We start from the raw sequence: 136,792 nt of genomic DNA on the forward strand, positions 1-136,792 counted from the left end.
GGTCATGGGAGCTGCTTGTGGGCCGCAGAGTGGAGCTGAGCGAAGCAGTTCGTGGGGCGGCTGGTGGAGCGGAGCCCTATGGAGCTGTGGGGCAGTCAGCTTCAGATCATGTAAGGTGCCTCTTATCCCCGCCCCCATCTCCACCCAGGTTGGGAGGTAAAGCTCTGCAGATAAAATTTCAAACTCTGGGGCTGCCCTGACCAGGGACAGAGACTTTTGGGTCATTGGACTTTTGGGACTTTGGGTGATTTGGGGTTGCTGGACTCAAGAACCAAAGGGAAAGGGCATGCCCCAATTCGCTTGGGGTGGGTTTTTTTGCTCATGGGTTGTGTTATGAGTCCTGTTGGTGGTGTTTCCCCAACATAATGCCACATTGTTTCTCTCTGTTATTAAAAGGCTTTTTGCTACACTCAGACTCTGTGCTTGCAAGAGGGGAAGTATTGCCTCTTGGAGGCGCCCAGCAGGGGTGGTATATATTTGTCCCAGGTCACTGGGTGGGGGCTCGAGCTGGTTTGCATTGTGTTAGTGGAATGGATCCCCTAGATATTGAACCTGGCCCTTGTTGCTGCCAACTCTGACGGGCAGAAGGGTTACACCTGTAAAACATCAAACTTAAATGTAGGAGCTGAACAAAGCACATTTAGACTTCCCAAAATATTATAATCAAATCACATCAAAATGTGGTAATCTTATCTCATCCCTTTGTTCTGCATGGCTCTGTTCTAGGAAGGACATTTCATTCTCTGCTTTAATAATGTTGCATGTCCACACTCCATGGCTACTGCAGCCTGAGATTTCCTCTTAGATTCTTGGGAATAAGCAAAGATGTTATTCGCTTGACTCATCCACAGCCATGACTCCTTTAGGGTTTGTGTCCTGGGTGCATTCTCTTACGTCTAATATCATCGTATTTTGGATTGGGAAGGAATTTTTCCCCAGGTCAGATTGGCAGAGACCCTAGGAGTGTTTCACCTTCTTCTGCAGCATGGGTTCCCTTGCTGGTTTGAAATAGTGTAAATGGTGGATTCTCTGTAATTTGAAGTCTTTAAACCATGATTTGAGGATGTCAGTAACTCAGTCAGAGGTTAGGGGTGTATTATTGTCAGGGTTCCCTCCCCACTCTGAACTCTGGGGTACAGATGTGGGGACCTGCATGAAAGACCCCCCCTAAGCTTAATTCTACGAGTTTAGGTTAAGAACTGCCCCAAGGCACAAATTCTTCCTTGTCCTTGGACGGTATTGCTGCCACCACTAAGTGAGTTAGACAAAGATTCGGGAAAAGGACCACTTGGAGTTCCTGTTTCCCCAAAATATCCCCCCAAACCCCTTCACCCCCTTTCCTGGGGAGGCTTGAGAATAATATACCAACCAAATAGATAAACAAGGTGAGCACAGACCAGACCCTTGGGTTTTTAGGACACTAAAAACCAATCAGGTTCTTAAAAGCAGAACTTTATTATAAAGAAAAAAGTAAAAGAAGCACCTCTGTAAAATCAGGATAGAAGGTAATTTTACAGGGTAATAAGATTTAAAACACAGAGGATTCCCCTCTAGGTAAAACATCAAAGTTACAAAAAACAAGAATAAACCTCCCTGTTAGCATAGGGAAAATTCACTAGCTAAAACAAAAGATAATCTAACCCATTTCCTTGCTATACTTACTATTTCTGTAATTTTACATGTATCATTCAGTAGGAGCTGGATTACTTGCTTGGTCTCTCTCTTTGTCTCGGAGAGAACAAAGAGCCCAAAACAAAACCTCAGCCCCGCCCCCCCCCCACTTGAAAGTATCTTCTTTCCCCATTGTTCCTTCTGGTCAGGTGCCAACTAGGTTAATGGAACTGATTAACCCCTTACAGATAAGTGATTCTGTACCTCTGGCCAGGAGGGATTTGATGTTACTGCATACATAAAGGTTGTTACACTTCCCTTTATTTTTATGACAATTACAGGAGTGGGTGGGTGAGGTTCTTCCACGTGCAGGATATCAGAGTAGATCACCACAATGATCCCTTCTGGCCTTAAAGTCTATGAGTCTGTGAGGGTTGTGCTGTGTTGAAAGTCATTCCCGCAGTCTGGGCACACTCCTCTGTGGGTTCTCTGATGTTTATTAAGGGCTGAGCTCACAGTGAAGATTTTCCAAATTCTGGACATTTAAAGCATTTCTTTCTCCATCTGAATTTTCTGTTGGATGATAAGGATTGACCTCTGACTGAAGCTATTCCCACACTCGGGACATGCAGAAGGTCTCTCTTCCCTGTGGCTTCTCTGATGTGATAGAAGGTCTGACTGCAGCTTTTTCTACACTCCCTACATGTATATGGTTTTTCTCCCATGTGGGTTTTTTGGTGATTAGTGATGTCTTTATTATGACTGGCAGTCAGGGCAGCTATAGGTCTTCTCTCCTGTGTGGATTTTATGATGTGTGACAAGGTTTGATCTCCAACTGAAGCTTTTCCTGTAGTCAGGACAGTTATAGGGCTTCTCTCCTGTGTGGATTCTCTTATGCTTAGAAAGGTTTGAACCATGACTGAAGGTTTTCCCGCAGTCAGGGCAGTTATAGGTCCTCTCTCCTGTGTGGACTGTGCAATGCGTGATAAGGTTTGAGCTCTGACTCAAGCTGTTCCCACAGTCGGGACACCTGCAGGGATTCTCGGATGTTCAATAAGGTATAAATTCCTAGTGAGGCTTTTCCCACAGTGAGGGCAGCTATGGGGTTTCTCTCCTGTGTAAATCTTGTGATGCAGAATAAGCTGCAAGCTCTGACTAAAGCTTTTCTCGCAGTCACCACAGTTATAGGGTTTCTCTCCTGTATGAACTCTCTGATGTGAGATCAGGATTGACCTCCAACTGAAGCTTTTCCCCGCAGTGAGGGCATTCATAGAGTCTCTCCCCCCTGTGAGTCTTCTGATGTGACAAAAGGTTTGAACTATGACTGAAGCTTTTCCCACAATCTGGGCAGTTATAGGGTTTTTCTCCCATGTGGATTCTCTGGTGAGTAATAAGAACTGATCTCCAAGGGAAGCTTCTCCCACAGTCATCGCACATAGAGGGTCCCTCTCCTAAGGGGATTATTTGTTAAATAGTTTCTTTGATTTTCTTGACCTGTCTGCTCCTGTGAGTGGATTTATCCTGACACTCCCCTGCATGGTTTGTCAGCTGACTCACTGGTCTGTGCCAACTGTCATGGGCTTCTCCCGGCTCAGAACTCTGGGAAACATTCTCTTCAGCTGTTTCCAGTATAATCCCATTTGATTCCACTTGCTCAGGATCTTCCTGCTGAAGATTCTCCTCCTTGTTCACACTCACATCCCATCACCTGATGGGTTCGAGAGAGAACCTCAGAAAGGGGAACAGGAATGGGGGAAACAAACCTAAATAACTGCTGGAGAGAAATACTAGGAGCTGATTCCATGCTCTTCCCCACTAAACCCTTCCCCAGGGGAGAGAGGGATCTGGTTTTGGTATTGAAAATCCTGCATGGGGACAAGGGAACAAATTTTGATCTTTTTCATTAGGGTCAATGCTTTTACTCCTCACAGACCCAGCATATAAGTAGCCCACCTAGAGCGGGTTATTCCCCTCCACACACACCCATCTCAGTACAAGATCCGATGATGCACTCATCTGGAACTAGGGCTGGTGGCACATCTCCATTCCTCAGGGTTCACCTCCCGCCTCCCTCTGCCAGGCAGAGCCAGGGCCTGGCTCCAGCCCTCTGGGTATTAGTGAAAGCCGCGGTCTCACAGCACTGGGGTCACAGGATGAAGTCCCTGGGGCTCTCCCCTGGGCACTCAGAATCTCCCCCTGGGGCGCTCATCTCTCTTCCTCAGGGTTCACTTCCCACCTCAAATAGATTCAGAGTCCAATACTGCTACCCTGGCAGCCCTGGGACTTTACCCCTTGACCCTGCCACTGTGAGACCACGGCTTGCATTAACCCAGAGGGCTGGAGGGGGGCCCTAGCGCTGCCTGGCAGAGGGAGGGGGAAGGTGAACCCTGAGGAAGGGAGATAAGCCCCCAGGGAGAAGATTCTGAGTGCAAGACTGTAACCCTGGCAGCCCCGGGACTTAACCCCATGACCCCAGTGCTGTGAGACCGTGTCTTGTGCTAACCCCTGAGGGGCTGGAGGCAGGCCCTGTGCTGCCTGGCAGACCTCTTCTTAGGGAATGGTCCTAACATTCCCCAGGGGAGCTGAGCAGAGTAGCTACTTTCTCCTGGTATCTGAGGTACAATTGCATATCACACACACACACACACACACCCACCCACCCAACATAGGGCAGAACAGGTATCAACCCAGGCTCACAGGTCAGACTCAGACCAGAGCTGTCATGTGGGAGGGGACTCCACCCACAAAACTCCTGATTCAGGGTGGATGACATTGCAGGGTGCAATCTGGACAGTGAGGGGCTGTGTCACCACTTGCCATGCAATCTGGGGTGCCTCACAGTCATTTGCTGCTGTAGTGCTCATCCTGGGCTCCTCCTAAACAGCCCAACAACCTGCAGGTCACACCCTGAGTGTGTGTGTATGTGTGTATAGCCACAGCCTTGGTCTAACAACTCTGACCCCAGCAACCTGGCAGAAAATACCACCACACTCTGGTTCCCAGCAGCCTTGGCTACTACTTGTATGGTGACCTCTCACACACTCCCAGTCCCATATTTTCACTCCGAAAAACTGTGTGTTCTGCACTGTCCATCCCTCTCCTGGCTGCAGTGAGAAGAGCACAGTGTGATGAGGTGATTGTGTCCATCTTGGCGAGATGGCTGAAGAGATGGCAACACCACTTTTGAATATCATGAGCAACTGAACACCAGCTCCGCTCACTGCAGTGCTAAGAATCATGGGATGGGACCAGAGAGACTCATGGGAGAGTGCTGCATTACTGAGGTCACAGTAACTCGGGCAGGATTTTGCAGGGTGGCTGCTCACATCCTGACTAGGCTAACCCAAGTGCTCAGACCTGGGTATTGATCATCTGGGTTAAATCTGCAGGGAGAGCACATCCTGAGTTTCTCATACACAATATACATTCCCGCACACACAGCCAGTCACACCCTGGACTGGACACAAATGTCAGAAACACTAGATCTGCCCTGTCCTCAGCCCAGAAATGCCACTTCCTACTTCAGGCACAAACCAGAACTCTCCCTTTCATAAGAATTGCTCAGTTCATCCACTCACGCTACCTCGTGCGCCCCAGACAAGGAAACATGGAGGAGCTGCTTTATTCCCCCATAGGCTTAAAACCAGACACAGTCCTGCTAATCCATGAAGAAGCACTAGCAACAACTACAAAGGAATGGAGAACGCTAGGGATGGGTTACAGATGAGCAGAGAGAGAGACTTGAGAATAAGGGGTTGTCTACACTTCCAGTGCTGCAGCAGAGCAGCAGCCCCTGCTCAGCTGCGCCATTATAGCGCTTAGGAAAAATGCCCCTACACCAGTGGGAGAGCTTCTCCTGTTGGCAGAGGTACTCCTTCTCCCGGAGAGGTAAGTCGATGGGAGAAGCCTTCCGGTCAACATAGCACTGTCTACCCCAGGGGTTAGGTATAACAATGTCATCTCCTATTGCAATGAAGAAGCATCATTTCACAGAGATCTACCAGAACTAGGAAAAGACACTAGGAACACCATCATCTTTCCAAGAATTCAGCACATGAGCATAAGAGGTAGCCCCAGAGGCACTAATGGCATCTGGACCCAGCCCCATGACACTGGTCTGTGCCCTTCCTGACTGGCAGTACAGTAGAGAACATTCATGGCCTCCTGCTAACACAGGTGCCCAACATGGAACAACAGCAAGATGGAGGCGAAGGGCATTTGAAAACCTTGGTTCTGGGAAGAGCAGCACCATTGTTATGTCCCTGAATTGCCTGTCCCATGGGAGGAGGTGTGGAGGGCACAGTCTCACCTCACAGGATCTGGGGACTTTTGGGGCTGATCCCCCTGAAATCTGGGAGACCAATGAAAATATCTGCACAGAAGCTGATGCATATGATTCAGAGCCCACACAGCTCCTGATACCCAAGGGGACAGGAATCCTTACCCAGCAATGACACAGTCTCATAATTCTCCTGCATGACCTGGGTCCAGAAGAGTCCATTCACCCTCCATGAAATACACAGCCACATCCTCAAAGGTCACCAGATCCACTGCAGCCAGTTCCTTTCCCTGCATCTTGAGGGGATGGGATAACCTGGAGCAAAACATGGATGTTATTCTGCACCTGTCAAGGTGAGAAGGGAAACTGGCATGGGTTCAGAAGGGTTTTAGTCCTTTTCATACCCCAATTCCCCCTAGACTCTTTCCCTTCTGACAGATATTCTAGACTGTCATTTTGGAGAATTATTTGAGTCAAGATATTTAAAAACAACAACCTAATGTTAGAGCCCAAATCCATATTCATTTCTCTCAATTAATGGCCTGAGTTTCAAAAATACTGAGCATGAACCATTGTGATCGGGTTCTGCATGTTCTGCTCAAGATTTCCCTATTCCCAGGATTGCATTAGCTTTTTTGACCACCGCGTCCGGCTAGGAGCTCATGTTCAGCTGATTGTCCACCGCCACCCCCAAATCTTTTTCAGAGTCACTGCTTCCCTGGATAGTGTCCCCATCTTGTAAGTAACATTCTTTGTTCCTAGATGGATACATTTACATGTAGCTGTATCAAAATGCATATTGTTTGCTTCCCTCCAGTTTACCAAGAGATCCAAATTGCTCTGAATCAGTGCCCTGTCCTCTTCATTATTCACCACTCTCCCAATTTGTGTCATCTGCAAACTTTATCAGGGATGATTTTATGTTTTCTTCCAGGCTATTGACAATAATGTTAAATAGAGTAGGGACAAGAACTGCTCTCTGTGGGACCCAATGGAAACATTCCATGACCATTCCCCTTTTACAGTTACATTTTGAGACCTATCAGTAAGTCAGTTTTGAATCCATTTAATGTGTGTCATGTTAATTTTAGATCGTTCTAATTTTTTAATCAAAATGCCAGGTAGTACCAAGTCAAATGCCTTACAGAAGTCTAAGTATATTACATCAAAACTATTACCTTTATCTACCAAATGGTAATCCCATCAAAAAGGATATCAAGTTAGTTTGACAGGATCTATTTTCCACAAATCCATGTTTATTTAAATTACATTACCATTCTTTAGTTCTTTATTAATTGAATCCTATATCAGACGTTCCATTATCTTGCCCAGGATTGACGTCAGGCTGACAGGCCTATAATTAACAGGGTCATCCTTTTTACCCTTTTTAAAGATGGGCACAACATTTGTTTTCTTCCAGTCTTCTGGAACTTCCCCAGAGGTCCAAAACTTATTGAAAATCAACATTAATGGTCCCGCGAGCTCCTCTGCCAGTTCTTTTAGAAAGCTTCAATGCAAGTTTTCTCAACCTGCTAATTTAAAATGTCTAACTTCAGCAGCTTCTGTCTGACATCCTCCAGAGCCACTAGTGGAATGGAAAGAGTGTTGTCATCACCATCGGATGAGACCATATCATGTGCTTTCCCCCCCTCACCCCGCAAATACTGAACAAAAATATTTATCAAACACTTCTGCCTTTTCAGCATTATTATTAACAATTCCACCAATGAATCAATCCCATTCTCAGAATTATTTTTGTTCCCAATATATTTTTTAAAAGCTTGTTATTGTCATTAACTCTGTTGGCCAGAGATTTCTCTTTGTGTCCCTTGGCTTCACATATCAATTTTCTTCAATTGCTAACTTCTGATTTGTATTCCTCTTTTCTTATATTTGTTATACACACAGTGCTTAATTTGGAATGAAAGAGGTGCTGGGACCTCAAGCAACTTTAGGTGCCAGAGCCCAAGCAACTTTTTTACATTCATAACTCATGTGGCAAGCCCAGAGGTGCCGGGGCTATGAACTGCCAAGCCTGAAGGTGCTGGGGCTCAGCCCTGGAACAAATTAAGCACTATATATATACACAGCTGCCTTCATTCCTCCTCCAAACCAGACTGTTTTTTAACAAGCACAGTCTTCTTCCCTGATTGTAGCATTTTGGGCATCTAATAAAGGGTTTTTAAATGATTCCCAATTATCATTCATATTTTTCCAATTCAATTCTTTCTTGGCTCATAATTGTTTTCAGCTCTGTAAAATTGGCCCAATTAAAGGAGCAAGTATATAATTGATCAGGACTTTGTTCTTCTAGTACATTAGAAATGTGATCAAGACAAGATCACTTGTACTTAAACGTCCATTAATTTTTAGTTCTATTATCTGTTCATGTTTATCCATTAGGGCAAGATCTAGAATAGAATTCCCCAGTGCTGGCTGCAACACTTTTTGAGTTAGGAAACTGTCATCGGTTATGATTTTTTTCCTACACATTGTAGATAGCTACATAAGGAGGCAGTCATCCTGTTCCGCAGAATAATTTGATGGTCTGTATCAGACACCAACTAGTACTCCATTTTGGGCTTTCTGTATTAGGACACTGATCCATAAGCATTCAAGATCATTTTCTTCTGAGTTATCAGTGACTCAGAAAAAGGTATTGCCATTTTGACAGAAAATGCTACTCCCCTTTGCCCACTGGATCCTTCCCAAATATATTAAAAACAATTATTATAACCTTTCAATTCAGGGAATCATCTCACCTGGGTTCAGTAATATCAACGACATCGAATTTATATTCACAAATGAGCAATTCCAATTCTGTTGTATTACCCAGGCTCCTTGCATTGGTGCATAGGCAATTCAAAAATTTCTTCTCTTCATGTCCTTTCATCCCTTGATTAATTTTCTTCTCCACATTTCAAATTTGTGCTGAGTGCTCATATTCTCCCTCCTTCTCACCTCTCCTTTTGCTAGTCTAATCCTTCTCTCCTTCCTGAAAAAAAGAACCTCAAGAGCAAATAAACCAGAGACAGAGTCCCAGAGAAACGTGCCCCTCCAGCATATGTTGCTAAAAGTGGAGCAGAGCTGGAAAATGAGAAGAGAGAGATGGACAGAATATGTGGAGGGGGTAAAAATGTGTCCAGAGGAAAGTAAAACTGGTGGAGGCAAGAGAAGAGGAGGGATAGATGGGAAAAATCAAGGTCAAGCAGCAAAAGCTCTCTTATCTGCTGTTCTGATTGCTTGAGTTTGACACCCTTTCCTGCAATCCTCTGTCAATAATTAAATTAGTAATTTTCAAAGTTATTGTTTTAAGGCTCATTGTTCTTAGCACTCCATCACTTGCCTTGGTTAATACTGTGCAGCTGGATGTCATTGTGCTACCGCACTCATGATTTACTTACTTCCAAAATGCTCACTAAGGGGCACTCTGCCATTGTTATAAGTCGGGTGAAAGCCCCTTAGCCAGAGGAAAATAGCAGCTGCCCTACAGTCAGGTGAAACGTAAAACAGCATAGCAAAGGCACACGCAAGTCCACTCAGGAATTTCAACAATGTAGATAGAGAGGCATGCTGAGCATTGTTTGTGTGTGTGTGATCCCAGACACAGCCAGCCTAAACAAACTGGCTGATAGTGTTTGACACTGTGAGCAAAGACACGAGCTTGGGGGAGTTGGTCCCTCCTGTGTTCATGGAACCAGGACTTGGTAAATTAACAGAACTGCATCAAAGGTGTCAGACTCCATCACCAAATTCTCCTCCTGTCTGGAAAACCACAGGCCCTGAACTTTAGCTATTCACTCAGGTCAAAAGGGGTAACACTATCTTACATGAAATGCCTCTCAAAGACATAATTTCTACTGTCATTTTTGCTAACCATAGATATACAGTATTGATAACCCCAGGAATTCAAATAGGAAGTAATGCACCAAAGAATTATTTATATACACATACATACATATATATAGTTTTTATTTCCCTGTTTTGTTTCTGACTACCTAGGGTGCACTATCTGAATATTTTCAAGATTTTTTCCCCCCACAAACTTGAAGGTTAGAGCCTTTTTAAAATTAATTATTATTAATGAAAGCTACAATTCTCAAGCAATCTCTTGATTTCAGGAGATTTTCATATCTCTTTGCCAGCTGGAGCTGGAGAGTCTCCCCTGGGCCTGTAGGGGCTGCCAAAAGTGATGGGTTATATTTAAGTTGGGGTGTAGCCAGAAGTGGACCCAGCTTCCACATGCCAGTCTGGCCCAGCTTGGCCCCTCTATCTCTCTCTCTCTGCTGACTGTGCAGAGGTCTCAGCATAGACCATACAGCTGAAGGGCCTGGTGGGGGCACCCAGGGGAAGCCCACAGCAAGGGGTAGTGTCAGAAACAGCTACCACCAGAATTTACTACCAACAGCAGTTTCTGATAGGGCATGTGCCAGGTTTCCCTTCTCTATCAGAATTATCTACCTGCAACTTTCTCCGTGGGTTATCTTATTCTGATGGATGGGATGCTCCTCTAAAGTAAAGTGGGGGTAATTCATTCTGACAGAGGACTGTCCCCTGCATCAGAATGAGCTACCTGTAAGAGGAAGTTGGGTGGGGGTGGAGGGTGGTTAGCAATAAAACAAGTATGTGGGGATAGCTCTTTCCTCTCCCTCCATCATCTTTACCCTGCTCTGGAAACAGTTTGGACTCTGCACAAATTCTACACCTCCCTCCTGTCTAATTTGCCCCTTCTGCCTTCCTTTTCCCTCTGATTTTCAAGAGGTAGCAGAGTCTGATGGGAAGTAAGGGCAGGGTGAGGGGGAGTGGCTTCAGATGACATTACTGAGCATCCTCAGATCGTTGCAGCCCACTCAGTAAAACAAGGCAGCTAAGCCTGCTGGGGAGCTGACTTTGCACCGGCTCCTGGCTCACAAGGGAGGCGGCGGCAGGGTCTGACCGGGGAAGTTCAGCCCTGGATCTGAGGAGCAGTAACAGCCACAGAAGCCTCTGCCCTCACTACCACCAGACTCTGCTTCCAACTGGGGAAAAACAGAAAGGGGAGTAGAGGGGGAAATCAGAGGGGTGGGATGGGCACAGCATGTGCAGGGGCAGACCGATAAAATCAGGGGGCAGGAGCTGGGGCTAAGTAAGGGGGAGGTGATGCGTTCAGAATCCCCTACCCAGAGCTGGGTGTTAAAGGCACCGGGTACCTCAACGCTTAGACCAGGCAGTTGTACTGAGCTGCTAAAGGAGACTGGATTCAGTGAAATATTTCACAAACACATCCCTGAACAATTCATAATTTCCATATGTGTTTTTGGTGTTTAAAAGAATTCCTTCTCAGCTGACGAAGAATTAACATGCAGATGCATATAGCCTCCGGGTAGTTAATGGATTTGAGCTAGGTGCTGTTCTGATGGCCTGAATTGGACTACTGTAATCCACTGTAAATGTCATTTCATTCCTTTTAATTATTTGTTTTATAAAGTGAGGTTTGTTACTCTTATTGTTCTTAGCGCTCTATCATTTACCTTGGTCAGCATTGTGCAGATGGATGTCAGTTTGCTCTGTTCTTTTAACAATAAATCATCATTAACATTAATAATATGAATGGATACTAGTAGCTTCAGCAATCACATCTCAAAGGCATCTGTGCCCCTTGTGATTTTGAGTGACCCAGCCTATCCTCTCATGCCTGGACTCATGAAACCCTGCCCTGATGTGAGAGCACCTGGCAGAAGCAGGCTTAATTAAAACCTGATTAGGTGCTGGATGGTGCATTTGGCCAAGTGAAGGCAGGATGGCATTGTCACTGCACTTGCTTTGATTTTCCCATTGATACAAAGGTAAAGTACAGTGAGTCCATTTGCCCAGGTACCCTTCCATCCATGAATTGCTTGGAGTGTTTCATTTCCCACCTAGAATCGCCCTTTGACTTTAAGACATGGTAGTGAGGAGGAGAGGCCACTGGAGGAGGCTGGACTTGGAGCAGGGAGGAGGGAGACATCAGGGCTGGAATGTGCAGCTGTCTGCTGGATATCATGACAAGCAGCTGTTCCATCAGCTGTTGCTCTTTCTGTTGTAGTGGTCAGTCCTGTTGTCTCGTAGAGAGGCCATGGGCAATGCAGGGTCACAGTATTACACAGGAAGAATTGGATAACCTTCAGGACTGGAGTAAAAGAAATTAGATGAAATTTAGTAGTGCAAAGTGGAAGGTCATGCACTTAGGGATGAAGAGCAAGAATTTGTGCTTTAAACTAAGGGCTCATCCACTTCAAACAGCTGAGGGTGAGAGAGACCTGGTGTATTCATCAATCACAGGCTGACTATGAGCCATCTATGTGATGCAGCCAGGAAAAAAGCCAATGCAATTCTAGGATGCATCAGGCAAGGTATTGCCAGTGGAAATGGAGAAGTATTAATGCTATATTATAAAGCACTAGTGAGACCTTCTCTGCAATAGTGTGCACAGTTCTGGACACCCATGTTCAAGAAAGATGAATGCAAAGAGGAACAGGTAGAGAGAAGGGCTGGTAGGATGCTCAGGGGAATGGAAGGGCTACCTTATAATAAGAGACTAAAAGAGGTGCAAAGCAGACAGGTTGCCAGCCCAGACTGAAGTACCTACATAGGAAGACGATTTCTGACAGCACAAGGCACTTTCATCTAGTAGACAAAGTCAGAATGAGATCCCATTGCTGGAAGCTGAAGCTGGATAAATTCAGGCCGGTTATAAGGTGCAAATCTTTAACAATGAGGTGAGTTAACCACTGAAGAAACTTACCCAGGGATGTGGTGGATTCTCCATCACTAGGAGTATTTAAATCAAAACGGGATGTCTCTTTCTAATAAATATAGTCAGTGTATGGCTCTTTGAGTCAGAGACCTGGATCCTCTTGCAGGTACATTTGCAGCTGGCAGGGACATTCCGTATGCACTGTCAGCCCCAAATCCTGAGCATAAAGTGGTTTGACTTTGTATGAAATGTCAGTCTTGCAAAGATTGCTCATTCTATTCAAAAGCGGCATTGCATGCTCTTTGGCTATGTCTCCTGGCTGACAAACATTCACCAGCACACCACGCTCTCAAACTCCCCAATGATGTACAAAGGTGAAAACACTGACTCTATTTGCCACTGCACATGGGGCCACCCCAAAGATTCCTGTATTTGCAGACTGAGCCAGATCTGGGAACTTCACTACATGCTTGGTGTGATGCCACCAACCGGGGTCACGCTGCTGTTGCGAAGATCCTTACTAGCATGTGCACGTTTGATTACCTAGTCAGAGTGGGTGAATCCTCACCCCAGAGCAGTGCACCATGGGATCTTTTATGATTTATAGCCCAGTCCCTATATGACAAGGGTGGGGAGAGGTGTATTTCACCCCCACGTTCATGATGGATCCATCTATTAAACCAAAAATGCCTCCTCCTCTGCAGAGGAGAAGGGCCAAAAAAGAACCAAGGGGATCAACTAATTCTGGGGGCAACACATTTAAAAAAAACAGCAAGGGAGTTTGGGTTATAGGTTTGAAAGCCAAGAACACCACACAGTCTCCAATGCTCCCTTAAGCAGTCCAGGGAGCTCGTGGATGCTGCCCAGAGGAACTCTGCCCAGAGATGTGAACAGAGAAGTCACCAAACTGGGCCCCAAGTCACAGTTTCAAAATATACCTTTTCCAGCTTCCTCTTCCTGGCTTGATATGGTCTTCTCCACCACAGTGAGGAGGGGGCTGACAAGGAGGTCCCAAGACTTTGTTGGGCCATGGATGGGCAGTGAGCAAATAAAAATGTGCAAGGAAAAGTGTAGCAAGAATCTCAACAAGGGGTTCTGGAGGAGGCAGAAAAGGGGCTGCAACCTGGCACACTCCAGATATGCATGGCCTAGGGTCTCCCTCTCACCAAGAAGGAACAAGCGTCAGGGAAATCTCAAAGTTGCATGAGCAACATGCCCGTGCTCACAGTTCCGTTAAGGAGCCCAATCAATTTATATTCCTGGTGGGCCATAAAGCAAGGTGAAGTTCAGGCTGACCCACCAGGGCTCCTGACCTCTCTAGGTAGCAAAATGTCCAGCTATTCTGTATCGTTGCAGGATGGGAGGGGGAGGAAATGAGTAGTGGTCAGTGTGAGCTTGTACAGCTGCTCTTGTGATGTGGCTTAGAAGCTCACTAGCTAGATCTCTCTGAGTTGGCTCAAATGGGAGATTCAGAGTTCTGGGGGGGAGGAGGAGGCTGAGGGCTTATGGGGCAGGAGCTGGACATCAAGCTCCTGAGATCCAGGGGATATGGACAGGTGGGGAACACCTTACTACAGGACTCACCCTAGAAAAGCCACAGAGGCAAGGAACAGAGCAGCCTTTACCTCCTGGAGCACGCAGTGGGGGACATATAGGATGGGCAATCCCACATGCTGGGCAAGCATACTGGGGTCCACCAAGTTCTGCCAACCATAGTCCAGGAACTCACTGACTTTGGTGACACTAGCCATGACCAGGTGCACCAAGGGATCTTCCACCACAGGGCTTAAATTCTCAGTGTATTTCCTGGAGTCCCAGGCTTCTGCCCCATAGGAGGGGCCAGGGTTCGGGGCTTCAGCTTCACTTGTTTGAAAATATTTACCAGAGCTCTGCTCTGGAAAGCTCTGGCAGAATTTAAGCCCTGCTCCACGAGATGTGGATTATCCAACAGGGGTTCAGAATGGAGGAGATCCCAATAAAAGACCAGCGGTTCACAGAGATCTCACATAGAAATACACAAACTGCTGGTCATATCAGAATCCTTGGAGGAATCAGGGGAAGGTATGCACTAACTGGCACCATGATGGACTACGAGCACTATAAGCCTCTGCAAGGCCTAAAGACAGCCTGTGTGGACATGACTGTTAATGCAAAGGCCCATAAGGACCATTATATGACCTAATCTGATCATCTGTATGTCACAAGCCATTAAATTTAACCCAATTACCCCTCTACAGATCTGTATCTCCCTAAAGCACATTTTCCAGAAAATAATTTGGTGTTGATATTAAGACATCAAGAGACGGACAAACCGTCACTTCCCTTGGCAATTTGTTCCAGTGGTTAATCACCTTCACTATTAAAATTTGTGCCTAATTTCCAGTCTGAATTTGTCTAGTTTCAGTTTCTAGCTCTTGGTTCATGTTAGGCCTTTATCTACTAGCTTAAACAACCATTTGCCACCCATTATTTTGTCTCAGGGGAGGTAGGTATACAGGTTAATTAAGTCCCCTCCCAGGTTTTCAACATATTTACTTTTTTAAACTAACCCTATTTTTAAATTGAACAGATTGAACGATTAAAGTCTTTCACTGTAAGGATTTTTCTCCAGCCATCGAATCATATTTGTGGCTATTTTTTACACTCTCTCCAAATCTATGTCAAAACACGCTGTTAAACTACAGGGAGATGTGTGTCTGACACAGGAATTCCTTCTCTGTCAAATGTAAAATTGCTAGTCCAAATTCTTAAGACACTAGAATTGATTAAAAAAAACTACACTTTTTGAAATGGTAAAAATGTATTTTTTTTCTTTTTTCCATCCCCATCTCAGAAACAGGAGACATGTTTTTTCATCAAACTTCCAAAAATAAATTCAATCAGGACAGGGACTGCTTTCAAGATGAACATAGTAACTACCAGGCTGCATCTGAACTGAGGTCCATCTAGTAACTAAGCATTTTATAAGCAACTGAAAAGATCCCTTCAGATTGAAACTGTGCAGCCAACACTAACTGTTGGTGTCACTGTGTGCTCCAGCTGTAATGAAAGAGGAGAACCAAGGGAGCCTCTTTGGGGATTCCCCTTACATTGTCCCCTAGATGACCTCCTGAGGTCCCTTCCAACCCTGATATTCTATGATTCTATACTTGTCTCCACCCTCATTCATTTTTGCTTCTGCCTTTCCTTTCCCAGACTGGGTCCCTTGTGTTTTCCTCCCACCCCTGCACCCCCAGTCATAGAATATCAGGGTTGGAAGAGACCTCAGGAGGTCATCTAGTCCAACCCCCTGCTTAAAGCAGGACCAATCCCAATCTAAATCATCCCAACCAGGGCTTTGTCAAGCCTGACCTTAAAAACTTCTAAGGAAGGAGATTCCACCACCTCCCTAGGTAACGCATTCCAGTGTTTCACCACCCTCCTAGTGAAAAAGTTTTTCCTAATATCCAACCAAAACCTCCCCCACTGCAACTTGAGACCATTACTCTTTGTTCTGTCATCTGGTGCCACTGAGAACAGTCTCGATCCATCCTCTTTGGAACCCCCTTTCAGGTAGTTGAAAGCAGCTATCAAATCCCCCCTCATTCTTCTCTTCCGCAGACTAAACAATCCCAGTTCCCTCAGCCTCTCCTCATAAGTCATGTGTTCCAGTCCCCTAATCATTTTTGTTGCCCTCCGCTGGACGTTTTTCCAATTTTTCCACATCCTTCTTGTAGTGTGGGGCCCCAAACTGGACACAGTACTCCAGATGAGGCCTCACCAATGTCGAATAGAGGGGAACGATCACGTCCCTCAATCTGCTGGCAATGCCCCTACTTATACATCCCAAAATGCCATTGGCCTTCTTGGCAACAAGGACACACTGTTGACTCATATCCAGCTTCTCGTGCACTGTAATCCCTAGGTCCTTTTCTGCAGAACTGCTGCCTAGCCATTCGGTCCTTAGTCTGTAGCGGTGCATGGGATTCTTCCTTCCTAAGTGCAGGACTCTGCACTTGTCCTTGTTGAACCTCATCAGATTTCTTTTGGCCCAATCCTCCAATTTGTCTAGGTCCCTCAGTATCCGATCCCTACCCTCCAGCGTATCTACCTCTCCTCCCAGTTTAGTGTCATCTGCAAACTTGCTGAGGGTGCAAACCACACCATCCTCCAGATCATTAAAGAAGATATTGAACAAAACCGGCCCCAGGACCGACCCTTGGGGCACTCCACTTGATACCGGCTGCCAACTAGACATGGAGCCATTGATCACTACCCGTTGAGCCCGACAATCTAGCCAACTTTCTCTCCACCTTATAGTCCATCCATCCAGCCCATACTTCTTTAACTTGCTGGCAAGAATACTGTGGGAGACCGTGTCAAAAGCTTTGCTAAAGTCAAGGAATAACACGTCCACTGCTTTCCCCTCCTCCACAGAGCCAGTTATCTCGTCATAGAAGGTAATTAGATTAGTCAGGCATGACTTGCCCTTGGTGAATCCATGCTGACTGTTCCTGATCACTTTCCTCTCCTCTAAGTGCTTCAGAATCGATTCCTTGAGGACCTACTCCATGATTTTTCCAGGGACTGAGGTGAGGCTGACTGGCCTGTAGTTCCCAGGATCCTCCTCCTTCCCTTTTTCAAAGATGGGCACTACATTACCCTTTTTCCAGTCGTCCGGGACTTCCCCCGATCGCAATGAGTTTTCAAAGATAATGGCCAATGGCTCTGCAATCACATCCCGCCAACTGCTTTAGCACTCTCGGATGCAGCGCATCCGGCCCCATGGACTTGTGCTCGTCCACCTTTTCTAAATAGTCCCGAACCACTTCTTTCTCCACAGCGGGCTGGTCACCTCCTCCCCATACTGTGCTGCCCAGTACAGTAGTCTGGAAGCTGACCTTGTTCATGAAGACGGAGGCAAAAAAAGAATTGAGTACATTAGTTTTTTCCACATCCTCTAGTCACTAGATTGCCTCCCCCATTCAGTAAGGGGCCCACACTTTCCTTGACTTTCTTCTTGTTGCTAACATACCTGAACAAGCCCTTCTTGTTACTCTTAACATCCCTTGTTAACTGCAACTCCAAGTGTGATTTGGCTTTCCTGATTTCACTCCTGCATACCTGAGCAATACTTTTTTACTCCTCCCTGGTCATTTGTCCAAGCTTCCACTTCTTGTAAGCTTCTTTTTTGTGTTTAAGATCAGCAAGGATTTCACTGTTAAACGAAGCTGGTTGTCTGCCATATTTACTATTCTTTCTACATATTGGGATGGTTTGTCCCTGTAACCTCAATAAGGATTCTTTAAAATACAGCCAGCTCTCCTGGACTCCTTTCCCCCTCACGTTACTCCCCCAGGGGATCCTGCCCATCAGTTCCCTGAGCTTGTCAAAGTCTGTTTTTCTGAAGTCCAGGGTCTGTATTCTGCTGCTCTCCTTTCTTCATTGTATCAGGATCCTGAACTTGACCATTTCATGGTCACTGCCTCCCAGGTTCCCATCCACTTTTGCTTCCCCTACTAATTCTTACTGGTTTGTGAGCAGTAGGTCAAGAAGAGCTCTGCCCCTAGTTGGTTCCTCCAGCACTTGCACCAGGAAATTGTCCCCTACACTTTCCAAAAACTTCCTGGATTGTCTGAGCACTGCTGTATTGCTCTCCCAGAAGATATCGGGGTGATTGAAGTCTCCCATGAGAACCAGGGCCTGTGATCTAGTAACTTCTGTTAGTTGTCAGAAGAAAGCCTCATCCACCTCAACCCCCTGGTCCGGTGGTCTATAGCAGACTCCGACCACGACATCACCCTTGTTGCTCACACTTCTAAACTTAATCCAGAGACTCTCAGGTTTTTCTGCAGTTTCATACTGGAGCTCTGAGCAGTCATACTGCCCTCTTACATACAATGCAACTCCCCCACCTTTTCTGCCCTGCCTGTCCTTCCTGAACAGTTTATATCCATCCATGACACTACTCCAGTCATGTGAGTTATCCCACCAAGTCTCTGTTATTCGATTCACATCATCATTCCTTGACTGTGCCTGGATTTCCAGTTCTTCCTGCTTGTTTCCCAGGCTTCTTGCATTTGTGTATAGGCACTTAAGATAACTCGCTGATCATCCTGCTTTCTCAGTATGAGGCAGGAGTTCTACCCTCTTGCACTCTCCTGCTCGTGCTTCCTCCTGGTATACCATTTCCCCACTTACCTCAGGGCTTTGGTCTCCTTCCCCCGGTGAACCTAGTTCATAGAATCATAGACTTTAAGGTCAGAAGGGACTATTATGATAGTCTAGTCTGACATCCTTTACAATGCAGGCCACAGAATCTCACCCACCCATCCTGAAACAAACCCCTAACCTATGTCTGAGCTACTGAAGTCCTCAAATCATGGTTTAAAGACTTAAAGATGCAGAAAATCCTCCAGCAAGTGACCCGTGCCCCATGCTGCAGAGGAAGGCAAAAAAAACCCCAGGGCCTCTGCCAATCTGTCCTAGAAGAAAATTTCTTCCCGACCCCAAATATGGCAATCAGCTAAACCCTGAGCATGTGGGCAAGACTCACCAGCCAGACACCCAGGAAAGAATTCTCTGTCGTAACTCAGATCCCACCCCATCTAACATCCCATCACAGGCCATTGGGCATATTTACCGCTAATAGTCAAAGATCAATTGATTGCCAAAATTAGGGTATCCCATCATACCATCTCCTCCATAAACTTATCGAGCTTAGTCTTGAAGCCAGATATGTCTTTTGCTCCCTTTGGAAGGCTGTTCCAGAACTTCACTCCTCTGATGGTTTGAAACCTTCGTCTAATTTCAAGTCTAAACTTCCTGGTGGCCAGTTTAAAGCCCTCCTCACTAGGTTAGCCAGCCTGCTTGCGGAGATGCTCTTCCCTCTCTTTGTTAGGTGGAGCTCATCTATGCCTAGCCATCCTTCTTCTTGGAACACCATCCCATGGTCAAAGAATCCAAAGCCTTCTCTCTGACACCACCTGCGTAGCCATTCTGCATGGCTATCAGCCACACTGCTTGAGTGAAGGTTGTGTCTTGGAGGGTGTCAGATTCTACCTTCAAACTAACTATTTCCTTTTGTTTCTTAACCTTGTCCTTTTCTAAATCTTCCACCTTAACTTTTAAGTGTTCTATCTCCTGGTCCTATATTGTTGCCACCATCCACACCCCCTGTAACACAGCTTTTTTCTTTGCCTTAACTTTAGGATCCCTCCATTTTCCTGTACCAACCCAGGCTTCCCATTGTTTACAGATCTGCAAGAGCGCTCCAAGGCCGATAAAGGCTCCGGCCATCCAAGGGTCATTCCCATGTTCCTGTATAAAATCTGCCAAGCTGTTACCCAGAACCATTTCCAGCTTTGCTTTCTTTCCAGAGGTACCTTTAGTTAACCAAGCTGTGAGCTTGAGCCATGAGTCAGTAACGTAATGTGACCGTAGATCAACTCATGGGCTATAACATGGAAAATTACAGGTTACAACCCTGTTCCACTGCCCCCCTTCCCTATTACAAACAAATTACTTGTATTAATCATCCCCTCCTCTCCATCACTCCTGGCTGGCTCACCAAATCTGTTACGCAGGGTTTTCAGAACCCAAAGCAGTGGTAACTTAACTGTTTCACTACAGGTGGTGTCAGGAATAAATCAATGGGAACACAGCACTTCCTGTTGATGAGAGATTAATGCAAGTAAGCGTGTTCTTATCTAAAACTACTGTTTATTAGATTTAAGCACACACAGACATAAGCAATAGGTTTAGAACATCCCAAATAATTACCTAGAATCTGAGATGGTATTTAGTAGTTAGCAGCAGGTCACTGAAGGCCGGTCACCTCTCTCTGGGAGTATGGTGTCAGGAAAATGTCTCTCAGGATAGCTTCAAAGAACTGTTCCAGAGTACACTCTATTATCTCGTCTTTTTTTAACTGACTTTTACAAAACACACACTCATTGTGACCCCTACTGGGTCATCATCTCACCTAACTTCAATAAAATATTTATCAACAAAACATTCCTAACAATCTTAATCATAATATGCTTCTATATCAAAGGTTGCAATTAGCTTGATCAAATTCCAGGGTAACATTCCCCTCAATTCCAGGGCAACATATTATGAGGATAAATGGCACAAACGAGGTTACATAGCTATTTCATAAGACATACAAAATAAGACATTTGTGGCAATAGTGTAAAGATCTTGGGTTCAGACCAATAACTGCAAAATTCTATTTATTTTGTTTTATTCTGTAGGTGTAATAAGAGATGTTGTGAAAGAGAATTTAAGGCAGAGGGACTGCTGTATTTTGGCATGCACCTTGTAAGGCAATGCAGCCTTCCCAGGGCTGAAATACAGGTGGTTTCCTTTTCACTACTATAGTAGCTGGGGAAGGGGGAAGATCACCATCCCGGTGAAGAGCAATGCTGCATATCTTCCCATTGTGTCAACTGACTTTTCGAATGAGATACTTCTCCCTCTTGGGAATTAGCTTCAGGATAACATCCTTCTATAGAAAGACAGCCTGAAGAGGTGTACTTTCAATTACTCTCCTGGCCCCTCCTCTCAAGGGAGCTTGTGGACAAAGGAAAGGACATGCAGGAAAGGATGCTGGATGTGGTGAAGGGGCAAATAGCTGTGCTGAACAACATTGTGGTGCTATGTTCATGGCCAGCACCCCAACCTAGCCATGTCCTGCAGCCTGTGGAGAACACAGGATAGTGGGAGCCACCTTTCACTCCCCCAAATGGCAAGCCATGCCCGCACCATTTCACCCACCCAGACAGAGAGAACAGTTGCCATCTACACATTTTTGTGAGACCATCAGCACTGCCATGTGCACATTCATCACTTTGGGCATGTTCTGCCACATGTCCATTGACTTCAGGTTTGCACTGTATCATGTTAAATCAAAAGTTTGATCATGCATGACTCAGCTGAAAAATTTCACTGAGGTACAGTTTTTCTCTAATAATATCAATTCTTAATAAAATCATTACCCAAACACACTGCATTCTTTCCCTTTGCTACAGGACATTCATATTCTACCACTACACTCAGGCATCAATTTTGGAGCGCTTCACATCCCTGACCCTATATCCTGATCAACTGGAGCACCTCGTAGAGGCCCCTTCTTTGACTGTTCATAATATACATAAAGTCTCTCCATCTCCCAGTCATCACTGAGCATCTCCCCTTTGCTCTGACAGATGCTGTGCAAAATGTAGCAAACACCTATGACACAAGGCAGATGTAGTTCAGCAGCCTCCAGCCTTGTCAGATGGTTCATCTTCCTTCCCTTCAGTCTTCCTAACACTCACTCCACTGTCATTCTTCAGCTACTCAGGCGATAGTTAAACAGCAAGTGTCCAGCAAAATGGTTCACAAGCTCAGGATACAGAGGTGAAGCTGTCTCCCAGAATGACAGGAGTGTGGGGTAGAAAGGGGGTGGATGGCAGGTAAGTTTCAAAGTAAAATTATCAAAAGTACCAAACAATGATCAAAGGTGATAACTGCATGAAACAACAATTAATTATATGGACTTATTTATAAATTGCTTCTTATATCACTAGTTCAGGAAAACCAAATGAAAAAAGAGAATGATTGATTATGTTATTAATGCTCTTGCAGGTGGGATATGTCAAACGGGTAGGCTTGTTCAAAAATTATTAGTCAAAGATTAATACAGCACAATACAGAAAAGAAGAGTACCTACATTATTGACCCTCGAAAAGAGAACAGTTGTAACTGTCAAACCATCTCAAAGATTCTGTGCTGCCCCCTCCTGTATTTATATCTAACTGGGAGGAGTTTCACAATTTTCTTTATAACACTTTACCTAATACATCTTTTATATGAATTTTCATTGACATGTTTCTCACTGACAGTAAGACATCAATAATTGCTATACCTGATATGTGGGAGATAAGTTGTAAGTTTCAGCATGGCATACTTTTTACATTTGGACAGTTATACAGACCATGCACAACACAGAAACACAGAGATGCATGTACAAAAGAACAAAAAAATTGTTTTGAACATTCCAGTCATAGCATTTCAGAAATCAGAAAAGTTTAAAGGAATCCCTTTTCCTGGTATATTTGTGTTTAGTTCTGGAATTAAAACACTCCAGCTTTCTCTCTGATTAACATAAGTGAAAACATTTTGGGAAGATCTTCACATGAAAACAATTTAATGAATACGTGCGATATTAGATATAATGTTAATATTGTAAATATTATTAATATTGGTTAACAATATAGACCTTACAGACTTTTTCACATCTAGCACCACATATATTGCAGCAGCGAGGTGCTGTACAATATCTAGAGGTTGTTGTGTTTCACAAGGTTCCTGTATTTTACCTTTTGCTAAGTTTTCATTCTTCAGCACAGAAACAAAGCAGAAGTTCATACAAAGCCAACACTTACCTATCATACAGTTTAGAGAATTTAACACAAAATATAAGGGACTGCAAATATAATATACTTTACCTATTCACAATTGAGTGCTTACTTATTTTGGATACATAACACTCCTTTCCCATATATATTTATAGTTGCTTCAATAACCTGTTCCCATACTTTAATTAATACCTTTTAGCATTTTACTTATAAGAACTGATACCCCAATACATTCTATTCACACAAACTGGTAGTTAATAAAAAAAGCGATTTACACTCCTGGCTTACAGTTCTGTTTGTGAGAGCACAGATTTTACTAAAATTTAGGGCTGTCAAGCGATTAAAAAAATAATTGTGATTAATCACAGTTTTAATTGCACTGTTAAATAATAATAGAATACCATTTATTTAAATATTTTTGAGGTTTTTTTATATTTTCAAATATAGGCTTGGGGGCTCTGGGTTTCAGCCCTGCTTGGGGCTCGGGACTTCAGCCTCCTTTGGCGCATGGGGTTCTGGCTCTAGTCCCCCCTCTCGGGACACAGGGCTCAGGGCTTCAGCCCTGCTTGGGGTGCCATGCTTCAGCCCCCCCTTGGGGTGCCAGGCTTCAGGTGCTGTGGGGCTCCAATCCTGCTCTGGGCTCAGGGCTCCAGGCTTCAGCCCCCTTGGAGTGCCGGGCTTCAGATGCTCTGGGGCTTCAACCCCTCTTGAGGCAAGTGTCTCCAGACCTGCTTGGAGCATGGGGCTCCAGGCTGGGGCTTCAGCCCGCCCTCCCAGCCAGCTCTGGAGCTGCAGGCTGGGGCTTCAGGCCCCCCACCAGTGCCTCCCTCCCCACCCAGAGGTATGTGATTAACATGTTAAAAAAATAACACTTTAATTTTCTTTTCAGTTAATCATAGGCATTAACTGCAATCGACAGTCCTACTAAAATTCCATTTCTTATAATGGTAGGTGTCATTGCAAAACAGGCGCTATGGTGTCACAAGCTGTATTTTTCCACTTTTCCTTTTGTCTGGCCATTAAACATCACGGATATTTTGATTTAGTTAGGCCACATCAAATGAAGTGTTACGGATTTGTAGTTTAATTTGGTCAACAATGTGATTGCATCAGGGGTAAACACACACAAATTTACCATGGATTCTCTCTCCTATAGATTGAGGAACATTGAAGTTGACTTTGAAATAAAGAAACATTTACCTAAGTAAGCCAAAAATGACGAAGAAATTGATAAACAATTAAATCAACAAAGATTATGCAAATAAGATATACCAGGTAAAAAAGGCAAATAAAATAAGTGAGACAACAGACCAACGCTTTAAAAAAAAAATCTCTTAACTAAAAAAAATTCTAAAAGAGAAAGTGAAAAAACCCCCAAGGTTGTTTAACTATATCATATGGATAAGTGTTATAAAACTGAGTATACAATTAAAAAACCTATGAGCGTTAATCATAACGTTATTCACTTAAACTACTTAGGATACTAATAACATCCACAAGTTGTTTCCCCTAATTAAAATTAATGAGTAACTAAGCATTATTGACAGAATTCAACACCTAAACTTAAAGAAATAGTATCAGATAAATAAGCTCAATGAAGTAAATAGATCACAGCAACTATAATTCAACTTGATATTACAATTTTAAACTAAAAATGAATTTGGATTAAATGAGAGAGGTTGAAGAGGACAACAGAAGTGAAAGCAGGGCCATCTTAACAAAAGCTTGCAATAACAATACTATAACTTACACTTATGTTTTAAGAAGTTGGTATTCTGAGCCTAACCATGATCCTTAAAGTAAATTGACAGTATACAATGATGCTAGCTCAAAATTAGGCAGTATTTAGACACACGTGTTGAACTGGAAATGGTTACAATAACATGTGCAAAAGCTGGGGTAAAAGAATCACCCAATGTGATTTTTATACAACAGTGCAGAGCAAGAGAATTAACTCTGATATGGTAGAGTTAATAGTCAATTTCACAACTGTGAAACTTTAGAAATCAGTTTGATTAACCAAGGTACTCAAATTAAATGTAATGAAGCAGGTTGAGGGAGTTTTCTGAGAGAGTTGATAGGAAGGCTGTGTACTGTTGGGAGATCTTGGTGTTTGAATTAATTGGCAGAAGAAAGAGAGAGATTATTAAAAATAATTCCATACACCAGTGGGTAAACAGTGTAACATTCAACTATTGAAAGAGAAATAACCCTGCTTTTGTATTTAAAATAAACAAAGGTAAAATAGTAACTAGTGAAGTTCCTAAACCAAGACTGGAATGAAGCTAGTGTGGAGTGTAAATCTTTAGTACATGAAATAACAATGTAGTTAAAAACACACCATGCAATTAAAGTGAGCTTTAAAATTTAGAACACACACGATAAAAATTGAAGTGAGATTTTGAAGTTAGACAGGAGCTCTTCTCATTCACACACACACAGTGTTATGTCACAAGGGAGAGAGATCTAAGAATGAGCCTCTTGCTGGCAGATAATTCTCACTCACACATACAAAGACAGCAGAACTGCAGGAGATACGTGTAAGCTTTGTCTACACTGGCACTTTTGTCATTAAAACTTTTGTTGCTCAGAGCTGTAAAAAAAACACCCCCCTGAATGACAAAAGTCTTAATGATGAAAAGCACTGGTGTGGACAGTGCTGCGTTGGCGGGAGCCACACTTCTGGTGATGACCTTACCGCCCGTCCTTGGAGGTGATTTTAGTTTGCACCTTACAATGGCGTGGCTGCAGCGGCACAGCAGCGCCATTGCAAGGTAAGCAGTGTAGACACAGTCGAAGGCACAGGGCAGAACAGAATAGTGATTTACAAAGTTGGTAGTTCTGAGTAGTACTTAACATAAGGAGTAGAGTTGGAGCAAGACAAGACAAGAAAATTAACCACTAAACAATGAATTTCCACAAAGATATGATCATACCATAAGTACAGTTGAGACTTAGTTATGTTCTCATCACACCAGTAATTTAAAGCTAAGAAGCTCTTCTAAGCAATAAGCCAGGTAATTTAGTAAGCCAAGTAAAGTGAGATCAGCACTACCCATGTGCCATGTGAATAATACCTCTGGTAGTTACATGTGAAAGCATGCAGTTTAAATCAGCACCAAAACAGTTTTGTTACAATGGTGTTACATTCAAATCCTCTCACCCATTCCAGTTTTGTTTTTAGAAGAATTTCCCCCAATCTGAAGCAGTTTTAAGGCTGTACTACTTTTACTATTTCTAGCATAACTCTTTTCTTTTGTACCATTTGAAATTAGGATCTTTTTCATAGTTGGATGGAAGTTGTTGGGTTTATATGACTTGGGTACTTTTCAGTTAACAACACCTACCAGCCCTCAAGTGTCTGGTTTTAGGGAACAGAACTGAACTCCAATGGGTTAGTGTTCTAGGAAAGCAATAATTATGTTTGCCAAGGCCAACTTCCAACTTCCATGAAGCACAGAAATTCCCTGTGGAATTTTAGCAATAACAATTGATTTCCTAAACTTTTGTGAACTTTTTAGTAGCTGGAATTTCTGTAATCTTCTTCTTCATGGCAGGATTTAGGATTTTATCTTGAGGAGAACTTAGAATCATTGGAGCAAGGGGTGGGTGGGTGCTCTAAGCACAGGACTATAGGGTCATTTTCACTCACTGTCTGGCTTCACGACTCTTGGTATTTATACACAGTGGAACTACTTCACTAGGACAGATTGAGAAACCCACATCAGAATATCTAGGCTAGGCTAGGGCACTCATCTGAGAGGTGGCAGATCCATGTTCTAAAATTTTGGCTTTATTAGGTGGAGAGAGGACTGGACCTGGTCTCCCACATCCTGAGTGAATACCCTAACCACTGGCCAAAAGGTTCTGAGGGAGATTTGCCCCCTGCAACTATTTTGTGTGGAGTTAGGCGGCCTCTGAAAACATCTACTGGACTGGGCCCTATTATCAGAGGATTGCTTCCACGGCTCAAGAATTGGAAGTAGAGATATGTATCTATTTCCATAAAAGGGGCGGGGCTTAGGACATACCATTCATCAGCATGCCACACTAGCTAGTTTACATGGCTCCCCACGTAATCTGCAGGGATTTGGGGATCTCATTCTAAGGCACCCTTATCTTCTCATTCCTTTTATAAGGGGCTTGGTCACATAACTCAGCTGTTTTTCTGATATTCTAGCCACACAAAAGTTAGATATTTGCAACACTCAGTGTCACACGGCTTAAGTCCTTTGGTAGATTCCAGCCTAAAAACACTATCAGGGATGAATGAGAAGTCACAGCAGACAAGAAAAAGAGGGGGTTAGGTGTATAACATCAAACTTAAATGAAGTGGCTGAACACAAAACATTCAGATTTCCCAACTAGTCATAATCAAGTCCCATCATAATGTGGGAATCTTATCTCAGCCTCTTGCTCTGCATGGCTCTGTTCTAGGAAGGACATTTCATTCTCTGCTTTGATAATGTTCCATGTCCTCACTACATGGCACTGCTGCCATGCCAGACCCTCTGAGATTTGTGGGAATAAACAAAGATGTTATTCAGTTGGCCCATCCCTAGCCAGCACACTTTTAAGGTTTATGTCCTGGGTGGATTCCCTTACATCTATCGAGTGATGAGTTGTGCTAGAAAGCTTTCCCAGAGTCGGGGCACTCTTTGCTGTAGCTTCTTTGAGGTTTATTAAGGGCTGAGTTCTCACTGAATATTTCCCAAATTAGGGCATTTAAAGAGTTCTTCCCTGTGTGGATTCTCTGGTGGACACCAAGGATTGACCTCCAACTGAGGCTTTTCCTGCACTTAGGAATTCACAGGGTCTTTCTCACCTTTGGGTTCTCTGATGTGAGAGAACGAGTGAGCACTGACTGAAGCTTTTTTTCTCACACTGCGTCTGTAGGGTTTCTCTCCTGTGTGGATTCGCAGCTGTTCAGTAAGGCTTGAGCTCTGAATGAAGCTTTTCCCACAGTCAGAGCAGTTATAGGGTTTCTGTGCTGCGTGAATTCTCTAAGGTGCAATAAGGTGTGAGCATTCACTGAAGTTTTTCCCTCATTCAGAGCAGTTGAAGGGTTTCTCCCCTGAGTGGATTATAAAATGCCTGTTAAGATTTGAGCGCCGACTGAAGCTTTTCCCACAGTCAGAGCAGTTGAAGGGCTTCTCTCCTGTGGGGGTTCTCTGATGTTCCATGAGGCTTGAGCTCCGACTGAACCTTTTCCCAGAGCCCTGGCAGTCATAGGGGTTCTTGCCTGTGTGGATTCTCTGGTGTTCAATAAGGTTTGAATTCCGATGGAAGCTTTTCCCACAGTCAGGGCAGTTATAGGGTTTCTCTCCTGTGTGGATTCTCCTATGTCTAACAAGGTCTGAGCTCTGACTGAAGCTTTTCCTGCAGTCAGGGCAGTTATAGGGTGTCTTTCTTGTATGTAATCTCTGATGTTTAATAAGGTATGAGTTCCGATTGAAGTTTTTCCCGCAGTCAGAGCAGTTATAGGGTTTCTGTCCTGTGTGAATACTCTGATGTGCAATAAGGTATGAGCGTTCCCTGAAGCTTTTCCTGCAGTCAGAGCAGTTAAAGAGTTTCTCTCCTGTGTGGATTGTATGATGCCTCTCAAGATTTGAGCGCTGACTGAAGCTTTTCCCACAGTCAAGACAGTTAAAGGGCTTCTCTCCTGTGTGGGTTCTCTGATGTTCAGTAAGGTTTGAGCTCCGACTGAAGCTTTTCCCACAGACAGAGCAGTTAAAGGGCTTCTCGCCTGTGTGGGTTCTTCTGTGTCTAACAAGGTCTGAGTTCTGACTGAAGCTTGTCCCACAGTCAGGGCAGTTATATGGTGTCTCTCTTGTATGTAGTATCTGATGTTTAATGAGGTATGAGCACCGACTAAAGCTTCTCCCGCAGTAAGAGCAGTTGAAGGGCTTCTCTCCTGTGTGGGTTCTCTGATGTTCAATAAGACTTGAGTGCCAACGGAAGATTTTCCCGCAGTCAGAGCACTTAAAGGGTTTCTCGCCTGTGTGCATTCTCTGGTGTAAACAAAGGACCTGTCTCCACTGGAAGCTTTTCCCACAGTCACTGCAAATGTAGAGTCCCTCTTGATGTGGGATTTTCTGTTGATCAGTTTCTTTGTTTCTTTTCACCACTCTACTCCTGTGAGTGGATTTACCCCGTCCCTCACCTGAATGGTTTGCCTGCTGCCTTTCTGGCCTGTGCTGACTCTCACAGGTTTCTCCCTGCCCAGGACTCTGGGAAACACGCCCTTCAGATCTTCCCAATAACATCCCATGTGGTTCCACTTGCTCAGGACCTTCCTGCTGGAGACTTTCCTTGAGACTTTCCTTGATATTCACACTCACCGTCACCTCCCCTGTGGGATAGAGAGATAATCCAGACAGGAGTCATTCTCTGTGGTGAGTTGAAAGGAAAACTCTGAAAGGGGAACAGGAAAAGGGGGGAAACACATCCAAATAACTGCTGGGGCAGTTGAAATAACATGAGCTGAGTTCATCCTTCCTCAAAACCCTTCCCCAGAGGAAAGAAACCATCCTCCTTCCACATCCTCTGGTTGGAGTTGAAGATGGGCTAAAGGGACAGTTAGACTTGATGAAAATGCAGAAGTGACATCTGCTATGAGGATACAGTAATTTTCTGAGTCAACTGAACTGATTCCTCACCTGTGTGGGTGTCGCTGATGATCTCCCCTTCCTCAGAACCCTGGAGATCCGGGACCCGCAGCTCTTCCTTTTGCTCCACCCAGGAGATAACATTAGGTTTGGAAATTGGAAATCCTGCTTGGGGAGCAATTAATCAAGTGTTGATCTTGTTCACTAAAGTCAGTGCTCTCACTACTTCCAGACCCAGGATCTCAGTCATCCACCCAGAGAGGCTCCTCCCCCATCTTACAGAGACTGGACTATAGATCATACAAGATCCCATGACACACTCATCTGGAGTAAAGGTGCATCACCTCTGCCTTGGGAATGGCCCAGCTTATTCCCCGGGGTAGCTGAGCTCTTTGCTACACTAAGTCTCCATGACAGCCCGTTACATTTCCCCATCCCAGACCACAACAGAAACACAATACTTAAAATATGAGCTCTTGTGAGGGCTTGGAGGTCTGAAACCGAGGCCCATAGGCAGTACTGAGACTGCACCTGCCACATGGCAGATCACTTAGGGCTTTCAGGGAAAGGACTTAGCAGAGCGCTAGCTCCCCAATGGCTCTGTCCAAAAGGCGCCTGATGGGGGGCACGGCTAGCCCAAATTCTTTGGCTTGGATGCACTACTGAAACCAGAAGGAGGCAGAGGAAGTTGTCTGAGCAACTAGGTGAATCCTTGGTTGGCTGCTTCAGTGCCTGCCTATGCTTCTGACCATGACCCCTTAGTGCCTGTGCCTGGTTGGGCCTTCCAGCTGCCCACAATAGCTGCTGCTCCTGTGGCTGGCGATGGTGGCATTTGGCTCTGCTGCTCCTCTGAGGGTGTGTGGCTGTGGCTGCAGCTGAGCTCCCTCTCTGCTGCCTTGGTTCTATTCTGCCAGCAACAGAAGCTTCTTTGTCTTGTTTCCCAAACTTCCTCTTGTGGTAAGTCCTGCCTTCCACTTTGCTGCCCCTTTCCCTTGTTTGTTTGCTTTGTCTGATGTTTGTCCCTTGCACTCTTGGGTTGGGTTGGTCTGTTTGTTTCTTGGTCCCCTGCCCCATTCCCATTTTTGCTCCTGCCCTCACTTTCACATTCACTTGGGCAGACAGGCTCCCTTGGTTCCCTGTCTCCCCATCCATTCAGCCTTACCAATCCCTGGTCTTCCCTTTAGGGGCAACTGCTCCCCCTTTCTTCCCTCCATCACTATTTTTGGTTCCCTTCTTCTCTCCTCCTCCCATTATTGTATCCCCCTGACCTTTCCTTCCTGTACCCTTTGCTTAGTTTTTGTTTACTTAGTCCCTGCCTTTCCCTTAAGAGCCCCCGGGACGGGAAGACTCCTGATGAACTCTCTTGTTCTTCTGTTTGTTTTTCTCCAGCTGGGCTTGATTTTCCCTCCCAGAAGGGAGAGGGACAACCATGTTGCCCTACCACCTTCTTTTCGGTCACCACAAATGCAGGTGCCCAGTCCCTGCTTGGAGAGGCTTTTCTCCCAGAGGCTGCAACTGGTGGAGGGAGATTGGGGGGTAAGGGAAGGGACAGAGGGTGTCCTGGCCACCATTCTTGTCCCGCCTCTGAATGGTCCCCTCAATAGGTCCGACCACTAGTTATCCCTGGATGGTCCATTCTTAAGCCCAGCAGCAGCAGTAGCTCACTATCTGTTCAACTCACATGGCCATGGACTGTCTGCCTCATTGTGCTCATCTCTCCAAGCACTGCTCCTGCTTGGCTCTTCCACAGCTCCAGTCCAGATCCTGGACCCAGTCTTGTTCCTCTCCTGTCCAGAACCAGCCCTGGTCCTGCCTTCCCTGACTCCTGATAATCCAATTCCAACCCTCGGCTCTGTTTCCTCACTCCGACTGTCTCGACCTTTTTGCTCTGGCATTCAAACTCCAACCACTAGGCCTGACTCTCACTCTGACCACAAGGACTGACTGCCTATGATCCTGGTTCACTGCCAAGCAGCCGGAGGAGGGATGGAGCAGTGATGGAAGCAGGGATGGAGTAGTTCGAACAGAAAGTCATGGAGGTGGAGAGATGCATGGCTACCAACCCTGAGAATCTGTCCCTCCGCAGAGAGTGTTGAGAAAAATGGGATGAGCTTTGGGTCCTTGATGAACACTGAGCCCAACTTGCTTCTGTCTTGTCCTGTATCTGACCCCTTTAGGAGATGTACTTTGGCTCCTGCTTTTTCTGTGCTCTAGAGAAGAAGAGATGAGGTAAAAAACCACATCACCTGTCTCCTAGCAGAGGATGGCACCCCTCCTGTGGATCTGGAGCAGATGTGATAAAGGGCGGGAGCTTTCTACATGACCCTTTTTTGCCCGGATCGACCGATGCTGACATTTGAGCGGCCCTGTGGAATGAACTCCTGAAGGTCAGCATGGGTGACCGAGACGGGCTAGTTTCCTCTCACTCTAGCCAAGCTCTCAGAAGGCCTCTCTTTCATGTAGTGATACAGCATGGCCAGAAGGCAGCAGAAGAGTGATATAGGAGAGATATGTAAGTCCCAGGATGAGGAGAAGCCTTATTCCCTGTAGAGGGAATAAAGGTTTCTATAGATCAATTAAAAGCACCTGAAGCCAATTAGAGCACCTGAAGCTAGTCACCTGATAAAATACCCCTGCTTCAATCAGCCAGGGGAAGGAGTTGAAGCAGAGTGGTTTGGAGTTGGAGCAGAGGAGAGTTTGGAGAAGTGCCGTGGCTGGCTAGAAGACCAAGACCCTAGGTAAAGAGACACCTGGCTTTCGCAGAGAGAGAGGGCAGGAAGCCCAACAAGCTGAAGAGCAGGAGAGGGAAGTAGCCCAGGGGAAGAAAGCACTAGTTCAAGTGGTTTACCACTATCCCTAGGGCCCCTGGGCTGGGACCCAGAGTAGAGGGCGGGCCCAGGTCCCTCCGTCTCCAATACCCTTTTCTGGGTTACTAGTGGGCCAGTAAATACCCTAGTTCAGGGGCAGGAAACTGCGCCCTGAACCCCCCCACCCGAAGAAGAGGAAGCACGGGACCCATCATAATCATAGCAGCAATTTGCCACTCGTGGTGTCAGAAGTGGGATCTCCGCGCTGGGGACTTAAACCAGCGTTATCCAAAACCATCCCATCCCCAAGATGGATGACGTGGTCAAGGCTCTAATACAAGTCACTGCGGCCCAGCAGGAGGCTACCCGAATCCAAGCAACCGCCCAATAGGAGGCGACTCGGGTGCAGCAGAAGACTAATCGTCTGTTGATGAATCAGACTGCCCAGGACCGAGCTCTGCTACAGGAGCTGGCAAACCAGATGAAGGCCCTTATGGAGCAGAACCACAATTGCGACGGAACCCGGACTATACAGGCCAGCCACTGCCTACAGAAAATGACACAGAAGGATGATGTAGAGGCTTACCTGCTGGCATTTGAGAGAACAGCCCTGCAGGAGGCCTGGCCCCGAGCTCAGTGGTCTGGTATCCTCGCCCCGTTCCTGTGTGGAGAGGCCCAGAAGGGCTACTACGATATGGCTGCAGAGACTGCGGAGGATTACCCCCAGCTGAAGGCAGAGATCCTGGCCAGATCCGGAGTAACCACGGTGTTGCAAGCCCAGAGGTTTCATGAATGGCAGTATACAGAGGACAAGACACCCCGATCACAATTGTTTGACCTGATCCACCTGACCCGGAAATGGCTGCACCCTGAGACCCTCAGCTCTGGAAAAAATGATGGAGCTCCTGGTACTGGACCAGTATATGAGGTGCTACCACCAGGCCTTCGGGCTTGGGTTAGCCAGAATGACCCCTCTACCTACGATGAGTTGGTCTCCCTTGTGGGAAGACAGCTGGCAGCCAGTGAACTGTTCCGGACCCCAGGGGTGAGACACAGCAAACCAGGAAGACAGCCCCAAACCCAAGGCCCCGGATTGTCGAGAACTACAGAAGAACCATAACTGGGAGGAAAGACACTGAGGAATGGCCCGAGGCCAAGAAGGGACCTGGAGGTTTGGGAACAGAGGGCTGGGGAGGCCGACCAAATAGCCCCAGGCAGAGGGAAGCAACCGGGATAAGGGGTCGGTGTTACGAGTGTGGGGAATTGGGGCATATAGCATCCCAATGCCCCAGCAGGGAAGAGCCTATGCAGTACAATCTGGGGGATCCTGGGGAACAATGTGGCCTAATTGGCCTGGTAGGGGTCGCAATGACCTCATATGGGTATACAAGGTCAGTAAAGATGAAGGGTATTGCGACCATAGCATTAGTAGATTCTGGGAGTGCTGTCACACTGGTCTCGGGGAAGTTGGTGGGGCAAGACCAACTAACCCGGGCCAAAACCACAGGGATAACGTGCGTTCATGGCACCGTAAATTTCTACCCCATGTTAGGATATAGATATTCAGGCCTGTCTGTAAAGGCCTACACTCTAAGAATTTAGGTGTATTCTTATCACTTGGCTAGTTATAGAGGTATAAAGAAAGAATCAAAATCACTGTCTGCCGGTGTAAGGGCCTTCTCTTATGATAGTCTGAGGCCCTGTTCTTAGGCTAAGCAACAGAGGCAGCCATAAGCTGGGAAGCAACTGGTCACATCCTCACATTCCAACCTAGTCACATTGAAATAAGGTGCTATTGCGCTGTTAGGAATACAATCCTGTCCTGACAGTGCCTATCACCTCCAGAGAAAGGGAAGTGCCGAGAAGATGTAAAAGGAAACTTAGTTTGATAGCATCCTGGCTGGCAAGAACTCACTTATCAATAGCTGGGATGTGAAATCCTCACTTCTGTATTGTTTTGTCATTATAGTTCCCACTTTGCTATTGTTTATTTGCATGGTCTCTGTCTGGTTCTGTGATTCTAGGATTGTTTCTGCCTGCTGTATAATTAATTTTGCTGGGTGTAAACTAATTAAGCTGGTGGGATATAACTGGTTACATAATCATGTTACAATATGTTAGGATTGGTTAGTTAAATTTCAGGAAAATGATTGGTTAAGGTATAGCTAAGCAGAATTCAAGTTTTACTATATAGTCTGCAGTCAATCAGGAAGTGGGTGGGTGTGTGGGTGGGGGAAATGGGAATGGGGGTGGGGAAACTGGAATCATGTTTGGCTAAGGGCAGGAATGGGAACAGGGACACAGGTGTAAGGCTCTGTGGTGTCAGAGCTGGGAAGGGGGACACTAAGGAAGGAAACTGGAATCATGCTTGCTGGAAGTTCACCCCAATAAACATCAAATTGTTTGCACCTTTGGACTTTGGGTATTGTTGCTCTCTGTTCATGCGAGAAGGACCAGGGAAGTAAGTGGGTGAAGGAATAAGCCCCCTAACACCCCACAATTCCAGTACGGATTCAGATCCAGGGAAACACTACCAGGGTAACTGCAGGAGTGGTCCCTAGGGTCCCCTACCCAGTCTTAATTGGTAGGGACTTCCCTGGGTTTGAGAACTTACTCCCCCCAGTAGAGCCAGGGGAGGGTAGCAACCCCCGGGCTGAGACGGAGGCACCTGATAGCCTCACCCCAATTTTTGCCGAATTTGCCCCAGAGCTATTTTCATCCCCCGGGAAACCCTGAAAGTCTAGGCAGGAAAAGAGGGCAGATAAAAGGCTAGCGGCCAGGATTCTAGTAGAGAAGCAGAAAGCCTCCCTTGTTGGTAAGCGAACCCATTCAGGAGGCCAGGAGACAATTCAGGCCAGTGAGGACTCAGAGGCGGTTCCTAGCCCAAGTAGGACCAGCCAAGGAGCGGAGAAGAAATAGGTCCCATGGAGTTAGGTCAAATCGGTACCGCACGTGAGAATTTTGGGCAAGACCAAGCCAATGACCCGCTATATGCAAATATGAGGGAGGAGGTCGTGGAAGTAAATGACGTACCCGTGGAAGGAAAGACCAAAGGCCCAAGGCCGTATTATGTGATCAAACATGATCTGTTGTACCGAATAGTGCAAATTCAAGGGGAAGAAGTAGAGCAGCTCTTAGTCCCACGGAAACACACAAGGGTAGTACTAGAGTTAGCTCACAGTCATTTATATGGGGGGACATCTAGGAGTAGACAAGACACTTGATAGAGTCCTAAGAAGATTTTATTGGCCAGGAATATGCGCGGAGGTCCAACGCTATTGTACCTCCTGCCCGGAATGCCAGTTGCATAGCCCCCGACCTCACTTGCGGGCCCCATTAGTACCTTTGCCTATTATTGAAGTCCCTTTCGAAAGGATAGCCATGGACCTAGTGAGCCGGCTGGAAAGATCAGCACGGGGCCTCCGAAACGTATTAGTCATCCTTGACTACGCCACACGGTATCCAGAAGCCATTCCTTTAAGAAACCCCACATCCAAGGCAATAGCAAAAGAACTACTTCAGGTTTTTGCCAGAGTGGGCATCCCTAAGAAGATCCTGACTGACCAAGGAACCCCTTTCATGTCGAAATTAATGAAGGACTTATGTACCCTGCTCTGCATCCATGCCATATGGATCTCAGTCTACCATCCACAAACAGATGGACTGGTAGAGCGGTTTAACCACACCCTTAAAGGTATGATTCGGAAGGTGGTAGCACAGGACGGAAAAGACTGGGATATCCTTCTACCATACCTAACGTTTGCAATACGGGAAGTCCCTCAGTCATCCACTGGTTTCTCTCCCTTTGAGCTAGTATACAGACGCCACAGACGCGGAATACTAGATATTGCCAAGGAAGACTGGGAAGAACAACCCAACCCAGGAAAGAATGTCACTGAACACGTGACACAGATGAGAGAGCGAATAGCTCGAGTAACCCCTATAGTACGAGAACATTTGGAAAAAGCACAAGAGATTCAGTGGACATATTATAACCGCCAGGCGAAAGTATGGAAATTTCAGTCAGAACAGGTGATGGTACTAGTGCCGGCAGCGGAAAACAAACTCCTGGCCAGCTGGCATGGGCCATATGAGATAGTGGAAGCCACTGGGGAAGTGGACTATAAGGTCAGACAACCAGACCGCCGAAGACCAGAGCAGATCTACCATGTAAACTTACTGAAGCCAGGGCGTGACCGAGAGACATGCCTGGTCATCGGAGAGCTCCACCTCAGATGAACGACCCACAGGAGCAGGTGAGGATATCCCCCGGGTTAGCCCCAGAACAACGAACAGAGGTCATTGATATGATCCAACGGACCTAAGATGTGTTCTGTACACAGCCGGGCCCTACGACACTGGTCCAACATCAAATCATCACCAGGCCCGGAATAAGGGTGACGATAAGACCGTACTGGATACCGGAAGCTAAAAGAGAGGAAATTAGGACAGAAGTAAAGAAGATGTTGGAACTTGGGGTTATTGAAGAATCCCACAGCCAGTGGACCAGCCCTATTGTCCTAGTACCCAAGCCTGACGGCACCCTGAGATTTTGCAATGACTTCTGGAAGTTGAATGAAGTATCCCAATTCGATGCCTATCCAATACCACGTGTCGACGAGCTAGTTGATCAGTTAGGCAAGGCCCGATACCTAACCACTCTGGACCTGACCAAAGGATATTGGCAAATTCCCCTGGCCAAGAACGCCAAGGAGAAGACTGCTTTCTCTACACCTGATGGCCTGTTCCAATACCCTGTCCTCCCTTTTGGACTCCATGGGGCCCCTGCAACATTCCAACAACTTACGGATAAATAGCTGCGACCCCATGCCAGGTATGCCGCCGCCTATTTAGACAATATAGTCATCCATAGCCCTGACTGGGAAACGCACCTAGGGAAAGTAGAAGCGGTACTAGACGCCCTGCGGAAGGCCGGCCTCACTGCCAACCTCTCAAGTGCGTGATAGGACTAGCTGAGGCGAGATACCTCAGGTATGTAGTAGGGAGAGGCTTGGTAAAACCCCAATGGAACAAAGTAGAGGCAATACAAGATTGGCCTCAGCCAGTCCGTAAAAAGCAGGTCAGAGCATTTCTCGGGTTAGTAGGGTACTATCGGAAATTCATCCCTTATTTCGCCACAAGAGCAGGGCCATTGATGGACCTGATAAAGGCTCGGGGCCCCGAGATAGTAAAATGGTCTGATGCAGCAGAAGGAGCATTCGCAGATTTAAGGACAGCCCTTTGCTGCCATCCAGTACTCATAGCCCCAGACTTCAAGAAAGAATTTGTCCTACAAACAGATGCCTCGGAAGTAGGGCTAGGAGCCATCCTTTCACAGATCGTAGGGGAGGAGGAACACCCGATCCTGTACCTCAGCCGGAAGCTCCTCCCCAGGGAACAAAAGTACACCGTTGTTGAAAAGGAATGTCTGGCGATAAAATGGGCCATGGAAACTCTCCGCTACTACCTACTGGGGCAGCGATTTACCCTGGTGACAGACCACGCCCCACTCCAGTGCATGCACAGAAACAAAGAGAAGAATGCAAGAGTGACTAGATGGTTCCTATCTCTGCAACCCTTTCATTTCCGAGTACAGCATAGGGCCGGAAGCCAACACAGCAACGCAGATGGCTTGTCACGAAAGCATTGCCTCTCGTCCCAGGTAGCCCAACCCCATGGTGTTGAGCGGGGGCGGGGAGGATATGTGATACAGCATGACCAGAAGGCAGCAGGAGAGTGATATAGGAGAGATATGCAAGTCCCAGGTTGAGGAGAAGCCTTATTCCCTGTAGAGGGAATAAAGGTTTCTATAGATTAATTAAAAGCACCTGAAGCCAATTACAGCACCTGAAGCTAGTCACCTGATAAAAACCCCCTGCTTCAATCAGCCAGGGGAAGGAGTTGGAGCAGAGTGCAGTTTGGAGTTGGAGCAGAGTGCAGTTTGGAGAAGTGCCGTGGCTGGTTAGAAGACCAAGACCCTAGGTAAAGAGACACCCGGCTTGTGCAGAGAGTGAGGGCAGGAAGCCCCACAAGCTGAAGAGCAAGAGAGGGAAGTAGCCCAGGGGAAGGAAGCACTAGTTCAAGTGGTTTACCACTATCCCTAGGGCCCCTTGGCTGGGACCCAGAGTAGAGGGCGGGCCCAGGTCCCTCCCTCTCCACTACCCTTTCCTGGTTACTAGTGGGACAGTAAATACCCTAGTTCAGGGGCAGGAAAGTGCGTACAGCGAATTGAGGCGGCTGCTGAGGGGTCTCCCCAAAGCGTAGGGCCCAGGGCGGCCGCCTCGATTTGTCATACCCTAGGGACGGCCCTGGACTGGTTGCAGGCAATAACAGGGCTTCTCTGGTGCCTTTCCCTTCAGTGGAGGGTACTGGTCATCAACCAGTTGGTCTTCTCCATACTCTAATACCAGTTCAACACCCTCAGCCTGCCACTGGGGACTCTAACCAACCTCCACAGGAAGGTCTTGGCGGTTTTTTGCTCTGGGAAGCACTGGGTCTCTGAACGTGTCCATAGGTGTGTATTCTGTCACAGAAGCTGTGTTCACAGTCTACAGACTAAAGTAATAATTTTTGTACAAGGTGTAGTAGAAAGAGAGCCTGAGACATGAGGCCTAGTATAAAGAGTCTGGTATGAGGCATAAGGCCTGAAGTAAAGTCAGGCCCTGCTGCTGTAAAAGGAAAGTTAGGAAGAGTCTAAGCTATGAGCAAAAATCAGACCCTGTGCAAAACATGCCTATTTGCAGGTTCACCGTCCAATACATGAACTTGGCAAGAACATGGCTTGTGTTAAAAAAAAAAAAACACACACACTCCTAGGCATTAAGGAGTTGGAGATTTTTAAGCACAGGTTAGACAGACACCTAATGGTCTGGATAATACTTAGTCCTGTCATGAGTGCAGGGGATTGGACTAGATGACCTCTCAAGGTCCCATCCTTCAATTCTACAATTCAAAATATTCACGTAAACATATTCCAGAAGGGTAGTATAAGAACACCCCGCTACAAGGTTATTGTGTAAACACACTCCCAGCCCTGGTCTACACTACGAGTTTAGGTCGAATTTAGCAGTGTTCTATCGATTTAACCCTGCACCCGTCCAAACAATGAAGCCACTTTTGTCGACTTAATGGGCTCTTAAAATTGATTTCTGTACTCCTCCCCGACGAGGGGATTAGCGCTAAAATAGACATCGCCGGGTCGAATTTGAGTTAGTGTGGTTGCCATTCAATGGTATTGGCCTCCAAGAGCAATCCCACAGTGCTACATTGTGACCGCTCTGGACAGCACTCTCAACTCAGATGTACTGGCCAGGTACACAGGAAAAGCCCCACAAACTTTTGAATTTTATTTCCTGTTTGGCCACCGTGGCATGACCATGCAGACCTCATCAGCAGAGATGACCATGGAGTCCCAGAATCGTAAAAGAGCTCCAGCATGGCCCGAACGGGAGGTACTGGATCTGATCGCTGTATGGGGAGATGAATCCATGCTATCAGAACTCCATTCCAAAAGACGAAATGCCAAAATATTTAAAAAAATCTCCAAGGGCATGAAGGAGAGGGACTATCACAGGGACCCACAGCAGTGCCGCGTGAAACTTAAGAAGCTCAGGCAAGCCTACCAAAAAACCCAAGAGGCTAACGCCCGCTCAGGGTCAGAGCGCCAGACATGCCGCTTCTATGATGAGCTGCATGCAATTCTAGGGGGTGCCCCTACAACTACCCCACACCTGTACATGGACTCCTGCAAGGGAGACTCACGCAACAGGGATAAAGATTTTGGGGATGAGGAAGATGATGAGGAGTGGGAGGTTGAAGATAGCGCACACCAGGCAAGCGGAGAAACCATTCTCCCCGACAGCCAGGAACTGTTTATCACCCTGGAGCCAATACCCTCCCAAGCCGAGCTCTCAGACCTTGAAGGTAGAGAAGGCACCTCTGATGAGTGTACCTTTGTAAACATAATACACCGTTTAAAAGCAAGCATGTTTAATGATTAATTTGCCCTGAAGACTTGGGATGCATTTGCGGCCAGTACAGCTACTGGAAAAGTCTATTAACGTGTCTGGGGATGGATCGGAAATCCTCCAGGGACACCTCAATGAAGCTGTCCTGGAGGTACTCCCAAAGCCTTTGCAAAGGGTTTCTGGGGAGGGCAGCCTTATTGCGTCCTCCATGGTAGGACACTTTACCACGTCAGGCCAATAGCATGTAGACTGGAATCATTGCATAAGAAAGCATGGCAGTGTGTGGTCCTGGAGTTTGCTGGCATTCCAGCAACATCCGTTCTTTATCTCTCTCTGTTATCCTCAGGAGAGTGATATCATTCATGGTCACCTGGTTGAAATAGGGGAATTTTATTAAGGGGACATTCAGAGGTAGCTGTTCCTGCTGGGCTGTTTGCCTGTGGCTGAAAAGAAATCATCCCCACTGTTAGCCATGCGGAGGGGGGAGGGGTGAAGCGATCATCCCAGAGATTTGGGTGTGGGGAGGGTTTAGTTGGGTTTGTGCTGCACGTTAACCCGAAAACATCAGCCCCTCCTTTTAAATGGCCAATGTGTCTTTTTCAATTTTAATCTCCCTTTTTTCCCTTTCCATTTCTTATAAGGAATCTTGACATTTCAATCTCCTCATTGTGATAGATATGCTTGCTTTGATCTGCTTAGCCCTTGGAAATCCACAGGCTCCGGGCTGCTGGCCCCATGCTGCACGGGGTCCCCAGGGAGAGCTCTGGCCGCCATTAGGGAATTTTTTCCTGAGAACCCCCTGTAACATTTTGCGAACCCCCAGGGGTTCACAAACCCCAGTTTGGGAACCACTGCTCTATAGTGATTGCAGCTCTCAGTCTGATGTCCTTGCGACACAGGTCTGGGGAAAGCTCAGCACACACTTCCATGAAGGTGGCTCTCCACATCCAAAAGTTTTGAAGCCACTGGTTGTCATCCTAGACATGCATAATGATACGATCCCACCACTCTGAGCTAGTTTCCCTAGCACAAAAACACCGTTCCACAGTGCACAGCTCCTCACTTAATGCCAAAAGCAATCGAATGTTACTTATTTCCATTTCAGGCAGCTCATCAGGCATCTCTGACTGCAGCTCTCTTTGCAAGTTTAAGAACAGCTGCACTGCCAAGCGCGATGTGCAAGTGACAGCTATCAGAGTAGTGGACAGCAGTGCAGGATCCATTCCTGTTTGTAGATGTGGCAGGGAAAGCAGCCAGACAGAAGGGGTTTTAAAAAATGCCGCGAAAGAAACAAGGAAGTCATGGGGCTGCGGGAACATGAAGCAGGGCAGCACAGGGCATTAAGCAGGGACCCAGAATGCCCTCCGTTCACCCCCTCACTTCCCACAAGACCTATTGAGAGAGCTGCACTGTGGGATAGCTGCCCTACAGCGCTGCTCTCATCAGCGATGGAAGTGCTGGTAGTGTAAACACTCTGACGCCTGAGGAACTGGGTGAGTACACAAACCAGCGCTTTACTTTCACCGGTTCCCTATCACTGGTGAAACTTACAGTGCAAAAACTCTGCAAGTGTAGACATATCCTAAGTCTGGGAAGTGCCAAACTAGTTCCTCAGAGACAAAGAGCAAGCTGATGTCTCAGTCAGGTGAAAACAAGGCTGATGGACCATTACCTGCTAAGTGGCCATTCTTTTGCAAAAAACAGGGGCGGGGGGGGATTTACATTCTAGCAAAGAAAAAGCATGGAGTTTCCATCCACACTGACTGACTGTCAGCTTGCTCCCATCTGGAAATGAGTCTCAAAAGGGGGGATAGGACTATAAAAAGGGGCAAACACCCCAAGACACCTCATCCTTTTCCCTGTCTGTCTCTGACATCACACCTAAGAAGACAAATCAGCCTTTGGACTCTGAGGGAGAAGTCCTGACCTAAAAGGTTTGGTCAGTAAGACTGCTGAAAGCATGTGATGATACAATTTGCTTGAATATAACACAGTTTGTGCAGCACACATGGACATAGCTGCAGTCAGCCACTAACGACTAACATGTTTCTGTAAAAGGAAATCATGCCTCATCAATCTATTAGAATTCTTTGAGGGGGTCAATAAGCAAGTGAACAAGAGTGATCCAGTGGATATAGTGTACTTGGACTTTCAGAAAGTGTTTGACGAGGTTTCTCACCAAAGGCTCTGACGCAAAGTAAGCAGTCGTGGGATAAGAGGGAAGGTCCTCTCCTGGATCAGTAACTAATTAAAAGAAGGGAAATAAATGGTAGGAATAAATGGTCAGTTTCAGAATGGAGAGAGGCAAATAGTGGTGACCCCCAGGGCCACTTTTATAGTCCTGTGGTCTTATGCTTTCCTCCGCTGACTCAGAGTCTTCTGATATGACCAGCAGCCTGCTTTCCTCCATCTGAGATGTCTCCTCCAAAATTTCTGTGAATTGACAGAGATCTCCTCAGGCCCTGCAAGTTGGTCTCTGCAATCAGACCTGTCACATCTGCCAAGGGTGGAGACCTCCTTCCTGAATTCCTGTTGCACAGTCCACATCTTGTGGCACGGGGGGTTGGGGGGTGGGAAGCTCCCTTGGTGCACAAGAGGCTGGTCTTCGCTGGTGTCACCCAAGTCAGTGACCTTCTCGACTATGGTTCGCAGAATTGAGTGGTCCCCAGTATGCTTGCCCAGTATATAGCACTGCCCACCCCACATGTCCCCCACTGCGTGTTCCAGGAGGTAAAAGCTGCCCTGTCCCCTGCCTCTATGGCTCTTCTCGGGCAAGGAATTCCCCACCTGCCTGTATCCCCTGGCTCTCTGGAGCATGGATGTCAGGCCCCTGCCGCATCAGCTCCCACCCATCATTTTGAATCTCCCATTTCAGCTGACTCATATTGATCTAGTCAGTGAGCCTCTCAGTCACATCACAAGAGAAACTATAGACACTCACACTCACCCCTACTCATTTCCTTGCATTCGTGTCCTGCCCAGATACAAAATGGCTGGACATTTTGCCACCTATTGAGGATGAGGAGCCCTGGTGGGCCAGCCTGCATTCCACCTTGATTCCACAGCCCACCAGGAATAATGGTTTGTTGGGCTCTTTCATGGAGCACGGGCATGTTCCTGACACAGTTTTCAGACTTCCCTGGCACTTGTTCATTCTGTGGGAGAGGGAGAGCCTGGCCCATGCGTATCTGGAGTGTGCCAGATAACACCCCCTTTTCTGTCTCCTCCAGAACCCCTTGATGAGATTCTTGCTGCACTTTTCCCTTCACATTTTTATTTACTCACTGCCCAGGTCACTGCCCCCTGACCTCCTCGTTGGTCTCCTTCTCATCCTGGTCAAGAGGGCCATATATCAATGCAGGATGAGGACACTGGATGGGGCGTATTTTGTGACGTGCGGTCAGTGACACAGCATCTTAACTGAGGCACATGATATTCAAACCCATCGTTTTCAGTGTCTGGTAACCAACACAGAATCCTGACAAAGCAGTATTTGATAACTAAAAACAATTGGAGGGGGGAAAAAACTGTCCACAGGTTGTATGAGGCAATATGGAGACCACTGGATACATGGGGCATGAATGTATGGATGGATAAAGCAAAATGGCCAAGAAATAGTGTTTAGCCCACTGGGTATTTTCAGTTCATACATTATGCTTTTCCGGGATGATGGAAAAGACAACAAGGAGAGGAACGTAGGCCTTGCTGGAGCCCTAGGCATAACTAACAGTGTGAACCAATGGCTGGGAACCAGAGTAGGCCTGGCCTTGGCAGAACAGTAACACACTAGGTATCAGCTAACCAAGGAAGTACATTCCTGACCATTAAGGAGGGTACAAAAACACACAGATCTCTCAAGTAACTGCATAAAGACATTCCTAAGAGAGGGTACAGGAACACACTGAGCCCTTCTACAAGTAAGGAGTGGATGACAGGATAATGGATAAGGATGTTTTGTTCAAACTAACAGGTACAAGGATAAGGGTGACAGCAACACATGGAGCGCTACATGACCTTGTTTGTGTCAATGTATAAAAGGAGAAGTCACAAGAGGGGCATCTTTGTGCTAGCTCAGGGGATAGCATCCTGATGTGCTGATTGAGCCGGTACCATTGTCGGGGGGGAATGGAGGGGGGAAAACATGTGTTTGTGTACCTGTGCCCATACACTAGTACCTGCACCAAACCGAGCCTGTGGTCTTTCTTTATAAACGACACTGAGGTCTGCTGAATGGGCAAGCTGCACTCTCTCCTAGTGCAGCTGTGATAAATGAGAGGGGTGGGGGGTAGCTTCCTTTTCATAGAATCATAGGATATCAGGGTTGGAAGGGACCTCAGGAGGTCATTTAGTCCAACCCCCTGCTCAAAGCAGGACCAATCCCCAATTTTTGCCCCAGATCCCTAAATGGCCCCCTGAAGTTGTGGACACCCACCCAGCCAGTTAGCTATAGAATTTTTTTTGGTAGCTGTTCTCTACTTGCTTTACCTGTAAAGGGTTAAAAAGTCTGACTGCATACATAGGTAAAGGGAAGTGAGTGGGCACCTAACCAAAAGAGCCAATGGGAGGAATAGAACTTTTTAAAATTGGGAAAAAAACTTCCCTATGTCTGTCTGTTGTGGCTCTCTGGAGAAGAGGGGAATAAGGCAGCAGTTATGCTGTGAGAAGCTGAAGGCCAGGTATGAAAATCATCAGAATCACACCTAGAATTGCCTATTTGGAACCCAGATATGTAAGTAGATCAGAAAATGTGTAGAAAGTTGTGATTAGGTTTATTTTGTTTATTTTCTTATGGCTTGTGGATTCCTCTGTGCTAACCCCAGATGCTTTTGTTGCTTGTAACCTTTAAGTTGAACCCCCAGAAAACTATTCTGGGTGCTTAAATTTTGGAAGTGCTCTTTTTAAAATCAAGCAATAGCCTGACTTTTCAGATGTATTTTCTTTCTTTTTGTTTTTAATAAAATTTACCTTTTTAAGAACAGGATTTGGATTTTTGTGTCTTAAGAGCTTTGTGCACATGTTTTTTCGTTAGCTGGCGGCAACAGCTGATATCTTTGTTTTTCTTTTTCAGCTCTTCCCCTGACGGGGAGTGAAAGGGCTTGAGGGTACTCCACAGGAAGGAATTCCCAAGTGCGCCTTCCTGGATTCCAAGGGGTTTTGCATTTGGATGGTGGCAGCATCTACCCATCGAAGGTCAGAGGGAAACTGTAACCTTGGGAGTTTAATAAAAGCCTGGAGTGGCCAGTATTAATTTTTAGAATCCTTGCGGGCCCCCACCTTCTGCACTCGAAATGCCAGAGTGGGGAATCGGCCTTGAACATGATACAGTTCTGTGGTGACTTAGAATCCTATTTTTGATGCCTCTGACTCAAGGACTATTTCCAACACACCTCTGAACAACATACTAACCCACAGAGACTTTCCTACCAACACTACAAAAAGAAGGATTCTGGGTGGACTCCTCCTGAAGGTCAAAACAACAGACTGGACTTCTACATAGAGTGCTTCCGCCGACATGCACGGGCTGAAATTGTGGAAAAGCAACATCTCTTGCCCCATAACCTCAGCCATGCAGAACACAACACCATCCACAGCCTCAGAAACAACTCTGACATCATAATCAAAAAGGCTGACAAAGGAGGTGCTGTCGTCATCATGAATAGGTCGGAATATGAACAAGAGGCTGATAGGCAGCTCTCCAACAAAACTTTCTACAAGCCACTACCCTCTGATCCCACTGAGGGTTACCAAAAGAAACTACAGCATTTGCTCAAGAAACTCCCTGAAAAAGCACAAGAACAAATCCGCACAGACATGCCCCTGGAACCCCGACCAGGGATCTTCTATCTGCTACCCAAGATCCATAAACCTGGAAATCCTGGACTTCCCATCATCTCAGGCATTGGCACCCTGACAGCAGGATTGTCTGGCTATGTAGACTCCCTCTCAGGCCCTACGCTACCAGCACTCCCAGCTGTCTTCGAGACACCACTGACTTCCTGAGGAAACTACAATCCATCGGTGATCTTCCTGAAAACACCATCCTAGCCACTATGAACGTAGAAGCCCTCTACACCAACATTCCACACAAAGATGGACTACAAGCCCTCAGGAACAGTATCCCCGATAATGTCATGGCAAACCTGGTGGCTGAACTTTGTGACTTTGTCCTCACCCATAACTATTTCACATTTCGGGACAATGTGTACCTTCAAATCAGCGGCACTGCTATGGGTACCCGCATGGCCCCACAGTATGCCAACACTTTTATGGCTGACTTAGAACAACGCTTCCTCAGCTCTCGTCCCCTAACGCCCCTACTCTACTTGTGCTACATTGATGACATCTTCATCATCTGGACCCAAGGAAAAGAAGCCCTTGAGGAATTCCACCATGATTTCAACAATTTCCATCCCACCATCCACGTCAGCCTGGACCAGTCCACCCAAGAGATCCTCTTCCTGGACACTACGGTGCTAATAAGCAATGGTCATATAAACACCACCCTATACTGGAAACCTACTGACCGCTATGCTTACCTACATGCCTCCAGCTTTCATCCAGACCACACCACACGACCCATTGTCTATAGCCAAGCTCTACAATACAACCGCATTTGCTCCAACCCCTCAGACAGAGACAAACACCTACAAGATCTCTATCAAGCGTTCTTACAACTACAGTAGCCACCTGCTGAAGTGAAGAAACAGATTGACAGAGCCAGAAGAGTTCCCAGAAGTTACCTACTACAGGACAGGCCCAACAAAGAAAATAACAGAACGCCACTAGTCATCACCTTCAGCCCCCAACTAAAACCTCTCCAGCGCATCATCAAGGATCTACAACCTATCCTGAAGGACGACCCATCACTCTCACAGATCTTGCGAGACAGGCCAGTCCTTGCTTCCAGACAGCCCCCCAACCTGAAGCAAATACTCACCAGCAACCACACACCACACAACAGAACCACTAATCCAGGAACCTATCCTTGCAACAAAGCCCGTTGCCAACTGTGTCCCCATATCTATTCAGGGGACACCATCATAGGGCCTAATCACATCAGCCACTGTCAGAGGCTCGTTCACCTGCACATCTACCAATGTGTGATATATGCCATCATGTGCCAGCAATGCCCCTCTGCCATGTACATTGGGCAAACTGGACAGTCTCTAAGTAAAAGAATAAATGGACACAAATCAGAGGTCAAGAATTATAACATTCAAAAACCAGTCAGTCAGAGAACACTTCAATCTTTTTGGTCACTCGATTACAGACCTAAAAGTGGTAATTCTTCAACAAAAAAACTTCAGAAACAGACTCCATTGAGAGACTGCTGAATTGGAATTAATTTGCAAACTGGACACAGTTAACTTAGGCTTGAATAAAGACTGGGAGTGGATGGGTCATTACACAAAGTAAAACTATTTCCCCATGTTTATTCCCCCCTCCTCCCCCCCGCTGTTCTTCAGACGTTCTTGTCAACTGCTGGAAATGGCCCACCTTGATTATCACTACAAAAGGTTCCCCCCCCACCCCCTGCTCTCCTGCTGGTAATAGCTCACCTTACCTGATCACTCTTGCTACAGTGTGTATGGTAACACCCATTGTTTCATGTTCTCTGTGTATATAAATCTCCCCACTGTATTTTCCACTGAATGCATCCGATGAAGTGAGCTGTAGCTCACGAAAGCTTATGCTCAAATAAATTTGTTAGTCTCTAAGATGCCACAAGTCCTCCTTTTATTTTTATCAGAACTCCAGAAACAGCAGCACAGAGCAGTCGTAACAACACTCTGTGGCACTAACAACAAATCATACGTCACTGCTACCATTACGGGAAGCAAAGATTATTAATTACACAGCACCTGCAATCTCCAGTGTAAATCAGGACCCCATCACTATCAGGGTACTTACAGGGGCCCCCATGATCAAAGTACCTAAGCACCTCACAGTTTTAATATATTTATTCTTACATAGCCCTATGAAATAGGGACATACTATAAGACCCACTGCAGAGACAGGGGCCTGACGCACAGATAGTCTAAGTGACCTGCCCAAGTTCACACAGGAAGTCTGTGACAGAGCAGGGAATTGAATGCAGGTCTCCCGAGTTTCAAGCCAGACATTCACATAGGAAGAGAAAGTTCCTGACCCAAAGATATTTCAGTCTAAAAAGACGAGACAAAGTGATTATCTCCATTTCACAGAGGGGCAAGTGAGCCACAGAGAGAATACAGCCAGAATTTTTAAAGACACCCAGGCCCTCAAGTCAATGGGATTGAATGTGTAACTCTCTTGGGTGTCTTTGAAAGCCACAGCCTCAGTAACTTACAAGAGCTCACACAGGAAGCCTGTGACAGAACCTGGAATTGAAACCAGGTCTCCCGAGTCCCAGGGCAGTACCTGAAGAACAAAAAGAGCCCTCCTCATTTTTTTCTACTACAGTGATACACCCCACAGGAGGCTCGCAGAGCATTAACTGCTTCATAAGCCCTCACTCAGCCCCAGAACCTAGCCCTTCTCACTGGGAGGAACCGGCATTTCACAGAGATCAGCCATAGCCAGCAAAGGACCCCAGGAACCACACCCTCCTTCCTAGGGTTCAGCACACGGGCACAAAAGGTAGGCCTGGAGGCACGAACAGCAGCCAGTCCCAGCCCCAGAACTCTGGTACATGCCTTTCCTGACTGGGCCCTTCCTCTCACACCTCTGGCCAAGGCAGAACATGCACAAGATGGTGGTGAAGCACATTGAAACCTTGGTTGTGGGAAGAGTAGCACCATTGTTATCTCCCTGAATCTGCTGTCACATGGGACGGGACATGGAGGGGATAGCCTCTCATGCAGGAGCCAGGGATTATTGGGGCTGTTCCCCCTGACATATTGGGGGCCAATGAAGACTCCTGAGCCAAACTCAATCCAGCTGCTCCAAAGCCCACACAGCTTTTGATAGCTGAGGAGACAGGAATCCTTACCCAGCGAGGTCACAGTCTCATAATTCTCCTGCATGACATCTCTGTAGAGGGCTCTCTGACCCAGGTCCAGCAGAGTCCATTCCTCCTCGGAGAAATACACAGCCACCTCCTCGAAGGTCACTGGCTCTGCTGCTGCCATTTCCTTTCCCTGTCTCTGGAGGGCATGAGTTGATCTGGAGCAAGACATGGGTGTTCTGCAGCCTGTCAGGGTGAAAAGGGCAATTGGAGACGTTTCAGGAGGGACTTTAATCCTTTCCACACCCCCGTTCCCTCCACACTCTTTCCCCGTTGACAGACATTCTAGACTCCGACGTTTTGGGCAAATGCTCAAGTCTAGATATTACATAAACAACACACAAACGTTAGATCCCAAATCCATATTCATTTTTCTCAATACATGGCTCGAGTTTCCATATGACTGCGCCTGCAACAATGGGATTCAGTTCTGAGTGTCCGGTGTTTTTGATAAACAAGCTGCTTATTCAGCTGCCTGAATATGGATTTAGGTGTCTAAATTTAGGCTCCTGTATTTAAAGCCCCTAGTCTTCATCAATCTATTTGTAGCACAGACCTAGGCCCTCTCACCAGGACTAAAGAAACAGAGACTTTTTAAACCCTCTTCATAACAGAGATTTGGTGAAGTCAATGGAACCACTTAGAGGCTTATAATTAAACATGTGTGGTAGTGTTTGCAGGATGAGATCCTAAGATCCATTGATTCACAGTATCATAAGGTATCATTAGATCATGCAGTCTGACCTACCGTGTGTCACAAGCCATTACACTTAAAACAAATACCCCAGCACAAACCTTTATTTCCCAAAAGCATATTTTCTAGAAAGTCATCCAGCTTGATTTGAAGACATTAAGGGTATGTCTACACTACGAAATTAGAAATCGATTTTATACAGTCAATTGCGTATGTCCACTCTGAGCGCATTAAGTCAGTGGAGTGCGTCCACAGTACCGTGGCTAGCGTTGACTTTCGGAGCGTTGCACTGTGGGTAGCTATCCCACAGTTCCCGCAGTCTCCGCTGCCCATTGGAATTCTGGGTTTAGCTCCCAATGCCTGATGGGGCAAAAACATTGTCGCGGGTGGTTTTGGGTACACGTTGTCAGTCGCCCCTCCCTCCGTGAAAGCAACAGCAAACAATCGTTTCGCGCCTTTTTTCTGTGCTAACGCCATACTGCTGTCAGCAGACGGTGCAGTAGGACTGCTAACCGTCGTCGTCATCCACCGCTTCCACTGCAACTCTGCTCTGCTGCTCTTGTCTCAATAGCGAATTTCTCCATGTTGTCTGTCGTGGGCTCCCGGGTGCTTGTGTTCTTCCTCGGGAAACGTGCGCAGTGCTAACTGTTGTCCTCCACCTCTTCTGCTGCAACTCTGCTCTCCTGCAGATGCTATACCACGGCAAGCATGGAGCCCACTCAGCTCACCGCTGCTGTTGTGAGCATTGCAAACACCTAGCACATTTTCCTGCAGTATGTGCAGAACCTGCAAAAGCAGGAGACGACTGCACGATCATGATAGTGATGAGGACATGGACACAGACTTCTCTCAAAGCACGGGCCCCAGAAATTTGGACATCATTGTGGTAATGGGGCAGGTTCATGCTGTGGAACACCAATTCTGGGTCCGGGAAACAAGCACAGACTGGTGGGACCACATAGTGTTGCAGGTCTGGGATGATTCCCAGTGGCTGCGAAACTTTTGCATGCATAAGGGCACTTTCAAGGAACTTTGTGACTTGATTTCCCCTGCCCTGAAGTGAAAGAATACCAAGATGAGAGCAGCCCTCACAGTTCACAAGCAAGTGGTGATAGCTCTCTAGAAGCTTGCAATGCCAGACTGCTACCCTTCAGTTGGGAATCAATTTGGAGTGGGTAAATCTACTGTGGGGGTTGCTGTGATCCAAGTAGCCAACACAATCACTAAGTTGCTGCTATCAAGGGTAGTGACCCTGGGAAATGTGCAGGTCATAGTGGATGGCTTTGCTGCAGTGGGGTTCCCTAACTGTGGTGGGGCGATAGATGGAATGCATATCCCTATCTTGGGACCGGAGCACCTTGGCAGCCAGTACATAAACCACAAGGTGTACTTTTCAATGGTGCTACAAGCACTGGTGGATCACAAGGGATGTTTCACCGACATCAACGTGGGATGGCCAGGAAAGGTGCAGGACTCTCGCATCTTCAGGAACTCTGGTCTGTTTGAACAGCTGCAGGAAGGAACTTACTTCCCAGACCAGAAAATTACCGTTGGGGATGTTGAAATGCCCATATAGTTATCCTTGGGGACCCAGCCTACCCCTTAATGCCATGGCTCAGGAAGCCATACACAGGCACCCTGGACAGTAGTAAGGAGCAGTTCAACTATAGGCTGAGCAAGTGCAGAATGGTGGTAGAATGTGCATTTGGACATTTAAAAGCTCACTGGCGCAGTTTACTGACTAGGTTAGACCTCAGCGAAACCAATATTTCCATTGTTATTGCTGCGCTGCGTGCTCCACAATATCTGTGAGAGTAAGGGGGAGACATTTATGGCAGGGTGGGAGGTTGAGGCAAATCGCCTGGCAGTCGATTACGTGCAGCCAGACACTAGGGCGGTTAGAAGAGCACAGGAGGGCGCCCTGCGCGTCAGAGAAGCTTTGAAAGCCAGTTTCATGACTGGCCAGGCTATGGTATGACAGTTCTGTTTGTTTCTCCTTGATGAAAACCCACACCCTTGGTTGACTCTACTTCCCTGTAAGCCAACCGACCTCCTCCCTTCGATCACCGCTTTCAGAGGCAATAAAGTCATTATTGTTTGAAAATCATGCATTCTTTATTAATTCATCATACAAATAGGTGGAAAACTCGCAAGGTAGCCCAGGAGGGGTGGGTGAGGCGGGAAGCACCGGGTGGGGTGGTGGATGAGGGGAGGAGGGGAGGAGGGAAGGACCACACTACAGTTCAAAACTTATTGAATGCCAGCCTTCTGTTGCTTGGGCAAACCTCTGGGGTGGAGTGGCTGGGTGCCCATAGCCTCCCTACCCCGCGTTCTTGGGCATCTGGGTGAGGAGGATATGAAACTTGGGGAGGAGGGCAGGCGGTTATACAGGGGCTGCAGCGGCAGTCTGTGCTCCTGCTGCCTTTCCTGCAGCTCCACCAGATGCCTGAGCATGTCAGTTTGCTCCCCCATTAGACTCAGCATTGCATCCTGCCTCCTTTCATCGCACTCCTCCCTCCTCTCATCGCATTCATTTAACGCTTTGCTGGTCTCTGCCATTGTTTGCCTTCACGCATTCTGCTGAGCTCTTTCAGTGTGGAACGACTGCATGAACTCTGAGAACATTTCATCGCAAGTGTGGTTTTTTTGCCTTCCAAATTGCGCTAGCCTCTGGGACAGAGATGATATGGGGAACATAGAAACATTTGCAGCTGTGGGAGGAAAAAAAAGGGAGAGTAGTATTTAAAAAGATACATTTTAGAGAACACAGGGAAGACTCTCTCACTCTGAATCAAGCGATTCACATTACATTGCACATGTGCTTTTGGTACAAGGTCGCATTTTGCCTCTTATATTGAGTGCCTGCTGGTTTGGTGTGAGACATCACACATGCTTGGCTGAGCAACAGAATTCAGCTTGCAGGCAGCCATGGTAAGGCAAAGGGTTTCGGCTTCTTCAACTTTCATAATATGTGGGAACGGTTTCAAACAGCAGCGCCCTCCTTTCCCATACCAAGCAAAGCCCATTGGGTTGGCCATTTAAAAGGAGGGGCTGCGGTTTTAGGGTGAATGTGCTGCACAACCCAACCCCCCCCCCCAATTCTCTGGGATGATCGATTCAGCACCCCCCCCCCCACCGCATGGCTAGTATCAGGGAAGATCCCTGTCAGTCAAATGCAAACAGCTGAGCATGAACGGGACGCCCGCCGCCCCATGGCTAACAGGGGGGATGATTTCTTTTCAGCCAAAGGCAAACAGCCCAGCAGGAACGGGCACCTCTGAATGTCCTCTTAAACAAATTTCCCGTATTTGAACCAGGTGACCATGAATGATATCACTCTCCTGAGGAGAGCACAAAGAGATAAAGAACGGATGTTGCTTGAATGCCACCAAAGCCCGGGCCAATTCACTGCAATGCTTTGTTCTGCAATGATTCCAGACTACTGGCTAGGCATGGTAAAAGTGTCTACCATAGAGGATGGAATAAGGCTGACCTCCCCAGTAAACTTCTGCAAAGGCTTTTACAGTACCTCCAGTAGAGCTTCATGGAGATGTCCCTGGAGGATTTCTGCTCCATCCCCAGACACGTTAACAGACTTTTCCAGTAGCTATACTGGCCGCGAATGCATCCCAAGTCTTCAGGGCAAATTAATCATTAAACACGCTTGCTTTTAAACCCTGTATTATATTTACAAAGGTACATTCACCAAAGGTGCCTTCTCCGGCTTCATGTCTGGGAGCCCGCCCTGGAAGGGTTGGGAGGGTATTCGCTCCAGGGTGATGAACAGTTCCTGGCTGCCATGGTGAAGGGATTCTCTGCTTGCCTGGTGTGCGCTATCCTCAACCTCCTCCTCATCTTCCTCACCCACAAAATCCTCATCCCTGTTGCGTGAGACTTCCCCCTTGCAGGTGTCCACGGACAGTGGTGGCGTAGTGGTAGGGGCACTCCCTAGAATTGCATGCAGCTCATCATAGCAGCATGTATGGGGCTCTGACCCAGAGCGACCGCTTGCATCCTTTGTTTATTGGTAAACTTGCCTCAGCTCCTCAACTTTCAAGTAGCACTGCTGCGTGTCCCTGTTGTAGCCTCTGTCCATCATGCCCTTGGAGATTTTGACAAATATATTGGCATTTCGCCTTTTGGAACGGAGTTCTGCCTACACAGATTCTTCTCCCCGTACAGCGATCAGATCCAGTGTCTCCCGTTCAGTCCATGCTGGAGCTCTTTTGCGATTCTGGGACTCCATGGTCACCCTTGCTGATGAGCTCTGCATGGTCACCTGTGCTGACCAGCTCGCCACGCTGGCCAAACAGGAAATGAAATTCAAAAGTTCCCGGGGCTTTTCCTGTCTACCTGGCCAGTGCTTCTGAGTTAAGAGTGCTGTCCAGAGTGGTCACAATGGAGCACTCTGGGATAGCTCCCGGAGGCCAATACCTTCGAATTGTGTCCACACTACCCCAAATTTGACCCAGCGAGGTCGATTTTAGCTCTACTCCCCTTGCCAGGGAGGGGTACAGAAATAGATTTTAAGAGCCCTTTAAGTCGACAAAACAGGCTTGGTCGTGTGGACGGGTGCAGGGTTAAATCGACCTAACACTGCTAAATTCGACCGAAACTCGTAGTGTAGACCAGGGCTAAGAGATGGAGAATCCACCACTTCTTTTGTCATTTGTTTCCGTGGCTAATCATCTTCGCTATCAAATATTTGTGCCTACCCTCTAATCGGAATTTGTCTAGCTTCAGCTGCCAGTTATTTGTTCACACTAAGCCTTTATCCACTAGAATGAAGAGCCCTTGGGGATCCATGAGTTTCTCCCTATGAACTTACATATACAGTATAAGCAAGTCAGCTTTCACTCTTTCAATCTATTTACTTTTTAAACCACTGCTATATTTAAACTGAACAGACTGAACATTGAAATCTCTCAGATTTAAGGTACTGTAACTTGTGTGCTTTAACTTCACACCTTTAGCGTCACACCATGTAGACAAGCCCTTAATAAGGGAAGGGAATAAGGGGAAATGAGGATAAAAAACTATGTTAATTAGTCTAGTTTAAAATGTTTTAACTGCTTTTCCATAATATCCACACAAATGGGGGGCTGCAGACATTCAGACGCAAATACTTGTCATGGCAAAGAAGCAGCACTGGCCCCACATTCAGTATCAGAGTTGTCAAGATAATAATAATAATGTTTAATTTCGCATCTGAGTCAGCATTATAGTCTGTATCCTCAGTGCTAAGAAAATGTGTGTTTTACAGTCTTGGACTAATTAACATGCATTAGCTATTCCCCTGTAAAAACATGGGGGGAAAGCCAAATCTGGGGCGGTCAGCACTATGCCCCAGACCCAACCAATGCAAAAAAAGGATAATTCAATTTAAAAATCCTGAATTTTGGCAGCACAGAACAGTAAGATTGTCAGAATGAAGAACATCACTGAATTGTATCATAACAATTGATGTAGCTTACATACAAAGCTAGGAAATTAAAATATGCAATTAGAAGTATAAACAAATGAGTAGAAAAGCCAACATTTATAGATGTAATAAATAAACTAATAGAAGAGTAAAGTGTTCATTACAGAGTTTGCAGGATGGGGAAATACTTACAGAAAAAAAGGATTTTTAATAAGTTTTCTATTACAAAAGCATTTTCAAAAGCATCTAGGTCTGTAGTGAATATTTGGGAACCAAGGTCTACATGGGGACATGTGAAAAGGCACTAGGGTAGAGAGCATTAGGATAGAGAGGCAAAACAACAGTTGACAAAGGCAATCCCCATTGGAGGATTAAAGGAAACTGAAGGAGTTTTGATACAAACCTATGAAATCTGTCAGCCTTGATATCATGTGGTCTGAAAGAATAAACTTGCACAGAAAACAAAACAACAACAACAAAAATTTAGAATTAAAAACCAATGTTGCCATACAAACAGGAAGTGCTATACTAGAAACACTGGGAGACGGAATTGCTGAAACTACCAGCAACAGAATACTTTCAGTGATCTCTTGCTATTAAAAATACACACAATGACGCATAAGAACAGTCCTCTGCACAATGTAAATGAAGGTATATGATGAACTGCTCAGAGTAATAAAAGTAACAGTTTAAAAAGGATGACTTAAAGGAACGAAACAACATTACAAGAAAAAGACAGAGGAATTAAGGCAACAGAACAGCAGCTAGGACACATTTGTGAACTCCTATGAGGTTTTACGCGGACACAGAAACTGATAAGGGATTCTTGTAAACCCTAAAAATATGCCTGACAGTTATAATGTTTGGAAGGGACTGTATTTAAAATATTTCACTGAATCTAGTCTCCTAAAATCCATCATTTGAGATAGAGACAAGGTGCCCTGTCCAGGCATTGGGTGACACTGTGCCATTCAGATTACAGCCCTGGGAAGCTGACACTGGGTTGCCCTATCCTGGAAGTGGGAAGAAAGCCCCTGTGCCCCAACATTCTATTTTTGCCAAGACTGCAGATGGCTCCCCCACGTCTGGGGTCACTTCTATCCCCTCTGCCACTGGCTGGCAGTGCCTGTATCCTGTTCTTAACCCCGCTGCCTACCCCCTGCCCTGATGTTGCCCCTTGGCCCCTCTCCTGGCCCTGCCTCCAGCTGTGTGACACCCCCCGCCCACCGTGCAGTCAGTCTGGCCCCTGCACGGACTTGGCCCCTCCGATTTGGCCCCTCAAGCCCCAGGAGCACGTTGTGCAGCTGGGAGCCGGGCAGGGATTTCCCTACACCCCCCCGAATTTCCCCAAACGTCCCCCCCCGCCCAGTTTTGTGAACTAGTTACATGCAGTATTGCCTGTTTAGTGATTGTTTGGAAATTTGAATTGAAATTGAAACGTTAATACACACTTTAAAAGCATATACAGTGTATGATAAAATATGTGTATCTGAAAAAGTATAATAGATTTGAACATAGGGCTTGGCTACACTTGCGAGTTAGAGCACATTAAAGCAGCCCCGGGCACCCTAGCTCACTACCCGTCCACACTGGCAAGGCACGTAGAGAGCTCTGACTCCACGGCTAGAGCGCTCCTGGTGCTCCACCTCAGCGAGAAGATTAACGCTTGCTGCGTCTTCGCTGAAACACCTGGGTGTCAGTGTGGACGAGGCGTTGCGTTACTGCGCTCTGATCCGGAAACGTCCCATAATCCCCTTAAGTCAAGTGGCCACTCTTCTCATTGTTTTTGAATCGCTGCAGGAATGCAGCTATGCTCTTTGAAAGCTCCATTTCTGACATCCGGCTGCTTATCTGCTCTGAGACAAAGCAACCATTAGTGTAGAATGCTGTGTGTGAGAGAGGGAGGTGGGAGGGGGGGTGTCTGCTGCTGTCTGAACTTACAAGACAGCATGCTGACATGCTCTCAGTCCCCCCCAAAACCCACTCTCTCTCCCCACATATGCACAACACACTCCCTGTCGCACTCCACCACCACCTCCATTTGAAAAGCACGTTGCAGTCACTTGCATGCTAGGATAGCTGCCCATAGTGCACCGCTCCCAATGCCGCTGCAAGTGCCGTAAATGTGGCCACGCCAGTGCGCTTGAAGCTGTCAGTGTGGACAGACTGCAGCGCTTTCCCTACTGCAGTCTCCAAAGTCTGGTTTAACTCAAAGCGCTCTACATCTGTAAGCGTAGCCCCATAGACTAGCTTCCTTATACAGCTGTTGTTTTTTATGACAATGTCAGTGCATTCATTTCGATGATGTTGACCAACCTAATAATTTCAAGCAAAGTCTGAATGAGCTCTCCCTGACAGCTCATGATGAGCTGGGGCTGGGGGGAAAAGGCTTCAGGACCAGACTATATTTACATTCACACCTAATCTACTTAGGTATCCAGCAAACAGAGCCGTGTTGCCCAAGTGATAGATTTTGGCTGGGTTTGGATTACAAATTCCTTGAATGTGGGGAAGGGGGGGGTAATGAAATGTTGTTATTCTTATTGTACGAGTAAAGGGCAGTACAACTGTACTTAGCCTGTGCCGATTGAGGGCATCAAGAGAGAGGGTGGGGACAGGTGTTTTGCTTGATGGTCTGCCTGAGTCACAAGTACTATTTGACCTGCCCCTCTCCACTGTTTAAAGATGGAGCTGATTAGGCTCCATAGATAGTCTTTTGTTTTGTTAAGTGACCACTACAGCTGAAATCACTGAGAATCAGGTCTAAGTACTTAGACCTGCTGTGGAACAGTGTTTCTGTGGAAGAGATGGCCCAGTCTGCACTAGCAGCGAGGTTCCCCCTCTGAGAGCTCAGCTGAAATCACTGAGAGCTGGGTGGAACCTCAAGAGACCAACTCGCAGAGGTCACAGTGGCAGGTGGCAGCAGAAGGTGACTGCGCAGGGCCATTGGCAATAGAGCGATGGAGTGAACGGTGGTACAATGAACAACAGTGGTCAGAGCAAACAGTGAGCAGCTGGAGGAATAAGCAAGGTGCCTTCTTGCCCCTCCACCTGGGAGGTGAACTCATGCGGAAATCTCCACTTACCAAGGACAACATCGGTGAGTGTTAATGAGGCTGTTAAGAATGCTGGAGACACAACACAGTTCATACAAACACACATGGCTGTGGCATCATACTTTCTATTTAAGCAAGAGATACCACACACTACAAACTGGAGACCAATGTTAAGTGCATTTTCACTTGTTCATCCTGAAGTTGAACACTGGTTCCGAACAAGACCAGCAAATGCTCACTATCTTTCTGCAAGAAACTCACCTGACTGGCTAAAAGCATGTGGTGCAACAGTGAAAGATTCAACAGTTAAAAAAGTGAAGAACTCTCTCACCACAAAAAAAATTTCCATACATGGCTGATGAATGCATTGATGCAAATGGGCATCAAGTATTAAGTCATTGTGTATGTTATCTTGATGTCAGTGGTAGGCCATGAGATGTATTTCTAGATGTTCAAGTTATAGAAGACAGATTGGCTTCATCTGTGACAACCCACATCTTAGAAGAGTTAAATGATTGTCAATTGGACCCCAAACAGATGGCTGCTTGTGCTTCTGATGGAGCTGCAAACTTCTCTAGAAGACATGGTGGAGTACAAGATTTGCTCAGAGAAAAGTGTAACCCTAATCTCTCCTATACACACTGCAGAGGCCATCTATTCCAACTAACGCTAGTACGAACTGAAGACTCTTCAAAAGACATTTAAAAAGCTATAAATTATGTCTTCATTATATTCTTTTTTCAGCAAGAGTCCATGTCATGACCATACAGCTAAGGGTAGCCTAGAATTCCTCCTTACCTGAAGAGGTTAAGAAGCTCAAATAACCTGGTTGGCACCCAACCAAAAGGACCAATGGGGAAAGAAGATACTTTCAAATCTTGTGGTGTGGGGGAAGGCTTTGTTGTGTGTGTTCTCTTGGGAAGCAGAGAAGTATCCGGTCATAAAACTCCTTCTCCTATAAACCATCCTAAAAGTCTCTCATTTCAAAAATTGTAAGTTAAAGCCAGGCAAGGCGTGTTAGATTATCTTTTGTTCTGCTTGTGAATTTTTCCTTTGCTGGAGGGAGATTTATTCCTTTTTTTTTGTAACTTTAAAACTAAGCGTAGAGGAAGTTGTGCTGTGTTTTTGAATCTTTTGTTACCCTGTAAAGTTATTTTCCATCCTGATTTTACAGAGGGGATTTTTACCTTTTTTTAAAATAAAATCCTTCTTTTAATAACCTGATTTCTCTATTGTCCTAAAACCCAGGGATTTGGATCTGTAATCACTTTGTAACCAATTGGTTAGGATAGTATTCTCAAGCCTCCACAGGAAAGGGGGTGTAAGGGCTTGGAAGGATATTTTGGGGGAATAGGCACTCCAAGTGGTCCTTTCCCTGTTTCTTTGTTAAATCACTTGGTGGTGGCAGCATAACGTCCAAGGGCAACGAATTTGTGCCTTGGGGAAGTTTTAACCTAAGCTGGTAGAAATGGGTGGGAGGGATAGCTCAGTGGTTTGAAAGCACTGGCCTGCTAAACCCAGGGTTGTGAGTTCAATCCTTGAGGGGGCCATTTAGGCATCTGGGGCAAAAATTGGGGATTGGTCCTGCTTTGAGCAGGGGGTTGGACTAGATGACCTCCTGAGGTCCCTTCCAACCCTGATATTCTAGGATTCTATGATTTAAATAAGCTTAGGGGGTCTTTCATGTGGGTTCCCACATCCGTACCCTAGAGTTCAGAGTGGGGAGGGAACCCTGACAGTCCAAAAAGACTGAATATCTTGGAAAATATAGAAGATACACTGAGACTGAAGTTCAAATTAGTCCAGCCTCGGAAACCCTCTGGCTTTCTCATGAACGACCCTTGGCTGTTGTCTTAAAATTACTCCAGCTTTGGAAAGTATCTAGCAAGATGGAATGGATCTAAGTAGCGAAGCTGGTGAATTACTTTTGCTACTACATTCAGAGAAGACTATTGCCATTCTCTCTCTTCTAAGTCTACTGTTGGCAACCACTTGAGTCATTAAATGATGCCATCCAGGCATCTGCTACAACAGGAGTAGATCTTTGTCCAGCAATAGAAGCTACAATTAGATCAATCAGAGAGCTATCCATTGAAAAAGTACTGGAAGAAGCAAAGACTTCAGTCCAGAAGTTGAGTAATGAAGGCATTTATATTGAATCCTTAAGTGAAGAGGACAAGAAGCGTTTGTTAAGACAACTGAAAAAGTACAGAGACTTGATTCTTAAAAATCTACAACAGCGACTTCTAGATTCTACTCAACCTCTACGTAGCTTTTACAGATCCCTGTCCTATAAAACACTGTCAGTTGAGTGGAGTGAGGCACTACTGTTGTACCAATAAAATAAAAACCAGCAGGATCTTATTAAAGGGAAAAAGGCAAAATACCACATTTATTGTGAATACAGAAAGAATCATAGTAAGCAGTTAGTTACAGCTATAACATTCCATTCAATCTCATCTTTATTCACACATTCATTCATACACACACACACACACACACAGGTTCTGCAAGGTTGTTATCATAGTAAGCAGTTAGTTATAGCTATAACATTCCATTCAATCTCATATTTATTCACACATTCACACACACACACACACACACACACAGGTTCTGCAAGGTTGTTATCATAGTTACCAGCCTTAGAGTTGCTCATGCCAAGCCACTGGCCAGGTGGCCTGGACATGAGGAGGGAGCAGGGCCTTGTCAGATGCTCATCTGATGCTCCTGGAAGTTGGTTTGCAGAATCAGACCCCAAAGTTCTCACTTTTTAGAGTCTATTTTTATAGGAATTTCTTCCTATGCCAGTCTATGGGAATTGCTTCATCATGCTGTTGCTGAATCAATCAGCAGATAGCACATTCCTGACGGCTCCAAGATGTTATCTTGTTCTTTGGTTCTGCCATTCTTGAGGCTGTTGGGTGGATTCCAGTCTGCCCTCCGGGGGTCCTCTGGTTATTTCCACTTGACGCCTTCTTCAGCCGATGGACACTGGATTCTTAGGCTGGCACCTCCCTGATCATTCAGTTATTATCCACACCAAGCATCCATCCACATCCATCCTCTATCTCTATTTTAATCACAATTGTTAATACAACAAAAGGGCGGGGAGTCTCTGGGTGCTGTTTCTGTTGTTAGAGTATTGCTTTGAGTCTCTCTCTCTTTGTGAATTGCTTTGAGAACAGACTCTGTCTTAGAATGTACTAACACAATTAGCAGCTTGCAAGTTTCACACATAGAGGGAGAGAAACAGTACCAAAAACCAAGAGACCTCTTAATTAATAATACCCTAGAATTTAAACTATGGGGAATCAAACTCATTTGTGATTTTAATACAGAACTTCTTTAATATGATCCAACACTACCAGCTATGAGGCTGCCATGTGCTCAGGACAGAATAGAGAATTTGAACACACAGTGGAATATCATACGATGAATGAATGAAGATTTGACTTCTTCTTCTTTTTTATCATCACTAGTGGCTCGATCCGGTCTTTGTGCTGTGTTTCCTGGGATGAAAGAAGTAGGAATTCATCTCTTGTTACCCCCAGTCACAACAGCTACAGCTGAGCATTCTGTTGCCTCATTGAATAAAATTTTGTGTTCTAAAAGAAGTCGCCTTCTGCCTGATCATGTGCATGATCTAATGAGTGTATCAATGGAAGTACCGGACACACGAGAAGCCACCAAAGATGAACGCATTGCATTCAAGAAGTTCATTAACAGAGTTGTGAAAAATTATAACAAGAAACCAAGAAGGATGTAGACATAGTGCTTCATAGAAGGCTTGAGTAGCCCACTTTAATTTTTGTGATGATTTTAAAACATGAGTTAAATCTAATTAAATGGTCATGAAACATTTTTCAGTTTTTACTATGGTGCCATAGAGCCACGTTCACCCTCACGGTCTCACCCCTCATCGGCCCTGACACCCCCCCCCCCCCCCCCCACACACACACACACATTTAAATTCCTGGGGAAAACTCAGCCGGGGCACCAGCAGCTGGGATGAGCAGCCTCCTGCAAACCGAGGCTGCTCAGGAGCAGCAAAGCAGCAGATGGTACCATTGCCCCGGCCCCGGCCCTTCCCCCGGGTCTCTCCCCTCACCTGCAGGCTCCGGCTCAGGGGCTGGTGTCGGCAGAGCCCGGGGCTGGTCCCAGCCCCCGGAGAAAGTCCCCCCGGCTGGGCCCCGAGGGGCGCTAGGGACGGGCTCTCCCCGCACACACCCCGCTGGGGAGCAGCAGCGGCTTAGCCCGGGCTCCCGGCTCACGGTGGAGGCGGCGGCAGCGTCTGACCCGGGAAGCTCAGCCCCGGCTCTGCGGAGCAGCAAGAGCCAGAGCAACTTCCCCGCCCTTAGCAGCGAGCCACAGGGTTAACCCCTCCGCTGCCAGAGACCGGCCACAAGCCTCGCCCTGCTCCCCGCCCGGAGCCCAGTGACACCCCCGGCGTGACCGAACCCGAGAGAGTCCCCGAGAAACGGGCCCTGGCGCTGCTGGGGCGGCTTGTTCCGGGTATAATGTAGGAAACTGCTCCCTGTAGCAATGTGCTACCTGTAGCAGCAGTTACTGGTGCGCAATGGATGGTAAGAAACTGCTGCCTGATGTTCCTACAGGGAGCAGGTTCCCCTACTACCCTGGCAACGGGCCGCCCCGCTCTGCAGAGGTCGGGCAAGTGGCTGCTCTTACTCCAGAAGCCCCCGTCTCTTTCCCGATGCTCCCCGCACAAGCCGCCCCAGCAGCGCCAGGGCCCGTTTCTCGGGGACTCTCTCGGGTTCGGTCACGCCGGGGGTGTCACTGGGCTCCGGGCGGGGAGCAGGGCGAGGCTTGTGGCCGGTCTCTGGCAGCGGAGGGGTTAACCCTGTGGCTCGCTGCTAAGGGCGGGGAAGTTGCTCTGGCTCTTGCTGCTCCGCAGAGCCGGGGCTGAGCTTCCCGGGTCAGACGCTGCCGCCGCCTCCATCGTGAGTCGGGAGCCCGGGCTGAGCCGCTGCCGCTGCCCAGCGGGGTGTGTGCGGGGAGAGCCCGTCCCCAGCGCCCCTCGGGGCCCAGCCGGGGGGACTTTCTCCGGGGGCTGCAACCAGCCCCGGGCTCTGCCGACACCAGCCCTGAGCCGGAGCCTGCAGGTGAGGGGAGAGACCCGGGGAAAGGGCCAAGGCCGGGGCAATGGCACCATCTGCTGCTTTGCTGCTCCTGAGCAGCCTCCTGCAAACCGAGGCTGCTCAGTCCCACCAGGGCAGGGGGTAGGCACCAGGCTTAAGAACAGGATACAGGCACTGCCAGCCAGGGCCAATCGAGGGGTAAGAGGGCCATTTGGCCTGGGGCTCAATCTCAAAGGGGGCCTCAAATTTAGACACTTGTAAATTTTTTTGGTCTTTGATAAGTTTCACAACTTTTTGTAATGCTCATCTGTATTGGACTAAAATATGACACACACTATCAGCTTAGAGCAGCAAATTTAAGCAAATAAGAGATGTGATTTGGTAAAAGACATATTTTTTTGTTAACTGATATATATTTTGTCAGATTAAAGAGTTAAAATGTTCATAAATATTAATAAAAATATACCGGTTCTGATGGCACAAGATTAGACTGTGATGAACCTGTCCTCTCAGATCAGCTGATTATATAAACAAACCACTACTAGTGGCTGGTGCTGGATCAAGTGTGAGTTGAAAGGTAGAGAATTGTTACATTTTAGTATCTTTAGCATTTTACATCTAGTTGATTAAGGAATTATTTATGTGTGAGAATTCCTCATTATTATCTTCATATGGTAGCTAAAAGAAGTGACTGGTTGGTTGAGCCTTAGCTTGGTAGCTTGGCCATCATCATAGGCTTTCGTAGTCTATAGGCCCAGATTCAAGGTGAAAATTTGTGAGGACAATCTTGTACAGTGAGTTTCATGAGGACACACGTTTGAAATATTTGGACATTATCCCTTTGTCTGTATCCGTGTCTGTGTTTACTGTATATATGTCATTCCTTTTGTCTTCAGCTCAGCCTGTTATATTATACCTTGCATGCTTGAGTTTTGATTCAGTGATAAGGATAATAACCTCTCTGACTGCTTCATTTTGTGTTCTTAATTAGTATTCCTTCATTTTAAGTCTTTTCAGCATTTGTGTACATGTTTACAATAGAAGATTTCAAGTGCAGATAAGCTACTTATTTACAGCAGAATATTTTAAGTGTGGATAGGCTACATAGTAACTGGATAGATCACTATGAAGAGGAGATTTGAAAGTGGTGCAAGCAAGAGATGGCGAAAACAACTGAGTGAAGCAGCAGCTAAGAGCTCAAAGCCAATAACTTCATTTCTCAAACCACTGGAAAACACACCTTACCCAACAAACAATGCTACAGATAATGAAAACTCCGCAACTGCAACAGGTGATATTTCAATGCCAATACCTGAACATGAGGACACTAAAGAAAGAGATGTACCAACAGTAACAGATGCAGCAGAAGATCCTGTGTAGGATCAAGAAAATCAACAGCAACAGGAAGATGTAGATCTTATGCAGCAAGAGCTATTCATGAGTACTACAGGTTTGACTGTGACTGACATTACATTTGAGCAGCATTGCTCTTGTCAATAATTCCAATCTTTTCTTCAGAGTAGTTGTTTTGAAATTCCAAGTAACATTCCATGCTTTCCCTACTGGTCTGCTGACATTCAAAAACTCTTCCAAATGGTGAGACCTGCAACAACAGACTGGTTATGCTGGAGTATGGAAGAACAATCTCTGGACTGTGCACCCTGCTTATTTTGAACAAAAATGCTGCAAATGCATCAGTTGTCTCTGATCAATCAGGATGGAGCATCAGCAGAGGTTGGAGGAAGTTGAAAGGCTAAATACCATCATATGAGAGTTCAACATCACAAAAAGAAAACTATGTTGCATGGAAATCAGCCAGTAGGGCAGCATCAGCTGAAAGTTCAGTTGAGAATTTACTCTTGACTGAACTCTCTACAGAAGCTAATAACTGGAAAAAACTTCTTGAGTGCATCCTGAACATAAGAACAGCTATACTGGGTCAGACCAAAAGTCCATCCAGCCCAGTATCCTGTCTACCGACAGTGACCAATGCCAGGTGCCCCAGAGGGAGTGAACCTAACAGCTAATGATCTAGTGATCTCTCTCCTACCATCCAGCTCCACCCTCTGACAAACAGAGGCTAGGGACACCATTCCTTACCCATCCTGGCTAATAGCCATTAATGGACTTAACCTCCATGAATTTATCCAGTTCTCTTTTAAACCCTGTTATAGTCCTAGCCTTCACAACCTCCTCAGGCAAGGAGTTCCAGAGGTTGACTGTGCGCTGTGTGAAGAAGAACTTCCTTTTATTTGTTTTAAACCTGCTACCCATTAATTTCTTTTGGTGGCCCCTAGTTCTTATATTATGGGAACAAGTAAATAACTTTTCCTTATTCACTTTCTCCACACCACTCATGATTTTCATACATTCATAGATATTTAGGTCAGAAGGGACCATTATGATCATCTAGTCTGACCTTCTGCACAATGCAGGCCACCAAATCTCACCCACGCGTTCCTGCAATAAACCTCTCATCTATGTCTGAGCTATTCAAGTCCTCAAATCATGGTTTAAAGACTTCAAGGTGCAGAGAATCATCCAGCAAGTGACCCATGCCCCATGCTGTAGAGGAAGGCGAAAAAACCCCAGGGCCTCTTCCAATCTGCCCTGGAGGAAAATTCCTTCCCGACCTCAAATATGGCAATCAGCTGAACTCTGGAGCATATGGGCAAGACTCACCAGCCAGATACCCAAGAAAGAATTCTCTGTAGTAACTCAGATCCAACCCCATCTAACATTCCAGCACAGGCCATTGGGCCTATTTACCATGAAAAGTTAACAATCAATTAATTGCCAAAATCATGTTATCCCATCGTACCATCTCCTCCATAAACTTATCAAATTTAATCTTGAAGCCAAAAAATTGTCTTTTGCCCCCACTGCTTCCCTTGGAAGGCTATTCCAGAACTTCATTCCTCTGATGGTTGGAAACTTTTGTCTAATTTCAAGTCTAAACTTCCTGATGGCCAGTTTATATCCATTTGTTCTTGTGTCCACATTGGTACTGAGCTTAAATAATTCCTCTCCCTCCCTAGTATTTATCCCTCTGATATATTTATAGAGAGCAATCATATCTCCCCTCAGCCTTCTTTTGGTTAGGCTAAACAAGCCAAGCTCCTTGAGTCTCCTTTCATAAGACAGGTTTTCCATTCCTCAGATCATCCTAGTAGCCCTTCTCTGTACCTGTTCCAGTTTGAATTCATCATAGAATCATAGAATATCAGGGTTGGAAGGGACCCCAGAAGGTCATCTAGTCCATCCTTCTTAAACATGGGAGACCAGAATTGCACACAATATTCAAGATGAGATCTCAGCAGTGCCTTGTATAATGGTACTAACACCTCCTTATCTCCACTGGAAATACCTCTCCTGATGCATCCCAAGACCGCATTAGCTTTTTTCACAGCCATATCACATTGGCGGCTCATAGTCATCCTGTGGTCAACCAATACTCCTAGGTCCTTCTCCTCTGTTACTTCCAAGTGATGCGTCCCCAGTTTAAAACAAAAGTTCTTGTTCTTAATCCCTAAATGCATGGCCTTACACTTTTCACTATTAAATTTCATCCTATTACTATTACTCCAGTTTACAAGGTCATCCAGGTCTCCCTGTATGATAACCCCTTCTCTGTATTGGCAATACCTCCCAGCTTCATGTCATCTGCAAACTTTATTAGCACATTCCCACTTTTTGTGCTGAGGTCAGTAATAAAAAGATTAAATAAGATTGGGCCCAAAACCAATCCCTGAGGAACTCCACTGGTAACCTTCCTCCAGTCTGACAGTTCACCTTTCAGTAAGACCCGCTGTAGTCTCCCCTTTAACCAATTCCTTATCCACTTTCAGTTTTCATGTTGATCCCCATCTTTTCCAATTTAACTAATAATTCCCCAAGTGGCACCTTATCAAATGCCTTACTGAAATCTAGGTAAATTAGATCCACTGCATTTTCTTTGTCTAAAAAATCTGTTACTTTCTCAAAGAAGGAGATCAGGTTGGTTTGACATGATCTACCTTTTGTAAAACCATGTTGTATTTTTTCCCATTTACCATTGACCTCAATGTCCTTAACTACTTTCTCCTTCAAATTTTTTTCCAAGACCTTGCATACTACAGATGTCAAACTAACAGGCCTGTAGTTACCAGGATCACTTTTTTTTTTTTCCTTTCTTAAAAATAGGAACTATGTTAGTAATTCTCCAGTCACACGGTACAACTCTATCATATCCCCCCTTAGTCTCCTCTTTTCCAAGCTGAAAAGTCCTAGCCTCTTTAATCTCGCCTCGTATGGGATCTGTTCCAAACCCCTAATCATTTTAGTTTCCCTTTTCTGAACCTTTTCTAATGCCAGTATCTCTTTTTTGAGATGAGGAGACCACATCTGTACGCAGTATTCAAGATGTGGGCATACCATGGATTTATATAAGGGCAATAAGATATTCTCTGTTTGATTCTCTGTCCCTTTTTTAATGATTCCTAACATCCCGTTTGCTTTTTTGACTGCCGCTGCACACTGCGTGGACGTCTTTAAAGAACCCTCCACGATGACTCCAAGATCTTTCTCCCGATTAGTTGTAGCTAAATTAGCCCCCATCGTATTGTATGTATAGTTGGGGTTATTTTTTCCAATGTGCATTACTTTACATTTATCCACATTAAATTCCATTTCCCATTTTGTTGCCCAGTCACTTAGTTTTGTGAGATCTTTTTGAAGTTCTTCACAGTCTGCTTTGGTCTTAATATCTTGAGCAGTTTAGTATCATCTGCAAACTTTACCACCTCACTGTTTACCCCTTTCTCCAGATCATTTATGACTAAATTGAATAGGATTGGTCCTAGGACTGACCCTTGGGGAACACCATTCCATTCTGAAAATTTACTATTTATTTCTACTCTTTGTTCCCTGTCTTTTAACCAGTTCTCAATCCATGAAAGGATCTTCCCTCTTATCCCATAACAATTTATCATCCTTTTTCTTTCTGAGTGGGTATTGGGTTTCTTTGGTTCCAGTCAACATATTGGTGATTGTGTAAATGGAAACTTTCTAGGCATAGTTGAGCTCCTCAGCAAATATGACCCACTTCTATCAGAGCATGTTAAACATGTTCAAGAATTGCAAGAGAGTCAAAAGCACATGCAAATCCATTATCTCTCCACACACATACAAAACGAGTTTATTGAGCTATGTGGGTCATTCGTACAAACAACAATTCTTGATGATATTCAAAATGCCAAGTATTTTTCAATAATTGTTGATGCAACTCCAGATTGTTCTCACAAGGAACAGACTACTATGGTTATTCAATATGTTGAAAATTTTGAGCTGTCTACAATCTTAATTGAAGAAAGGTTTATTTTGTTTGATAATTTCACGATAAAAACTGAAAAAGAAATTGCTGCTTGAGTACTAGCAATTCTAGAAGGTTTTAAGTTAGACTTTCAAGTCTGCATTGGTCAAGCCTATGACAATGGATCTAATATGGCTGGGAAGTACAAAGGTGTACAGGCAGTTCTGCTTGAGCATACTTCAAACTGTATTTTCTCCAGCTGTGGAAACCACACACTGAACCTTGTAGGTGTTGACTGTGCTGAATCATGCAAGGAGGCAATTATTTACTCTGGAACTGTTCAGCAAATGTACAATCTCATCAGTAGCAGTCCACAAAGGTGGGAAATTCTGAAGCAATATCTTCCTGTTTCACTGCATGAGATGTCCAAAACTAGATGGTCTGCAAGGATTGATGGTGTTCAACCAGTTGCGCAGCATTTGAATTCAGTGAGAAAGGCTTTAAATACCTTGAATCTCTCAATCTCACTGCACAGGCTTGAACTGAGCTTCAGTTTATTCAGAAGCACATGTCCAAATTTGAATGCATTCAGATGTCATCTTTGTGGAGGAAGCTACTTACAATGATCCACCAAACTAATCTGGTAATTGAAGCACACAATGCTACACTTGATGTTGAGAGGGATAACATTGAAAGTCTTATCAATGACATTCAACAGATTCATGAACAATGGGATGCGATCCTGATTGAGTCCAAATTAGTAGCACAGAATATTGGTGTGACGGTGCCCCCCCATAAGGCTTTATGGAAGTATGCTTATGAATATATATATATATATATATATATATATATATATATATACACACATACACACATATATATGACATAACTGGAATATGTTTTATGCTACATGTGCCATGTAACATATCTATGTAAAGTTTATGATCTACTGAATCTATTAATCCTATTTTATGCATATATCATTTTTGTATTTGAAGTTATGAAGATTGGCTTTGTACTGGCTTGTTTTTTAAGTAACCTTTGTAAAGAGTTTGGTCAGTTCCTTGAGAAAGGAATGTGCAGATTAGGTACCCAATCAAGAAACACTTAAAGGACAATGAATCTTGGAATGCTCCAACCCATACAAGAAGTCTACCTGAGGATGTTCAAGGAAGCCTGTGAACCATGGCTGCCACCTCTAAGTTCTGAGTCATGCATGGACATGTGACTTGCCCATGTGCCTCCAAAACTCCATCTTGGAGCTGGACTTTGCATAGGAGAGAGGAGGGGGTCTCCACCCACAGAGTGAAGTCTATTTAAACCCCTGGGAGGCCCCTCCATTTTGTCTTCAGCTGGCTAAAGATAGATCCTCTCCAACCCCAAGGATACCTGAAAGAAACTGGAACAAAGGACAGTAAGTACAGGGGGTGTGAGTGATTGCTGGACCCAGACTAGAAGGAGACTAGTCTGTAAAAGGAAGCTTACTGGAACTGGTGAGGTTTTTATCTGTATTCAGTTTTATTATTGTCCTAGACTTAGACTTGCGTGTTTTATTTTATTTTGCTAGGTAATTCACTTTGTTCTGTGTTACTACTTGGAACCACTTAAATCCTACTTTCTGTATTTAATAAAATCACTTTTTACTTATTAATTAACCCAGAGTATATATTGAAACCAGGGTGGGGGCAGCAAACAGCTGTGCATACCTCTCTATCAGTGTTATGTCCTTATGTCAGCATAATTATGATATGTATTTCAGTATATTATTTATAAATATGTTGTTCCATTTTATAGCATACTGAAAATGTATTAAGAAATGAAACCGCTTCAGAAATATACATTATGTTTTTATTGCATTTACTTCACTTGCAAATTACTTCCATTAATTATCAACAATCCCAGATCAATTCATTGTAATTGATATGTACAGCTACACACATTTGGAATGTAGATGTAAAATGGGATAAAAAGTTAGACAAGACAAATTTGTTGTTGATGTTTTTATTAAAAGCAAACAAACAAAACCCTCCATTTCCACAAAAGACATAGACCATGTTAGTAAGGAGAGAGCTCTATCTGATTGCTGTGATTTTGTAGCACAAAGATTTTACTATGATTTATTTTTTTCTAAACTGAATGAAATGTAACATGAAGTCCTGAGGTAACACTGAAAAGAAATACTAAGCCATTGAGGAAAGTCTGTGCTATTCTCCTTATGTTCCTGAAACTCCCATTCCACATCTAGCTAGCAAGAGATGTTAAGGGTAACAAGAAGGGTTTTTTCAGGTATGTTAGCAACAAGAAGAAAGTCAAGGAAAGTGTGGGCCCCTTACTGAATGAGGGAGGCAACCGAGTGACAGGATGTGGAAAAAGCTAATGTACTCAATGCTTTTTTTGCCTCTGTCTTCACGAACAAGGTCAGCTCCCAGACTACTGCACTGGGCAGCACAGCATGAGGAGGAGGTGACCAGTCCTCTGTGGAGAAAGAAGTGCTTCGGGACTATTTAGAAAAGCTGGATGAGCACAAGTCCATGGGGCCGGATGTGCTGCATCCGAGAGTGCTAAAGGAGTTGGCGGATGTGATTGCAGAGCCATTGGCCATTATCTTTGAAAACTCATGGCGATCGGGGGAGGTCCTGGATGACTGGAAAAAGGAGAATATAGTGCCTATCTTTAAAAAAGGGAAGAAGGAGGATCCTGGGAACTACAGGCCAGTCAGCCTCACTTCAGTCCCTGGAAAAATCATGGAGCAGGTCCTCAAGGAATCAGTTCTGAAGCAGTTAAAGGAGAGGAAAGTGATCAGGAACAGTCAGCATGGATTCACCAAGGGCAAGTCATGCCTGACTAATCTAATTGCCTTCTATGATGAGATAACTGTCTCTGTGGAGGAGGGGAAAGCAGTGGACGTGTTGTTCCTTGACTTTAGCAAAGCTTTTGACATGGTCTCCCACAGTATTCTTGCCAGCAAGTTAAAGAAGTATGGGCTGGATGAATGGACTAGAAGGTGGATAGAAAGCTGGCTAGATTGTCGGGCTCAATGGGTAGTGATCAATGGCTCCATGTCTAGTTGGCAGCCGGCATCAAGTGGAGTGCCCCAAGGGTCGGTCCTGGGGTCGGTTTTGTTCAATATCTTCTTTAATGATCTGGAGGATGGCGTGGATTGCACCCTCAGCAGGTTTGCAAGTGACACTAAACTGGGAGGAGAGGTAGATATGCTGGAGGGTAGGGATGGGATACAGAGGGACCTAGATAAATTAGAGGATTGGGCCAAAAGAAATCTGATGAGGTTCAACAAGGATAAGTGCAGAGTCCTGCACTTAGGACGGAAGAATCCCATATGCTGCTACAGACTAGGGACCAAATGGCTAGGCCGCAGTTCTGCAGAAAAGGACCTAGGGGTTACAGTGGAAGAGAAGCTGGATATGAGTCAACAGTGTGCCGTTGTTGCCAAGAAGGCCAATGGCATTTTGGGATGTATAAGTAGGGGCATTGCCAGCAGATCAAGGGACGTGATCATTCCCCTCTATTCAACATTGGTGAGGCCTCATCTGGAGTACTGTGTCCAGTTTTGGGCCCCACACTACAAGAGGGATGTGGAAAAATTGGAGAGAGTCCAGCGTAAGGCAACAAAAATGATTAGGGGACTGGAACACATGACTTATGAGGAGAGGCTGAGGGAACTGGGATTGTTTAGTCTGCAGAAGAGAAGAATGAGGGGGGATTTGATAGCTGCTTTCAACTACCTGAAAGGGGGTTCCAAAGAGGATGGATCTAGACTGTTCTCAGTGGTAGCAGATGACAGAATGAGGAGTAATGGTCTCAAGTTGCAGTGGGAGAGGTTTAGGTTGGATATTAGGAAAAACGTTTTCACTAGGAGGGTGATGAAGCACTTGAATATGTTACCTAGGGAGGTGGTGGAATCTCCTTCCTTAGAAGTTTTAAAGGTCAGGCTTGACAAAGCCCTGGCTGAGATTATTTAGTTGGGGATTGGTCCTGCTTGAGCAGTGGGTTGGACTAGATGACCTCCTGAGGTCCCTTCCAACCCTGATATTCTATGATCTGCTATTGACTTGCAGAGTCACCTTGATCTAGTCCAGTGGCCACCAACCGGTTGATCGCAATCGACTGGTCGATTCTAGAGGATCTCCCAGTCGATCGCAATCTCAGGTGGCAGCACAGTGTGGCTGCTGTTGAGGCAGACTCCCTGCCTACTCTGGCCCCACACCGCTCCCAGAAGTGGCCACTGCGCCCCCGTGGCCCCAGGGGCAGGGAAGCAGGGGTCTTCCTCCATGCTCTGCTCCTGCCTGCAAGCTCCGCCCCCACAGCTCCCATTGGCTGGGAGAGGTGCGGAGGCGGTGCTTGCAGAGAGGGGCAGCACACGGAGCCACATGCCCCCCGCATCGCAGGGGCCACAGGGGTGCGTTGGCCCCTTCCGGGAGCCGTGTAGGGCTGGGGTAGGCAGGAAGCCTGCCTTAGCCTTGCTCCGCCTGCTGCCGACCAGGAGACACTGGAGGTAAGTGCTGCCCAGCGGGAGACTGCACCCTAACCCCCATTCCTGAGCCCCCTCCCAGAGCCAGCACCCCAACCCACAGCCCTGAGCTCCCTTCTGGAGCCAGCACCCTGACCCCCCTCCTGCACCCTGAACCCCCTCCTGCACTCCATGACCCAGCCCTGACTCCTCTCCCAGAGCCATCATCCTGTACCCACTCCTGCACCCCAACACTCTGCCCCAGCCTGGAGCCCTGTCCTGCTCCCTCCCAGAGCCCACACCCTGCACCCCCTCCTGCACCCAAACTCTCTGCCTCTGCCCCAGCCCGTAGCCCCCTCCTGCACCCCAACCACCTGCCCCAGGCTCAGCCCAGAGCCCCCTCTCACACTGCGAAACCCTTGGCTCCAGCCCAGAGCCTGCACCCCCTCCTGAAACCCAACCCCCTGCCCCAGCCCAGTGAAAGTGAGTGAGGGTGCAGTAGAGTGAGCGACGGGCGGGTGGAGTGAGTGGGGCGGGGCTTTGGGGAAGGGGCAGGGCCTCTGGGAAGAGGCAGGGTAGATCCTGAGTTGCCCTTAGATTCAAAAAGTTATCTTGGGCATAAAAAGGTTGGAGACCAGTGAATTGAAGGAATTAACATAGGGTTTTTACCTTCAATTCCTGTTATTCTGTTCCCTTATTAAGGGCTTGTCTATAGGGTGTGACACTAAAGAGGTGAAGTTAAAGTACATAAATTGCAGCACCTTAAATCTGAGAGACTTAAATATTTAATCTGTTCAGTTTAAATATAGCTGTGGTTTAAACAAATAAATATGTTGAAAGACTGAAAGCTGACTTGCTTACACTGTATAAGTATTTTCATGGAGAGAAACTAATGGATCCCCAAGGTCTCTTCAGTCTAGTGCAGCGGTTCTCAAACTGTGGGTCAGGACCCCAAAGTGGGTCGCAACCCCATTTTAATGGGGTCGCCAGGGCTGACTTAGACATGCTGGAGCCCTGGGCTGAGGCCAAAGCCCAAGGCCCACCACCTGGGGACAAAGCCAAAGCCCGAGGGTTTCAGCCCTGGGTGGTGGGGCTCAGGTTACTGGCTGGGGCTGACACCTTTGGGCTTTGGCTTTGCCCTCCTCCTTCCCGCCTGGGGCGGTGGGGCTCAGGCTTTGGCCCCAACCTGGTGTGGCAGTGCTCAGACAAGCTCAGGTTTTGATCCCTCCTTCTGGGGTCGTGTAGTAATTTTTGTTGTCAGAAGGGGGTCGCAGTGCAATGAAATTTGAGAACCCTTGGTCTAGTGGGTAAAGGCTTAGTGTGAACAAACAAGTGAAAATGGAAGCCAGACAAATTTAGATTAGAGAGTAGGCACAAATGTTTGATAGTAAAGATGATTAGCCACTGAAACAAATGACCAATGGATATCTCTTGATGTCTTCAAATCAAGACTGGATGACTTTCTAGAAAATATGCTTTTGGGAAATACAGGTTTGTACCTGGGTAACTGTGTTAAGTGTAATGGCTTGTGACACACAGTAGGTCAGATTACATGACTAATGATCCCTTCTGATACTGTGAATCTATTCTATGGATTTTAGGATCTCATCCTGCAAACACTCACAACACATGTTTAATATTAAGCATCTGAATGGTCCCATTGACTTCACCTAATCTCTGTTGTGAAGAGGGCTTAAAAAGTCTGTTTCTTTAGTCCTGGTGAAAGGGCCTTGCTCTGTGCTTCAAATAGACTGATGAAGACTAGGGGCTTTAAATACAGGAGCCTAAATTTAGACACCTAAATCCATATTCAGGCAGCTGAATAAGCATCTTGTTTTTTAGAAACACTGGACACTCAGAACTGAATCCCATTGTTGTGGGCGCAGTAATTTGGAAACTCAAGCCACGTATTGAAAGAAATTAATATGGATTTGGGATCTAACTTTTGTGTGTTGTTTATGTAATATCTAGATTCAAGCATTTGCCCAAAATATCAGAGTCTAGAATGTCTGTTAACAGGAAAAGAGTTTGGGGGGGGACGGGGGTGTGGAAAGGATTAAAGCCCCTCCTGAAATGTCTCCAATTGTCCTTCTCGCCCTGACAGGCTGCAGAACATGTATGTCTTGCTCTGGATCATCCCATGCCCTCCAGAGACAGGGAAAGGAAATGGCAGCAGCGGAGCCAGTGACCTTCGAGGAGGTGGCTGTGTATTTCTCCGAGGAGGAATGGGCTCTGCTGGACCCGGGTCAGAGAGCCCTCTACAGGGATGTGATGCAGGAGAATTATGAGACTGTGACCTCGCTGGGTAAGGATTCCTATCCCCTTAGCTGTCAGATGCTGTGTGGGCTCTGGAGTAGCTGAGTTGAGTTTGGCTCAGGATTCTTCATTGGTCCCCCATATGTCAGGGGGATCAGCCCCAATAATCACTGGCTCCCATGTGAGAGACTGTCCCCTCCCATACAACAGCAGATTCAGTGACATAACAATGGTGCTATTCTTCCCACAAACAAGGTTTCAATGTGCTTCACCACCATCTTGTGCATGTTCTGCCTTGGCCAGAGGTGTGAGTGGAAGGGCCCAGTCAGGAACGGCATATACCAGAGTGCTGGAGCTGGGGTTGGCTGCTGTTCGTGCCTCCAGGCCTACCCTCTTGTGCTAGTGTGCTGAACTCTGGGAAGGAGGGTGCGGTTCCTGGAGTCCTTTCCTGGCTATGGCTGATCGCTGTGAGAGGGGGCTGGGTTCTGGGACTGAGTGAGGGCTTATGAAGCAGTTAATGCTCTGTGAGCCTTCTGTGGGGTGTATCACTGTAGTAGAAAAAAGTGAGGAGGGCTCTTCTTGTTTTCAGACACTACACTTGGTCTCAGGAGACCTCCGTTCAATTCCCTGTTCTGCCACAGACTTCCTGAGTAACGTTGGGCAAGTCACTTAGACTGTGCCTCGGTCCCCTGTCTCTGCAATGGGTATTATAGTATGTCTCTATTTCACAGTCCTGTGTAAGGATAAATACATTAAATCTGGGAGATGCTCACATACTGTGATCATGAGGGCCCCTGTAAGTACCCTGATAGCACAATGGGGTCCTGATTTACACTGGAGATTCCAGGTGCTGCTGTAATTCATAATCTTCACTTCCTGTAGCGGCTGCAGTGATGTATGATTTGTTGTTAGCGCCACAGAGTGTTGTAATGGCTGCTCAGTGCTGCTGTTTCTGGAGCTCTGATGTCAGCTGCACTAGCAGAGAGTGCAGCTTGCCCATTCAGCACACCTCAGAGTTGTTCCTAAAGAAAGACCACAGGCTGGGTTAGGTGGCTAACGCATTTGGCCAGGTTTATTGTCAACGAAGCACGGTACTAGTGTCCCAGGTCAATGGGCACAGGTACAGTAACGTGTTTTATTCCCTCCACACCCGCCCCCCCTCCCCGACAATGGGACTGACTCAATCAGCAAACCAAGATGCTATCCCCTGAGCTACCACAAATATCCCCTCCTGTGACTTCTCCTTCTATACATTGATGCAAAGAAGATACATCTTACACTCCAACTGTAGCTACCACCCTTATCCATGTACCAGTTAGTTTGAACAAAACATCCTTATCCATTATCCTGTCATCCCATCCTTATTTTCACAAGGGGTCAGTGTGTTCCTCTACCATCTCTTAGCAATGTGTTTATGTAGTTACTTGAGAGATCTTTTTGTTTTTATGCCCTCCTTACCCATCAGGAACGTGCTTACTTGCTTAGCTGACACCTAGTGTGGTACCATTCTGCCAAGGCCAGGCCTATTCTGGTTCCCAGCCATTGGTTCACACTGTTAGTTATGCCTAGGGCTCCAACAAGGTCTACATTCCCTTCTTTTTTTGTCTTTTTATGGGAGGATGTTTACCCATCATCCCGGAAAAGCATACTGTATGAACTGAAAATACTCAGTGGGCTAAACACTTGTTTCTTGGCCATTTTGCTTTACCCATCTATACATTCATGCCCCATGTGTCCACTGGTCTCCACATTCTCTCATATGACCTGTGGACAGTTTCCTCTCCCCCACCCCCCAGTTGTTTCTAATTATCAAATATTACTTTGTCAGGATTGAGTGTTGGTTACCAGACACTGAACAAGATGGTTTTGAATAATATGTGCCTCAGTTAGGATGCTGTGTCACTGACCGCACATCACAAAATACACCCCATCCAATGTTCTCCTCCTGGATAGATATATGGCCTTCTTCACCAGGGTGAAGAGTAGGCCGACGAGGAGGTCCCGAGACTTTGTGGGGCCATGGATGGGCAGGGAGTAAATAAAAATGTTGAGATTCTTGCTGCACTTTTCCCTGCACAAGGGGTTCCAGAGGGTGCGGAAAAGGGGCTGCCACCTGTCACACTCCAGATACGGATATGCCAGGGTCTCCCTCTCCCACAGAATGAACAAGTGCCAGGGAAGTCCGAAAATTGTGTCAACAACATGCCCGCGCTCCATGAAAGAGCCCAACCAACTTATATTCCTGGTCGGCCGTGGAATCAAGGTGGAATACAGGCTGGCCCACCAGGGCTCCTTCTCCTCAATAGGTGACAAAATGTCCAGCCATTTTATATCTGGGCAGGACATGAGTGCGAGGAAATGAATTGGGGTGAGTGTATGTGTGTATAGCTTGTCTTGTGATGTGGCTGAGGGGCTCACTGGCTGCATCAATATGAGTCAGCTCAAATGGGAGATAGAAAATGATGGTGGGGCTCATGGGCTAGGAGCCTGACATCCATGCTCCAGAGAGCCAGGGGATACGGGCAGGTCGGGAACGCCTTGCCCAGGAAAAGCCACAGAGACAGGGGATAGGGCAGCCTTTATCTTCTGGAGCACACAGTGGGGGACATGTGGGGTGGGCAGTGCTATATACTGGGCAAGCATACTGGGTCCACCCAGTCCTGCAAAACATAGTTGAGAAGGTCACGGACTTTGATTACACCAGCCAAAACCAGGAACCTCCGCACCCTGTGCCACAAAAGGCGGATTGTGCAACAGGAGTTCAGGAAGGAGGTGTCCACCCTCAGCAGCCGCGACAGATCTGATTGCAGAGACCAACTTGTGTGGCCTGAGGAGATCGCTGTCAATTCACAGAGATTTTGGAGGAGACATCTCAGATGGAGGAAAGCAAGCTGCTGGTCATATCAGAAGACTCAGAGGCAATGGAGGAAGGCATAAGACCTCAAAATTATAAGAATGGCCCTGTGGGACACCACTATTTACCTCCCACCATTCTGAAACTGACCATTTATTCCTACCATTTGTTTCCCGCTTTTAAGCAGTTATTGATCTATGAGAGGACCTTCCCCCTTATCCCATGACTGCTTACTTTGCTTCAGAGCTTTTGGTGAGAGATCTTGTCAAACACTTTCTGAAAGTCCAGGTTCATTATATCCACTGGATCACCCTTGTCCACTTGCTTGTTGACCCCCTCAAAGAATTCTAATAGATTGATGAGGCATGATTTCCTTTTACAAAAACATTTGTCACTCCCAGCTATGTCTATATGAGTTACAGTCAGATAACCTGCCACACCCTGGCTTTTACCAGCCTTAAAGATTACCTCAGGGTGACCCCAACACACTCCTCTCTTAACAAACTGTATTCTCTTCAAGCAAAGTTTCTCATCACATGCTTTCAGCAGTCTTACAGACCAAACTCTTTAGGTCAGGACCCTCCCCCAGAGTCCAACAGCTGTTTTGTCGTCTTAGGTGCGATGCCAGAGACAGACAGGGAAGGGGGGTCTTGGGGTGTTTTCCCCTTTTTATAGTCCTGTCCTCCCTTTGAGAAGAAGCATTTCCAGCTGGGGGCAAGGCGACAGGAAGTCTGTGTGGATGGAAACCATGCTTTTTCTTTGCCAGGATGTAGATTTTTGTCCCACCCCATTTCTTGCCAAAGAATGGCCATTGAGCAGGTAATGGTCCATCAGCCTTGTTTTCACCTGACTGAGGCATCAGCTTGCTCTTTGTCCCTGAGGAACTGGTTTGGCCACTGTGATGGTGCCCCCCATAAGGCTTTATGGAAATATGCTTATGAATGTGTGTGTGTGTGTGTGTGTGTGTATATATATATATATATATATATGCCATAACTGGAATATGTTTTATGCTACATATGCCATGTAACATATCTCTGTGAAGGTTATGATCTACTGAATCTATTCATCCTATTTGTATGCATGTATCATTTTTGTATTCAAAGTTATGAATATTGGCTGTGTACTGGCTTGATTTCAAAGTAGCCTTAGTAGGCATTTGGTCAGCTTCTTGAGAAAGGAATGTGCAAGTTAAATGCCCAGTCAAGAAGCACTTAACAGACAATGGATCTTGAAGATGCCAATCCACATCTGAGCTTTCCCAGGAATGTGGCTTGGCCAGTAAAAAACTCAGTCATATGTGAACATGTGACTTGCCCATGTGACTCCAAAACTCCATTTTGTAGCTGGATTCTACACAGGGGGTGGGGGGTCCACCCACAGGAGAAAGTCTGTTTAAGCCCCTGGGAGACCCCTCCATTTTGTCTTCATCTGAGATAGCCTCTCCACCCCCAAGGACACCTGAAAGAAACTGGAACAAAGGACAGTAAGTACAGGGGGTGTGAGTGATTGCTGGAACCAGACTAGAAGGAGACTAGTCTGTAAAAGGAAGCTTACTGGGTGAGGTTTTTATCTGTATTCAGTTTTCTTAGACATAGACTTGCATGTTCTATTTTATTTTGCTTTAGTAATTCACTTTGTTCTGTCTTTCACTACTTGGAACCACTTAAATCCTACTTTCTGTACTTAATAAAATCACTTTTTACTTATTAATTAACCCAGAGTATGTACTAATACCTGGCGGGGGGGGGGGGGCAAACAGCTGTGCATATCTCTCTATCAGTGTTACAGAGGGCAAACAATTTATGAGTTTACTCTGTATAAATTTTACACAGGGTAAAATGGATTTATTTAGCGTTTGGACCCCATTGGGCGTTGAGCATCTGAGTGTTAAAGGCAGGAACACTTCTTTAGTTGCTTTCAGCTAAGTCTGCAGCTTTGGGGCACATGGTTCAGACCCTGGGTCTGTGTTGGAGCAGACTGGTGTGTCTGGCTTAGCAAGACAGGGTGCTGGAGTCTCAAGCTGGCAGGGAAAGCAGGGGCAGAATTAGTCATGGCACATCAGTTGGCAACCCCAAGGGGGGTTCTGTGATCCAACCCATCACAGTCGTGTAGTCGAGCAGGATCTGTGCACAGCTGATTGCTTTGAGATACTGGTAGTGATTTTAAGTGAGTTTTCAATGTGGTGGCTGGAGAACAGACTTACCTGTAAAACATATTTTTAGTTATGATTGCAGCTTATGTTTATAACTTCACATACAATACTGCTACGTGCATTGATATTATTGATCAGCAAATTATGAGTTTTTAAATGATACCTCACAAGGCATGCCTTGTGTCATCAGTTGTTGGCCGCGTGTGTGTTCTCTCTGTGTGCTGCACCAGCTCTGTGCAGCTAGCTGACGCAGGAGACCTCGATCGAACTGCCCAAGAACACCACAGACTCGGGTCATGGGAAGATGCTCAGCCAGGTTTATTGCCAACAAAGCATAGTACTAGTGTCCCGGCTCAATGGTTACAGGTACACCAACACATGTATGCCTGTGACAGTGGACCAGCTCAGTGAGTGGTGGGAATTTCTGCTCCCTCCTTGGCCAAAGATACCCCTTCTGTCACCCCTCTTTTATACACTGTTACAAACAAGTTATGTATTGCCCCTCTGATGCGGTTAGTTCCCACCCTTTACATTCATAGAATCATAGACTTTAAGGTCAGAAGGGACCATTATGATCGTCTAGTCTGACCTCCTGCACAATGCAGGCCACAGAATCTCACCCACCCATCCTGTAACAAACCCCTGACCTAGGTCTGAGCTGCTGAAGTGCTCAAATCGTGGTTTAAAGACTTCAAGGTGCAGAGAATCCTCCAGCAAGTGACCCATGCCCCATGCTGCAGAGGAAGGTGAAAAACCCTTAGGGCCTCTGCCAATCTGCCCGGGAGGAAAATTGCTTCCTGACCCCAAATATGGCGATCATCTAAACCCTGAGCATGTGGGCAAGACTCACCAGCCAGACACCCAGGAAAGAATTCTCTGTACTAACTCAGATCCCACCTTATCTAGCGTCCCATCACAGGCCACGGGGCATATTTACTGCTAATAGTCAAAGATCAATTAATTGCCAAAATTAGGCTATCCCATCATACCATCCCCTCCAAAAACTTATCAAGCTTAGTCTTGAAGCCAGATATGTCTTTTGCCTCCACAGCTCCCCTTGGAAGGCTATTCCAGAACTTCACTCCTCTGATGGTTGCAAACTTTTGTCTAATTTCAAGTCTAAACTTCCTGATGGCCAGTTTATATCCATTTGTTCTTGTGTCCACATTGGTACTGAGCTTAAATAATTCTTCTCCCTCCCTGGTATTTATCCCTCTGTATATTTATAGAAAGCAATCATATCTGCCCTCAGCCTTCTTTTGGTTAGGCTAAACAAGCCAAGCTCCTTGAGTCTCCTTTCATAAGACAGGTTTTCCATTCCTCAGATCATCCTAGTAGCCCTTCTCTGTACCTGTTCCAGTTTGAATTCATCCTTCTTAAACATGGGAGACCAGAATTGCACACAATATTCAAGATGAGATCTCAGCAGTGCCTTGTATAATGGTACTAACACCTCCTTATCTCCACTGGAAATACCTCTCCTGATGCATCCCAAGACCGCATTAGCTTTTTTCACAGCCATATCACATTGGCGGCTCATAGTCATCCTGTGGTCAACCAATACTCCTAGGTCCTTCTCCTCTGTTACTTCCAAGTGATGCATCCCCAGTTTATAACAAAAATTCTTGTTCTTAATCCCTAAATGCATGACCTTACACTTTTCACTATTAAATTTCATCCTATTACTATTACTCCAGTTTACAAGGTCATCCAGATCTCCCTGTATGATATCCCGGTCCTTCTCTGTATAAGGAATACCTCCCAGCTTCGTGTCATCTTCAAACTTTATTAGCACATTCCCACTTTTTGTGCCAAGGTCAGTAATAAAAAGATTAAATAAGATTGGTCCCAAAACTGATCCCTGAGGAACTCCACTAGTAACCTCCTGACAGTTCATCTTTCAGTATGACCCGTTGTTGTCTCCCCTTTAACCAGTTCCTTATCCACCTTTTAATTTTCATATTGATCCCCATCTTTTCCAATTGAGCTAATAATTCCCCATGTGGAACCATATCAGATGCCTTATTGAAATCGAGGTAAATTAGATCCACTGCGTTTCGTTTATCTAAAAAATCTGTTACCTTCTCAAAGAAGGAGATCAGGTTGGTTTGGCACGATCTACCTTTGTAAAACCATGTTGTATTTTTTCCCCATTTACCATTGACCTCAATGTCCTTAACTACTTTTCCCTTCAAAATTTTTTCCAAGACCTTGCATACTACAGATGCATCTGTAGGTTCAATCAAAACATCTCTGTCCATTCCCTTGTCATGCTGACCTTATCCTTAGGAGGGGTCAGTGTGTCCCTGTATCATCTTCTGGGAATGTGTTTACACCATAACCTTGTATCTGGGTGTTCTCATACTACCCTTCTGGAATGTGTTTACATGAATACTTAGAATCGTAGGAGTGGTAGGGCCTTGAAGAGGTCATCTAGTCCAGTCCCCTGCACTCATGGCAGGACTAAGTATTATCTAGACCATCCCTGACAGGTGTCTGTCTGACCTGCTCTTAAAAATCTTCAACTCCTTAGTGCCTAGGAGTGCTCGTGTTTTTGTAAAACCAGCCCTGCTTTTGCCAAGTTCATGTATTGGACAGTGAACCTGCAAATAGGCATATTTGTCACAGGGTCTGATTTTTGCTTATAGCCTGGACTCTTGCTAACTTTCCTTTTACAGCAGCAGAGGTGCTGGGACGTCTGATTGGTAGAGAGCAATAGGGGGAGATCTTAGAGGGGTCACATGACCCTCTTCTGGGAGGGTCACCCTCGCCCCAGAACTCCCCCCGATTGATTAAATCCACTCTCCGGGAGGTCCTCTGCAGCTGGAACCCATCCTGATTGATAGAGGGTGATGGGAGGAGTTCTTAGAGCGGTCACGTGACCCACTTCCGGATGGATCACCCTGCCCCAGAACTCATAGCATCATAGAATATCAGGGTTGGAAGGGACCTCAGGAGGTCATCTAATCCAAACCCCCTGCTCAAAGTGGACCAATCCCCAATTTTTGCCCCAGATCCCTAAATGGCCCCCTCAAGGATTGAACTCACAAGCCTGGGTTTAGCAGGCCAATGCTCAAACCACTGAGCTATCCCTCCCCCCACTGGTTAAATCTCCTCTCAGGGCGGTCCTATGGGGGAAAAAAAATCCTGATTGGTAGAGGGTGGTGGGAGGAGTTCCTAGAGGGGTCACATGACACCTTTTGCTTCTGGTCATGTGTCCGTCTTGACCCCAGAAATAATACCCCTTGGGGCAGGGCCTGAGGGGTCAGGCCTGATGGGACGGGGTGGGGGGGGTCTATGTTTGATTGATGGTAGGCCCCTTATACTACTAGCACATCCTATCTGCATGACAGGAGCACCATCCCTCACGCCATATTTCAGGGATCCGTAATGTCCTTAAGGTAGTGGAGTACAACGTTGCTAGCCATTGGAGTCCTTTGAGATCCAGAAGGTGGAGGAATTCTGGCAGAATACCGTCAGGGCCTGCAGCCTTCCCTTTTTTTCATCACAGCAAGTCCTTCTTTCACTTCCTCAGTGTTGGCAGTGGAAGGTTCTCCTCCGGGGATTGATGCAAGTGTTCAGTAAAGTTGTTAGAATCATAGAATATCAGGGTTGGAAGGGACCTCAGGAAGTCATCTAGTCCAACCCCCTGCTCAAAGCAGGGCCAATCCCCAATTTTTGGGCCAGATCCCTAAATGGCCCCCTCAAGAATTGAGCTCACAACCCTGGGTTTAGCAGGCCAATGCTCAAACCACTGAGCTATCCCTCCCCCCAACGGATACACTTCTCTTCTTGTGTGTTTATCAAGTGGTCCTTTTGTGTTCTCCACCAGTTTGGAGGCTATTGAGTTTGGCTGGATTTTTGGTGGCCAGTACTCTGTGGGATTAGTGGCCCCAAGATGATGTAGTAGTGTCCAGGCTCGACAACTTGAATTTGTAAAATCAAGATTTTGCATGCACTCAAGCCATCACTGGCATCTTGCTGTGTCAAGGGAGTGTAGCAAGGCTTTTGCGGTGTGAGAGTTCCTGGTCTGCTTGTATTGCTGGAGCAACTCCTGCGTCTCTCTCGTCCAGCAGGGAGTGTGCTTTTTCCGGAAGCCTCAGGGAATGTTCTTCTTTCCTGCTACTTCTGCAAACCGTTGATAGCATTCCAGTCTTGCTAGAATCTTTGCAACAGTTTTCTCAACAGTTTGTTTATACGCATCCCAATCAGCTTTAGCAAAATTCCATCATAGTACCTCTTTTGGAAAGAACACAGGGATTTCAATGCCTGCGTGGATCATTATAGGTCTGTGTTGGCTGTTTGGAAATGCCAGTTGTCCTTCACGTGTTACGATGTGTGTTACCACTTTGGTCTTTAGACATGAATGTTAGGTCTGGATTGTACCCACATTGCCAGCGGCTTGAATGGAATGCTGATTGTTGTTTTAGTTCATAGATTAGTTGTAAGTCTTGTGCAGATATCTAGTCCATGAGATTTTCGCCATCGGTTTCATTTGTTTTATAGCCCCACATAGCATGGTGACTATTAAAATCACCTGCATAGATGCATGGAATAAGAGTGCTGGGTAGCACTGGTTTTGGCCATCTTGTGCTAGGGGCTTTATAGATGTTGGTAATGTGGTAAAGGTGGTCTCCTCTTTGGTTGATGGGATAATATTAAAATCTGTAATGGTGTCCTTGATGTATATTGCCAAGCCATATTTAGGATGATAATGGCTAGTCGTTAGGTTTTATCCATAGATACAGTAGCACCTAGCCTGTTGGTCATTGCCAACATGGGTCTCTTGCAACATGAGGATATCAGTGTTGTAAGTCTTCAGCAAGTTTCCAAGTGTAACAGAGTGTACGTGGGCCTCTCTATCTTCTGCCGCTTCTGCACCCACAAACCACCTCTGCTTTGGTGCAATCACCTGTGCGCTTTATTTACAGTACAAGTTCCTACCACCTTGTAGCTACAGACAGCATCAGGCTTACGGCCTCAGGGACCGCTAGCTTCTGCAGCCAGCAGGGGAGATTGGCCTCTAACTCCCTGACTCCTCCCTTTCCTCCCCCTGGCTTCCTTCCCTCCAGCCTTTATGTAGTCCCTGGCTAACGAGGCTGGCAGCTCTTCCCTATTTGCTACTTAGGCCTGGGCTTACTCAGCCAGCTCCAATTCCCCTTTCCTGATTGGAGCTGGTGTGACAGAGGTCTGGCTCAGGGTTTCCTAGCCAGCACCCTGTCACACATCTCCCCCCTTATGAATCACCAGTTAGCCTCTCTGCCCCCTTCTGATGGGGTTCGTCCTGGGAAGTCTCTTCCCCCTCTTTCGGACAATCACCTGCATCATCTCTTGGGGTTTCCTTCATACCCCAGGAAGTACACTGGTCGGGGGGTGGATGTCCCCATAGCTCTGCCACCACCCACAGATCTTCACACCAATCGCATCTTTGCGGGCATCCCTTTTCCTTTATTCCCTTTTCTTTCAGTGGGGGTCAGGGCCAACCCCAACCTCCTGCTGGAAACCCTGGGCCTCGGGTTCTCCCAAGCCACCAAGTAGGGTCCCCGTTTCTTCTCCTGGGATCTGTGTTGTGGGGAGCTCCAGTTGCCCCTTTTCTTCCTCTAAGGGGCTTGGGCTGGCCATCTGCCCCGCACCTCCTTCCCCTCTGTCTACCCTATCTGGGCTCTGTTGTCTAGGGTTCTCATGCTACTAGGGTTCTCTCGCTACCCCAAGGACCTTGCTCCTCTTCCTCCCCGGTGCTTCTCAGTCTAGGAGTGCCCGCCTCCTCCTTCGGGGAACCTTTCCTCCTCCCTCTGTGGGGAGGGCCCCAGTCCATACCTAACATAACAGGGTATGGTAACCCCTCTACTACCCCGATCCACTTCCATTGAAAGCTGCCCTGCACTTCTAGGGGCACCTGGGCCACCGGACAGTATCTCCTGTCCCTGTGGATACACTCCAGGGCCATCTATGCACCTGGAGTCATCCAGTGCTGTTTTATCAGGCCCCTCTGGACGAGCAAGCAGGCTGAAGCTGTATCCACCAGGCCCCTATGCACTGGGATGGTGGACAGCCCCTGCCCCCTTGTCTGCCCTTCATCATTAGTCCAGCCACAAAATTTGACCCAGCCACATTCCATATCCAAGCAGTACCACTTTTTATGTCCTGGCCACCCACACTGCCAGCAAACTATCGCACCGGCTCTAATGGGAGCTCCTCAGGGTTCCTTCTTCCTCTCTGGGCCTTTCCCAGGAAGGGGTTTCTTCCCCAACGTTTTGTCTTTATAGGGTCGGCGCTCCCCTCGGGGAACGTCTGCCTCCGTGTACTCCTCGGTCAGCTTGACTGCTGCATCGACTGTACTTGGCTGATGTTGTCTGACCCAGACTTGGATATTCTCTGGGAGGCCCTGTAGCAAAGTATTACTCTGCCAACAGGCCCACCCAGTCTAGGATGGCCACCCTCACCATCTCATAGTTCCGGGCCTGTTCCTTACACAAGGCCATGTAGGCCACTTGAGCTTCTCCCACCAGGTAGGGAGCCACCCATAGGGCCCAGTTTGCCCTACCCCATCTGGCACCCATGGCTACCCACTCGAACGTAGTGGGGAAGGCATCCAGGTCATCTGCCGGGCCCGTATTACAGAGTCCCAAGGCTGGTGGCCAGGTGCCATCCACTACCACAGGACTCACCATTCGTTGCAGGAGTTGCTGCTGCACGCTGACATGCTCTCTCATAAAGTTCTGTAGGCTTTTCTGCTGTTCTGCCTGCCAGGTTAGTAAGGCCTGTCTCTCAGCCTGCTGGGACTGCTGGAAGCCTTGCAGGGTCTTCTGCATCTGTTCCTGCTGTTTTACAAGCCATTGCAGGGTCTCCTCCATCTCTAGGCTGCCAACCACGTCCATTGGCTCAGGATCCCAGACAAGCCCCCACATGTAACATGGCACAGGTGGGCCTCTCTATCTTCTGCTGCTTCGGCAACCACAAACCAATCGACACAGGTTTAGGATCAGTCCCTTCCTGGTCATAACTCTCCACACTAGTAGCAGGTAAAGCACAGGGCATACCTTCATACTTCGTGTCTGTCTGGTTCATGGTATTAACTTGATTTGAATAAAGCTTTAATGTCACCCCCAGTTAAAAGATCTGTAGGCAATACATTCCTTACACCAATTATAACTTCATGTTTACTACCATTCCATTCCAGGTGGGTTCTGGCTAAAGGCACACTCACAGTAAACTCATAAGAGGATTACAAAATTTTACACTCTTATCTGGTAAATAATCTTCCTCTTTTGACAAGATCTGCTTGAACTAGAATGATGTTAGAAGCTGTAACTTGCCCTAAACAGCTTTTACCATTGATTTTTACACTCTTTAGGAATTTCCTATTGCCACCCCCATACATAGCGTTGGCACAATTTATGGTTACCTCCTCCTGAGCTCACAGTAACAGCATTTACATAAAAGGTGGCAGTGTTGGGGTATATTTGGTTACCCTCTTTCTAGTCAAAGTCCTTTAGCAGATTTTTCAGTGCTTGATCAGTGGCTTTCTTCTTAAAGGATAAAGCCTTTCGGGAGCACAAATCTTCCAGGGTTTTTCTGTCAGGACCCTCATATGATCGTTGCTCACTCATTGTAATTACTCTTCAACCACCAAAACTCTCAATATAAAATTTCAAATTTTTGACTAGTTTGGGGTTCTGATCCAAAGTTTAATTGACCTGGTTCCATGGATTTTACCAAAACTTTGCCTCCATGGGTCACAACTGAGAATACCAAATTCAGGACAAACTGCTAAGAAGTAGGAGAGACATATCACAAAACTGGTAGTTATTCTTCTATAACATATATACCACACCAGCAACAAAAATAAACTTCTGTCTCACCACACTGGCTAACAAGAAGTCAGAAAGGCAGCTTCCTTGGGTATTCCAGTCCTTATTTCAACACCCAAAGGCTAGACTTAATGATGAGTGGCTATTTAAAACCAATTTAATCAACCAAGGGATTCTTCCAGTCCCAAAGGACCAGCCACGTACCCAGGTCAATATATAACTCAGATGTTACCCAATAATCACGTTGTTGCCAATCCTTTAGTATCTAATTATCTAAAGGTTTATTTATAAGAGAAGAGAAAGAGGGGAGAGTTAAAATCGGTTAAAGGAATCAAATACATACACACATTGCAAAGTTTTTGTATCAGGTTTGAAGCAGTGATGGCATAAACTGCTGGCTTGTTAAGTCTCTGCTTCCTTCTAAAAGATTGGAAGGTCCTCAGTCCTTTGGTTAGAATGCTCCCATTAGTATAAGTGCATAGTCCAGAGATCAGAGCAGGAAAGCGGAAAAATGAAGATGTTCCTAGGGCCTTTTGTAGTTTCTGCCATGTGGAGTGAAACTCATTGTTCCAAGAAAAGCCCCCAGCATAGTTAGTTGAAAAGTACAGGCACAAGATGGAATTTAGTGACACATGAGCTGGTCACATGCCCTTGCATACTTCGATGAGTCATGGCAGGCATTACCCATAGTCCGGCTGAAACGTCCACAGGAAAGTCCATCAGGTGCGGATGAGCTTTTTCCATGGTTTTTGTTGATGGGCCATCAACCAGAATACTCTATTCACAATATGCAGGCTACACTAGATGTAAACTACCTTGTGGGTATAACAACAAGAGCAGACACATTTGAAATAGAGATCATAGAATCATAGAATATCAGGGTTGGAAGGGACCTCAGGAGGTCATCTAGTCCAACCCCCTGCTCAAAGCAGGACCAATCCCCAATTTTTGCCCCAGATCCCTAAATGGCCCCCTCAAGGATTGAACTCACAACCCTGGGTTTAGCATGTCAATGCTCAAACCACTGAGCTATCCCTCCCCCCATACATAGGCAATATTCATAACTTGAGATACAAAAATGATATACACATACAAACAGGATAATCATAGTCAGCAAATCATAACTTTTCCATTGACACCTCACATGACATACTTTGCACAAGATTTGTTCCAGTTGTATAACAGTGGTAGCAAGAATGATTTACATGGTCATATTTTAATCATATAATGTCACAGGGGGACCTTCCCAAGACTAAATGATGGTCCGAGACGGTGCTCCCTCTAATTTTTTACATCCATGTGCAGAATGAATTTTGTTATGTTCACCAATATGGATTTCATATTGGTGCACATAACAAAATTCATGTGGTGGGGTGGGGCCAAGGGGTTTGGCGTGTGGGAGGGGGCTCAGGGCTGGGGCAGAGTGTTGGGGTGTGGGGGGATGAGGGCTCTGTCTGGGAGTGCGGGCTCTGGGATGGGGCTGGGGATGAGAGGTTTGGGGTGCAGGCTGCCCTGGGGCTGCGGTGGGGAGAGAGGACTCCCCCCAGCCCTCTCTCGCTACAGCAGCTCGGGGGGAGAGTCGCCTCTCCCCAACTGCAGCAGCTCTGGCAGGTCTGGGCTGGGCCGAGGGAGGGGCTCCTCTCCTCCAGCCGTGGCAAGTCTGGGGCAGGTCCGTGCTGGGGCCAGCAGGGAGGGACGCCTCTCCCCTCTGCAGTCCTGAGCCCATGCGCAGGGCTTAACAGGCAGCTGCGCACCATGCAGCGTAGAGGGAACTTAGGTCTGAGAAGGAGTCTGGCTGAATGTGTGAGGAATGGGCCCACAAGATATGAAAATGTGAAAAGTAGATTCTGTCCAACCAAGAGGGGTGTGACTGAGCCACCTGCACCCAGACAAAGGTGAAGGAGGTGGGGGACTGGGCACCCGAGGAAGGTTGGGAAACAACACAAAGAGGCTGCTGCTGCTGCTGGCAGAGTAGGACCAAAGCAGTTGAGGGGGAGCTCCGCTGCAGCAATAGCCACACACACTCCGGGAGGATCCGCACAGCCAAACGCCACTATGGCCAGCTGCGGGAGCAGCAGCTATTGTGGGCAGCTGGAGGGCCCCACCCAGGCACAGGCCGTAAGGGGTTCAGGACTTTGGAGTATAGGGAGGGTCTGAAGCAGCCAGCCAAGGATTCACCTCGTTCCTCAGACAACTTCCTCTCTCTCCTTCTGGTTTAAGTAGTGCATCCGAGCCAAGGAGTGGGGCTAGCTTTCCCCACCAAGTCAGGACCTTTGTGAACAGAGCCCCTGGGGAGCTAGAACTCTGCTAACTCCTTTCTCTGCAAGCTTTAAGTGATCTGCCAAGTGGCAGCTGCAGTATGAGCACTGCCTGTGGGCCTTGATTTCAGACCTACAAGCCCTCACAGGAGCTCACATTTTAAGTAATGTGTTCTGGCCTGTGATGCGGGGAATGGAATGGGCCGTGGTGGAGATTCAGTTGTATCCTAGAGTGTAGCAGAATGCTCAACTTTCCTGGGGCATAAGCTGGGGCATTCCCAAGGCAGAGGCGATGCACCTTTACTCCAGATGAGTGTGTCATGGGATCTTGTACGATCTATAGCCCAGTCTCTGTAAGATGTGGAAGGAGCCTCTCTGGGTAGGCGACTCAGATCCTGGGTCTGGAAGTAGTAATAGGACTGACCTTAATGAACAAAATAAACACTTGATTAATTGTTTCCCAAGTAGGATTTCCAATTTCCAAACCTAATGTGATATCTTGGGTGGAGCGAGGTGAGGAGCTGTGGGTCCCAGATCTCCAGGGCTCTGAGGAAGGGGAGATCATCAGCGACACCCACACAGGTGAGGAATCAGCTACACTGACTCAAACCTCATAGCAGATGTCACTTCTGCATTTTCATCAAGTGTATGTGACCCTTCAGCCTGTCTTCATCTCTAGTGAGAGGATGTGAAGGAAAGTTGGATTCTCTCCTCTGGGGAGGGGTTTTGAGGAAGGAGAATGAACTCAGCTCATGATATTTCAATCTCCCCAGCTGTTATTTGGGTGTGTTCCCCCCTTTTCCTGTTCCCCTTTCAGAGTTTTCCTTTCCCTCAAGAACAGAGAGTGACTCCTTTCTGGATTATCTCTCTATCCCACAGGGGAGGGGACAGTGAATGAGAACAGCGAGGAAAGTCTTCAGCAGGAAGGTCCTGAGCAAGTGTCACTGCGTGGGATGTTATGGGGAAGATCTGAAGAGCGTGTTTCCCAGAGTCCTGAGCAGGGAGAAACCTTCGAGAGTCAGCGCAGGCCACAAAGACAGCAGGGAAACCATCCAGGGGAGGGACGGAGTACATCCTCTCACAGGAGCAGGGGGGTGAAAAGAAACAAAGAAACCAATCAACAGAAAATCCCCCATGAAGAGGGACACTACACTTGCAGTGATTGCAGGAAAAGCTTCCGTCAGCACTCAAGTTTTATTGAACATCAGAGAACCCACACAGGAGAGAAGCCCTTCAACTGCTCTGACTGTGGGAAAAGCTTCAGTCGGAACTCATACCTTATTAAACATCAGAGACGACATACAAGAGAGACACCCTATAACTGCCCTGACTGTGGGAAAAGCTTCAGTCAGAGCTCAGACCTTGTTAGACATAGGAGAATCCACACAGGAGAGAAACCCTATAACTGCCCTGACTGCAGGAAAAGCTTCAGTCAGATCTCAGACCTTGTTAGACATAGGAGAATCCACACAGGCGAGAACCCCTTCAACTGCTCTGACTGTGGGAAAAGCTTCAGTCGGCGCTCAAATCTTAACAGTCATCGTACAATCCACACAGGAAAGAAACCGTATAACTGCTCTGACTGCAGGAAAAGGTTCACCCGGCGGTCATACCTTATTAAACATCAGATAATACATACAAGAGAGACACCCTATAACTGCCCTGACTGTGGGAAAAGGTTCAGTCGAAACTCATACCTTATTAAACATCAGATACTACATACAAGAGAGATACCCTATAACTGCGGGAAAAGCTTCAGTCAGAGTTCAGACCTTGTTAGACATAGGAGAACCCACACAGGAGAGAAACCCTGTAACTGCTCTGACTGCGGGAAAAGCTTCAGTGAAAGCTCACACCTTATTGCACATCAGAAAATTCACACAAGACAGAAACCCTATAACCTAAGTTCCCTCTAAACTGCACAGCAGGCTATCAAGGGCTGCCCAGGTGGGGAGAGACGCTTCTCCCCTGGCCCCAACCCGGAGCTATTGTGGATGGGGAGAAGTGCCTCTCCCCCAGACCCGTAGCTATTGTGGATGGGGAGACACGGAGAGGTGCTTTCCCCTGACCCCAGGCTGGTGCGGTGAGAGAGGGCTGGGGGGAGTCTTTTCTCCTTGGGGCAGCCTGCACCCCAAACCCCTCATCCCCGGTCCCACACCAGAGCCCACACCCCCAACTAGAGCCCTCACCCCCTATACCCCAACCCTCTGCCCCAGCTCTGAGCCCCCTCCCACACCTTGAACCCCTCATCCCTGGCCCCACCCTGAAGTCCTCACCCCCCCCATACCCCAACTCTCTGCCCTAACTCTGAGCCCCATCCTGCATCCCAAACCCCTCATCCATGGCCCCACCCTAGAGCCCACACCTCCAGCCAGACTCCTCACCCCCATGCACCACAACTCTCGGGCCCCACCCCCGCCACACATCACCTCCATATTGGTGCACATAACAAAATTCATTCTGTACATGGATGTAAAATATTAGAAGGAACATTGCCAATAGCTGCTCTGACTGCGGAACAAGGTTCAATCAGAGCTGATACCGTATTGTACATCAGAGATCACACACAGGCGAGAAGCCCTTTAACTGCCTCGATTGTGGGAAAAGGTTCAGTCGACGCTTAAATCTTAACAGACATTGTATAATCCAACCAGGAGAAAAACCCTTCAGCTGCTCTGACTGCGAGAGACGCTTCAGTGAACGCTCACATCTCATTTCACAACAGAGAATTCATATAGGACAGAAACCCTATAACTACTCTGACTGCAGGCAAAGGTTCAGTCAAAGCTCAGACCTTGTTAGACATACGAGAATTCACACATGAGTGAAACCCTATAACTGGATATAGGAGGAGTGGTAGATACGCTGGAGGGTAGGGATAGGATACAGAGGGACCTAGACAAATTGGAGGATTGGGCCAAAAGAAATCTGATGAGGTTCAACAAGGACAAGTGCAGAGTCCTGCACTTAGGACGGAAGAATCCAATGCACCGCTACAGACTAGGGACCGAATGGCTAGGCAGCAGTTCTGCAGAGAAGGACCTTGGGGTTACAGTGGACGAGAAGCTGGATATGAGTCAACAGTGTGCCCTTGTTGCCAAGAAGACTAACAGTATTTTGGGCTCTATAAGTAGGGGCATTGCCAACAGATCGAGGGACGTGATCGTTCCCCTCTATTCGACATTGGTGAGGCCTCATCTGGAGCACTGTGTCCAGTTTTGGGCCCCACACTACAAGAAGGATGTGGAAAAATTGGAGAGAGTCCAGCAAAGGGCAACAAAAATGATTAGGGGTCTGGAACACATGACTTATGAGGAGAGGCTGAGGGAACTGGGATTGTTTCATCTACGGAAGAGAAGAATGAGGGGGGATTTGATAGCTGCTTTTAACTACCTGAAAGGTGGATCCAAAGAGGATGGATCTAGACTATTCTCAGTGATAGCAGATGACAGGACAAGGAGTAATGGTCTCAAGTTGCAGTGGGGGAGATTTAGGTTGGATATTAGGAAAAACTTTTTCACTAGGAGGGTGGTGAAACACTGGAATGCGTTACCTAGGGAGGTGGTGGAATCCCCTTCCTTAGAAGTTTTTAAGGTCAGGCTTGACAAAGCCCTGGCTGGGATGATTTAGTTGGGGATTGGTCCTGCTCTTGGCAGGGGGTTGGACTAGATGACCTCCAGAGGTCCCTTCCAACTCTGATATTCTATGATTAATGTGCGGGGATTTGGGGATTCTAGTCTAAGGCACCCCTCTCTCCTCATTCATTTTGTAAGGGGATTGGTCACATAACTCAGTCTTTGTGGATCCCACAACTATTTCTCTGATATTCAAGGTACCCAAAAGTTAGGCATTTGCAACACTCAGTGTCACAAGGCTTAAGTCCTTTGGTGGATTCCAGCCTAAAAACACTATCAGGGATGAATGAGAAGTCACAGCAGAGAAGAAAAAGAGGAGGTTAGGTGTATAACATCAAACTTAAATGAAGTGGCTGAACACAAAACATTCAAATTTCCCAGCAAGTCATAATCAAGTCCCATCATAATGTTGGAATCTTATCTCAGCCTCTTGTTCTGCATGGCTCTGTTCTAGGGAGGAGATTTCATTCTCTGCTTTAATAAGGTTGCATGTCATAGAATCATAGAAGATTAGGGTTGGAAGAGACCTCAGGAGGCCATCTAGTCCAATCCCCTCTCAAAGCAGGACCAACACCAACTAAATCATCCCAGCCAAGGCTTTGTCAAGCTGGGCCTTGAAAAACAATAAGGATGGAGATTCTACAACCTCCCTAGGTAACCCATTCCAGTGCTTCACTACCCTCTTAGTGAAATAGTGTTTCACTCCTCCCAGTTTAGTATCATCCGCAAATTTGCTGAGAGTGCAATCCACACCATCCTCCAGATCATTTATGAAGATATTGAACAAAACCGGCCCCAGGACCGACCCCTGGGGCACTCCACTTGACACCGGCTGCCAACTAGACATGGAGCCATTGATCACTACCCGTTGAGCCCGACAATCTAGCCAGCTTTCTACCCACCTTATAGTGCATTCATCCAGCCCATACTTCCTTAACTTGCTGACAAGAATACTGTGGGAGACCGTGTCAAAAGCTTTGCTAAAGTCAAGAAACAATACATCCACTGCTTTCCCTTCATCCACAGAACCAGTAATCTCATCATAAAAGGCGATTAGATTAGTCAGGCATGACCTTCCCTTGGTGAATCCATGCTGACTGTTCCTGATCACTTTCCTCTCATGTAAGTGCTTCAGGATTGATTCTTTGAGGACCTGCTCCATGATTTTTCCAGGGACTGAGGTGAGGCTGACTGGCCTGTAGTTCCCAGGATCCTCCTTCTTCCCTTTTTTAAAGATGGGCACTACATTAGCCTTTTTCCAGTCATCTGGGACTTCCCCCGTTCGCCACGAGTTTTCAAAGATAATGGCCAAGGGCTCTGCAATCACAGCCGCCAATTCCTTCAGCACTCTCGGATGCAACTCGTCCAGCCCCATGGACTTGTGCACGTCCAGCTTTTCTAAATAGTCCCTAACCACCTCTATCTCCACAGAGGGCTGGCCATCTCTTCCCCATTTTGTGATGCCCAGCGCAGCAGTCTGGGAGCTGACCTTGTTAGTGAAAACAGAGGCAAAAAAAGCATTGAGTACATTAGCTTTTTCCACATCCTCTGTCACTAGGTTGCCTCCCTCATTCAGTAAGGGGCCCACACTTTCCTTGGCTTTCTTCTTGGGGAGCCATGTAAGGTAGCCAGTGTAGCATGCTGATGAGAGTGGTATGTCCTAAGCCCTGTCTCTTTTATGGGAATAGGCGCATATCTCTGCTTGCAATTCATGAGTCATGGAAGTGAGACGATGCTCTGATAATAGAACTCAGTCCAGTAGATGTTTTCAGAGGCTGCCTAACTCTGCGGTGCAGGAATCTCCTACATAAGCTTTTGGTCAGAGGTTAGGGTACTCACCCAGGATGTGGGAGACCAGTTCAGGTCCCCTCCCTGCCTACTTAATCCAAGGGTTTAGAACAGGGATCTGCCACGTCTCAGGGGAGTGCCCTGGCCTCTCAGCTCTCAGATATTCTGATGTGGGTGTCTGAATCTGTCCTAGAACCAAGAGTCATTTGCTCAAGACAGAAAGTGAAAATGACTCTATAGACTGGTGGTTAGGGCACCCATGTGTGAGGTGGATATCCCTGAGTCCAGTCCCTGTGCTCCAATGACTCTCTAAGTGTCCCTGAAGACAAAATCCTACATCCTGCCACGAAGAAGATGATTACAGAAATTCCAGCTGCTAAAATGTTCACAAATGTTTAAGAAATCAATTGTTGTTGCTAAAATTCCCTAGGGAATTTCTGTGCTTAAGAGAAGTTGGAATTTGGCCTTGGAGAAGAGTTATTGCTTTCCTAGAACACTGAACCCATTGGAGTTCAGTTCTGTTCCGTAAAACCGGACTCTTGGGCTGGTAGGTGCTGTTAACTGAAAAGTACCCAAGTCATATAAACCCAACAACTTCCATCCAACTATGAAAAAGATCCTAATTTCAAATGGTATGAAAGAAAAGAGTTAGAAATAGTAAAAGTAGTACAGCCTTAAAAGTGCTTCAGATTGGGGAAAATTCTTGGAAACACAAACTGGAATGGGTTATAGGATTTCAGTGTGACACCATTGTAACTAAAACTGACTTCAGGTTGTTTTAAACTGCATGCTTTCACATGTAACTTCCACATCCTGGCTAAACACCCTAACCACAGGGTTAAAAGTTATGAGGGAAATATCTCCTTTCACGCTCCCCCAGCCTCCTGGCTGTTTTGTGTGGAGCGAGGGAGCCTCTGATCATGCCTACCAGACTGGGCCTCTGCCTACCTTCCCCTGGCTTGTGAATTGCACTGGGGCTTAGAGGAGAAAAAAGGGCTTGGTTGCCTAGAGTGAGGCAGCTGGGTGCATGCCCAGAAGTAGGAGCACAGGCATCTAGAAGATTTTTACCGCAAAAAGTGAGTTTAAGAGCCTACAGCGTGGTGCCAAGTGAGTTTAAGAGCCTACAGGGATAGACAACAAGTAAGTGGAAGTGTTGTAATCACAGGGGTGCCTAGAAAGGTGCCTAAGAACCTTTTGTGAATCCTGACTCCCCTTAGTACAATTGATACATACAGATGCAGAGATGGGCTCGGTTAGGTTGTCAATGTGATGTCCTGACTTGGCTCTGGGCACTGAGGCAGGAGAATGGTTTATTAGCAACTTTCTTGCTTTGAACCAGGAAGAATTGGTGATTCATGTACTCCAACTTTTGTATGCATTATTCTAACCATTTTCAGCTACAGACATGTCTAAATGCTGTTGCATTTCAAGCTGTAGTAATCATATGACTGTGAATTTCATTTAAGAATCATGCTTAGCCTAAGAATGCTTCCTTCTTAAGGCAAAGTAAGAGAAGTATTAATGATTTTGCTAGATTTTGTTAAGTTGACACTGATTTAAATTCCATTGTCCCATCCACCCTATCCAGTTTTGTCCAATTCGTTTTTTGTTTAAAAGTTTTAATATCAAGTCAAATTATAATTTTAAATTGAGTTACTGTATTGAATTTGCAAAAAGAAAAGGAGTACTTGTGGCACCTTAGAGACTAACCAATTTATTTGAGCATAAGCTTTCGTGAGCTACAGCTCTCTTCATCGGATGCATACTGTGGAAAATACAGAAGATGGTTTTTATACACACAGACCATGAAAAAATGGGTGTTTATCACTACAAAAGGTTTTCTCTCCCCCCACCCCACTCTCCTGCTGGTAATAGCTTATCTAAAGTGATCACTCTCCTTACAATGTGTATGATAATCAAGGTGGGCCATTTCCAGCACAAATCCAGGGTTTAACAAGAACGTCTGAGGAACAGTGGGGGGGAGGAATAAACAAGGGGAAATAGGTTACTTTTTATAATGAATCAACCATTCCCAGTCTCTATTCAAGCCTAAGTTAATTGTATCCAATTTGCAAATTAATTCCAATTCAGTAGTCTCTCGCTGGAATCTGTTTTTGATGTTTTTTGTTGAAGGATAGTCACTTTGAGATCAGAAATCGAGTGACCAGAGAGATTGAGGTGTTCTCCAACTGGTTTATGAATGTTATAATGTTACAACTACAATAACCACCTGCGGAAGTGAAGAAACAGATTGATAGAGCCAGAAGAGTTCCCAGAAGTCACCTACTACAGGACAGGCCTAACAAAGAAAATAACAGAACGCCACTAGCCATCACCTTCAGCCCCCAACTAAAACCCCTCCAATGCATTATCAAGGATCTACAACCTATCCTGAAGGACGGCCCATCACTCTCACAAATCTTGGGAGACAGGCCAGTCCTTGTCTACAGACAGCCCCCCAACCTGAAGCGAATACTCACCAGCAACCACATACCACACAGCAGAACCACTAACCCAGGAACCTATCCTTGCAACAAAGCCCGTTGCCAACTGTGCCCACATATCTATTCAGGGGACACCATCACAGGGCCTAATAACATCAGCCACACTATCAGAGGCTCGTTCACCTGCACATCCACCAATGTGATATATGCCATCATGTGCCAGCAATGCCCCTCTGCCATGTACATTGGTCAAACTGGACAGTCTCTACGTAAAAGAATAAATGGACACAAATCAGATGTCAAGAATTACTGACTGGCTACCGTGATGCCAATTTTTAAAAAAGGCTCCAGAGGCAATCCCAGCAATTACAGGTAGGCAAGCCTAACATCAGGACCAGGGAAATTGGTTGAAACCATAGTAAAGAACAGAATTACCAGACACATAGATGAACATGATTTTTTGGAGAAGAATCCACATGGCTTTTTTGTAAAGAGAAATCATGCCTCACCAATCTATTAGAATTTTTTGAGGGGGTCAATAAACATGTGGACAAGCATGATCTGGTGCATATAATAAACGCCTTTGATACGGTCCCTCACGAAATGCTCTGAAGCAAAGTAAGCAGTCATGGTGTTGTGGGGAGAATTAAACTTGACATTACTGGAATTAGCTATTTTGTGTGTGTCGTAAATATAAAGGGAAGGGTAAACACCTTTAAATCCCTCCTGGCCAGAGGAAAAATCCTCTCACCTGTAAAGGGTTAAGAAGCTAAGAAGCACTGGCACCTGACCAAAATGACCAATGAGGAGACAAGATACTTTCAAAGCTGGAGGGGGGGAAAACAAAGGGTTCTCTCTGTCTGTGTGATGCTTTTGCTGGGACAAGAGCAGGAATACAGGTCAGAACTCCTGTAAAGAGTTAGTAAGCAATCTAGTTAGATATGTGTTAGATTCTGTTTTGTTTAAATGGCTGATAAAATAAGCTGTGCTGAATGGAATGGAGATTCCTGTTTTTGTGTCTTTTTGTAACTTAAGGTTTTGCCTAGAGGGATTCTCTGTGTTTTGAATCTGATTACCCTGTAAGGTATTTACCATCCTGATTTTACAGAGGTGATTCTTTTACTTTTTCTTCAATTAAAATTCTTCTTTTAAGAACCTGATTGCTTTTTCATTGTTCTTAAGATCCAAGAGTTTGGGTCTGTGTTTACCTATGCAAATTGGTGAGGATTTTGATCAAGCCTTCCCCAGGAAAGGGGGTGTAGGGCTTGGGGGGATTTTTGGGGGGGAGATGTTTCCAAGTGGGCACTTCCGTTATTGTCGTCAGACACTTTGGTGGTGGTAGCGTTTAACCTAAGCTGGTAAGAATAAGCTTAGGGGGTCTTTCGTGCAGGTCCCCACAGCTGTACCCTAGAGTTCAGAGTGGGGAAGGAACCTCGACAGTGTGTCCAGCCACTGGTAGCGGAAAACCAAATATTATGTAGTTAGGAATAATTTATAGCTGCGTGTTTACAGTTTTGCTAATCAGAATGGGACAAAAAGTTAATGTACCATAAAAGGTGTGTTTAAACAACTGACCTTGGGTTGAAGTGCTCTTAACACATAATTTGTATTATTATAACTAAAAATACTTTAATAAAAGATAATAAAATTGCTAAAACTAGAAGAATTAGTGACCCACTAGGGGTTCCTATGGTGATCTACTAGGCATCACTATGAGTTATGTGCTTTATTTAAATTTAGCTATAAAAAATTAAGCAACAAATATACTGTGGAGCAGTCCAAGGGTGGTTTTCTTTGGGCAGGGACCTGACACCTAAACTCCCCAGCAACTGGACAAAAGGAGGGCCCCCGGAAGGCTGACTGTTAATCACTCAAAACCGTCTCAGACTTTGGGTGACTAATGTTTGGAATGCTCTAAACCTACTGCTATAGCATATACGTGTGTTTATCTGCTTAAAACCTAATTTTTAAAAAGCACTCTGGTTTGTATCAATCATTTGTCAGTCTGAGAAGTTGAGTCCCCATTGATTTATTCCTGACAGCCCCTGGAAACAAACAGTTAATTTACCACTGCTTTGGCTTCTGTAACCCCTAGGTAACAGATTTGGCTGGCCGGCCAGCCAGCCAGGAGTGGTGGAGAGGAGGGAACGACTGATACTGGTGGGATATAAGTTGTATATGTTGTAATACGCTATAGGCCATGGAGGCCTACTATGAACGCTGTGTGCTTGACATAAGTATGTGAGGTACATGTTGCAACTGAAGCAAGGTTATAAGCAGTCAAGGACTGGTTAGTGTTAAATTTGTCATGTCCATAAGAGGAAAAGGAATGTCTTGGATTATGGTGGCCTACCCGGAACAGTAAACAGAGACAAAGAGCTGATGACACAACAGACTGGTCTATAAATGGTTGCCTAACGTATCTGAAATTTGGAGTCAGACATTGATCCAGAGCCCTGATAAAGAAGAGGTGTGTAATGTTGGCTGCCCACACCTTGTGATTGGACTGAATTTCAACTGGCCATTGGGACTTTGGTGTAGTGTGAAAGGGGTAGGAAGGTGGAGTGGGTGGGGTTTATATTGTAATCAATAAAAGTATTTAGAGCCTTATATACCAACACCACATGTGCTATCTGCCTGCTCCCCCATCCTGTAGGGCGGCCTCTACCAGAGCATAACATTACAAATGATTGGCTGTGCAAGAGTAGAGGGCAGGATATCTATCTGTAGTTTCCCTGTGTCCTAGTCTGAGAGTTCATTTACAGATACATTGTGTTAGTGGGACTCAGGGCAGTAGCCTCGTCGACTGACAAATGTGGCGGAAGGAAAGGGAACATCTAGAAAGAAAACCATTTTCCTAAAAATGATTTTAGGAAACAACTTGACTGATTTTGCAGAGGAACATGATAATGGTCTTTAGAAGCTTGGAGTCTTCACCAGCCCTGGGCATTCCTGCAGCTCTGTAATCAAAGAGTAGCAGTTATAAATAAATTAATTTAAAGCAAAAAATTTAAATAAGATTAAAATAAAAAAGGAGCTGGCCTGAAAGCAGAGTCAAACACCCTCTGGGCAATAAACCTGACTCAGACAGCAAAGGTAATGGCATTGCAGAAGCCAGTGTGTGACAGTGAAAGAGTGACAGGCTGAAGCAGGAGGTATTTGAATTAAAAACAGCAAACAATGGAAAGCGAAGGCACTGTTAGAGCCTTACTGAAGAATTCCCAGAATAAGACTCAGGCAAATCCTGGGGAATGTAAGAAACAAAGTTATGCTGTCAGAGCCAAATTGGGAGAGCAGAAGGGAATAGTGGCTGCAATTAAAGGAAGTTGCAGACTGGGGAGGGGAGATGGGTCAAAGGAGGACCCAAATTCCATCCTTATTATGAGAGGGATGATCCACATGAGCTTCCCTTTCCCTGGGCCCTTCCACACCATTCGCCAGATGGTCCCTTGCTTGATACACTTGAAGAGTTGCACAAGCCTCCAACCATAGCCTCCACAGTAAACACCACTGTAAAGAAGATTGGACCAAGGATGTGAAGAAGGGGTAGAGATCAGCCCCTTCTCTCCTGACCAGGTCAGAACCATAGGGAAAGTGGTTAGCCTGTTAAACTGGAGCACAGCCTTAGGATGGCTGGCAAGAGCTGGCACCCCTGGTCTTACTCCAGTGGATGTGGTGGCCTTGGTCAGGGAATGCATGACCCCAGAGGTTTTTGCAGGGCTCCCTTATGCTATCCAGGTAGGGATCTCTCCTGAAAAAGAAGGTGCTGTTGTAGAATCATTGTGGCACTGTTTGGGAATAACTCTGTATGAAGCCAGTCAGGACTCTAGGATAGCATGCTGCCTCTTTCTGAGCATACTGTCACCAGGGCAGACTGCCCTGGACCCCGCTGCCTGGCCTCCCACACACCTGTTGCTCCTCCTCTGGTCTTTGTCCTGCTTCCAGGCAAAATGTCTCCTGGTCGCCTCCCCCTCCTGGCTCTCAGGTTATGAAGGGCATCGGCCATCACCTACATTCAGACAGCTGGGCAGCCTTCCCTGCCCCAAGGACCTCAGCAAAAGACATGCAATTCCCACCACATAGGTGCAGTACACAGGGAAACCGAGTTGCATGTGAGTCTTACTGTGTGTAACAAAGGTGAGGAGGGGGAAAGAAAAAAAAAGCCACCAACCCACTTTACCACAGGTTCCCAAAGGCATATTAATTTCTAAGAGCAGATGACAACCTCTGAGCCAGGAAAGGGACCAGGGTATGGGTTTCCAGATGCTTTGGCCCATAAAGCCCCACTTGCTTCTGCTTTTTCTAACAAATGAAAAGTAACAAATCCTTCTCCACACACAGCTTCCACTGCTGTTTTTTTCTTGTGCTTTTTATTTTAAAAGTTGTGTTAATTCCACATCTAAAAATATTTCTGCTCCCCTTAAAAATATAATTGCCAAGCAATAGGAATATTAACTGTGCTACTAATCCTAATTACTTCCTTAAAAACAGTTTGAGTAATAATACATTAACAAAACAAGAATTGGGCCCAAAAAGTGCTGTTTATTTTCATGGTCATAAGAGGATCTATGGCTCTGCATGAAGCAACTCCGTTTAAAGTAATAACCCTCCCAAATAAGGTTCTTACAAAACCACACACACAAAAACCAAGCAGACCCTACAAAAGTGGGAAAAGCCCCTAATCCCTGCTGGGTAAAAATTTAAAAAACAGCTCCTAAAATGCAGGACCCCCCCCCCTGCAAAAACAAACAAAAAAAAAAGGCTTGTGTGCCCCAGAACTTTTGTTAAGGCTGGCTGAAGGAAAGAGTGTGCCTCCTGCTGCGTTTCCTTAGGGAGGCCAGATGCCCCTACGTCCCCAGACAGTGGCATGTTTGTACACTGGTGGGCAGGGGAGGGGGGAATTTCACACTATGTAAAATTTGGAGGGGCATTTGGACAGAATTTGTTGTTGCTGGTGCCAACATGCTAAATAAAAATCGGTTGCAAACACCCTCCCCCACCCCAAAAAAACAAAAAAAAAAAAAACACACACACCTTACATAAAGGCAAAAATCAAAAGTAAAAACTAAAAGTACCAGCAACAAATATATAATTGATTGGTTTCAGTTAAAAACCTTAAGTCTATGCTGGGCCTCACCAGTAACCCACTAAAGTTGTTTATGTGTTTCAGCAAATCTTAATATTAAAAAAAACACTGTACACACACAGTCTGCAAAGAGGGGAGTGTTGTGGGAGAATTAACCTTGACATTACTGCAGTCAGCTATTGTGTATCCAGCCACTGTGAGCTAAAAACCAAATACCACGTAGCTAGAATCCTCAATTATTCCTGAGAGGCAAGGCCAAATAGCTGCATGTTTGCAATTTTGCTAATCAGAATGGGAGACTAGAACAAAAAGTTATGAACCATAAAAATAAAAAAGAAAAGGAGTACTTGTGGCACCTTAGAGACTAACCAGTTTATTTGAGCATGAGCTTTCGTGAGCTACAGCTCACTTCATCGGATGCATAGCATATCGTGGAAACTGCAGAAGACATTATATACACACAGAGACCATGAAACAAAACTTCCTCCCACCCCACTCTCCTGCTGGTAACAGCTTATCTAAAGTGATTATCAAGTAGGGCCATTTGTGATTTGTGTCCATTTATCAGATGTTAAGAATTATAACATTCATAAACCAGTCGGAGAACACTTCAATCTCTCTGGTCACGCAATCACAGACATGAGGGTCGCTATCTTAAAGCAAAAAAACTTCAAATCCAGACTCCAGCGAGAAACTGCTGAATTGGAATTTATTTGCAAATTGGATACTATTAATTTGGGCTTGAATAGAGACTGGGAGTGGCTAAGTCATTATGCAAGGTAGCCTAACCCCCCCCCCCCCCCAAGACGTTCTGGTTAAACTTGGATTATTGCTGTGCACATTGTAAGATGAGCTATTGCCAGCAGGAGAGTGAGTTTGTGTGTGTGGTTTTTGGAGGGGGTGTGTGTGTGTGGGGGGGGGGGGTGAGAGAACCTGGATTAGTGCTGGAAATGACCCACCTTGATTATCATGCGCATTATAAAGAGAGGTTTCAAAGAGGGATGGGCTATTACCAGCAGGAGAGTGAGTTTGTATGTGTGTGGGGGGGGGGGGGGGGAAGGGTGAGAGAACCTGGATTTGTGCTGGAAATGGCCCTACTTGATAATAACAAGTACTAGGAGATAACAAGTACTCCTTTTCTTTTTACGAATACAGACTGACACGGCTGTTACTCTGAAACCTATAAAAATAAAAGGATGTTTAAACTGCTGACCTTGGTTTTAAGTACCCCGAACATATAAAGTTATTAAAATACTAAAAATGCTTTAATAAAATATAAATGTTAGGGCTGTCAAGTGATTAAAAAATTGCAATTAATTGCATTGTTAATAGAATACCATTTATTTTTGAATGTTTTCTACATTGTCAAATATTGATTTCAGTTACAACACAGAATACAAAGTGTACAGTGCTCACTTGATATTTTTTATTACAAGTATTTGCACTGTAAAAAACCCAATATTTTTCAATTCACCTAATAAGTACTGTAGTGCAATCACTTTATCATGAAAGTTGAACTTAAAATGTAGAATTATGTACAAAAAAACTGCATTCAAAAATAAAACAATGTAAAATTTTAGAGCCTGCTAGTCCACTCAGTCCTACTTCTTGTTCAGCCAATTGCTGAGACAAACAAGTTTGTTTACTTTTCAGAAGATAATGCTGCCTGCTTCTCGTTTACAATGTCACCTGAAAGTGAGAACAGACATTCTCATTGCACTATTGTAGCCAGTGTCGCAAGATATTTACATGCCAGATGCGCTAAAGATTCATGTGTCCCTTCATGCTTCAGCGACCATTCCAGGGGACATGCATCCATGCCAATTATGGGTTCTGCTCGTTAACAATCCAAAGCAGTGTGGACGGATGCATGTTTTTCATTTTCTGAGTCAGATGCCACCAGTAGAAAGTTGATTTTCTTTTTTGTCGGTTTGGGTTCTGAAGTTTCTGCATTGGAGTGTTGCTCTTTTAAGGCTTCTGAAAGCATGCTCCACACCTCACCCCCCTCAGATTTTGGGAGGCACTTCAGATTCTTAAACCTTGGGTTGAGTGCTATAGCTATCTTTAGAAATCTCACATTGGTATCTTCTTTGCATTTTGTCAAATCTGCAGTGAAAGTGTTCTTAAAATGAAGACTATGTGCTGGGTCACCATCCAAAACTGCTATAACATGAAATATATGGCAGAATGTGGGTAAAACAGAGCAGGGGACATTGAACTCCCTAGGGGGAGAATTGTGTCAAAAATTTAATTAATGCATTTTGTTAAACGAGCGTCATCAGCATGGAAGCATGTCCTCTGGAATGGTGGTTGAAGCGGCATACGAATGTTTAGCATATCTGGCACGTAAATACCTTGCAATGCCAGCTACAAAAGTGCCATGCAAATGTCTGTTCTCACTTTCAGGTGACAATGTAAAGAAGGAGAGGGCAGCATTATCTCCTGTAAGTGTAAATAAACTTGTTTGTCTGAGCAATTGGCTGAACAAGAAGTAGGACTAAGTGGACTTGCAGGTCACTAATTACATCTGAAGTGTTACATTGTTTTGTTTGAGTGCAGTTATGGAACAACAACAAATCTACATTTATAAGTCACACTTTCATGACAAAGATTGCACTACAGTACTTGTATGAGGTGAATTGAAAAATACTTGTTTGCCATTTTTACAGTGCAAATATAATAAAAACCACTTATTTCAATTACACAGAATACAATGTATATGAAAATGTATTAAATATTTTGGATATTTCTACATTTCAATTGGTATTCTATTGTTTAACTGCGATTAAAACAGATTAATCACGATTAATTTTTTTGAGTTAACTGATTAATTGAAAGTCCTATAAATGTTCTAAGACCAGAAGAATTAGTGAGCCACTAGGGGTTACTATGGTGACCCACTAGGAGTCACTATGAGTTATGTGCTTTGTTTAAATTCGCTATTAAAAGTTAAATATATACTTTAAAAATGATCTGAGAAAAGCTTTTCTTTGGGCACAATTTACATCTGAACTCCCACAAGAATGGCCATACTGGGTCAGATCAAAGATCCATTTAGCCCAGTATCCTGTCTTCTGGTAGTAGCCAGTGCCAGGTGCTTCAGAGGAAGTGAAGAGAACAGGTAATCTTCAAGTGATCCATCCCCCCCCCCACATCCCCAGCAGCTAAACAAAAAAACACCCCCTAAAGTCCACTGGTTAATCACTGAAATCCCTCTCAAACTTTAACTGTAGTATTTTAAGTACTCTAAACCTACTAGTAGAGCATATATATATATTCTTAAAACCTAATAAAAAGTAATTTTAAATAAAAGCACTTTGGTTTGTATCAATCATTTATCAAATGAAAGCTGTGTCGCTGTTCACTTTTTCTTCATACGGCCTTTAATGAAGAAAACAAAAAAGTTACCACTGCTCTAAGTTCTAAAACCCCTAAATAATAATGGGCTAAGAGGGAGGGTCCTCTCATGGATCAATAATTAGTTAAAAGATAGGAAACAAAGGGTAGGAATTAATGGTCAGTTTTCAGAATGGAAAAAGATAAATAGTGGTGTAAATAGGGGGGGTCTAACTTAGCTATTACCACTCAAGAAAGGGATCTTGGTTTCATTGTGGCTAATTCTCTGAAAAGTTCTGTTCAATATGCAGCAGCAGTCAAAAAAAGCTAATAGCATGTTAGGAACCATTAGGAAAGGGATAGATAAGACAGAAAATATCAGAATGCTTCTACAGAAATCCATGGTATGTTCACATCTTGAATAGTGTGTGCAGTATTTGAGATGGTCACTCCATCTTTTAAAAAAAAAAGATAGATTGGAATTGGAAAAGTTAAAGCAACTAAAATGATTAGGGCTTCCATATGCGGAAAAATTAAGAAGACTGGGGCTTTTCAGCTTGGAAAAAAGATGACTAAGAAAGGGTAATGATAGATGTCTATAAAAATCTTGACTGGTGTGGAGAAAGTGACTAGGGAAATGTTATTTACCCCTTCACATAACACAAAAACCAATGACATGAATAGGCAGCAGGTTTAAAAACAAACAAACAGAATACAGAGTAAACAAGTGAAACTCATTGTCAGGGGATGTTCTAAAGGCCAAAACTATAACAGGGTTCAAAAAAGAACTAGATAAGTTGAGAGGATGGTCCACTGATGGCTATTAGCCAGGAGTGGCAGGGACGGAACATAATGCTCTGGGTGTCCCTACCCTCTGATTGCCAGAAGCTGGGAGTACACAGATCACTTAGTAATTGCCTTGTTCTCATAGAATATCAGAGTTGGAAGGGACCTCAGGAGGTCATAGTCCAACCCCCTGCCCAGAGCAGGGCCAATCCCCAACTAAATCATCCCAGCCAGGGCTTTGTCAAGCCTGACCTTAAAAACTTCTAAGGAAGGGGATTCCACCACCTCCCTAGGTAATGCATTCCAGTGTTTCACCACCCTCCTAGTGAAAAAGTTTTTCCAACTTAAATCTCCCCCACTGCAACTTGAGACCATTACTTCTTGTCCTGTCATGTGCTATCACTGAATAGTCTAGATCCATCCTCTTTGGAACCCCCTTTCAGGTAGTTAAAAGCAGCTATCAAATCCCCCCTCATTCTTCTCTTCTGTAGACTAAACAATCCCAGTTCCCTCAGCCTCTCCTCATAAGTCATGTGTTCTACTCTCCTAATCATTTTTGTTGCCCTCCGCTGGACTCTCTCCAATTTTTCCACATCCTTCTTGTAGTGTGGGGCCCAAAACTGGACACAGTATTCCAGATGAGGCCTCACCAATGTTGAATAGAGGGGAATGATCACGTCCCCTCAATCTGCTGGCAATGCCCCTACTTATACAGCCCAATATGCAGTAAGCCTTCTTGGCAAGAAGGGCACACTGACTCATATCCAGCTTCTCATCCACTGTAACCCCTAGGTCCTTCTCTGCAGAACTGCAGCCTACCCATACGGTCCCTAGTCTGTAGCGGTGCATGGGATTCTTCCTCCCAAGTGCAGGACACTGCATTTGTCCTTGTTGAACCTCAGATTTCTTTTGGCCCAATCCTCTAATTTGTCTAGGTTCCTCTATATTCTAGCCCTACCCTCCAGCATATCTACCACTCCTCCCAGTTTCGTGTCATTTGCAAACTTGCTGAGGGTGCAATCCACACCATCCCCCAGATCATTAAAGAAGGTATTGAACAAAATCAGCCCCAGGCCCGACCCTTGGGACACTCCACTTGATACCAGCTGCCAACATGGAGCCATTGATCACTACCCGTTGAGCCCGACAATCTAGCCAGCTTTCTATCCACCTTATAGTCCATCCATCCAGCACATACTTCTTTAACTTGCTGACAAGAATACTGTGGGAGAGTGTCAAAAGCTTTGCTAAAGTCAAGGAACAACATGTCCACTGCTTTCCCCTCATCCACAGAGCCAGTTATCTTGTCATAGAAGGCAATTAGATTAGTCAGGCATGACTTGCCCTTGGTGAATCCATACTGACTGTTCCAGATCACTTTCCTCTCCTCTAAGTGCTTCAGAATTGATTCCTTGAGGACCTGCTCCATGATTTTTCCAGGGACTGAGGTGAGGCTGACTGGCCTGTAGTTCCCAGGATCCTCCTTCTTCCCTTTTTTAAAGATGGGCACTACATTAGCCTTTTTCCAGTCATCTGGGACTTCCCCCGATCGCCATGAGTTTTCAAAGATAATGGCCAATGGCTCTGTAATCACATCCGCCAACTCCTTTAGCACCTTTGGACGCAGTGCATCTCACACCATGGACTTGTGCTCTTCCAGCTTTTCTAAATAGTCCCGAACCCCTTCTTTCTCCACAGAGGGCTGGTCACCTCCTCCCCATGCTGTGCTGCCCAGTGCAGTAGTCTGGGAGCTGACCTTGTTCGTGAAGACAGAGGCAAAAAAAGCATTGAGTACATTAGCTTTTTCCACATCCTCTGTCACCAGTTGCCTCCCCCATTCAGTAAGGGGCCCACGCTTCCCTTGACTTTCTTCTTGTTGCTAACATACCTGAAGAAACCCTTCTTGTTACTCTTGACATCTCTTGCTAGCTGCAACTCGAAGTGTTATTTCGCCTTCCTGATTTCACTCCTGAATGCCTGAGCAATATTTTTATGCTTGGACAAATGACCAAGCTTCTACTTCTTAAACACAAAAAAGAAGCTTACAAGATCAGCAAGGATTTAACTGTTAAGCGAAGCTGGTCACCTGCCATATTTACTATTCTTTCTACACATCAGGGTGGTTTGTCCCTGTAACCTCAATAAGGATTCTTTAAAATACAGCCAGCTCTCCTGGACTCCTTTCCCCCTCATGTTATTCCCCCAGGGGATCCTGCCCATCAGTTCCCTGAGCTTGTCAAAGTCTGTTTTTCTGAAGTCCAGGGTCCGTATTCTGCTACTTTCCTTTCTTCTTTGTGTCAGGAACCTGACCTTGACCATCTCATGGTCACTGCCTCCCAGGTTCCCATCCACTTTTGCTCCCCCTACTAAATTCTTCCTGGTTTGTGAGCAGTAGGTCAAGAAGAGCTCTGCCCCTAGTTGGTTCCTCCAGCACTTGCACCAGGAAATTGTCCCCTACACTTTCCAAAAAGTTCCTGGATTGTCTGTGCATTGCTGTATTGCTCTCCCAGTAGATATCAGGGTGATCGCAGGCCCTGATTCTCATGGGAGACTTCAATCTAGTAACTTCTGTTAGTTGTCAGAAGAAAGCCTCGTCCACCTCATCCCCCATGGTGGGAGTCTGCTATAGACCACCGGACATGACATCACCCTTGTTGCTCACACTTCTAAACTTAATCCAGAGACTCAGGTTTTTCTGCAGTTTCATACTGGAGCTCTGAGCAGTCATACTGCCCTCTTACATACAATGCAACTCCCCCACCTTTTCTGCCCTGCCTGTCCTTCCTGAACAGTTTATATCCATCCATGACACTACTCCAGTCATGTGAGTTATCCCACCAAGTCTCTGTTATTCCAATCACATCATAATTCCTTGACTGTGCCAGGACTTCCAGTTCTCCCTGCTTGTTTCCCAGGCTTCCTGCATTTGTGCATAGGCACCAAAGATAACTCGCTGATTGTCCCTCTTTCTCAGTATGAGGCAGGAGCCCTGCCCTCTTGCACTCTCCTGCTCGTGCTTCTTCCCGGTATCCCACGTTCCCACTTACGTCAGGGCTTTGGTCTCCTTCCCCCGGTGAACCTAGTTTAAAGCCCTCCTCACTAGGTTAGCCAGCTTCCTTGCTAAGATGCTCTTCCCTCTTAGTTAGGTGGAGCCCATCTCTGCCTAGCACTCCTTCTTGGAACACCATCCCATGGTCAAAGAATCCAAAGCCGTCTCTCCGACACCACCTGCGTAGCCATTTGTTAACTTCCATGATTTGACGGTCTCTCCCTGGGCCTTTTCCTTCCATGGGGAGGATGGACGAGACCACCACTTGGGCCTCAAACTCCTTTATCCTTCTTCCCAGAGCCACGTAGTCTACAATGATCTGCTCAGGTCATTCTTGGCAGTATCATTGGTGCCCACATGGAGAAGCAGGAAGGGGTTGCCGAGACACATCAAGCCCTCGGATCGCTGTCTCTCCATCACAGCACCACAACCAAGAATCATGAGCAGCAGCCACTTGGAGTCTGCCCCAGAGCAGATTTAGATTAAATCTCAGGGAAAGCTTCCTAACTGTAAGAACAGTAGGACAATGGAACAGAGGCGTCAGGATGTTGTGGAAGCTCCTTCACTGAAGGTTTTCAAAAGGAGGCTGCATAGCCATCTGTCTTGGATGGTTTAGACACAACAAATTCTGCATCTTGGCATGGGGTTAGACTATACCCTTGTGATGCCTTCTAACCCTATGTACGTATCATCATCATCCTCTGACAGGTGCCTCTGGTAGGTCATAAAATGCCACTGAAGTGTCCAAACATATCATGGATGTGTTGCCTGTTTCCAGACACAGGAGTGAAAGTGCAAGCAGGACAAGTACTTCAAAGGGTGCCTTCTCCATACTGCTGGCTGTGGTTGATGGGAGTGCGAAAACCCAAAAGATGGCTCAGTTGGATGTGTTGAAGGCCTGAGAACTTCTGGTAAAGTGCCATGGGATGGACATTACATTTTCCCATAGTGCACCATGAACCAAGGGCTAGAGTGGCTACAGTATGAGAAGGCAATAAGAAACCTGCGATAGGCTGGTTTGACTCAGGAGTGCACATTACATATGGCCACTTGAGCACAGGTGTGAGCCTGAGTCCAGAAATTGTAAACCCAGATTCACTAATCAGTGTGCACACTCAAGGGCACGGACATAGAAATACTAAGCCTACAGACTTAAGCCACATAGACCCTGGGCTTACATTACAGCAGAGACCAGTGGTTTCCAACCTTTTAACACCCAAGAGCACTTTTTGAATTTAAAAGCAACCCAAGATCTACCCCACCCCTTCCCCGAGGCCCTGCCCCACTCACTCCATCCCTCCTTCTCTCCCTGGCTCGCTCTTCCCCATCCACACTCACTTTCACCAGACTGGGACAGAGGGTAGGGGTTCGGGAGGGAGTGCGGGCTCTGGGCTGAGGCTGAGGGGTTTGCAGTGTGGGAGGGAGCTCCAGGCTGAGCCTGGGGCAGGGTGTGGGGTGGAGGAGGGGGTGCAAGCTCTGGGAGGAAGTTTGGGTGGAGAAGGGGGCTCTGGGCTGGGGCAAAGTGTTGGGATGCAGGAGGGGGTATGGGTAGCTGGCTCTGGGAGGGAGGACAGGGCTAGGGGAGGGTTGGGGTGCAGCAGGAGGTGTGGTGTGCAGGAGGGGGTATGGGGTGCTGGCTCTGGGAGGGAGCTTGGGATGCAGCACTTACCTCAGGCAGCTCCCAGTTGGTGGTGCAATGGGGCTAAGGCAGGCTCCCTGCCTGCCCTGGTGGCCCCATGACACTCCGGGAAGGGGCCAACACACCCCTGCAGCCTCTGGGAGGGGGCATGTGGCTCCACATGTTGTCCCTCTCTACAGACCCTGCCCCTACAGCTCCCCTTGGCCACAGTTCCCCATTCCCAGCCAATGGGAGCTACGTGGGGTGGTGCTTGCAGGCAGAAGCAATGCGCAGAGACCGCTTCCCTCCCACCCCCAGAGCCGAGCAGCATGGGAGCCTGCCTTAGCGGCAGCAGGCAACCCCACTGCACTGCTGGAGATCGTGATTGACTGCTTGGTGACCACTGGCGTAGACTTACCCTCTGTGCCCTCTCGCAGTTGGGCCCAGGCTTACTTTTGCTGAGCCAGCTCCCTCCCTGGGGAAATTCTGTCTGGAGCCTTCTCCTAAAATCTAGGGAAGGTAGTTGCCAGCAGAGATAGGCCATGTACACGCTTCCACTTACTGCAGTATAACTTACATCGCTAAGGAGTCTGGGTAAGCCACCCCACGGCGCGACATAATTTAGACTGACCTAAGCGCTGGTGCAGACAGTGCTAGGTCAGTGGGAGAGCTTCTCCCAACAGAGCTACTGCCTCTCGGGTGGCAGGAGGGCTGGAGTAATTAAATTGATGGGAGAGCTCTCTCCCATCGGCTTAGAGCAGGGGCGGGCAAACTTTTTGGCCTGAGGGCCACATCGGGTTTTGGAAATTGTATGGAGGGCCGGTTAGGGGAGGCTATGCCCCCACCCCCTATCCGCACCCCCCCCCTTGCTTCTCACCCCCAGACAGCCCCCACCAGGATCCCTGCCCCATCTACCCCCCCCCACTCCCTGTCCCCTGACCACCCCTGGAACCCCTGCCCCTGACTGCCCCCCCACCGCCCCATCCAACCCCCCTCCTTCCTGACTGCCCCCCCGGGACCCCTGCCCCCATTCAACCCCCCCATTCCCCGCCCTCTGACCGTCCCACCCCGAACTCCCCTACCCTCTCTCCAGCCCCCCACGCCCCCTTACCGCGCAGCACAGAGCGCTGTGGCCCTACAGCCACGCCCAGCAGAGCGTCGCGCCCGTGTAGCGTAGTCAGTTGCTCTCCGTAACTGCTACCAGTAGCACATTCCTATGTGGAGCAGTTTAATACACGACACCCAGCAACATGGCGCGCGCTGAGGCTGTGGGGGATGAGGAACAGCGGGGGAGGGTGAAGGGGGCTAGCCTCCCCGGCCAGGGGCTCAGAGGCTGGGCAGGACAGTCCCGTGGGCTAGATGTGGCCTGCAGTTTGCCCACCTCTGGCTTAGAGCATCTGCCCTAGCAGCACTACAGCTGCTCCAATGCAGTTGTGTCATTGTAAGCTCTGTAGCGTAGCCATAGCCTTAGTTGTGTTTTTTTCCCCTTTTATTTCAAGCCGCCTCAACAAAACAAGATCAGCCCTTCACAACTTCTCCCCTCAGACTCTGTACGGGTTAAGTTGTCCCTTCCCCCCCAGTCATAGAATATCAGGGTTGGAAGGGACCTCAGGAGGCCATCTAGTCCAACCCCCTGCTCAAAGCAGGGCTAATCCCCATTTTTTGGGCCAGATCCCTAAATGGCCCTCTTAAGGATTGAACTCACAGCCCTGGGTTTAGCAGGCCAATACTCAAACCACTGAGTTATCCCTCCCCCAGTCTGTCCTCACACCCATAAGCTCATCAACCCAAAAGTTTCTGCCTCTAACCTCAGAGTCCTTGTGATAATTGGACTTCTGACAGTCTCCCTTCTGTCCATTTGTGTTTGGGAGCAGTTCCTCCTAGCAGGTATTGTAGCTCCCTACTCCATTTCCTGCTCCTCTTTTTATGAGGATCAGCCAATTAAGTGGTAGGTGTTTTCCCCAGGTGCAGCGGGAGGGGATAATCAGCCAGCTTCCAGCCTCTGATCTTAGTGGTATAGTATCTCTTATACCTCCACAGTGACTAATGAAGTAATAGAAGACTAACGCACATGGTTCAATATTTGCAGGATGGGTGAATTTGTCACACAAATTAGGATTTTTCAAAAAATTTAAAAAAGAGGAAATAACATATTACTAGAAGTCAACAAACAGCATTAATACTTATTTGAAGGTCGTATCATTTTAGCGATATGGGTTCTTCAGGAGAGATAACAGCCAATCAATGGCTGCAGAATCAGCTTGCAAACAAAGGCCTCAACCCAGAAAATAAATTAAACAATTCTATAACTTTATGCAGTGCAGATATTCCCACAGATACCTAGACCATGTGTGTCTAGGTATGAAATACATATCACCAGTATCACCAACTCTCCTGATTTTGGCATGACTATGGCGTTATTTGCTTTTTTTCTGAAAGTATAAACTGCTGGAAATCGAAGCTAAGAAATAAGGAGTTAATTCTCCTTAGGTGCTCAGAAACAAAAAGGCAAATAAAAGGAACCCCAAATGTATTTCTATGGCTAGTAAAAAATGTGATAGATATTTGCTCTGGAGAAGGATTTCATACATGATAGGATGGAGACCTTACTGTCTATTTGGGTACTAAAGCCCAGATTGTGTGACACAGGGTCAGAAATCGTTACACAGCTAGCAGGCTAATTGACCCAGAGACATATTAGGTAATAGTCATTGTGGTTTTTTGTGTAGGTTGACTATTTAACCAAACAGTTCCTGTCTATGATTGTATTCTGTTAATTCAGAGATCAAAAGTAGACGTTAACATTTAGATGAATGGTGAATGTAGTGATATCACTATCTTAATTTCTATTTGAAGTATATAATAAACTACCTCTAAATGGTGGGAGATAAGCAATGCCTTATGTTAATCCACGTAGCTAATTACCGGTGATGCTTAGGAAATAGGAGGTTACTTCAAAAACCAATTGTTCACCCAAGAACTGCATGCTGTCAAAAGGCTGCAAAAAACCCCCTATATAACGAAATCTTGTGCCCTGATCCTTTCACCTCAGATCTGTTAAAGCTTTGTCAAGAGATGTTTGAGTGGACCATCAAGTCTGTAGTTCCCACAATCGAATGGAATGTCTGAGAAAGCAGTTCAAACTCTAAAAAGGATTCTAAAAAAATCTAGGTTGGAGAAAACAGATCTCTATCATTTTCTTCTAGACTATCAACATAGCTGTGGACAGACCTATATGTATGTTCTTATGAGATTTAGGAACACCTGATCAACTTGTCATGGGAATCATAGAATATCAGGGTTGGAAGGGACCTCAGGAGGTCATCTAGTCCAACCCCCTGCTCACAGCAGGACCAATCCCCATTTTTTGCCCCAGATCCCTAAATGGCCCCCTCAAGGATTGAACTCACAACCCTGGTTTTAGGAGACCAATGTGCAAACCACTGAGCTATCCCTCCCCCCTTGGAAGATATCCAAGGACCAGACTGCAGACTTCATCACAGTGACTGCAACCCAAACTGATACAAGGAAACGAAACATATTAGCCTAAAATTGAGGCAAGCAAAGCAGAAATGTTTTTTTGACCAGGGTGCAAAGTCTTTATCACCACTGGGCAATAAAGAGACTGATTATATTTATCAAAAAGGAGAATGGAAAGCTGCAAAGGAGATTGACCAATGCTTTGCACCAAGATCTTATCTGGTTGAGACAGAGGAAGGAGATTCCTATGGAAGAAGCAGAAATGATTTGATGAGTACTAAAGGAATTGTGGAGGAGTGGAAAGAAAAAGCAGAACAAACAGCAACCATGTCAACATCCAACTCAGAAATGCAAACTGAACACCCCTCCTCTGAGGTCCCGCCCCTTCTCTGCAGCCCCGCTGCTTGCTCACTCCATTCCCCCTCCCTCTGTCGCTTGCTCTCTCCCATCCTCACTCACTCACTCATTTTCACTGGGCTGGCTCAAAGGGTTGGGGTGTGGGCTCCGGAGGGGGGCGTGGGCTCTGGCGTGGGGCCGGGGATGAGGAGTTTGGGCAGTAGTAGGAGGCTCATAGCTGGGGGGTGTAGCTGAGGGATTAAGAATATTGGAGGGGGCTGAGGCAGGGGGTTGGGGTGCAGGTGGGGGTACAGGCTCTGGGCTGGGGGTATGGGTTCTGGGATGGGGCCAGAAATGAGGGGTTCAGAGTGCAGGAGGGGGCTCCGAACTTGGGAAGGGGGTTGAGGTGAAGGAGGGGGGTGCGGGACCTGGCTGGGGGTGCGGCTCTGGTGTGGGGTCAGGGATTTGGGGTGCAGGAGGGGGCTCTGGGTTGGGGCTGTAGGGTTCAGAATGTGGGAGGGGGCTCTTGCACCCTAACCCCCTGCCCCAGCTCGGAACGGGTTAGGGCTCCATCTGGGGGTACAGGTTCTGGGGTGGGGTCAGGGATGAGGGATTTGGGGTGCAGGAGGGGGATCTGGGCTGGGGCCGAGGGGTTCGGAGGGCAGGAGGGGGATCAGGGCTGGGGCAGGAGGTTGGGTCACAGGAGGGGATCAGGGGTGCAGGCTCTGGGCAGCGCTTTCCTCAGGCAGCTCCTGGAAGCAGCAGCATGTCCCCCCTCCGGCTCCTATGTGGAGGCGCGGGTCTGCATTCTGCTCCATCTGCAGGCACCGCATGGTGCATGATCTTTGAATTTGTGGAGCTGTCAATATTGTATATCTATGTCTGACACTGAGCCAGAAAGGGTTGGGGTGTTTGGGGCGGGTCAGCGTTCAGAGCCCCCTGGCTGCACCTATGCCTAGGAGCCAGAGGGGGGACGTGCCGCTGCTTCTGGGAGCCGCACAGAGCCACGACAAGAAGGGAGCCTGCCTTAGCTCCGCTGTGCCACTGACCAGACTTTTAACCTCCCAATCAGCAGTGTTGACCAGAGACACCTGGGTCCCTTTTCGACCAGGTGTTCCAGTCGAAAACTGGATGCCTGGTGACCCTAGCAAACAATCGCAGACGTTTCTACTGAATTTCAAGTGGTCAGTCTGAATACAGAAAAACAACAATAGCATGGGACCATGATATTACATGTGAAGACAGAGTGATAAGAAACCGGCTAGATACACAGATGAGTTGTTCTAGATTCTTAAGGATTTGGATTAGATTGAGTGATACTTAATTAAACTGATAAAATTAGCTACAAACATTGAAATGTAGCTAAATTGTATCCCGTGTGTAGTTGTTTTTGACGGTGATGTCGCACTAGTAGGAATTTTGGAGTAGGAATCAAAGTTTCACCATAGGGTGGGTTGCGGTGCAGGATTAGGAAGGAGCCTTGTTAGCAGAAGTGCATCCAAACTGTTGCTTCAGGCACTGGGCTGGGGCGGGTGCAGTACAGGAAACTGCTCCTTGTAGGAATTTGCTATTATGATATACCGAGCATGCTCACATGAACTGAGCATGCTCAGGTTTCAGAGTAGCAGCCATGTTAGTCTGTATTTGCAAAAGGAAAAGGAGTACTTGTGGCACCTTAGAGACTAATTTGAGCATGCTCAGTAACATCTGCTGAAGCCACAGCCCTTCACCCTGCCCTTATTAGCCATAAGATTCTGCTGACTGCTTAAAAAGGGGCAAAGGGGGCAAATCAGAGGAGGAGGGCGTCCAGGGTCTGAGCAGGGGGCAAAAATTGACTGGTCAGGGGGCGTCAAGCAGCTGGAAGCAGGGTTAGGATAGTGGCTGAAGGCAAAATCAGGGATGTGGGGGGGAAGGAGACAGAGTTAAGCCCAGAGGTGAGGTGCTGCCAGAGGGTGGCAGAGGGTAAAACCCGAGCACGGGGCGGAGCAAAGGGGATAGCAGTTACCCTGGTGGACTGAGACATCAGTATTTGCGGGGAAAAAAAAGAAAAGAAAAAAAATAGGGTGGGGGAAGCGGGGGGGCTTTTTTATTTCATCAGAGGGGCTTTTTTGCATGGTCACAAGAACTGAGCATGCTCAGTAATATCTGCTGAAGCCACCGCCCTTCACCCTGCCCTTATTAGCTACAAGATTCTGCTGACTGCTTTTGACAGGGGTTAAAAAGGGCAAAGGGGGCGAATCGGAGGAGGGGTTGGCCAGGGTCTGAGCAGGGGATGAAAATTGGCTGGAAGCAGGGTTAGGATAAGGGCTGAAGGCAAAATCAGGGATGGGGGTGGGGGGGGGGAAAGAGGAGACGGAGTTAAGCCCAGGGCTGAGGTGCTGCCAGAAGGTGACAGAGGGCAAAACCCCGGCACAGGCAGGGGCAGAGGGATAACAGTTACCCTGGTAGACTGACACCCCTGGAGTGTTTGGCAAAAATAGGGTTGGGGGAGCAGAAGGGCTTTTTTATTTCCCCTCCCACAGGACAGTACCTCTCAGTATGGGCTTCCCAGAGCTGGGTTCTTAAAAGCGCAGGCATCCGAATGCCTAGTCACTGCAGCTCCCCTTTGATGTAACCTACTGAGGTGCTGCAGCAGGAGACTTAATTCAGTGAAACCAGGCCTTCCGTACAACCCCCCCGCCCAGGGGGCTGTTACCCCCCTCCCCAATTTCCCCAACACCCCCCAGTGGTCAGCGAGTTACAACAGTGTTGGTAATTTTGTCATTGGTTAGAAATTTGAATTGAAATTGAAACATTAATACACACTTTAAAAGAATATGCAGTGTATGATAAAATACTTGTACCTGAAAAAGTATAATAGGTTTGAAAAGCATGAACAAAGACTGGCTTCCTCACACAGCTGTTGTTTTTTCTGACAATGCTGGCACATTGGTTTCGGCAATGTTGGCCAACCTTATAATTTAAAATTATGATTTGTAAGCAAGGTCTGAATGAGCTCTCCCGTGACAGCTAATGATGAGCTAGGGGTGGGGAAAAGGCTTCAGGACCAGACTGCATTTATAGGAACTCGCCTACTCTGCTTAGGGATCCAGCAGACAAAGCTGTGTTGCCCAAGTGATCAATTTTGGCTGGTGTTGGGAGTTTCTGTACTAAACATTTGTATTATATTATAATTAATTTTTACATAAGAACGGCCATATTGGGTCAGACCAATGGTCCATCTAGCCCAGTACTCTGTCTTCTGACAGTGGCCAATACCAGGTGCTTCAAAGGGAATTAACAGAACAGTGCAATTATTGAGTGACCATCCCCTGTCGTCCACTCCCAGCTTTGGGCGAACAGAAGCTCTCAGAGCATGGTGTTGCATCCCTGCCCATCCTGGCTAATAGACATTGATGGATGCATCCTCCATGAACTTCTCTAGTTCTTTTTAAAATCCTATTCTAGTTTTGGCCTTCACAACTGGCAAAAATTTCCACAGGTTGACTGTTGTGTGAAGAAGTACTTCCTTTTGTTTGTTTTAAACCTGCTGCCTATTAATGTCATTGGGTGACCCCTAGTTCTTGTGTTATGTCAGGGAGCTTTCACTTTGTCCACACCAGTCAAGATTTTATAGAACTCTATCATATCCGCCCCCCCGAACCTCTCCCCCCCCCACCCTAGTAGTCTCTTGTCCAAGCCGGAAAGTCCCCCAGTCTTTCTAACCTCTCCTCAAATGAAAGCTGTTCCATATGCCTAATCATTTTAGTTGCCCTTCTCTGTACCTTTTCCAACTCCAATCTATCTTTTTTTGAGATGGAGTGACCAGGACTGCATGCAATATTCAAGATGTGAGCATACCATGGATTTATATAGTAAAAGTGGAGGAGCTTGGTTTGCCACACTGATCAGCAAGGCCAATGTTGAAAAACTATGTGAAAAGGCTGCAAAACACCAATCCTCTGGACTGCATCAACAAGCAGAAAGCCTTATAAGGCAGTCACTGTCAAAGCCAATTTTAGAAGTACTTAATGAGGCTGTTAAGAATGCTGGAGACACAACACAGTTTATGTGAACAAACATGGCTGTCACATCATACTTTCTCTTTAAGCAAGAGATACCACACATTACAAACTGGAGGCCAATGTTAAGTGCATTGTCATTGTTAATCCAGAAGTTGGAAACTGGTTCCGACCAAGACCAACAAATGGTCACTATCTTTCTGCAAGAAACTCAACTGACTGGTTAGAAGCATGCAGTCTAGAATGTCTGTCAACAGGAAAAGAGTCCGGAGGGAAAGGGTGTGTGGAAAGGATTAAAGCACCTCCTAAAATGTCTCCAATTGCCCTTCTCACCCTGACAGGCTGCAGAACACCCAGGTCTTGTTCCAGATCATCCCCATGCCCTCCAGAGACAGGCAAAGGAAATGGCTGCAGCGGAGCCAGTGACCTTCGAGGAGGTGGCTGTGTATTTCCCCGAGGAGGAATGGGCTCTGCTGGACCCAGGTCAGAGAGCCCTCTACAGGGATGTGATGCAGGAGAATTATGAGACTGTGACCTTGCTAGGTAAGGATTCCTGTCCCCTCAGCTATCAGAAGCTGTGTGGGCTCTGGAGCAGCTGGGTTGAGTTTGGCTTAGGATTCTTGTGCCCATGTGCTGAACTCCGGGAAGGAGGGTATGGTTCCTGGAGTCCTTCCCTGGCTATGGCTGATCTCTATGTAATGCTGGTTCCTCCCAGTGAGAGGGGCTGGGTTCTGGGGCTGAGTGAGGGCTTATGAAGCAGTTAATGCTCTGCAAGCCTTCTGTGGGGTGTATCACTGTAGTAGAAAAAAATGAGGAGGGCTCCTTTTGTTCTTCAGGTACTGCCCTGGGACTCGGAAGATCTGGTTTCAATTCCAGGTTCTGTCACAGGATTCCTGTGCAAGCTCTTGTAAGTTACTGAGGCTGTGGCTTTCAAAGGCACCCAAGAGAGTTACACATTCAATCCCATTGACTTGAGGGCCTGGGTCCCTTTGAAAATTCCAGCTGTATTCTCTCTCTGGCTCACTTGCCCCTCTGTGAAATGGAGATAATCACTTTGTCTCGTCATTTTAGATTTAAAATATCTTTGGGTCAGGGACTTTCTCTTCCTAAGCGAATGTCTGGCTTGAAACTCGGGAGACCTGCATTCAATTCCCTGCTCTGTCACAGACTTCCTGTGTGAGCTTGGGTCTCCCTCTCCCACAGAATGAACAAGTGCCAGGGAAGTCTGAAAACTGTGTCAGGAACATGCCCGTGCTCCATCAAAGAGCCCAACCAACCATTATTCCTGGTGGGCTGTGGAATCAAGGTGGAATGCAGGCTGGCCCACCAGGGCTCCTCATCCTCAATAGGTGGCAAAATGTCCAGCCATTTTGTATCTGGGCAGGACACGAATGCAAGGAAATGAGTAGGGGTGAGTATGAGTGTCTATAGTTTCTCTTGTGATGTGGCTGAGAGGCTCACTGGCTGGATAAATATGAGTCAGCTGAAATGGGAGATTCTAAGTGATGGGTGGGAGCTGATGCGGCAGGGGCCTGACATCATGCTCCAGAGAGCCAGGGGATATGGGCAGGCGGGGAACACCTTGCCTGAGAACAGCCACACAGAGGCAGGGGACAGGGCAGCCTTTACCTCCTGGAACACACAGTGGGGGACATGTGGGGTGGGCAGTGCTATATACTGGGCAAGCATACTGGGGTCCACTCAATTCTGTGAACCATAGTCGAGAAGGTCACTGACTTGGGTGACACCAACGAAGACCAGCCTCCCATGTGCCACAAGATCTGGTTTGTGCAACAGGAGTTCAGGAAGGAGGTCTCCACCCTCGGCTGATGTGAGAGATCTGGTTGCGGAGAACTTGCAGGGCCTGAAGAGACCTCTGTCAGTTCACAGAGATTTTGGAGGAAACATCTCAGATGAAGGACAGCAGGCTGCTGGTCACATCAGAAGACTAGGAGGCAGCGGAGGAAGGCATAAGACCACAAGACAATAAAAATGGCCCTGGGGGACTCCACAATTTTCACCAATTCCTCAGGGTGTGAAGGTTCCTCTTCTTCACCAGCAGGGTGTGCACAGCCCTCCTGCATGACAGGAGGAGCACCATGCTGCCCAGGGGTTCTGCCCAGATGATGGCAAGGTCCAAGCCAAGGCCATCCCAGAATGTGTGGTACAACTGCGTGGTCAGCCATTGATGCCTGCAGATTTTGTTAATGGGCATGAAACAGAGGCCTTCTGAGAGCTTGGCCAGAGTGAGAGGAAACTAGCCGGTCTCGGTCACCCATGCTGACCATCAGAAGTTCATTCCACAGGGCCACTCAGATGTCAGCACTGGTCGATCCGGCCAAAAAAGGTTCATGTAGAAAGCTCCTGCCCTTTATCACATCTGCTCCAGATCCACAGGAGGGGTGCCATCCTCTGCTAGGAGACAGGTGATGTGTTTTTTTGCCAAAGTACATCTCCTAATGGGGTTCCATACATGACCAAACGAAAGCAAGTGGCTGGGAAGAACACCTCTACAGCCCAACACTGTGGCATTTAATGTCAGAAAGGGGAACTATGCAAAAATGAGGAGCTTAGTTAAACAGAAATTAAAAGGTACAGTGACTAGAGTGAAATCCCTGCAAGCTGCATGGACACTTTTCAAAGACACCATAATAGCGGCTCAACTTAAATGTATACCCCAAATTAAAAAACACAGTAAAAGAACTCAAAAAGAGCCACCGTGGCTTAACAACCATGTAAAAGAAGCAGTGAGAGATAAAAAGGCATCTTTTATGTAAGCAGAGTCAGGATGAGCTCCACCCTGACATCTGGTGGTGAGGTGTGGCAAGTTGTGGAAAAGAACTTCAGGGGCTGATCTCATTTGCATAGGCACACCCACCCCGCCTAGAATGAGGCCATAACTCCCCAAATGGTCACTTTGGCTGTTGTGGGATTCCCAGTGTCTCTGTTATTGGGGCGGGAAGAATAAATTATTACCCTGATTATGGGAACTGTGCTTGGAACTGTACTTGACCTTTTGTTATGATGGAGGGACTCACCATCAACTAAGTAGCACTCGCTAGGCAAGGGACATGGGTTCCAAAACTCTGTGAATTGAGAGAGGTTTGAGATAGGTATTAGTACCTGGTGGTGTGGGCTCCTTTGTGAGGGCCTGAAACACCAATTGCATCTCTGTCTCTCTCCACTGTGGAATATCAGAGCTAATTTTAGGTCTATTAAGAGTCTTGCTACAGGTACTGTGCTGAATTCACTTTGGCCTTATGGTGCACCAGCACTAAGGCTCCCACTATTATGAGCTGAAATCACTGAGACCTGGAATCACTGAGCACTGTGTCAAGTAGTGGGGAGCCGGAAGATCTAGAGTGCAGCGGTGCTGTTCGTGGATAGACTGGCGGAGTGTTTGTGAGACGGTGAGGTGAGCTGTGCAGAGCGGAGCTGTTCGTGAGACGGTGAGCTGAGCAGAGCTGTTCGTGAGACGGCGAGCTGTGCAGAGTGGAGCCCTGTGGGGCAGTCAGTTTCAGGACACGTAAGGTGCCCCTTACCTCTTTCCCCCACACACAGGCACGTTTTAGCCAGACTGGGGAGTAACACTCTGCAGATGAACTTTTGAACTCTGGGGCTGGACTTTTTGGACTTTGGGTGATTTGTGGATTGCTGGACTCAAGAGACGTTTGGGTTCTGGGACTCAAGAACCCGAGGGAAAGTATGTGGCCCAATTTGCTGGGGTGGGTCTTTGCTCATGGTTTGGTTAATGAACACTAGTTGTGGTGTTTCCCCAATTTAATGCTGATGTCGTTTACCTCATGTTATTAAAGATTCTCTGCTACACCGAGATTCTGTGCTTGCGAGAGGGGAAGTATTGCCTCTTTGAGGCGCCCAGGGGGTGTGTAAGATTTTCCCAGGTCACTGGGTGGGGGCTCGAGCCAGTTTTGCATTTGCTTTGATGAAAGGGAACCCCTGTGTACTGAACCCGGCCCTTGCTGCTATCAACTTGGCCTGGCAGAAGGGTTACATTTAAAAAGTGGAAGTCAAATCCTAGTGAGGTAAATAGAAAGGAGCATAAACACTGCCAAATTAAATGTAAAAATGTAATAGGAAAAGCCCAAAAGGAGTTTGAAGAACAGCTAGCCAAAAACTCAAAAGGTAATAACAAAATGTTTTTTAAGTACATCAGAAGCAGGAAGCCTGCTAAACAACCAATGGGGCCCCTGGATGATCGAGATACAAAAGGAGCACTTAAAGATGATAAAGTCATCGCGGAGAATCTAAATGAATTCTTTGCTTCAGTCTTCACGGCTAAGGATGTTAGGGAGATTCCCAAACCTGAGCCGTCTTTTATAGGTGACAAATCTGAGGAATTGTCACAGATTGAAGTGTCACTAGAGGAGGTTTTGGAATTAATTGAGAAACTTAACAGTAACAAGTCACCGGGACCAGATGGCATTCACCCAAGAGTTCTGAAAGAACTCAAATGTGAAATTGCGGAACTATTAACTATAGTTTGTAACCTGTCCTTTAAATCAGCTAATGTACCCAATGACTGGAAGATAGCTAATGTTATGCCAGTATTTAAGAGGGGCTCTAGAGGTGATCCCGGCAATTACAGACCAGTAAGTCTAACGTCAGTACCGGGCAAATTAGTTGAAACAATAGTAAAGAATAAAATTGTCAGACACATAGAAGAACATAAACTATTGCGCAAAAGTCAACATGGTTTCTGTAAAGGGAAATCATGTTTTACTAATCTATTAGAGTTGTTTGAGGGGTTCAACAAACATGTGGACAAGGGGGATCCAGTGGACATAGTGTACTTAGATTTCCAGAAAGTCTTTGACAAGGTCTCTCACCAAAGGCTCTTATGTAAATTAAGTTGTCATGGGATAAGAGGGAAGATCCTTTCATGGATTGAGAACTGGTTAAAAGACAGGGAACAAAGAGCAGGAATAAATGGTAAATTTTCAGAATGGAGAGGGGTAACTAGTGGTGTTCCCCAAGAGTCAGTCCAAGGACTAATCCTATTCAACCTATTCATAAATGATCTGGAGAAAGGGGTAAGCAGTGAGGTGGCAAAGTTTGCAGACGATACTAAACTGCTGAAGACAATTAAGACCAAAGCAGACTGTGAAGAACTTCAAAAAGATCTCACAAAACTAAGTGATTGGGCAACAAAATGGGAAATGGAATTTAATGTGGATAAATGTAAAGTAATGCACATTGGAAAAAATAACCCCAACTATACATACAATACGATGGGGGCTAATTTAGCTACAACTAATCGGGAGAAAGATCTTGGAGTCATCGTGGAGGGTTCTTTAAAGACGTCCACACAGTGTGCAGTGGCAGTCAAAAAAGCAAACAGGATGTTAGGAATCATTAAAAAAGGGATAGAGAATCAAACGGAGAATATCTTATTGCCCTTATATAAATCCATGGTACGCCCACATCTTGAATACTGCGTACAGATGTGGTCTCCTCATCTCAAAAAAGAGATACTGGCATTAGAAAAGGTTCAGAAAAGGGCAACTAACGGGGTTTGGAACGGGTCCCATATGGGGAGAGATTAAAGAGGCTAGGACTTTTCAGCTTGGAAAAGAGGAGACAAAGGGGGGATATGATCGAGGTATATAAAATCATGAGTGGTGTGGAGAAAGTGAATAAGGAAAAGTTAGTTACTTGTTCCCATAATGTAAGAACTAGGGGCCACCAAATTGAATTAATGGGTAGCAGGTTTAAAACAAATAAAAGGAAGTTCTTGTTCACTCAGCGCACAGTCAAACTGTGGAACTCCTTGCCTGAGGAGGTTGTGAAGGCTAGGACTATAACAGGGTTTAAAAGAGAACTGGATAAATTCATGGAGGTTAAGTCCATTAATGGCCGTTAGCCAGGATGGGTAAGGAATGGTGTCCCTAGCCTCTGTTTGTCAGAGGGTGGAGATGGATGGCAGGAGAGAGATCACTAGATCATTACCTGTCAGGTTCACTACCTGTGGGGCACCTGGCACTGGCCACTGTCGGTAGACAGGATACTGGGCTGGACGGACCTTTGGTCTGACCCAGTATGGCCGTTCTTATGTTCTTATGCCCAGTGTTCATCAAGGACCCAAAGCTCATCCCATTTTTCTCAACACTTTCTGTGGAGGGACAGATTCTCAGGGTTGGTAGCCATGCATCTCTCCACCTCCATGACTTTCTGTTTGAACTACTCCATCTCTGTTTCCATCACTGCTCCGTCCCTCCTCTGGCTGCTTGGCAATGAACCAGGTCATAGGCAGTCAGTCCTTGTAGTCAGAGTGAGAGTCAGGCCTAGTCATTGAAGTCTGAATGCCAGAGCCAAAGGTCGAGACGGTTGGAGTGAGGAAATAGAGCCAAGGGTCGGAACTGGATTACCAGGAGTCAGGGAAGGCAGGACGAAGGCTGGTTCTGAACAGCAGAGGAACAAGACTGGGTGCAGGGTAGGAGATGGACTGGAGCTGTGGAAGAGCCAAGCAGGAGCAGGGCTTGGAGAGATGAGCACAAGGAGGCAGACAGTCCATCGCCATGTGCGTTGACCAGCTAGTTAGCTATTCCTGCTGCTGGGCTTAAGAACTGGCCTTCTACCTTCCTTAGCCAATTACGCAGGGCAGGTCATCAGGCAGCCTAGCTTCTCATTAGGGCATCAGGAGTACTGTACAGGTGTAGCTGCAGGGCCCTACTCCTGACACTGGTCCCGTGGGGTAGTCTCAGCAGAACAGTGTGACACACACCTTCCCCACTTCTCACCATCCCTGTCCCAAACTGAATGTGTGCCTCTATGCTCACCAGGCCAGCCAAACCTCCCAGAAGGACTCCACAAAGCCAACATCTTCTTATAAGCTATTATTACAATGCCAGTAAGCCAGCCAGAGCTGCTCAACTATGAGGGGGGCCTTCACAAGGACTAAATGATGGCCCAAGAAGGGGTCCTGGCTGAATGTGTGAGAAATGGGCCCACAAGATATGAAAATGTGAAAGGTACATTATGTCCAGCCCAGAGGGATGTGACTGAACCACCTCACCCCAGAAAAAGGTGAAGGAGGTGGCATCATCTGAGTGTTAGTCATACCACATGTCCACCAGGGAGTGATGTTCAATATCCACCTGAGAATGTTGGCAGCATCTCTGCTTCCCAACATGGTTCTTTGCTTGAAGGGTGGTGTTAAAATTCCCACCCACGACCAAGCACTCATGAGAATCCAACATACTGAGGATGGCAGTCGCACACGGATAAAAGCACACCTCCTCTGGGCCCAGTATCAGCTCCGAAAGATTGACAGGTTTAAAAGTGGCCCCTCCACATGGACTGGAGGCGCATCAAGGAGCCTGGCACAACCTTGGCAACGCTCAACAAGTATTTCTCCAGGGCCTGGGAGAACAGTGTCATCACCTCACCAGATGATGCCATGAGTTAGCTAAAATAAACCCTGGCTTCAGCAGCTGGATCGGTGTATCTCCTTCAGGAAAAGGACGGAGTACCGCCCTGCCTGAAGATAGGAGAGGACGTGGCACCTGCGGAGACTCACCCTAACCATGGATGTTCAGTGAGGCACAGATGGTATCCTCAGTGTGGGAGGGGGTTGAAGATCCTCACAGACAGAGGTGTCCCATACACCAGAAGCACCACATAGCAACCGATGCGCCACCCTGAAGTTGAGTCAAGTGCTCTGGGAGCTCTAGGCCCACAGGTGCTGTTTAGAATGCTGCTCCTTTGTCCTCCCATAACAAGGCCCTCTCAGGAGTAGAAGATAAGATGGAAATGCCCCCTCACATTGAGAGCAAGCTGCCCCCTCTCCCAGTGCCAGACATAGGCTCCAGGAGCTGGCACAGTTTGTCCCATGAGAAAGTGGGACTCAAGAAGTCCACGGACTTAATGGAGCCTGCAGACTTGTGGTCTATCTGAGTAAGGCACCCAGTGTCATTCCCACTCCAACTGCCAAGGAGGGACAACTCCTCTCCCCCCTCCACATCAACCTCCATTGAGCCCCAGTGCACCACCTCCTGAACCACATGGTCCATGTGCCTTGATGCAGGAGGAAGGAGCCCCAGGGAGAAGGGGAAGGGAAGGCCCAACGAATGCCACCAAAGCCTGCGCATATAATGACACATGGGACAAGGCAGCTGCCACAGGAGGTAATGATCCCCTTGCCTCCTGGTTAGGCCTGGAAGGAGCAGGTGCCACGGGTAGAATTAGCAGAGGCAGTTGTCTTGGATGTAGTAGATGTTGAATTAACTGCAGACACTTGAGCATAGGCCTGGGAGTGGGCCCTGCTGGTGGGCAGATGCCTTGCAGAAGGAGGGGAAAATGCACCCATCAGCCTTCTCTTTGGCAGGGGGCTTGCATTTGCTCTGAAAGGAGGAGGAGTCATTATCCTTCCAGGGATAACTAATGGTCAGACCTATTGAGGGGAGTATTGTGACGAAGTGGGGATTTTCCCTTGTTATGCTGCATGTGAGTCTATGTGAGTCTTACTGTGTTGCATGAATTCTGTGTGTGACTTTTGCAGAGGCTGCTCCAGCTGCCTGCAGGGATGCTATGGGCACCCCTTCATAACCTGAGATCCAGGAGGGGAATGCAACCAGGTGACTTTGGCCCGGGAAGTGAGACAAAGGCTGGAGGTTGAGCAACAGGCAGGGCAAGGGCCAGGCAGCCGGAAGCGAGTCAGTCTCGGCTGGCTTGGGGGGCAGGGAGAGGACCAGAGCCCTGGCTCTAGGGTGACCAGATGCTAAATCCAAAATATCGGCACCGGGAAAACCGAGAAGTCTGCTGCTTGCCAGGAGCTAGGATTCACGATGTGACGGAGAGACTGCCGAGACTCATGAAGCCCTCGGATCACTACCCCTTCCTGCTTCTCCACCTGGGCACCAATGATACTGCCAAGAATGACCTTGAGCGGATCACTGCAGACTACGTGGCTCTGAGAAGAAGGATAAAGGAGTTTGAGGCGCAAGTGGTCTTCTTGTCCTTCCTCCCCGTGGAAGGAAAAGGACTGGATAGAGACCGTCGAATCGTGGAAGTCAACGAATGGCTATGCAAGTGGTGTCGGAGAGAAGGCTTTGGATTCTTTGACCATGGGATGGTGTTCCAAGAAGGAGGAGTGCTAGCCAGAGACGGGCTCCACCTAACGAAGAGAGGGAAGAGCGTCTTCGCAAGCAGGCTGGCTAACCTAGTGAGGAGGGCTTTAAAATAGGTTCACTGGGGGAAGGAGACCAAAGCCCTGAGGTAAGTGGGGAAGTGGGATACTGGGAAGAAGCACGAGCAGGAGCGTGCGAGAGGGCAGGGCTCCTGCCTCATACTGAGAAAGAGGGACGATCAGCGAGTTATCTCACGTGCCTATACACAAATGCAAGAAGCCTGGGAAACAAGCAGGGAGAACTGGAAGTCCTGGCACAGTCAAGGAATTATGATGTGATTGGAATAACAGAGACTTGGTGGGATAACTCACATGACTGGAGTAGTGTCATGGATGGATATAAACTGTTCAGGAAGGACAGGCAGGGCAGAAAAGGTGGGGGAGTTGCACTGTATGTAAGGGAGCAGTATGACTGCTCAGAGCTCAAGTATGAAACTGCAGAAAAACCTGAGTGTCTCTGGATTAAGTTTAGAAGTGTGAGCAACAAGGGTGATGTCGTGGTGCGAGTCTGCTATAGACCACCGGACATGGGGGATGAGGTGGACGAGGCTTTCTTCCGGCAACTCACAAAAGTTACTAGATTGCAGGCCCTGGTTCTCATGGGAGACTTCAATCGCCCTGATACCTGCTGAGAGAGCAATACAGCAGTGCACAGACAATCCAGGAAGTTTTTGGAAAGTGTAGGGGACAATTTCCTGGTGCAAGTGCTGGAGGAACCAACTAGGGGCAGAGCTCTTCTTGACCTGCTGCTCATAAACCGGGAAGAATTAGTAGGGGAAGCTAAAGTGGATGGGAACCTGGGAGGCAGTGACCATGAGATGGTTGAGTTCAGGATCCTGACACAGAGAAGAAAGGAAAGCAGCAGAATACAGACCCTGGACTTCAGAAAAGCAGACTTTGACTCCCTCGGGGAACTGATGGGCAGGATCCCCTGGGAGAACAACAATAGGGGGAAAGGAGTCCAGGAGAGCTGGCTGTATTTTAAAGAATCCTTATTGAGGTTACAGGGACAAACCATCCCGATGTGTAGAAAGAATAATAAATATGGCAGGCGACCAGCTTGGCTTAACAGTGAAATCCTTGCTGCTCTTAAACACAAAAAAGAAGCTTACAAGAAGTGGAAGACTGGACAAATGACCAGGGAAGAGTATAAAAATATTGCTCGGGCATGCAGGAGTGAAATCAGGAAGGCCAAATCACACCTGGAGTTGCAGCTAGCAAGATTTGTTAAAAGTAACAAGAAGGGTTTCTTCAGGTATGTTAGCAACAAGAAGAAAGTCAAGGAAAGTGTGGGCCCCTTACTGAATGAGGGAGGGAACCTAGTGACAGAGGATGTGGAAAAAGCTAATGTACTCAATGCTTTTTTTGCCTCTGTCTTCATGAACAAGGTCAGTTCCCAGACTACTGCACTGGGCAGCTCAGCATGGGGAGGAGGTGACCAGCCCTCTGTGGAGAAAGAAGTGGTTCGGGACTATTTAGAAAAGCTGGACGTGCACAAGTCAATGGGGCCGGATGCGCTGCATCAGAGAGTGCTAAAGGAGTTGGCGGATCTGATTGCAGAGGCATTGGCCATTATCTTTGACAACTCATGGCGATCGGGGGAAGTCCCGGATGACTGGAAAAAGGCTAATGTAGTGCCCATCTTTAAAAAAGGGAAGAAGGAGGATCCTGGGAACTACAGGCCAGTCAGCCTCACCTCAGTCCCTGGAAAAATCATGGAGCAGGTCCTCAAGGAATCAATTCTGAAGCACTTAGAGGAGAGGAAAGTGATCAGAAACAGTCAGCATGGATTCACCAAGGGCAAGTCATGCCTGACTGACCTAATTGCCTTCTATGATGAGATAACTGGCTCTGTGGATGAGGGGAAAGCGGTGGACGTGTTGTTCCTTGACTTTAGCAAAGCTTTTGACACTGTCTCCCACAGTATTCTTGCCAGCAAGTTAAAGAAGTATGTGCTGGATGAATGGACTAGAAGGTGGATAGAAAGTTGGCTAGATTGTCCGGCTCAACGGGTAGTGATCAATGGCTCCATGTCTAGTTGGTAGCCAGTATCAAGTGGAGTGCCCCAAGGGTCGGTCCTCGGGCCGGTTTTATTCAATATCTTCATTAATGATCTGGAGGATGGTGTGGATTGCACCCTCAGCAAGTTTTCAGATGACACTAAACTGGGAGGAGAGGTAGATACACTGGAGGGTAGGGATAGGATACTGAGGGACCTAGACAAATTAGAGGATTGGGCCAAAAGAAATCTGATGAGGTTCAACAAGGACAAGTGCAGAGTCCTGCACTTAGGAAGGAAGAATCCCATGCACCGCTACAGACTAGGGACCGAATGGCTCAGCAGAAGTTTGGCAGAAAAGGACCTAGGGATTACAGTGGATGAGAAGCTGGATATGAGTCAACAGTGTGCCCTTGTTGCCAAGAAGGCCACTGGCATTTTGGGATGTATAGGTAGGGGCACTGCCAGCAGATCGAGGGGATGTGATCATTCCCCTCTATTGAACATTGGTGAGGCCTCATTTAGAGTACTGTGTCCAGTTTTGGGCCCCACACTACAAGAAGGATGTGGAAAAATTGGAAAGAGTCCAGCAGAGGGCAACAAAAATGATTAGGGGACTGGAACACATGACTTATGAGGAGAGGCTGAGGGAACTGGGATTGTTTAGTCTGCGGAAGAGAAGAATGAAGGGGGATTTGATAGCTGCTTTCAACTACCTGAAAGGGGGTTCCAAAGAGGATGGATCGAGACTGTTCTCAGTGGCACCAGATGACAGAACAAAGAGTAATGGTCTCAAGTTGCAGTGGGGGAGGTTTAGGTTGGATATTAGGAAAAACTTTTTCACTAGGAGGGTGGTGAAACACTGGAATGTGTTACCTAGGGAGGTGGTGGAATCTCCTTCCTTAGATATTTTTAAGGTCAGGCTTGATAAAACCCTGGCTGGGATGATTTAGTTGGGGATTGGTCCTGCTTTGAGCAGGGGCTTGGACTAGATGACCTCCTGAGGTCCTTTCCAACCCTGATATTCTATGATTCTATGATAATCCGACCTCTTCATGAGGACTACAGAAGCTCCTTTGTCAGCCCCTTTGATTATAATGTCAGAGTTGTTTCTGAGGCTGTAGATGGCGTTGCATTCTGTACAGCTGAGATTATGGGCAAGTGATGCTGTTTGTTCACAATTTCAGCCTGTGCACATCTGCAGAAGCACTCTATGGAGAAGTCCAGTCTGTCATTTCGACCATCAGGAGGAGTCCACACAGAGTTCTTCTTCTTGCAGTGTTGGTAGGACGGTTCCTGTAGGTCAGTGCTCTGTTCAGTGGTGTGTTGAAAATATTCTTTGAGTCAGAGATGGTGAAAGTAGGCTTCCGGATCACTGCAGAACTGTATAATGTGCGTGAGGGTGGTGGGGTAGAAAGAGGCTCTGAAATAGGATAGACTATTCTGCCAGGCTAAGTGTGTGGTTGGATAGATTAACAATATTGTTGGGTGAGTTAAGGGTACCACTGTTGTAGCCCCGTGACATGTATAAGTTTAGATAGTTTACTGTCCTTTTTCCTCTGTAGAGAAGTAAAGTGTGCATTGTAAATGTCTTGTCTTGTTTTTGTAAAGTCCAGCCACGTGGAAGTTTGTGTGGAAGGTTGGTTTTGTATGCAAGGTAATGCATTTAGGGATTAATAACAAGAGTTTTTGTTATAAACTGGGGGTGCATCACCTGGAAGTAACAGAGGAGGAGAAGGACCTCAGAGTATTGGTTAATCACAGGATGTCTATGAGCCGCCAATGTGATATGGCTGTGAAAAAAGCTAATGCGGTTTTGGGATGCATCAGGCGAGGTATTTCCAGTAGAGATAAGGAGGTGTTAGTACCATTATACAGGGCACTGGTGAGACCTCATCTGGAATACTGTGTGCAGTTCTGGTCTCCCATGTTTAAGAAGGATGAATTCAAACTGGAACAGGTATAGAGAAGGGCTACTCGGATGATCTGGGGAATGGAAAACCTGTCTTATGAAAGGAGACTCAAGGAGCTTGGCTTGTTTAGCCTAACCAAAAGAAGGCTGAGGGGAGATATGATTGCTCTCTATAAATATATCAGAGGGATAAATACCAGGGAGGGACACAAAAACACAAAAAAGAAGCTTACAAGATCAGCAAGGATTTCACTGTTAAGCCAAGCTGGTCACCTGTCATATTTACTATTCTTTCTACACATCAGGATCGTTTGTTCCTGCAGCCTCAATAAGGATTCTTTAAAATACAGCCAGCTCTCCTGGACTCCTTTCTCCCTCATGTTATTCTCCCTGGGGATCCTGCCCATAGTTCCCTGAGGGAGTCAAAGTCTGCTTTTCTGAAGTCCAGGGTCCGTATTCTGCTGCTTTCCTTTCTTCTTTGTGTCAGGATCCTGAACTCGACCATCTCATGGTCACTGCCTCCCACGTTCCCATCCACTTTTGCTTCCCCTACTAATTCTTCCTGGTTTGTGAGCAGTAGGTGAAGAAGAACTCTGGCCTAGTTGGTTCCTCCAGCACTTGCACCAGGAAATTGTCCCCTACACTTTCCAAAAACTTCCTAGATTGTCTGTGCACTGCTGTATTGCTCTCCCAGCAGATATTGGGGTGATTGAAGTCCCCCATGAGAACCAGAGCCTGTGATCTAGTAACTTCCGTGAGTTGCCGGAAGAAAGCCTCTTCCACCTTATCCCCCTGATCCGGTGGTCTATAGCAGACTCCCACCATAACATCACCCTTGTTGCTCACACTTCTAAACTTAATCCAGAGACACTCAGGTTTTTCTGCAGTTTCAGTGGCGTTTGGGGAGAAAGGAGTTGGACACCAAGTAATGTTCAAAGTAAAAGAACCAAACAATTATCAAAATTCAGAATTGGGATAAAAACAATTAATTAGAAATAATTATCTATTAATTGCTTCTCATATGACTAGTTCAGGAAAAGGAAACCAAAAGATGGAATTATTTGTGTATTGTTACTAGTGGGATTGCATTCAGCTTACTAAGGAGACTGAAAATATAATTTATCAGGGATTCTTTTTCTAGTACATGATGGGATATCCAAAATAAACAATTCAACTAGACTTTGAAATAAACATTTATTTAAGTAATCAGAAATGACAGAAGGAAACCGATAAACAGTTAATTCAAGAAGAATGATCCAAGTGAGATTAACCAGATTTTTAAAAAAGGTAAATAAAGAGTGATACAATGTAGCAACTCCTAAAAGCAACCTCTTAACTAAAAATTGAAATTCTATAATAGAAAGTAAATTAAAACAAGGTTGGTTAACTATATTGAGTGGAGTAGTGTTATAAAACTGGGTATAAAATTCTAAAACCTATGAACATTAACTACAATGAAATGTGTTTATTTTTCATAAGATATTAACCAAATCTACAGGTTTGCCCTAATTGAAATTAACATTAATTCTGTTAATGCTTAATAGCGAAGCACTATTAACAGAATTCAGTACCTCAACTTAAAGAACTAGGTCTGCTCTACATTTCAAAGTTAGACTTGATGTAAGTTGCCTTGCATAAACCTGGATCTGCATGTGTCTATGCTGAAATTTGTCTCCCGGCTATGTAAGCAAGCAATTACAGTGACACAGGAATACCATCTCCTTGAATGGTGTTGAGCCATGGGTGACCTACTGTGGTTAATGCAGTGCAAGATGTGACCTATGTCAATCATAGACTCATAGAAGATAAGGGTTGGAAGAGACCTCAGGAGGTCATCTAGTCCAATCCCCTGCTCAAAGCAGGACCAACCTCAACTAAATCATCCCATCCAACCTGGCTGGATGTCAAGCCAGGCCTTAAAAACCTTTAAGGACAGAGATTCCACCACCACCCTAGGTAATCCATTCCAGTACATCACCACCCTCCTGGTGAAATAGTTTTTCCTAATATCAACCTAGACCTCCCCCACTGCAACTTGAGAGCATTGCTCCTTGTTCTGTCATCTGCCACCACTGAGAACAGCCTAGCTCCATCCTCTTTGGAACCCCCCTTCAGGTAGTTGAAGGCTGCTATCAAATCCCCCCTCACTCTTCTCTTTTGCAGACTAAATAATCCCAGTTCCCACAGCCTCTCCTCATAAATCATGTGCCCCAGCCCAATGATCATTTTCATTGCCCTCCGCTGGACTCTCTCCAATTTGTCCACATTCTTTCTGTACTGGAGGGCCCAAAACTGGATGCAGTACTCCAGATGTGGCATCACCAATGCTGAATAGAGAGGAATAATCACTTCCCTTGATCTGCTGGCAATGCTTCTACTAATGCAGCCCAATATGCAGTTAGCCTTCTTGGCAACAAGGACACATTGTTGTTCATATCCAGCTTCTCATCCACTGTAATCCCCAGATCCTTTTCTGCAGAACTGCTGCTTAGCCAATCGGTCCCCAGCCTGTAGCGGTGCATGGGATTCTTCCTTCCTAAATGCAGGACTTTGCTCTTGTCCTTGTTGAACCTCATCAGGTTTCTTTTGGCCCAATCCTCCAATTTGTCTAGGTCACTCTGGACCCTATCCCTACCCTCCAGTGTATCTACCACTCCCCCCAGCTTAGTGTCATCCTCAAACTTGCTGAGGGTGCAATCCATCCCATCATCCAGATCATTAATGAAGATGTTGAACAAAACTGGCCCCAGGATCAAACACTGGGGCACTCCGTTTGACACCGGCTGCCAACTAAACATCGAGCCATTGATCACTACCCGTTGAGCTTGTCAATCTAGCCAGCTTTCTATCCACCTTATAGTCCATTTATCCAATCCATACTTCTTTAACTTGCTGGCAAGAATACTGTGGGAGACTGTATCAAACACTTTGCTAAAGTCAAGGTGTATCATGTCCTCCGCTTTCCCCATATCCACAGCGCCAGTTATCTCATCATAGAAGGCAATCAGGTTGGTCAGGCATGACTTGCCTTTGGTGAATCCATGTTGACTGTTCCTGATCAACTTCCTCTCCTCCAAGTGCTTCAAAATGGATTCCTTGAGGACCTGCTCCATGATTTTTCTGGGGACTGAGGTAAGGCTGACCGGTCTGTAGTTTCCCAGATTCTCCTTCTTCCCTTTCTGAAAGATGGGTACTATATTTGCCTTTTTCCAATCATCCAGGACCTCCCCCGATCACAACGAGTTTTCAAAGATAATGGCCAATGGCTCTGCAATTACATCAGCCAACTCCCTCAGCACCCTCAGATGCATTTGCATTTGGCCCCATGGACTTGTGGATGTCCAGCTTTTCTAAATAGTCCTTATTCTGTTCTTTCACCACTGAGGGCTGCTCACCTCCACCTCATACTGTGCTGCCCAGTGCAGCAGTCTGGGAACTGACCTTGTCTGTGAAGAATGAGGC

General features: G+C 46.4%; 2 protein-coding genes across 4 annotated transcripts; one reads left to right on the top strand and one right to left on the bottom strand.

Moving 5' to 3' along the window:
- Window positions 1-26,195: 26,195 nt before the first annotated feature.
- Window positions 26,196-62,876, bottom strand: LOC141998988 (uncharacterized). Its single transcript, XM_074972044.1, has 4 exons — window positions 62,636-62,876; window positions 49,341-49,541; window positions 29,647-29,763; window positions 26,196-29,339 (listed from the first exon to the last, which is right to left on the bottom strand). Exons 2-4 carry the CDS (start codon window positions 49,525-49,527, stop codon window positions 28,033-28,035), a joined length of 1,611 nt encoding a protein of 536 aa, XP_074828145.1. The 5' UTR covers window positions 49,528-49,541; window positions 62,636-62,876; the 3' UTR covers window positions 26,196-28,032.
- A 593-nt stretch (window positions 62,877-63,469) lies between these two features.
- On the top strand, window positions 63,470-92,910 carry LOC141998995 (uncharacterized). 3 transcript variants are annotated; one of them, XM_074972059.1, is made up of 4 exons: window positions 63,470-63,647; window positions 75,486-75,686; window positions 91,181-91,297; window positions 91,595-92,910. In XM_074972059.1, exons 2-4 carry the CDS (start codon window positions 75,500-75,502, stop codon window positions 92,629-92,631), a joined length of 1,341 nt encoding a protein of 446 aa, XP_074828160.1. In that variant the 5' UTR covers window positions 63,470-63,647; window positions 75,486-75,499; the 3' UTR covers window positions 92,632-92,910. The 3 variants fall into 3 exon arrangements, with proteins under 3 accessions (XP_074828160.1, XP_074828158.1, XP_074828159.1); XM_074972057.1 differs by lacking the exon at window positions 63,470-63,647 and having other exon boundaries at window positions 75,455-75,686; XM_074972058.1 differs by lacking the exon at window positions 63,470-63,647 and having other exon boundaries at window positions 75,455-75,686; window positions 91,184-91,297.
- Window positions 92,911-136,792: the final 43,882 nt, after the last annotated feature.

Source organism: Natator depressus, chromosome 14, assembly GCF_965152275.1.
Source record: "Natator depressus isolate rNatDep1 chromosome 14, rNatDep2.hap1, whole genome shotgun sequence".
Taxonomy (NCBI): domain Eukaryota; kingdom Metazoa; phylum Chordata; order Testudines; family Cheloniidae; genus Natator; species Natator depressus.

What these genes read in the sequence shown, in the direction of transcription:
- LOC141998988 (XM_074972044.1), bottom strand. Translation starts at nt 49,527, where the DNA reads ATGTCTTGCTCCAGATCAACTCATGCCCTCCAGAGACAGGGAAAGGAA. An exon ending in TGAGACTGTGACCTCGCTGG is followed by an intron (nt 29,764 to 49,340) that starts GTAAGGATTCCT and finishes TTGCTCCCCAAG; the next exon opens with CAGGATTTCCAATTTCCAAA. An exon ending in CATCAGCGACACCCACACAG is followed by an intron (nt 29,340 to 29,646) that starts GTGAGGAATCAG and finishes TCTATCCCACAG; the next exon opens with GGGAGGTGACGGTGAGTGTG.
- LOC141998995 (XM_074972057.1), top strand. Translation starts at nt 75,455, where the DNA reads ATGTCTCCAATTGTCCTTCTCGCCCTGACAGGCTGCAGAACATGTATG. An exon ending in TGAGACTGTGACCTCGCTGG is followed by an intron (nt 75,687 to 91,180) that starts GTAAGGATTCCT and finishes TTGTTTCCCAAG; the next exon opens with TAGGATTTCCAATTTCCAAA. An exon ending in CATCAGCGACACCCACACAG is followed by an intron (nt 91,298 to 91,594) that starts GTGAGGAATCAG and finishes TCTATCCCACAG; the next exon opens with GGGAGGGGACAGTGAATGAG.